General features: G+C 36.3%; 7 protein-coding genes and 1 pseudogene across 8 annotated transcripts; 2 read left to right on the forward strand and 6 right to left on the reverse strand.

Annotated features, from left to right (window-relative positions):
* Positions 1-4596: 4596 nt before the first annotated feature.
* Positions 4597-4932, reverse strand: LOC142519755 (uncharacterized). The gene has a single exon (XM_075622785.1). The coding sequence runs from the start codon at positions 4930-4932 to the stop codon at positions 4597-4599; it is 336 nt and encodes a 111-aa protein (XP_075478900.1).
* Positions 4933-35339: 30407 nt separating this feature from the next.
* On the reverse strand, positions 35340-35786 carry LOC142519759 (uncharacterized). Its single transcript, XM_075622788.1, has one exon. The coding sequence runs from the start codon at positions 35784-35786 to the stop codon at positions 35340-35342; it is 447 nt and encodes a 148-aa protein (XP_075478903.1).
* An 8415-nt stretch (positions 35787-44201) lies between these two features.
* On the forward strand, positions 44202-45428 carry LOC142518528 (bZIP transcription factor 53-like). Its single transcript, XM_075621321.1, has one exon. It carries the CDS (start codon positions 44645-44647, stop codon positions 45110-45112), a length of 468 nt encoding a protein of 155 aa, XP_075477436.1. The 5' UTR covers positions 44202-44644; the 3' UTR covers positions 45113-45428.
* A 6867-nt stretch (positions 45429-52295) lies between these two features.
* Positions 52296-53777, forward strand: LOC142519760 (DELLA protein RGL1-like). Its single transcript, XM_075622789.1, has one exon. It carries the CDS (start codon positions 52296-52298, stop codon positions 53775-53777), a length of 1482 nt encoding a protein of 493 aa, XP_075478904.1.
* Positions 53778-66541: 12764 nt separating this feature from the next.
* LOC142519113 (uncharacterized) lies at positions 66542-70279 on the reverse strand. The gene is made up of 8 exons (XM_075622037.1): positions 70112-70279; positions 69892-70041; positions 69221-69397; positions 68880-68968; positions 68741-68805; positions 67789-67891; positions 67088-67201; positions 66542-66958 (listed from the first exon to the last, which is right to left on the reverse strand). The coding sequence occupies exons 1-8, from the start codon at positions 70218-70220 to the stop codon at positions 66815-66817; spliced, it is 951 nt and encodes a 316-aa protein (XP_075478152.1). The 5' UTR covers positions 70221-70279; the 3' UTR covers positions 66542-66814.
* A 27358-nt stretch (positions 70280-97637) lies between these two features.
* LOC142518752 (uncharacterized) lies at positions 97638-98758 on the reverse strand. Its single transcript, XM_075621565.1, has one exon. It carries the CDS (start codon positions 98712-98714, stop codon positions 97713-97715), a length of 1002 nt encoding a protein of 333 aa, XP_075477680.1. The 5' UTR covers positions 98715-98758; the 3' UTR covers positions 97638-97712.
* Positions 98759-107181: 8423 nt separating this feature from the next.
* On the reverse strand, positions 107182-111859 carry LOC142519545 (receptor-like protein kinase ANXUR1). 2 transcript variants are annotated; one of them, XM_075622594.1, is made up of 2 exons: positions 111814-111859; positions 107182-109885 (listed from the first exon to the last, which is right to left on the reverse strand). In XM_075622594.1, exons 1-2 carry the CDS (start codon positions 111852-111854, stop codon positions 107359-107361), a joined length of 2568 nt encoding a protein of 855 aa, XP_075478709.1. In that variant the 5' UTR covers positions 111855-111859; the 3' UTR covers positions 107182-107358. The 2 variants fall into 2 exon arrangements, with proteins under 2 accessions (XP_075478709.1, XP_075478708.1); XM_075622593.1 differs by lacking the exon at positions 111814-111859 and adding an exon at positions 110236-110650.
* Positions 111860-133123: 21264 nt separating this feature from the next.
* LOC142519761 (receptor-like protein kinase ANXUR2) lies at positions 133124-135781 on the reverse strand (annotated as a pseudogene).
* Between the last annotated feature and the right edge of the window lie 8398 nt (positions 135782-144179).

Consider the following 144179-nt stretch of genomic DNA (forward strand, 5'->3'; position numbering starts at 1 on the left):
ATACCCTACCTCTGACAACTTCTCTGACACGCCAAACCCATGTGGTTCTGACAATAATGATTTTCAAGCATAAGATAGCCCATACTGATGCACTTGAGTGAGGTGCTATTTTCAAGGTAACCCGGGTAGAAATCCTCCATGGAACTTGTATGAAAGCCCGGGTTTTTTGATAACCGGGGTAGAAGATGTCCCGGGCATTCACTTGCCCGGCTTCTAACGAATCCTTCCTGCAGATTTACCCTAATTTGGGCTATCCATATAATATCCCGGGTCATCCTTGACCCAGGTTCTAATGGAGGTATCACCACTCATCCCTTAAATAGTCGGACTAGAGTCATACTCGCTGTTGCGATCAGTCATGCTTGGACTTCAACAAAAAGATGATCAATTCTGGCTATGAAAGCATCGGGGGCTTCATGTGTTCCAGAGATGGGATGAAGTGCCGGGGCCTCATGTCTCCCGGGCTTGAGATAAGATGCTGGGGCCTCATTTCTCCTGTACTAAATAAATGATCGGGGTGCGGAGCCCCAAGCCTGGGTATGGGTCCCTGGACTTAAAGAATGGTTGAGGTACGGAGCCCCGAGCCAGGGTACAGATCTCTGAAATTACAGAATAGTCGAGGTGCGGAGCCTCGAGCTAGGGTACAGATCCCTGAACTTATTGAATAGTCGGGGCCTCATGTCTCCCAGAGATGGGATGAGGTGCCGGGGCCTCATGTCTCCTGGGCTTGAGATAAGATTTCGGGGCCTCATATCTCCCGGACTTAATGAATGATCGGGGTGCGGGGCCCCGAGCCAAGGTACAGATCCCTGGACTTACTTAATAGCCGGGGCCTCATGTCTCCCGGGTTTAAGAATATTTTTGTCGTTTAGTATTCTCGGGTATTATGGATGATGTCATGATGGCTTATGTCCTAGAATTTCAACGGTCCGAAACGTTTCGTATTACGAGCATGCGATTAGTCTGACATACGTCGATTCCCGTGCCTGTCCTTTCATCTGTCCGTACAATTTCCCAGATGCATCGTATCCATTCGATTCGCCTTTATATCAACGGTAGAGATCATTCCCCTTCGCCTATATAAAACAACACACCTTCTCCCCAACCTTCCTTCCGCTCTCCGACGTGCGGCGCTCCTTCATTCCGGTGGTCTACAATCAGCAAATTCTTCGTTCAATCAATCTTCGTAAGTTCTTCTTCCCCCTTTATTTTCCAGAAATGTCGAATTATACCTCTTCCATATCAGGAGCAAATGCGTGAGGCTCGTCTAGTTACGAGTCTACCATGATGCGCTCCGACTCTCCCCCTTCTCCTCCCCCACAATAATTTCCCACACAATCTTCTTTAAAACCCAAAACCCTGAAAAAAACTTCCTACTCTGGCCCTTCCCGAGCTTTGAAAAAGGGCAAGGGTAGGGGCAAAGCCCGGGATTCAGGCCCTCCTTCTTCTGAGACTCCGGGAATTCATTGGTTTACTTCAATGAGCAACACACATTGCTCGAGAGCTGACGAGGAACTCCGGGCCCTGGGAACCATTCCTTCTTCCTTTCCATTTTGATTCCCAGCCCTTCTGATAGGGCCGATAACCTTCCTCCCCCCTTTATTACTTTTTTTCAAGACCAAGTTAGGAATGACCTTCGATTCCCCATTCCTGCTTTTTATATCAAGGTCGCCGCCAAATTCTTTGGTGTAGCGGTTAACCAATTTCATCCCAACTCTTTCCGGATTATGGCCTCAGCCTATATTCTTTCAAAATGCACGACCTTCTCATTAACCCTCTTATTCTCAACTATTTTTTCGTTTGTCGGCTGGGAGATAATGCTTTCTCCCTATTTTCCCGGCTCAAATATCGATTCATTGATTATATCCCTTCTTCTCAGAAGGGATGGAAAGGACGTTTCTTTTATATACAACTCCCGGCTCCCTTTCCTTGTTTAACCGGGTTTCTTCCTAATTTTCCTCCACAACTCTCTCTCCCTAAATCTTATAAATTCAAGGAACCTTATACCTGAAGCCAAGAACTGGTGGAAGGTCAAAAATTTTCTTATTCTACACTCATTTCGGAAGAGAATTTGATAACTTATGGGTTGAGTGCCCGGGCAAAGGACCCATTTGACCGAGTGATTGAAAAAGTTGCTGGCTCGGGCGCTCAACCTGGTAACTTTATATTTTTGAACTTTTCCCCTATCTCCATTGAATGCTTGATTTTAATGACTCTAATTTTCTCTTCCTTTGTTTCGGACAGATAACTCCAAAATACAAGAGGACTTCGCCAAGAAGTGGGCGGCCGAGAAGGCCGAGAAGGAGAAGAATCTTGCAGCCCGGAGAGCGGCTGCTGAGAAGAAAAGAATCGTGGAGGAAGAGGTGGCCCAGCGGAATGAATCTATCCGGGCAGAAACTCAACAAGAGCAGGAGGTGACTCGGGCGGACTCCCAAGAAGAGTCTGAAAACCATGTTCCCCTCGTTCAGAGGAAGAAAAAGGCTGTAACAAGCCCGGAATTGATCCTGATAGAGGGCAACCAAAGAGAAGGCCAAAGCACCACCTCCCAAACAACACAATCCACCCCTCCTTCCCAAAGCCGGCCACTCCAAGAGCCTCAGCAGCCCAACCTGCCTACCCGGACCAATATCTTTACGGAGGGAGCCACTCCATCTGGACTTAGTCTTCTTAAACATATGCTCATTCCTGTTGATGAGGTGCATCTGAAGAGATCCCTCCCAACCCGCAAGCTCTTCTAGGGGTCCAACCGGATCCTTTTCGTCAGTCTTTCTGATTTTTTTTATTTTTTTTAACTAACTCCTTTTTAACAGGATGTTCAAATGTTGATATCGGCCTTTGAAGAGGTAGCTTCAGCGGCCACAATCGCAAATAATCGAGCTCGGGTATCCCTTGATCTTCACGAACAATTACAAGGAGAATTATCCCAGGTTCAAGCAACTCATGATGAAGCATTTTTCGGCCCTCAAGCTGCCCTGGAGAAGGCCAACCAGCAGCTCTCAGCGGCTAAAGCAGATCCAGCGAAGGCTAGAGATGATGCTAATTAGGGCCTCGTCCGAGAAGAAGCTTTGCGAGGGACTATATCTGTCTTGGAGTCGAGGATTCATTCTCTATCCGAGCAGGTAGAGACACAACAAATCTGGGTGGAAGCTGCTGAGAGTAGCATGGCTGCTGCTGAGTACAATAAGGAGAAGTGGCATGCCTCCTTCCTCCAATCTCCGGATTTCAAAAAGGAAGTTGAAGATCGGGCCTATTCTTTTTTCCAGACCGGTTTTGACAAGTGCCGAGAGAAATTTGAAGAAGTCAGGCTAATTTCAGAAGATAAGGAAGAGTTTCCAGACTTCGAACGAGCCATAGCATCCCTTCCCAAGGATGCCGAAGAGGAGAAAGAGGACCCTACAGAGGAATAATAGCCAGGGTCGAGCCTAATAGATTTAGAGTAGGCTTAATTCTTTTCTTTTTCTTGATTGAAATACTTGCCTTCGGGCTTTTTATCAATGAAATTCTCTTTTCCCTTGACTATTTTTTTCTTCCATATATAAATTGATAGTGCTTGCAATATAACCGATCTTAGAAATAATTAGATTCTTCATTTATAAACTGCTTGTAAATGTTAAACTCTGGACTTTTCTAAGTGTTGGAAAATAACCGTGACATAGAGCCCGAGTCAGGGTGCGGATCCCTGGCTTTGGAGTAGTCGAGGTGCGGAGCCCTGAGCCAGAGTACGGAGCCTTGGGCTTAATAAATAACCAGGGTACGGAGTCTTGGGCCAGGAAGCGGATCCCGGGACTTGATGTGTAACCAAGGTACGAAGCCCTGGGCTAGGGAGGATCCCGGGACTTGGACTGGTCGAGGTCCGAAGCCCCGAGCCAGGGTACGGAGCCCTGGGCTTATAGAATAACAAGGTTACGGAGCCCTGGGCCGGGGAACAGATCCCGAGACTTGGAGTGGTCGAGATGCCAAGCCCCGAGCCAGGGTACGGAGCCCTGAAATTATAGAATAACCAGGATACGGAGCCTGGGGAGCCAGGGACTTGGAGTGGCCGAGGTGCGGAGCCACGAGATAGGGTACAAAGCCCTGGGCTTATAGAATAACCAGGGTATGGATCCCTGGGCCGAGGAACGGATCCCGGGACTTGGAGTGGTCAAGGTGTGGAGCCCCGAACCAGGGTACGAAGCCCTGAGCTTATGGAATAACCAAGGTACGGAGCCTGGGGCCAGGGAACGGATCTCGGGACTTATATATTAGTCGGGGAATTGTACCTCCCGGGTTTAGATATAATATTTAGGCATTTTCTGAGAAGAAAAGATCTTCATTATATCTTCAAATAATAATTACATCTTTCAAGCGTAATAATTTTTCAAATTAAATACATAACAGGGTCGCTTGAGAGAGTGTCTTTGAGCATCCTCCAGATAAAAGCTCTCGAGCTACCTTTCCAGATTATCTTAAAAGGTCCTTCCTACCAAGCTTCCAATTTACCAACATCTCAAGCTGGATTGACTTTTTTCATCACCAGATCGCCTACTTGAAAGTCTCGGATTCGGACTTGTTTGTTGTATGATTTCATAACCCGGCCTCAATAAGCTTCCACTCAAATCATATCCCGCTCTCTCTTCTCCTCCAAAAGATCAATTCCATCTCTCGGCTCTTATCATTATCACCCGGATAAGATTCAACCCGGGCAGAAGATTGTCCAATCTCAACAAGAAGAACTGCTTCAGAACCATACATCAAGTTGAAAGGAGTTTCTTGAGTAGATGCTCTGGGAGTAGTCCTGTATGCCCATAGAAAACTAGGTAGCTCCTCCACCCAGTTTTTTTCTTTGACATGCAACCTAGTTTTTAAGGCTTGCACAATAATTCTGTTCACGACCTCTATCTGACCATTTGCTTGAGGGTAAGCAACAAAAGTGAAGGACTGAGTGATCTTCATTTCTTGGCACCAGGACGTGATCTCCTTCCCCTAAAACTGTCTTCCATTGTCTGAAATTAATCTCATATGAACTCCAAACAAGAACACAATGTTCTTCCATAGAAATTTCAACACCTCCTTCTCAGTAATCCTAGCGAGAGGTTCCGCCTCAACCCACTTGGAGAAAATAATCCACTGCTACCAAGAGGAATTTCTTTTGAGCTTGAGCAATTGGGAAGGGTTCCACAATATCCATTCTCCACCGGTCGAATGGACAAGATGCCCAAATAGGTTTCATAAGAGCGGCCAGGCTGTACTGAAAATTGGAATGATGATGATATCCTTCACAAACCCAGACAACTCGAGCAGAATCTTGGCTAATACTCGGCCACCAGAATCCAGCAAGCATTGCTTTTTGGGCCAATGTTGTCCCTTCGAGATGCTCTTCACAGAACTCTTCATGAATTTCCCGGAGGACATAATCCACCTCTCCCATACACGATCACTTCAACGAAGGTCCCTGGTATGATCTCCTGTACAAGATGTTATTTAAAAGAACAAATCTGAGGGCTTGTCTTTTGATCTTTTGAACTTGAGCTCTATCTTCTTGTAATTCATTTTGGGCAATGAACTTGATCAAAGGTTCCATCCAGGGATACTCTGGTGTTGGAAGCATCTCCTCCTTTGTGGAAAGAATTAGTCGGGTAACATGCAATACTTCTCGATTATTGACTTCTGATAAGGAGGCGTCCATTTTAGCCAGGGCGTCAGCTTGCCCATTCTCATCCGGGGAGATCTGCTCAATATTCCAATCCACAAAAGATTCTGCCTGGGCTTTAATGAGCTTTAGATATTTAAAAATTATGTCATCCTTAGCCTCATAAACACACTTTATTTGCTGAGTAATTAGTTGTGAATTGGAATATAAAATGATCCGGGAAGCTCCAATTTCTCAGGTAGCACTTACACCGGCGAGAACAACCTTATACTCTGCTTCATTATTGGTCACCCGGGAGTCAATTCTCAAAGCCAATTTAATATTTTCTCCAGGAGGACAATTATTACTACTCCCACTCCACATGCAGATAGACTCGATGCCTCATCCACAAATACTCTCCAAACCTTTTCATCATCAGGCTGAATCATCTCAGACAAGAAATCTGGCAGGGCCTGTCTTTTTATAGCAACCTGGGGCTTGTATTCAATGTCATATTCTCTCAATTACACTGTCCACTGGATCATTCTCCCAGACACCTCCGAGTGAGTCATAATTCTTCCGAGAGGACTATTGGTGAGCACAATAATTTGGTGCGACAAAAAATAAGGCCGCAGTTTTCGGGCAGTCATAACCAAGGCCAGAGATATTTTTTCCACTTCATTGTACCGGAGCTCTTTGAGAGCATGAGATAATAGACATGCTTCTGATCAGAGCCTTCCTCCCGTATAAGTACAGAACTGACAACATACTCAGTAGAGGACAAATATACAAACAATTTTTCCCCGGGCTCTGTCTTCACTAAAACAGGAAGCTCTGCCATGTGACTTTTAAGATCTTTGAAGGCTTGCTCGAACTTCTCATCCCATCCAAATTGTTGTGCGTTCCAAAAGACCTGGAAGAATGGATACCTCCGATGTGCAGATCGAGATATGAACCGAGAAAGTGAAGTAATTCTCTCGGTCAGTTTCTGTACTTCTCGGACAGATCGAGGGGGTGGCATGTATAGCACTGACTTGACTTTCTCAGGATTCACTCGATCCCCCGGTCAGTAACTACAAAACCCAAAAACTTACCACTCTTTATGCAAAATATATACTTGGCTGGATTGAGCTTGATCCCATAATTCACGAGAGTGGCAAAAGTCTCCTCCAAATCGGAAATAAAGCAGGAAATCTCTCTAGATTTTCCCAAGATATCATCAACATACACCTCCACATTCCTCCCCAATTGCTTCTCAAATACTCTGTTCATTGGAAGATGATATGTAGCCGCAGCATTCTTTAACCCGAAAGGTATGACCACATAAAAAAATGTGCCTCTCGAGGTAATGAAGCTTGCTTTATCTTGATCACTCTTGGCCAGGGAATTCGATGGTACCCATGGTAAACTAAGTAATTCATATCCAGAGGTGAAATCCACCAACTGATCAATCCTGGACAAGGGATAATGGTCTTTCAGGCAAGCCTTATTGAGATATCTAAAATCAACACACATCCTCCACTTCCCAGCAGCCTTAGGAACCAACATCACATTCGAGAGCTATGTAGGAAATAGTATTTCTCAAATGTGGTCAGCCTGCAACAAATCTCGAACCTGTACATCAATTACTTTGTCCTTTTCAGGACCAAAGTGTCTCTTTTTCTACTTAATAGGTTGAGATCCTAGGAGGATGTTCAGATGATGCTCGGCTATCAGGGGTGAGATCTCGATCAATTCCTGTTGGAACTAGGCAAAAACATTAACGTTAGCTTTTAAAAAATTTTAATAAGCTGGCCCGGGTAGATAAGTCAAGATCTCGAGCCACCCGGATCTCCCTGCCTAGACCAATCTCCAGCGCTTCTTGTTCTTCACCTCACCCTTCTCCACTATTCTCTTCTCCTCTTTATCTCTGCTCACTCTCTTCTCCTCCCTCATCGCCTTCTTCTGATCCACCCGGAATGCTTCCACATAACATTATGGGTTCAATAATTTTTCCTGCTTGGTAGAGCGATCGAACCATTGTGCTTGAGCTGCAGTGTTGTTTAAAAGATTTGAGTTGCACCATTACCACTAGCTATAATGTAACGCCCCGAAAATTTAAAAGTCCACGCGAACCACATGCATGCAATTATTAAATTCTGTGTGTATTTCAATTAAATGATTTAATTGCATTAATTAATTATGTGGTGCATTTTTACATGTTTAAAATATACTTTTCTACATGATTGCATTAAAATATATTTTTAAAAGGTTATTCGAGTTGCGATCGAGGAACGGAGACCGAGGGCTGTAAAATAGAAAATGATTTTATTAAATAATTGTTGTTAATTATTTAAAATATGGTTGATGCTTTTTAGTATTTTTGAAAATAAGGGGGTTTTTTTTAGGTGATTTTATACACCGGGACGTAATTTTTATCGGTGTTGGTTTTTCAACAAAAATACGAACTTTTTGGCAAGCCGTCAATTAAATTCACAAATTTATTTTACCAAAACTATTTTAATATTTTAATTAAATCCTAATTAAGACTAATGAGCCTAATTATATGCTTAATAGGCATAAAACCTTGTTAGTAATTAATTAGTATTTAAAGTGTTAATCACCCAAAAACCCTACACAATACCAAAGCAAATACACGGCCACACACTCCTCAATTTCAGAAAATATCCTCACCAACACACGGCACCCACCTCCACAATTTGAAGAGGAAAATTTTGGTAAAGCTCTAGGAGATTCAAGCCAAGGTCTTGCTCCGTTCTTCATCATCGTCAACGGTTTTTCGTGCGTTAATTATGCAAAGGCACGCCATAATTCTCCTTTTGCTCATTCATCACACCATAGTATTTATTTAATTGTGTTATGCATGAAAAATAATTGTGTTCGATTATTTTACGGTATGTTACGTATTTTCAAAGTTTTATCGATTTTACGCTTGTTTTGAAATCGTTCGTTTTAAACCAACGGACACCTGCCATGACACGATAAAATATGATAGAATTATGTTCAAAACATGAGTAATTTAAAGGTAAAAGACAGCTGGAACCATAGGAAAGAATACAAGTGAAGAATGTAGGGTCATGGATTGTGTAATATACAAGTTGATCGATCTCTATGCATGGGGCTTAGGGGTTCGACCAGGGCTCGTGCTGGATGTGGGTCAGGGTCAGGAAGGGTCCTAGCATGGCTAGGACTCGTTGGTTGAAGCCTAGGAGGAGTCCTTTAAAGCAAGGACTCCTCGCGCGCTGGTGGAGTACAGCAGCGGCCAAGGGGCTCGCTGCTGGGGCTAGGGGCTCACGGTAGGTTCATCAGGGTCTCAAGGTCTTGGGCAGGGGTCGGGCTAGGGTTTGGTGCTAGTGGGTAGGCTGTGGCTCGAAGGAACATGATGAAACGTAAGAGAAGCAAGCTACACGCGAGGACTGCTGTGCTGTTTGGGGTGGCTCGCTGTGGGGGTTCACGGGCTGGGCTAAGTCTGGGCGTGGTCCAGGGATGGTTAGGGTCAGGTTGGACCGCTGGTTAAGGGGCTGGAAGAGTCCTAGTGGCACTAGGAAACCATAGGCGCGAGAATCTCCATAAGCGCAGATTGTGTAGCTTAGTTCCAGGTGAGTTTGAGCGAGCCTGGGCTAGGTTCAGGGGCTTGGGCTTGGTCAGGAGGGTTCCTAGATGGGTTGGCTCGGGTTTGGCTTGAGGTGGCTCAGGCGTGGTTCGAGTAAATTGGGAGATGGCTCGGTGTGTTCGTCTAAGGGTCAAAAACAAAAATTAAAGAAGGAAAAATTGATCCAAGGGTCCACGGGGGTGGCTCATGACTTGGAAGGGTAGAATAAATACTAAAAATGTTATGTTTAAAATTTGGGATCAAAATAACGAGTTTTGGATTTAATTGGGATTTAATCGCCTCACGAAACGCTAATTAACGAGTTAATGGAAACGCTTAGTTTTAGGCTTTATAAAATTATGAAAAAATAGGTTTAAGCTTAAATAATTATTAAAGTCTAAGCTTTGAATTTGGGAATTTTATATTAAGGTTTGGTTTAATTCGTGATTAAAACGCATTAATACGTCACATTTATAGATTAATTTAAAAGTCATCGAATTAAGCTAAATAAAAATATGAAAAAATTCATGTAGGCTTAAATAATTATTTGGGACATGTTAGAGTCAATGAAATTAAGAAAAGGTCAAAAACGAGAAATTATACGTCCAGGGGTAAAACGGTCTTTTTACATCTAAAAATTAGTAAACGTCATGTCAGTGCCCTAAATGTTATTTTTATGATATTATGATTATTTTTAAATGTTTATGAAATGTTCATGATTAAATTATGATTTTTAAATGTCTAAGGGATTTTTATGATCTAAGGAAGACATTTAAAAGACATGTTGCATGCTTGGTTTCAAACATAAAAATGTTATGTTATGCATGATTTTTATAAAGTGATGAGAATGTAAATGTTGAAGGAAGTGAAGTGATTGTGACTAATTCGTTAATGTTGGCGACGTCGTGAGGGTTATGGTCCCAGTGGGAGCCCGACGATTGTGTTTCCATCATTACGAATATGTGGTAACGGTTATGTGGTAACGGTAAGAATAGGAATATCGTGAGGGGAAAAGGCCCCAGAGGGAGCCCATTTATGGGAAAAGGTCCCAGAGGAGCCCCGACCATCGTATTTCTATTCGAAAAATGATAGGCCAGGGCCCAGTTGACCGGTGAGAGTGTTGCTGGTGTCCCCCGCCGCCCAGTACTGTGGTTACATGTAGATGGATCCATCGATTTATGATCATGATCAGGAAAATCACAATTAACGATCTGAATTCAACAAAGAAAAAGGAAAAGGAAAAAGGGAAATGTTTATGATCATGTTAAAATGTTTTTATGTCATGATAAAGGAAAAAGATTAAGGTTTATTTATGCATGTCATGAAAATGTTTATGCTTAAGTTTATGCATCTTCATGAAAACGATATTTTAAGTACAAGTATTTTACACTGTTATATGTTGACTGTATTACGTATTACTTGTTATCAAGATTATGGTGTGTTGAGTCTTTAGACTCACTAGGTGTGATAGATGCAGGTGGGGTTGAGGGAGGCCTTGACGGATGATCTTACTGGACTGTAGGTGCACACAACCCGAGGACCAGCGCTACTATTTTCTGCATTATGTTTTACGATTACTGATTTAAATTAAATTTTTTTAAGACTATTTATTTATGCTTTTGAGAGATTTTTGAGAGGTTTAGTATGAGCTTTACTTTTCAAATTATTGCTTTCTTTAGGTTTTGTAAAACAGTAGACGATTTTATTTTGTGACTATTTCACTTGATTTTTAAAGGTTATTTGGTGGATGTTTTATTTTAAAAAAGGCATAATATTTTATAGAAACATTTGAGGTAAAGCCGGAATTTAGAGGGTAAAAAAAATTCTAGTACTTTTAAAAGAAGTAAAAAGGGCAGACGTTTCAGTTGGTATCAGAGCCAAGGGTCCTGTAAAGGGTTGTGCCACCATCAGCGCCGGGAAGATCAACTGTCAAGCCTCAAGTTGTAATTTTTTACATGCTTTATATGATTCAGTATGACGTTATGTTTAAGGTTGCATGGAAAATGATTTTTAATGACTTTGTTATGTTAAAAGATTATATGCTTCATGATTTTTATACGTGTTACAATATGAAAAAAGAAATTATTTTTTTCAGCGCATGTTGGCTTTGTGGTGGAATTGGACTACGTTGACCTTTTGAGTTTTAGTATTGACGTTCTACTTTATGGATCATAAGTTAATCGTAAATATGATGAATGTTTTTGGGACACGTAGATTTTCTAAGAAAATATTTTTGATTCATGGTTACTAGTCGAAATAATTTTTGGGAATTAATCATAAGAAATAATGATTCGAGGATTTGCAATGACTTGGGAGTAAGAAAATGTATGAATTGAGATTTTAAGTTTTGATGAAAGGTAAGATTGGTTATAGGAATTGATTTTTGGGTGAAAAAGTTTAAATTTATCAAAATTATGTTATGAGAAACCCGTAGAAGAGAATTAAGAATGCCAAGAATTTATGGGTTAATCGTAGGATTTTTGAAATTAAGGACTAATAAGGATGATTTTTGGGAAAATTAAGAATTTATTTTGCAATTATTACTGAATTTGGGGACTAGTTTAGCAATAAGCGATAATTTGATGGTTTAATTGGTAGGAATTTTTGATGATTTGGGCTTGTAAGAATATTTGGAACCTTGGGATATCTTGGATATAGTGTTATAAGGAATGATAATCAGGGGTTGTTAAGAATGAATCGATATTAGGCTTGAAAAATCTAAGCGTTAGCGGACGCGTTTGGGATTTTAAGATTGAAATTTGATAAGTTCATGAGAATTTTGGGTATAAAATAAGGAAAATAATATACAATAAGTATGATCATCCATCTTTTATTATTGGGAATTGTAAAAAATGTTGAAATTCGAGGTTATATTAGTAACAGCACTAAGTCATCATGGGTCTTTTTAAGTTGTGAATTGCAAATAAGGATTTAGAAGAAAAAAACTTAATTGGGATCAAGAAGACGTAAGGACATTCTAGAACTTAAGTTTGATCAGAGTAGCGCAGCGGAAGCGTGAATTTTTGGGATACTAGAAATAAGTCTAAACTTTGGGTTATTAAGGGTAAGCGAATTTCGAGGACGAAATTCAATTTATGGGGGGAAGATTGTAACGTCCCGAAAATTTAAAATTCCACGCGAACCACATGCATGCAATTATTAAATTCTTTGTGTATTTCAATTAAATGATTTAATTGCATTAATTAATTATGTGGTGCATTTTTACATGTTTAAAATATACTTTTCTACGTGATTGCATTAAAATATATTTTTAAAAGGTTATTCGAGTTGCGATCGAGGAACGGAGACCGAGGGCTGTAAAATAGAAAATGATTTTATTAAATAATTGTTGTTAATTATTTAAAATATGGTTGATGCTTTTTAGTATTTTTGAAAATAAGGGGTTATTTTAGGTGATTTTAAACGACGGGACATAATTTTTATCGGTGTTGGGTTTTCAACAAAAATACGAACTTTTTGGCAAGCCGTCAATTAAATTCACAAATTTATTTTACCAAAACTATTTTAATATTTTAATTAAATCCTAATTAATACTAATGGGCCTAATTGTTGGCTTAATAGGCCTAAAGTTTTGTTAGTAATTAATTAGTATTTAAAGTGTTAATCACCCAAAAACCCTACACAATACCAAAGCAAATACACGGCCACACACTCCTCAATTTCAGAAAATATCCTCACCAACACACGGCACCCACCTCCACAATTTGAAGAGGAAAATTTCGGTAAAGCTTTAGGAGATTCAAGCCAAGGTCTTGCTCCGTTCTTCGTCATCGTCAACGGTGTTTCGTGCGTTAATTACGCAAAGGCACGCCATAATTCTCCTTTTGCTCATTCATCATACCATTGTATTTATTTAATTGCGTTATGCATGAAAAATAATTGTGTTCGATTATTTTACGGTACGTTACATATTTTCAAAGTTTTATCGATTTTACGCTTGTTTTGAAATCGTTCTTTTTAAACCAACGGACACCTGCCGTGACACGATAAAATACGATAGAATTATGTTCAAAACATGAGTAATTTAAAGGAAAAAGACAGCTGGAACCGTAGGAAAGAATACAAGTGAAGAACGTGGGTCATGGATTGTGTAATATACAAGTTGATCGATCTCTATGCATGGGGCTTAAGGGTTCGACCAGGGCTCGAGGGGGGCTCGTGCTGGATGTGGGTCAGGGTCAGGAAGGGTCCTAGCATGGCTAGAACTCCTTGGTTGCAGCCTAGGAGGAGTCCTTTAAAGCAAGGACTCCTCGCGCGCTGGTGGAGTGCAGCAGCGGCCAAGGGGCTCGCTGCTGGGGCTGTGGGGCTATTGGTAGGTTCATCAGGGTCTCAGGGTCATGGGGAGGGGTCAGGCCAGGGTTCGGTGCTAGTGGGTAGGCTGTGGCTCGAATGAACATGATGAAACGTAAGAGAAGCAAGCTACACGCGAGGACTGCTGTGCTGTTTGGGGTGGCTCGCTGTGGGGGTTCAGGGGCTGGGCTAGGTCTGGGCGTGGTCCAGGGATGGTTAGGGTCAGGTTGGACCGCTGGTTAAGGGGCTGGAAGAGTCCTAGTGGCACTAGGAAACCATAGGCGCGAGAATCTCCATAAGCGCAGATTGTGTAGCTTAGTTCCAGGTGAGTTTGAGCAAGCTTGGGCTAGGTTCATGGGCTTGGGCTTGGTCAGGAGGGTTCCTAGATGGGTTGGCTCGGGTTTGGCTTGAGGTGGCTCGGGCGTGGCTCGAGTAAATTTGGAGATGGCTCAGTGTGTTCGTCGAAGGGTCAAAAACGAAAATTAAAGAAGGAAAAATTGATCCAAGGGTCCACGGGGGTGGCTCATGATTTGGAAGGGTAGAATAAATACTAAAAATGTTATGTTTAAAATTTGGGATCAAAATAACGAGTTTTGGATTTAATTGGGATTTAATCGCCTCACGAAACGCTAATTAACGAGTTAATGGAAATGCTTAGTTTTAGGCTTTATAAAATTATGAAAAAATAGGTTTAAGCTTAAATAATTATTAAAAGTCTAAGCTTTGAATTTGGGAATTTTATATTAAGGTTTGGTTTAATTCGTGATTAAAACGCATTAATACGTCACATTTATAGATTAATTTAAAAGTAATCGAATTAAGCTAAATAAAAATATGAAAAAATTCATGTAGGCTTAAATAATTATTTGGGACATGTTAGAGTCAATGAAATTAAGAAAAGGTCAAAAACGAGAAATTATACGTCCAGGGGTAAAACGGTCTTTTTACACCTAAAAATTAGTAAACGTCATGGCAGTGCCCTAAATGCTATTTTTATGATATTATGATTATTTTTAAATGTTTATGAAATGTTCATGATTAAATTATGATTTTTAAATGTCTAAGGGATTTTTATGATTTAAGGAAGACATTTAAAAGACATGTTGCATGCTTGGTTTCAAACATAAAAGTGTTATGTTATGCATGATTTTTATAAAGTGATGAGAATGTAAATGTTGAAGGAAGTGAAGTGATTGTGACTAATTCGTTAATGTTGGCGACGTCGTGAGGGTTATGGTCCCAGTGGGAGCCCGACGATCGTGTTTCCATCATTACGAATATGTGGTAATGGTTATGTGGTAACGGTTTTGTGGTAACGGTAAGAATGGGAATATCGTGAGGCGAAAAGGCCCCAGAGGGAGCCCATTTATGGGAAAAGGCCCCAGAGGAGCCCCGACCATCGTATTTCTATTCGAAAAATGATAGGCCAGGGCCCAGTTGACCGGTGAGAGTGTTGCTGGTATCCCCCGCCGCCCAGTACTGTGGTTACATGTAGATGGATCCATCGATTTATGATCATGATCAGGAAAGTCACAATTAACGATCTGAATTCAACAAAGGAAAAGGAAAAGGAAAAAGGGAAATGTTTATGATCATGTTAAAATGTTTTTATGTCATGATAAAGGAAAAAGATTAAGGTTTATTTATGCATGTCATGAAAATGTTTATGCTTAAGTTTATGCATCTTCATGAAAACGATATTTTAAGTACAAGTATTTTTCACTGTTATATGTTGACTGTATTACGTATTACTTGTTATCAAGACTATGGTGTGTTGAGTCTTTAGACTCACTAGGTGTGATGGATGCAGGTGGGGTTGAGGGAGACCTTGACGGATGATCCTACTGGATTGTCGGTGCACACAACCCGAGGATCAGCGCTACTATTTTCCGCATTATGTTTTACGATTACTGATTTAAGTTAAATTTTTTTAAGACTATTTATTTATGCTTTTGAGAGATTTTTGAGAGGTTTAGTATGAGCTTTACTTTTCAAATTATTGCTTTCTTTAGGTTTGGTAAAACAGTAGAAGATTTTATTTTGTGACTATTTCACTTGATTTTTAAAGGTTATTTGGTGGATGTTTTATTTTAAAAAGGGCATAATATTTTATAGAAACATTTGAGGGAAAGCCAGAATTTAGAGGGTAAAAAAAATTCTAGTACTTTTAAAAGCAATAAAAAGGGCAGACGTTTCATATAACTTTTGGTAAAGCAGCAATAGCTCTGTTCTACAATTTGTATAAGAGTCAAGGTCACGAGTTCTATTCCTATTGATTGCAAGCAGTGCAATTATTGAGAGGGATATTGTTGGGTGCATTAATTGTTCCTGCTTGGTAGAGAAAATCGAACCGTGGTGCTTGAGCTGCTGTGTGGTTTAAAAGATTTGAGTTGCACAATTACCACCAGCTATAGTTTTTGGTAAAGCGGCGGGAAGATGGCTGATCTCCCCGACTTCTCCTACTTGATTTCCCACTGGAAATTTTATCTTCTGATGATATGTAAATGCTGCAGCCTTCAGTTCATTCATGGTCGGCCACCCCAAAATAATATTATATGATGACGGGGCATCCACAACAGTTAAAGTGGTCATGACCGTCTTCTTCAATTCCCTGGTTCCCAGAGACAAGGGCAAGTTAATTTCTCCCTCCGGGTAGACAGCGTGGCCAGCAAAGCCAAAAATTGCCGTTTCCACTGTCTTCAACGGGTACCATTGCAAATCCATCTGTATGAGGGCTTCCTTGAAAATAACATTTACAGAACTACCCGAATCAACAAAAACCCTCATGATGTCATAATTTGCTAATCGGTCTTGGATTTCAGAGCCCGATTGGAACCACCATCGGTAGAACCTCTAGAGATCATTTTTATTACCCCCAAGGCAGGGGGCGAGGCTTTCTTCTTCTCGGGCTCCTAATCTCTCCTCCCACTAGGGGCACCTCTCGAGCTCTCCCGGGCACTGGATCTTGGCTGCCGAGTTGTCCAGGGTGGCAATGTCGGCCTCTTATTTAATGGATTATATTTCGAAACAGCAGGTGGGACATAATCTCTCTTCCGCATCCGGCAGCCTTATGTTTTAGAAAACACACTTTATGAAGGGTACAATATCCCTTCTTCTCGGGCCTAGCAGGCTGGGAGTGCGATTCAGATCTTGCAATCTTTCTGCACTACATTCTTGTACTTCTCAGTCCCGGACAACTTTTAAAGGCACATGATGAGAAAAATGCTCGGGATTGCCCCTCCTCTGCCCTCTTTCCTCGGGTCTGGCCACCCGGTCACGCACCTCTCTCTTCAAAGTCTCTCTTCTGCTTCTGAGCCTCTTCTATATTAATGTATTTTTCTTCCCAGGCCAAATTATCTTCAAAGTCCCCGGGCATCTTCTTGGTCAACGATCGAAAAAATTCTCCCTCCCTTAGCCCCTGAGTGAATGCAGTAGTTTTGGTCTCGGGGACGCATGAGGGAACATCCAAAGCAACACGATTAAATCTACTGATGCAAGCCCTCAAACTTTCTTCCGGGCTCTGCTTTACTTCAAAAGACTAAAAGTAGTCCTTTTGTACTTCTTGCTGCTGCTAAAGTGATGTAAAAACACCTTTTGAAACTCCTCAAAAGATTGAATGTTCTGAGGGGACAATACTTCAAACCACCTCTGGGCCGAGTCCAACAGAGTAGTTAAGAACACCTTACAATTGATTCGATCCCCATAGCAATGCAGCATGAACATGTTCTCAAACCGGACCAAATGCTCATCAGGGTCAGCACTACCATCATAATCCTTGATTTTTGCAGATTTAAAATATCCGGGCAGAGGTTCTCGGACAATGGCATCAACAAAAAGGCATCCTTTAATGACTACCGAGCATGATTCTGACTCTCCATTTGCCTCTCCAAAATCCTCATCTTCTGCCTCAATTCTTCCAACTCCTCGGCCACAGTAGGAGACTTAGAACCGGCACTAGATTCTCTCTCGTCCATTCTCACTTCCTCCTCCCTCTCCTCTTGCTCTCGCTCCTGTTCCCCTTCGGGCTATGTAGCATGATGATAAGGGGTCATTCTGGCTACGACCTTCTCCACTGCATCAAATATAATTCGAGCCAAATCCTCCGATGACAAAGTAATAACAGGTAGAGGTCCTGTGGGCAGGGGAACACCTTGTCCAGAGATAAGTGCATCATCTCCAAGAACCCGAAAAGTATCTTGATTTGTCCTTCTGGTAGGAGCCATGTCTACGTATTGAGCTCAATTTCCCACATATGACGCCAATGATGTGATCCGCGTAAATTGGGTGAGCTAGGTTGGGGCAATCCACCGGATCTAATAAGAGTTTTGTTTATGAAAAACGAGCAAGGAGATATATCTTGTGGTGAAGGTATATCTCTGTATAATATGGCTGCAACCATGTCCTACAAACAAGAAGATGAACTCGTGAATGGCCGCTGAAGGGGTGTCCGATGCAGCAACGCCGATACTTAAGTTAGCAAGGTGAAGGATGAATGAGAAAATGGCTATGTATATGTGTGAATATACGTGAATGCCAAGAGCTTAGAAGCAAAATATTCGGATCCCTCAAATAAAATACATACCTGCTATTTATAGGATGAAATCCCATGATTACCTTGTTTTCAGTTCGAACCTGCTAATTAAGGTAAGATGGCTTCTCATACCCTATTTCTGATAACTTCTCTGACACACCAAATCCCTGTGATTCTGATAATAATGATTGTCATACATAAAGTAGCCCATACTGATTCACTTGAGTGAGGTGCTATTTTCGAGGTAGCTCTTGTAGAAAGCCTCCCGGGAACATGTATGAAAGCCCGGGTTTTTGATAACCCGGGAAGAAGATGTCTCGGGTAAGAATATGTCCCGGGCATTCACCTGCACGGCTTCTGACGAACCCTTCCTACATATTTACCCTGATTTAGGTTATCCATATAATATCTCGGGTCATCCATGACCCGCGTTCTAATGGGGGTATCACGTATTATATTAGATATGAAAATAATCAAATGAATGAATCATTTCATGGGAGCGAATACGTTAATACCGATTCCACTTTGTCCCTGTTGTGTTTTATTGAGAGTGTGAACAAATCGAGCTAGTTTGATAAATATTATATTTGTATTTGAAATAATAAAATTCGAGTCGAATTCAAATATGTTCGCATTTTTTTCGAGGAGTGTAAATTATTTTGTATAATATTTTACAAGTAATTGATGAGTTCAAATTAAACATCTACTCATTTAAAAGTTGTGTATATATATATATATATATATATATATATATATATATATATATTTAAAAGCTCACATGTTCGAAAAATACTTAAATGTTTTGCATGCATGCGCTCTACAGAAAAATATAACATTTAAAAATGATCTTAAATATTTGATAGTAAAAATAATGCAGCTTAAAATAACCAAACTCATTCCAAAATTATACGTTAACATAAACAAATAAAAATCCGAAAATCATCAACGTATAAAAATGTTCATATTCTCTCAAATCTCATAAATCATAATGCGAAAAACATGCGGTCCTCGGGTCGTGTCACCGCACCAGTTCTGCCTATTCAGAGTTCGGCACCTCCAGTCCCCTCATCATCAAGCTCACCTCCATCACACACGCCTAGTGAGTCTAAAGACTCAACACACCTATACTAGGAATAACAAGTACATATACATGGCACACATCATTGAAAAATACCATAATCAACATATACTTCGTGAACTTAAAAGCATGAACATAAACGTGTCGTATGAGCTCAAACATCTGAAAGCATGTCTCATCATGTCATCATATACGTATACATTTTCTTTTTAATTGAATTCAGTCATTAGTTGTGACTTTCGTATCAGCTCTATCGTATTAGCTCTATTCGATGGATCCATCTACGTATAACCACGGTACCGGGCAGCGGGGACATCAGCGACAGCATTAACCGTCCACTGAGCCTTGGCCTCAGCTCATCATATCTCAGCTCGGGTGCAAAATTAGCATTTTGCCCCTCGAAATCCAAGATGACCATTTTACCCCTGGACTTCTAAATTTCGACCCGAAACTTACCAAACTTATTAAAACATCCCAAAGCATAATTAAAAGTAGTTCGTAGACTTAAACCCGAGCCGGTTTCAAAACTTATTTGATTCGTTTTAAGACTTGGACCGGAGTCCCGGTTTTAACCTGAATCGAACCGAAACTTAACTAAATTTTTTCTAACTCGAACCATGACTCAAACCTCCATGAGCAGCCTCTAATCCACTTATTTCAGACCACTTAGGGCCTAGAAACATGCCCAAAGGTTGCTAGAATTTTCTTGAGAGCACAAAAATTTTCCAGCTTGAGCGGTTTAACAATAAAAATTATATCTCCCTCGTTGTTAATCAGAAAATTGCGAATTTACTATCGAATCAAACATAATAGAGATTGCTACAAATCATATGTTGAACACATTTATAGAAAACAAATCAATAAGTCGCATAATTTGAAATAACAGAGGGTGACGGGTTTTGAGACATAGAAATTCCACACCTTGAGCAACTTTACGATAAAAATCATATCTTCCTTGTTTCTTATCAAAAAATTACGAATTTGTATCGATTCGAAGATAACAGAGAGTGATACAAATCATATATTGAACATTGTTCCACAAAGACAACCAATAAGTCCCATAATTTGATATAACGGAGAGTGACGGGTTTTGAGACAAATAAATTCCACAGTTTGAGCGACTTTACGATATCTTCCTCGTTTCTTATCAGAAAAATTTGTTATAGAATCAAAGATAACAGAGACTGCTACAAATCATATGTTAACCAATAAGTCGCATAATTTGAAATAACAGAGGGTGACGGGTTTTGAGACACGGAAATTCCATAGCTTGAGCGACTTTACGATAAAAATCATATCTCCCTATTTTCTTATTAGAAAATTACGAATTTGTTATCGAATTGAAGATAACAGAGAGTGCTACGAATCATATGTTGAACATATTTCCAGAAAACCAACCAATAAGTCACACAATTTGAAATAACAGAGGGTGACATGTTTAGAGACAGAGAAATTCCATAGCTTGAGCGACTTTACGATAAAATCATATCTCCCTCTTTTCTTATCATAAAATTACGAATGTGCTATCGAATAGAAGATAAAAAAGAGTGATACAAATCATATGTGGAACATATTTCCAGTAAACCAACCAATAATTCACAGAATTTGAAATAACAGAAGGTTGTGGCTTTTGAGACACATAAATTCCACCCGAAGACTCAAGATATTGATCGTCCCTCTCCTAAAACTCACAAAGCCTCGACTCCAGCCTTATGACCCTATTCATTTTCAACGTGAACAGCCCCTTGACAACAAAACTCGGGAGCCCCCTTACACCAAATCAAGAAACGTGAGCAACAAGCAAAGAAACCGAAATTTCATGTCAAACTCTTCTCAAAATGCAAGCATGAGGTAGATCGTAGAATTCTCATACAAATATATTAAATTCAGCATACTTATGGCGTGTATGAAGAGAAAATGAAAATACAAGCGTGTCTTGATGTATTTTACGCAAGAACGTCGAATAACGAGTGCCGGGGGAGCGCCGGAACTATTTCTTTTGCAAGAAAATGGGATGACCGATGCTTCCTTGGGGTTTGCTACTGGAAAACGGAGAAGAATGAAGAGGGGAGGGGGAGGTGTCGGCTGATGAAGAGTAAAATAGGTTTAGGATAATAATTAAATAATATAATAAACTCTAATGGGCCAATAATTATGGATTAAAGAGTTTACAAAGAGTTTTGGGCCCACAAAGTTAAAAATAGGCTCACCGAGCCGAAACACATTCCGACGGGTAAGTCATTCGTTTCGATATTACCCGAATCCTCAAAAAGTCATTCATTTCGATAAAATTTGTGTATCGCTGAAAAATATGCTCTGACGGATAAAAATACCCAACAAAACTCATTTCTTGAAAAAAATCTTTTAAAACACCTTATATTGATTATTAAAAAATAATCATGTAATAAAAATAATTTTCCTGATAATTCCCCGATCTCCGTTCTCGTTCGAGCGTGAAATGCAACTTAAAAATCCTAATGCATGGACTTTAATAAACCAAGAATTAAAACCACATATTTATGTTAAAATCATGAATTTAATGCATAAAAATAAATTAACTAAAATACATAAGAAATTGGTAACTTGTATGCATGTGGCTTACGCCGACCTTCAAATTTTTGCGACGTTACATCAAATATTTTATTAAAATAATGTAATATAAGTATATATTAAATTAATGTTTTTCGAGCAACCGTTTGAATAATTAACAAAAATGTTTGAATCTTTTGAGTCAGACTCGAGCTTAAACTCTAATTTGAGTAAAATTCGAGAACATTTTTGTTCGAATATTCGAAATGTATTGTGTCGCGTTAGATGAAAACGATATTCATAGGAATAAACATTTCATTTATTTTGAATCGCAATAGACATTCAAGCTCTTCATTCTTAGGGCATCCGCATTCGTTACTGTCATAACACTTACCACCTCAGCAAAAATCGTAGGGTCCACATGCCACATACACATTATATTAACACATCTATTCTACCACATTCATTTTAACATTAACATTCATTATTTGTAGATCCCGTTATCAACTCATTCAATCTCATTCTTATTTTACATTAAATAAATTCAATTTCAAATTATTTAAAAATTTTAAATTATTATTATTTTATATAAATAATAATATGTTTTTATAATAATATTTTTTTATTAATATTTTTAAAATTTTTAATATTTATTTAATTATTAAAATACATTATTAAATAATATACATATATATAAAATATTAATACATCTAATTAATACTTGTCCCACCCCATTCACTCTTTTTAAAAAGATAATCATAAAATAATATATAAAAAAAGATAATGTTTGCGTTCAAACATTTGAACGCCCACAGTTACAATGCACAAATGGGTGGAACACATTGTTATTAACACCACATTGGTGTTCAAACCAATGGGTGCCCTTATATATATATTTTTAAAAATTCTTTATTTAATTTAAATAATCTGAATCTATATCTTCTTCTAATAATTATAAATAATACATAATACTTATCTTCTAATATTAATTTATTATTATAGTAAGAAATAATTATAATTTAATGATAAATAATTATTATATTATTAAATAAAAGTACCTAAAATAATGACTTTTAATTATATAAAAATAAGAAATAATTATAATTTAATGATATATAATTATTATATTATTAAATAAAAGTACATTAAATATTGACATTTAATTATATAAAAAGATGATAATTTAATAATGCTATAAAAGTACATAAAATAATGACATTTAATTATATAAAAAGATGATAATTTAATAATGCTAATACTAATAATTAAAATAAATAAAACATAAGTTAATGATCATCATAATAAAAATATATAAAAATATAACTTCACGGGCATGTCAAGCACAAAATCATGTTAAATATGATAAATCCAACTTTTGCGATAAGACGACGTGGATCCAGATTCGATCGTTGGTTATATTTTCCTCAATAAACCATTACAAACTAAGAAACCGAATCAGAGAAATGAAGGAAAACTCATGAACAACAAACAATTAATATTTTCATCACGAATTGATTCAACATTTTTACAACCAGAATTTAAAAAAAAAACCGATAAGCTAAAACCGAAGGAACACTTGATAAAAACTAGAAATTGGCGAACTAATAGGAACAAAAATTGAAGAAATTATGCAGATCATTTTTGTTTTTGTTTGAGTTGTTGATGAAAGAGTTGTTTGTATCCTTTTATGATCACTCTACCTGCTTTTATTGGTATTTTTCTAAGTAGTTTGGCCCATCTTACATGATCATTAGTCGTAGATCGTGACTCAAGGTCCAACTTTTTAAATCGTCAAATCTTCTAACTTAATCAGCTTTATCCTAATTTTGTCCAATTCACAAAGATAACCAAAGTAAAAGGATTGATTCTGTGATAAGCATGAGAATATCTTAAATCTAACAAAAATTTTCATAGTTACGTGCTCTTTATCACATGTATGATTTTATTATTCCTCCTACTTTAAAACTCTTTCCCTTTTATATCAAGAAACCTCTTCTTTTATACTCACTTTTTTTTATATCATCGGTCCAAGTTCCATCTTTTTTTTATCATACTCTTGTACAATCGCTCGTTTCTCGATGGTGGTTGGGCCTTTGAAGTCCTACAAGAATCACACTTCTCCTACTTACCGCAAAGCGGCCTTGCCTTCTTCATATATCCAAATTTGATCTCTCTCACATACTCCATGAAATTAGTAAACTCCATTTACGTGCTAGCATTTAAGTTGTTTGATGATTTGTTTGATGCAAATGAAGCATGTATGATCTCATATTTCCTTATTGGTATATTGTGAACAAACTCTCCCAGTGTTCTATCAATATCACCTCCCTCTATAATACCCATTTATCGCACCTCAACAACGCGACTTCCTCGCCTTGAATATCCAGAGCTTGGCCTATATCCTGTGCAACTTCTGTAATGTTCCATGGGTTTACAAGAGTTGCACCAATACAAAGGGATGGTGTTGCTCTGGTAAATTCACCGAGGATGAAAACCCTTTATCTGGAATTTTGGCAAGCCACAAACTCATAACTAACAAGATTACCCCAACTTGTAAAAAATTGAAAAGTGTCACATTAGTTGTAGCATATAGTGCCCACAAACCATGGAAGTAAAGAGATCTGGCAGATGATGAATTGGAACACCAGTCAAAGTTCCAAATCTTCCATTGATCCGCTTGACAATCTCGTAAACTTGGCTTGTAAACTTTTGATATTCGGGAACTTCATTTATTCTTGTAACTAACATTTTCAGCAAAACACCGTATCGCACTAGTATGGATTCTCTTCCACAAACTTTTCAAATACTAGATTCTTTTTAGGGATTCTTTTGATCATGTCAAGGTGATCTACACCAAGCATTACTTTTCTTCCAGAAAATATTTCTTTTAATTCTTTTGATTCATTCCTGTACTTGAGGAACTTTAAGAGCACGAATGAACCTTTTTAAATCAATTCCTATGGGGAATGCAGCCACATGAGTTACTCTTTTTTATACTCTACACCTTCAGGAATACCTTCAAGTCCAAGAATACAAGTACAAGCAATAACGAAATGTATGGCATAATAATATGTGTGTGTGATTAGTGTGTGTTGAAACAGCAACTGATACTTTATGAAGTAGTTTTGGTTGAGATGGTAGAGTCTGATAGATTTCAGAATATGAAAAGGGGTATGTAGAAGTCACCCAACTTCCATTCTCTTGTCCACATTACATCCCTCTTGGTAGACGTTCTTCTTTCGCTTTGTTACGTTGCATTATTATTTGAGAATTCGTAGTTTTATTGATCACCAATCTATTGAATTCTCAAATGTTCCCATTTATTTTGCATGGATGGTAGTTGGAGAAAGGAAAGGATTTGAGAACTTCAAAGGCCAATGCAAGAAGAAATACATTAAAGGCTAATGAAAAATGAAGAAGGTATCCACATAAGAGTGCCACTGGAAAGTCTAAGAGAAAATTGCCAAACTTGGATGAAAATACTTGCAAGCAGCAGAGCAAATACGTACAGAGTGTCACACACATGGAGAAGAATTAAACACATAAACCAGGGTGGTAGTTACTCTAATACATGATCTGTATTTTCCCTTATCTTTTGTTATGATAACATACTTACAAAATATTTGTGTTGATCCAAGGAGATGTGGGTAAAATATGCCTCCCGAGAATGCTCTCTTGCGTTCTTTGTAGACACTCCTTGAATAACAAGATCATCATTAGCTCCTAACTGAGAATATGAATTGGAAATCTTATATATCTGCATCACAAGTTGTTTTCCTCTGTTACGAAACCCCTCTTTGTTATCTGTCCCTATCTTCCCTTCCCTTAGGTGTGGTAGAGTACTAGCAAAAGAACCGGTGGTACAACCATGTGACAAAATTCACCTTTTTGTGAATTTTCTATTCCTTTACCCGATCCATTGGTCGTTTGCTTTCAGATTCATAAGGTATGTTTTTATCTTTTGACGACCTCCTTCATTCCCTCATCTCTTTCCTGAAGTGTGCCATAGTAGTGACAAAGACATTGGCCAAGGCAATAGTCATCTATTTGAGTTCACTACATATACTTTTCTCTGTTGACATCATGAAATTCACCGGAATCTCCTGACCAATAGAAAATTCAATTCTTTTTTTCACAACTTGATCCTCGTATTGCTCAATTGATATTTATCCAGCATTGATCTCTTCTCCCTATAAAAAAATGGTCCTTTCCCTATGACTGAATAATTCCTTCATGCTTCAAACTACGTTTCGAAGGCATCATTGGTCCCATCAGGAGTGCCAAGTTGTTGATCACAAAATTGTGCTCGTGTTTCCGGCATGAAATTGTGCTAAATCTGAAATCCAACTTCTAAAAAAATAAGCGAATGAATCCTGAATCAGTTGTTAGTTCTAACTCTATCGGTAAGCCACAAAAAAATAGGAATTTAACTTAAAATATAGAAGGAAAAATTCATGAAAAATCACCAAAACGATAGTGCTATTATGAATTGAGAATAATATCTTTTACAACTAGAATTATAAATAAAAGCTGAAGAGCATGCTAAAACTTAAAGAAATTAGGGAAATTATATTGGAATAATGTGAAAATTAAACTAAATTCATGAAATTTGCAAAGATTTTTTTTTCTGTAATTTTGAGTTGTTGATTGATGAGTTATTTGCTATCTTTGTTGGGGATCGATATAGAGTTTAGAGGTGAGGTTGAATAAACTCGTTCTTTTCTTTGATGTTGTTGCAAAGGTGCTAGAATCCTGTTAGAGATTATATGGGGTGAAAATAAATAAAACAGTAGGACAGTAGACAGTGATTGTATGGGGTGAAAACAATAAAACAGTAGACAGTAGACAGTAAAACAGTATGGGGTGAAAACAATAGATATGTGGTGAAAAAAATAAAACAGTAAAACAATAAACAGTAGGCAGTAGACAGTATGGGTGAAATAAACTCGATATGATGGTATGAGGTAAAATAAACTCGATCTGATGGTATAGGGGTGAAAACAATAAAACAGTAGGCAGTAGACAGTGATTGTTTTTGGAAGTTTGAAGATGAATTCTTCTACGTCTCCTCTTCTTCTGTTTCCAGAAAATATCACTAAAAGACTTTGGTTATTACAGTACAACTCTTGTACACACCTACTTCAGTAGGACTTATCCTTTGTCTACTGAAACTCTTAGATTCACAACATAATAAGACGTATACAACAAAGTTCTGGAAAAGACTCTTTTCCAGATTACAAAACTCTTCTCAATAATATATAATAACGTGAATATCTTGTGAAGAGATATCGAAACAGCAGCACAAGATGATCTCAGAAGATCAGATAATTGCTATAAAGAGTGTTCTATTTTTCCGTATGTTGAGCTTCGAAGATAAGTAGTAGTTCTTAATAGCTCAAAACAACGTTGGATATCGAATGTATTCTTTGATAATGATAAGCGTTTTTGTTCTATATAGGATTGATCCTTATATATATAAACCTTGAATCCAACGTCTATAAACAAAACGGATTCTTTGACTTCGAGTAAATCATCTTTATCACCAAAAAGGGTCTTGCAGAAAGCTTCGGAGTAATCAGTCTTTGTTTTATACCAAAACTAGTAAAGTGTGTTAAATGACTTCGTACAGCATTAAATTTTGTAATTAATACTAGTACTAGGTAAAGCAACGGTAACATTTAAGACTTGTAACTATCAAACGAAAGACGTTAAGTTCTTCTATCTACTTAAGCTAAGTTCTGCTTCTACTTTTATAAGCTGTTAAGTACTCGAAAAGTACTGCTTCTGTTTAAGCGATACGAGCGCTTCTGCTTTTATACTGTCTTCTGCTTTTACTATCACGGCCTACGTGTTTTGACTCTCATCACCACAATTAAATTAAGTTTAAAAATTTCCCCCTTTGTGGTGATGCCAAAACCTAGATGTTAGTAAAGATGAAGAACAACATTTATATCATAAAGCAGATAGAGTTAATAACAAGATAATTGATAAGAAAATAAACAAAGAGTTTAATCAGTAGTTACAATATCCTTGAACACAGTTTCCTCGTCCTGAGGATCTTGATTTCTGAAAGAAGATTCCGCGTGATGTTTGTCGTCTACAGTTCTGCCTTCTCCAGTTCTGCCTTCTGATTCCCCCATTTTGACATAAATACGAGAGATCTATTCATCTACTCGGCCAGTAAGAGTTAGAATTCCATGATTCAGCATCTCCAGATATGGTGCTTGATTCGAAACTCTTTCATTAAGCGCCTGAAGAGATTGGGATTGGGACTCAATCTTGGTATCAATAAGTTCAAGTTTCGAGTCCATAGCTGCGACTTTATTGGAGACTGAGATAATAGATGAATTCATGATCAGAGACAATTTTAGTTATCTCAGCTTGACCGAGCAAGATGTTACTCTGATTTGTGAGAACAAATTTCCTGAATAAATCGGTTTCAACATAGAGCTTGGCCAAGGACTCCGCCATGCGAGTGACTTCTTTAGATATGCGGTCACGAAAGAACTTGGTAGCACTAGCTTCACCAGCTTGATCTCGAGAAAACCGATTTACTATCTCCTGATAGATTGTCAAGATTTCTTTTCAGAACATCTATCTCAAATTCAAGATCAAACCATTCTTCTGGAGATGGGGATCTTTCTTGATGACGCTGCCTGAAATCTGCAATAAGAGCAATGCAAGCAGTTGACTCAGATGGAGGTTCAATCAGTTCAGTAGAAGGAACAGCTTCCAGTTGAGCTGAAGGGAGAGCTGTTGTTGGTTCTGCAGAAGTGTCTTCTGGAGCAGTATATTGTTCAAGCGCTGCTCTTTCTTCTGGTTGATGCAAATCAGCAGCTGTGTCGGTGGTTTCCATGGGCTCAACAAATTGATTTGATTCAATGGGACCTCCAACAGAGCTTCCATTTCTGCTTGATGTTCAGCAGAAAATTTATCCAGATCTGGCAGTGAAGATGAAGGAGCAGCATCTGATTCTTTCATTGATTGTATTGCTGGTTGAGCTTCTAGATGTCCTTCTGAAACTACGTCAACATCTTGAGAAACTTCTGGTGAAGTAGCAGCATGAACAATCGACTGAATGACTTAATAAACAGAAGCCAAGTCATGAACAGAGATAAGGGATGAAGATTTAGTAGGCAAAGTATGAGATGCAGGAGTACTGGAGACTTTGGCTTCAGAAAGAGCTACAGTCCTTTCCTCAACTGGTTTAATCTTGAGAATGTCTGGAGCAAGGCCTACTCTATACTGCAAGGGTTGGGTAAACACTTGTTCTTGAGCAAGAAGTTGCTCGTCCATCAATCTCAACTGACCAGACAAAAGTTGTATTACATCTTAATCTTGAATAGCAGTAGAATTCACAGAATAAAAATTAGACTTTAAAGTCTTCAAAACAGAATCCAGCTTTTGATACTTGAGCTGATCAATAATGTAACTTGTTCTGTTAATTGCCTCAATCACATTTTTGGTCTTAGCAGAAGCAAAGACCTGCTTCTCATTTTCACCATTTTTCGTAAGAACCTGGAGTTCTTAAAAATGTGATTGGGTGGAAAACTCTAACCTTAAGCCAATCATCGAAGAAGATAATGTCCTCACTGGCAGATTTCTTTATTTCATCTATGTGAAAATCAAACGCTGTTTGAACAGATGACTTGGCGTCATGAATTTTGGGTTCTTCAATGAGTTTTCCTTTGCCTTTGTCTGATGCAGAGACATGCTGCACGGGTCTAAAAGCAGAAGACCCTTAAAACTGGTTCTCTAATAACAACTTCAGATGAGGGTCTGAGAGTCTGAAAAGAGGTGGAAGTGGTTGCAGTAGAGATGGCTGCTGGTTTTGAGGAGGGCATAGGTAGTGGTTTGGTCGAGGTGACTGTGGGAAAAACTTGTCTCAATGGGACAATATCAAGATCAGCAATGGCTGCTGTATTTTTTATGCGGATGGTGGTTTTTTGTTTCTTTTTAGATGGAGTGACTGGGAGTGAGGCTTTGGTGTGAGCAGTAGATTCCTCATATATGGTTTTATCTGAATCAGTCAAAGCAACAAGTCTCTTCCTCTTGACTTTCTTCTGAGGTTCTGGAGACTCATTTAGAACATCACCAATCTCCTTCTTGAGGGTAACAAATTCAGCCACAGTTGGGGCCTTAAAGCAAGTACGTTGTTAGCATCGGCCATTGTTACATAAAAACCATCCTGTTCTGATGTAAGTGGTAAACCAGCATCCTTCAACATTTTGCTGATTTGAACAGCAAAACCAGTACTCTTCCTTAAAATCACCTCCTTCATAATCTTGAACAAAAAGCGACTCCAATCCACTTTGGCTTCAGAAGTGATGGCCATCATCACTTGAACGTACTTTTTTCCTTGGTCAGGCTTATCAAAAGTACCAGCCATGACCAGAATAGACTTTGCAACAATATCGGCGAGTACTTGGTACTCCATTTTCAAAAGCTTCTTAAAGCAAGAGGGAGAGAGTTCCTCTCCAGAAGCTGAGAATGTGGTAAGAGCAGTAGACATTTCCTCCTTAGTAATAACTAAGCATTCAAAATTAACTGAGAATGGAAGAAAGAAAGTTGATCCCAGAAGTGCAGCATCAATGGTTATGGATGCTTCTCCCTGAGAGTATTTGATCTTTCCACCCTTAATGGTTGCCTTGACATAGAAATCCAGGAGGGTGGTCTTGTAAATGATTGTCGGTGCTTCCAGAAATTTTCGAAGACCAGATTTCTCAATGGTCTTGAACATTTTAACAAGGTTTTCATCCTTGATAGTGAGAACTGACGCAAAGTTGACTTGGTAAGCATTTAGTGTATAAGCTCCAGCCATTTTCAGCAATTGAAAATGATTCGAAGTAGATTGTATAGGAGAAGGAATGCGAGAGAAAACAGTAGCAAGTATGCAATAGTCTGAAATTGTAAAAGTGAAATAAAAGAGAGAAGAGACGGTTAATTCAAAATGTACAGCCGTTAGTGTTAACATAGGAACACGTGTCAATATGTTTACGGTGAGATTTTGAAAAATTGAATGAAGAGTGGCAGGTAAGCCAATGATTTAAAATTTTAAAAAAAAATCAATAAAAGGCGGGCTGTCCAAAGCAGTTACTAAAAGAAAATCAGAAGAGGATTTGTCGTTTTATGATAATATCTACTGGAGGTCATAAGGTACTGAAAAATATCCAGCACTTTGATAAAATCCAGTAGACACATTGTTTTATCGAAAGGACAATTCTCCTTCTGTTTTTGACGTGGCACAGAAATATTAGTCATAAAAAAAATATTCCCCCTAAATTAATGCAAATAAAAAAATATTAAATGCGAAGATTTGAGATCGAAGAAAATGACAGATGACTCTTGATATTCGTGCAGGACGTGAACAGTCAAGTGACTCTTCAACTTTCTCGAGGATAAATATAAATACCTGCAAACACACAGATTAAATCATTTTAGTCACTTATCAAATGGACAGAGTAAGAAATACATCTGAGTCTTCTCCGGAGTCGGATACAGCAGGGGGAGTTTCAAAGACAACTTTCGGCGTATCGTAAGAAGATGTTTGAAGACATCGTTCTCAAAAAGATGAAGACCTGGAGCCAACTTCTGGATCTGTAGGCTGAATAATCAGTTAGATTATTCTATATTATTAGATTAAGCTACGGAATCATACCGTTCAACAAACCACGATCATGCAAAGAAATGGGGGTGACTCCAGTAGGTCTTAGTTAGGGTTTCTGCTATAAGTCTCAGTATTGCTGATATCAACAATTGTAACTGCTTATCTATTGTAACGCATGTGATTTTATGAATGAATCAATTGATTTTGTCATACTTCTTGTTATCTACTATTAAATGCATAAAAATCAGAAGCTAGAAATCAGTAGTTATGATAAATCAATTAAACCAAGAAAATTACGAAAATAAGAAAACTTATTCTCAGACAGAGGTTTTGTAAAGATATATGCTACTTGCTGATCAGTAGGGACATATTCCAGATGAATGTTCTTCTTCTGCACATGATCTCTAATAAAATAGTGTCTGATGTCAATGTGCTTCGTTATGGAATGAAGTACTGGATTGTGTGTAATTGTTATAGCACTGGTATTGTCACTATACATAGGTGATTCTGAGGCTTGAACTCCATAGTCCTTAAGTTGTTCTTAAGTTGTTGTTGCATCCAAAGTAATTGAGAGCAGCAACTTCCAGCAGCAAGATATTCTGCTTCTGCAGTAGACGTGTCTATGGAAGTCTGCTTTTGCCTGAACCAGGAGATAAATTTATCACCAAGAAATTGACAAAAACCACTTGTGCTTTTTCTATCCAGTTTGCAACCTGCATAGTCAGCATCTGAATGTCCAACAAGATTGAAAGAATAATCCTTGGGATACCATAAGTCGAAATTTTGAGTACCCTTCAAATATTTCGGAATTCGTTTAGCAGTAATAAAATGGGATTGCTCAGGGTTAGACCGAAATCTTGCACAAATACAAACAAAAAACATAATATCCGGTCTACTGGCAGTAAGATATAAAAATGACCAATAAGATCATGATACTGAGTTACCTCTACTTAAATTTCACTTTCGTCTTTATCAAGCTTATTAGATGAACTCATTGGAGAGGAAGCAGCAGAACATGTTTCCATGCCAAACTTTTTCAGTAGTTCTTTTGTGTACTTAGCCTGATTTATGAAGATTCCAGTATCGAGTTGCTTAATCTGCAGTCATAGAAAGAATGTCAATTCTCCCATCATGCTCATTTTGAATTGTTCCTGCATTATCTTAGCAAACTTTTCACACAATTTGGGGTTAGTTGACCCAAAGATAATGTCATCAACATAAATCTTTACTAATAGAATATGCTTATTTTTAACTAAAGTGAATAAGGCCTTGTCTACGGTGCCGATTATAAAATCATGATTGACAAGAAATTGTGAAAGAGTGTCATACCAAGCCCTAGGTGCTCGTTTCAGACCATACAAGGCTTTGAGCAATTTAAAGAAATGATGCGGTAAGAAATGATCAATAAAACCTGGAGGTTGTTCAACGAAAACTTCTTCTAGCAGTAGACAATTTAGGAAAGTACTTTTTACATCCATCTGATAAATTTTGAAGTTCTTGAAGGCAGCAAAGGCTAAAACTATTCTGATTGCTTCAAACCTTGCTACTGGTGCATAGGTCTCATCATAATCTATTCATTCTTCTTGTCTAAAACCTTGACCCACCAGTCTTGCTTTATTTCTAACAACAGTACCTTCTTCATTTAGCTTGTTTCTAAATACCCACCGAGTTCCAATAACTGCTTGATGAGATGGTCTAGGTACAAGAAACCACACTTCATTTCTTTTAAATTGATTCATCTCTTCTTGCATAGACTCAATCCAACTGGGATCCAGAAGAGCTTCTTCAATCTTCTATGGTTCATCCTGAGAGATAAAAACAACATGCATATATTCATTTATCATTTGCCTTCTGGTGCTTAATAGAGCTGTTGGATTTCCAATAACCAAAAATGGAGGGTGTGATTTTCTCCAAATAAAAGGATTTAGAGGGATTCTTCATGATTTAATGGACTTGGATCAAGCTCAGGTAAAGAAGAGTAGGTTTTGGAATGTCAGCTACTGGTTTTGGTACATCCTGTGTGAATAACTAGAGGAATGTCTGGTTCTGGATTTTGAGCATCTTTGACACTTGGTTCTGCATCATCTTCACTATCCAGTTCCAGATGAATTCTGTCTAATATGTTACTTAGATTTGACGTGTTAGAAATTCCAGGAGCACTGCTATCTTCATCAAAGACAACATGAATAGCTTCTTCAACATTAAGAGTTCTATTATTGAAATTCTATATGCTTTGCTTACTATTAAATATCCAAAAAAAAGTCCAGCATCTGATTTTGAATCAAATGCAGATAAATAATTTTTACCATTATTAAGCACGAAACATCTGCAACCAAACACATGAAAATATGATACATTAGGCTTACTCCCTTTCCATATCTCATATGGAGTCTGATTATGCCTGTTGTTGATCATGGTTCTGTTTTGTGTATAACACGTTGTGTTGATTGCTTCTGTCCAGAAGCGCTGAGAGATGTCTGCATCTGCTAGCATTGTTCTAGCAACTTCTTTAAGAGTTATGCTTCTCATCTTAGCTACTCCATTTTGTTGAGACGTTCTGGCAGCTGGATATTCATGATGAATACCCCGTTCATCCAAATATAACTCAAGAATTTTGTTAGTAAATTCAGTGCCCCGATCACTTCTGATTTTAATGACAGAAACTGATTTTTCATTTTGAATCTTTTTCAAAAGCTCTATCAGGTGGTCACTGGTTTGATCTTTTCCAGGAAGAAAGATTACCCAAGTAAATATAGAAAAGCCGTCAACAACAACAAGAGTAAATTTCATTCCCCTAAGCTCATGATAGGGATTGGACCAAACAAGTCCATATGTAATAATTCCAAACATCTTGATGTTTTTTTCCTACATTTATTCTTAAAGCAAGATCTTACTTGTTTGCCAAGTTGACATGCTGAACATACATGATTCTTAACGAAACTAACTATTAGATAAACCATCAACTATGTTCTGCTTCTTGAGATTATTGATAGACTTGAAGCTAAGATGATTCAATCTCTTGTGCCATATCCAATGTTTATCACTAAGGGAGGCAACTAAACATGTAGGAACTATTAACATGATCTTTGTTCCATGATACTTTGTAAGTGTTGCATTCTCTTATACCGGTTAAGACTATAGACTCATTAGCATCTTTAATTGTGCATGTGTGCTTCTGAAAAGCTACTGAGTAACCATTATCGCAAAGTTGACTAATACTAATTTAATTTTAACAAAAATTTTCAACCAAGAGCACATCATTTATAGTGATATTACCATGAATAATCTTACCCTTACCACGTTTTTACCTTTTGAGTTGTCCCCAAAAGTTATCTTTGGTCCATTACAATTCATTATTTCTGAAATTAGACTCTTTTGTCCAGTCCTATGTCTGGAACATCCACTGTCCAAATACCATGTAGAGCTGCTTATCTTGGATTTCCTCTCCTATTCCTCTCCAGATGTCGAGGCTGATTCAGTATTTTCCATGAGACATTTGATTTCTTCTTCATCACTATCGCTGGAATGGCTATCTGAGTCAGAAGACTCAGAGCTAGAATTCGCCGATTTTAATTTACTTTCTTCAGCGATAATTGCTTTGCGGTCTCTTCTGGATTTCTTAACGTTACGCTTGTATTCCTTCTTCTTTTGGTCATCCTTCTTAGGTTTCGGGTAGTCTGCAATAAAATGTCCGATTTTTCCACAGTTGAAGCATGCCATATCACCAGGTAGTGAATCCTTCTTAAAGTTTTGGTTAGGATTTTGGTATGCTCAATTATTATTCTTCATGAATCTGAAAATTTCTTCACGAAGAGGGACATTGCATCATTTCTGATTTGTTCAGCAGTCTTGTCAGATGTGCTTTCAATAACAGCAGCAGGTGATACACTTAGTAGGAGGATTAGACAAGGGCTCTTCTACACTTCTTACTTACAGCTCAAACTCATAAGCTTTCAAGTCTGCAAACAAGTCATGTAGCTCTAACTTGTTCAGATCTTTTGAGACTCTCATAGCCATTGTCTTTACATCCCATTCCCTGGGTAAAGCTCTCATCACCTTGAGTGCCACTTCTGTATTGCCATGTTACTTTCCCAAGCTGCTGAACCGCTCATCAAACTCGCTTAGAGTTTCTTCAGCTTTCATCTTGAGATTTTCAAACCTTTGCATTGCCACATACAGCTTGTTTTCCTTTGTCTGTTCATTTCCTTCACAAATTTGGATGAGTTTCTCCCAAATCTCTTTTACTGTAGGACACATCTTGATTTTGCTGAAGGTATTCTTGTCAAGTGTTTTGTAGAGAATATCCTTCGCAACATTGTCTAGATTTGCTTTCTTTTTGTCATCGCTTGTCCATTCACTTCTTTGTTTTTCAAGCATTTGTCGTGCACCATCAGTAACAGCAATAGCGGTATTAGGCTTTAGAATTTTCAAGGGACCATCTGTGATGACAAACCACATGTCATTGTCTTGGGCTGCAAGATAGGCTTTCATCCTGATCTTCCAATCATCAAAATCCTCTTCTGAGAACATAGGGACTTTGCTGAAATGTGCGATTTCTGTTGTAGATTTTCAGAACAAGAATAACCCGCATCTGATACCACTTGTTGGGAATCGATATAGAGTTTAGAGTGGGGGGTGAATAAACTCGTTATTTTCTTTGATGTTTTTGCAAAGATGCTAGAATCCTGTTAGAGATTATAGCTTATCTTGTTCGAATATATATCCAGCAGATCATAATAATAAGTGCGGAAACGATCTAATGGTATGGGGTGGAAAAAATAAAACAGTAGGCAGTAGACAGTGATTGTTTCTGGAAGTTCGAAGATGAAATCTTCTACGTCTTCCCCTTCTTATGTTTCCAGAAGGTATCACTAAAAGACTTTGGTTATTACTGTACACACCCACTTTAGTTTCAGGCAGAACTGCTTGTTCACACACCCACTTCAGTAGAACTTATCTTTTGCCTAATGAAACTCTTAGATTCACAACACAATAAGACGAATACAACAAAGTTCTGAAAAAGACTCTTTTCCAGATTACAAAACTTTTCTCAATAAGATATAGTAACATGAATAGCTTGTGAAGAGATATCGAAACAGCAACACAAGATGATCTCAGAAGATCAGATAATTGCTATAAAGAGTGTGCTGCTTTTCCATATATTGAGCTTTGAAGATAAGTAGTAGTTCTTAATAGCGCAAAACAACGTTAGATATCGAATGTGTTCTTTGATAATGATAAGCGTTTTTGTTATATATAGGATTGATCCTTATATATAGAAACCTTGAATCCAACATCTATAAACAAAACGGCTTCTTTGACTCTGAGTAAATCATCTTTATCATCGAAAAGGGTCCTGCAGAAAGCTTCGGATTAATCACTCTTTGTTTTATACTAAAACTAGTAAAGTGTGTTAAATGACTTCGTACAACATTAAATGATGTAATTAATACTAGTACTAGGTAAAGTAACGGTAATATTTAAGATTTATAACTAGCAAACGAAAGATGTTAAGTTCTTGTATCTGCTTAAGCTAAGTTCTGTTTCTGCTTTATAAGCCGTTAAGTACTCGAAAAGTACTGCTTCAGTTTAAGCGATATGAGTGCTTCTGTTTTTATACTGTCTTCTGCTTTTATTATCACGACCTACTGGTTTTGACTCTCATCATCACAATTAAATTAAGTCTAACAATCCTTCCTTTTTATCACTCTTCGTGCTTTTGTTTGTATTTTTCTGAGTAGTTTGATCCATCTTCTATGATCACTATGGATCGTGACTTAACTTCATCATACGCCGAAGTCCAAGTTCTCAAACATTCGAATCTTTTTAACTTAATAAGCGATATCATAATAGGCCCAAATTTTATTTGGGCTACTATGATTTAGGCCTAACAATATAATAAAAATAAATAAAGTAAAATAAATAATAGTTTAATAAAATTATTATAATATTTTATCTAATGATATTTATTTATAATTAAGAAAATACTAACAAAAACCATAAAAGTAAAATTAATGGATATACTACTTATATGATGACGTTAATTTTATAATAATTAATAGTGTATCAATAATAATAATAATAATAATAACAATTATTATTATTATTACTATTATTATTATATTTATTATTCATTGATAATGTTGTTGATGATGATGAAAAATAATATTTATTGAGTAGTTATTATCATTTTTATTCCACTCCAAATCTACTATTTTATTCTCATTTTTATTCCACTCCAAAGTCGATTTCATTATTACCTTATTTCATTCATGGTAAAAAAAGAAGCATACCGCGGGAAATGAGAAATCAAATTAGGTTGCATTTGGAGGAAAGATTTGGATTTGAGTAAGTATTTGAGGAGAATAATTAAAATGATTCAGTGTTGAGATGAATTTAAAAGCCACTGCAATTACTTAAAAAATAATTATTAGAGATTTTAAAATCCACTGCAATTATTACAAATTTGAAATTTTTAACTTTAAATTCATCAATCCAAATACAACATTTAAATAATATGTCTAGACATATTTGAAAATTAATCCATAGATAAGTTTACAACAACCTTGCTAAACACTACTCCCTCGTCTCAATTATATAGTCCGCGTCTCATTTTTTTCGTATATCTCAAATATATAGTACACTTTTCACATTTAATAAACCATATTACTAATATACCCCTAATTGTATTCAATTTGTTTTCCCAATAACATTACATAAAGATTTATTAGCAAATCTGTCTCTATAATTTATTAAATATATGTTTGAACTAATGATAATCATTAAATATCTCGTTATCCGATTTGGATCATGATTCCCGACAGCTAATAATCATTGTTTTAAAAAATAAATTATGTGGGGCCTAAACATGAACCCTATATATTTGGATTAATCATTAAATATCCTCATCATCCAATTTGGATCATGATTCCCGATAGCCAAGATGGCTACGACTGCATTAAAACGCAAGTTCTTGGTGGTCAACTAATTAATTCTAGACAAAAACTTGTGTGAGACGGTCTCACGAATCATATTTTGTGAGACAGATATCTTATTTGAGTTATCAATGAAAAAATATTACTTTTTATGCTAAGAATATTATTTTTATTGTGAATATCGGTAGAGTAGACCCGTCTCACAGATAAAAATTCGTGACCTACTCTTAATTTTAATTCTAAAATATCAAGAAAACCAATATTCAAATTAGTTTTCATCATGGAAGCCATTTGGGATTTAATTTATTGTCTCTTTCCTCAATATACTCGGAATGTGTACCAATTGATGCAAAGAAAAATTTGACATTTTTTGTTTTGCCGTACTTTTAAAAAAAGTCACCCAACTAAATTGACCTAAACCAGATATATATAGTAGTTGTTGCAAAATTGGTCTTTTCTTAATCCATACCATCTCTATCTAAATTATTGAGATGTGTGTGTGTATATTTATTACTTACACAAATTATTTTACATTTATAATACTTAGCCATCATGATAAGGATTGAAAAATACATCATTGACTAAATTAATTCAAGATAATTATTTGTTTAAAATAATGTAATATGTAGTCAATGGGTTCAAGATAGTTGTATTGCTACAAAACAATAATAGCAACCGACTATGTTTTATATATAAAAAATAATTGCTCTTTTATTATTTAAATAGCTTTTCTGATGATATAATTGTAATAACTTCCCAGGTTTGTGTTTATCTTTTTTGATGGAATTTATACAAAGTCCAATGTAAGTAACAGTGGAGTCTTGGGGGCAGATAGAGATGGTTATAATTTCTCGTTTTTCTTTTTATCAATCTATATTTTGTAAAAATGCGGTATCATCCCCAATGGTGTAAACATGGACGATGTCGCAATGTTTTAATACTTAGTAAATAGAAATTTTTTTTTAAAAAAAAAAAGATGAAAGAAACTCAAAGATAGTTTCATGCACCTCTGCCCTGGAATTTTTTTCAAGACGAGCTTGAGACTAGAATCTGTGGTGTAAACGTCATGTTTCATTGAGAAGGACATGAAGATGTCCATTCCCACATGTGAGTAATTTATATGATGATGCACTGAACAACCCTCCCTCGAACTGTCCAAATGCTTCTCACTTATCGAGTGGAATAGTCCACAGTTATGGTTGTACACAATTAGTTCTTTGACTCGGGACAATGCATGTGTTATACGTACTAGCATGCACTTTGATCCGTTTACCGACTCGGTCATTGAGGGTCATCAGGTAGCGAGGTTGGATGTAGTTTTGAAATATATATGAGCAAATAAATTGCAGTCGGGTCTTCACCGTTTGCTTACGGGTGAAGATATCTCATGTGATCTGATGAGTTAATAGTGCAAGGAGTCTCTGTCCAAGTAAGAAATGTGCTTTAAGGAAATGTGTTTCTTAGTTACACATACCATGTCACTATTAGTGCTCAAATATAAATCGTATCATTATCAAATTCATATGCAACTCTCGATATATCAATGGTTACAGATTCGATTAAGATATATGTGTTGAAAGGACCGTACTGTACGCTAACTATGACTTAAAGGTTCTTGCAAGCATTATCGGTGATACCTAGGGGATTATGGGACGATGCTACTAGATGCTCTTACCATGATCTGATGGGTGCAATCAGAAATGAGTTCTGACATTCTTGATCAAGGAGTTGATAAAAAGAATGAGGTTAACTAGGGTAAACTTGAATAAGAATAAATGTTATTCTGAATCACATGGAGATGTGAACCCACGACTAACTGTATCCCTGAACCATTGAAGGCCACACAAGTATCAGATTCTGTGTTCCCGTTGAGATAGTCAAATTTTAAGGAGTTGAAATTCGGCGACTATAGTTTGCTGAAGATCAAACAAGAAGCTTATAAAGGAGTTTATTAGCTATTTCCACAAGATGGAAAAATTGAAGTTAGCATGATTGTTAAATAAGGAAGGAGAGTGGAACTGCTTGTTTTGTGAATGAGTTCACTATAACTGGGAGCTGCCAAATATAGTAAGTGAAAATTTTGGTCTTCGAAATTTTCGATGTTCATTATATGAACAAGACTTATATCCTTGATACATCACCGGTCTTAGTTGTCGATTGGGGTTATGATGAGTTCGAAATCATTTATTTAGTGAGTTTAGAATTTACTAATTAAATGTTGGTAATAGTAATGGTGACTACTAACATGTACATATATTATTATTTATCATGTGTTATCAAAAGTTGACAAATGCACAATATAATAAATAATAATATAAGATTTTATATATAATGACATAGAGTCCTGGTAGGAGAAGGACTTAGAGTCTTAATTGGATTAGGAGTCTCACTCTATATATACACCATCAGGACTCATAATTAAATACCATATATAATTTTGCACACAAATTCACAACAAATCCTTTTCTTCTGCATATACAAGTCCCGGCCATCCCATAGGTTTTGGGAAATATATTTCGGCCAACTTTGATTCCTTCCACCACCGCGCCGTCGTCGCTGCATTGTCTCCGGATATTGAAAATTCGGAGACCTCAGCCTCAACGCAAAATCGTTTGGAATTACTAATTTGTGGGATATTCAAAGAACTCTATTAGATATTATTTCTATTTTCCTAGTGAAACAAATGTGTTTGTTTCAAGGAATGTCACCTTCTTAGAGAAAGAGTTTCTATTGGATAGAAAAGACGGTATGATAGAACTCGATGAGACTCGAGAACCACCCACTGCACAAATAGCAGAAACCACACCCCAACAGCCAATCAAAGAAACACAAGCTCCCAGGAGATCCGAAAAGATCTCAAGGCCGCCTAATAGGCTGAGCCTGCTTCTTGAAGAGGGCCAAGAGGAGCCCATTCCTAGATGTGATCCAATAAATTTCAAGAAAGCATTGTGTGATGCTGATTCATCTAAATGGCTTGAAGCCATATAGTCTGAGAGGAGTCCATGTATTCGAACCAAGTATGGTCTTTAGTAGATCCACATGAGGGAATTGTTCCCATATGATGCAAATGAATTTATAGAAGAAACTTGGAGCGGATGGGAAGGTGGTGACCTTCAAAGCTACATTGGTAGCAAAAGAATATAGTCCAAAGGCAAGATATTGACTATGAAGAAACATTTTCTCCAGTCGTAACATTCAAGTCCATTAGGATATTGTTAGCCATAGCAGCATAGTATGACTATGAAATATGACAAATGGATGTGAAGACAGTGTTCTTTAATGGGGATATTAAGGAAGAGATTTACATGTCTCAACCTGAAGGATTCACATAAGTGGGAAGTGAGCATAAAGTATGCAAACTTCAGAGATCCATTTATGGACTCAAACATGACATCAAGGAATTGAAACCTCAGATTTGAAAACACTATCAAAGAGTTTGATTTTGTCAAAAATCCTGAGAAACCTTGTGTATATAAGAAGGTTAGTGAGATTGCAGTGACATTCCTAGTGTTTTATGTTGATGACATACTACTTATTGAAAATGATGTAGAGATGTTGCAGTCAACTAAAGTATGATTAGCTGGTAAGTTCTCAATAAAGAATATGGGTGAAACATCATATGTATTAGGAATACAGATCTATAGGGATAGATCCAAGAAGATGCTAGGGCTCACCCAGTCAACATATATCAATGTCACACTGAGGAGATTCTCTACTGAAGGAGTCCAAGAAAGGATATCTCTCAATGTCCCATGGTGTGAATCTATCCAACTCTAGTTTTATGGGTATCATTCCTTGCGCCATTGCGCCAGCGAAGGAACCGAGGTCTCATCAGCGATCCAGACATAACTGAGGAAGTTCCACATAATTCGGGAGATTGTGGGAAGAGGAGACAAATCGGTAGAGAGACTTGCCTCCCCAGATAACGTTGCTGATCCACTGACGAAGCCCCTGCCAGGACCATTGTTTGAGAAGCATCGTGAAACAACGGGTCTAAGATCTATGGGTAGTTGACTATAAGACAAGTGGAAAATTGTTAGAGTAAGTGTCCGGGCAAGCCAACTTATGGCTTGAGTTTTTATTGACTCTAAAGTAAAACAATCTTTATTTTAATAATATTATACAAATAGGTGCATTATGTACTATTACAAATATAAGGAAATAAAGTTTTGCCTTGACTAACGGCTATAACTATTGGCTTAGTGATAAATGTTTGATCTAAACAAAATTACAACCCGACTAGAAGGGAAGGGGTTGGCGATGCTCTGGATATTCATTGAATCCCACCAAGACCCTACTAAGGTGCATAGATAAAAGTTGGTGACAAAAGTACTTAGGACTGAGAAAGTTCGACGGAGGTCAAAGGTTGTATCTCGAGTTAATAATAACTTTAACCCCTATGAATATCATCACTCGCTTCTTGAAGAAGCTATATTGAATCAAATTGCAGTTTTTGTGTACTTATATTTGAGCATTCTCTCTTTGGTGAGTTCAATAGCGACTTGAGTATTGGACTAACCACGTCGAAAAACTCTTTCGGTATACCATTCACACATTTGTCGTCAGAGTGTATGTAGAAGATCAACTGTTGGAGCTCTATTGTTGCTTGTCCATCTCGGACGCCATCTTTAGAGAGAAGGCTCACAGAATTCTTCACAATTTTTTGATGTCTCATTTTCACTTGGATTAATTTGCTTCAATGTTTTTATGCAATTATTAATTTATTTTAGTTTAAATTATTAAGCACCGGAATAATGGAACTCCTATAGGCATTAAAAGGTATATTAATTGAGACAGCGAGAACTAAAACGATGGACATGGAGATTATTGATAAAGGTGATCACTTGCCACACGCAATTGTACAAAAGAAACTTATTGTACTATTATCATATCTCTATAATTATATCAATACGACAAATTAAAAAATAAATTTGTATCAATCCCAACGTGAGACGAATTGTATAGTTATTATCATAATCTTTTTAGTAAGTATAAAAATATATATATACATATTATCTGTACCTTATTGATTGAAGTCCAATTTAATTGATTGGATTCCAATTATAACGCACAAAAAAATAGAAATATAAACTTCTAATTATCTATTACAATTATTAAGTCTAAAGTTATGGTCTAGTATTTTGTAATTTGTATTATTTTTTATTTGGACATTTTAAATTGTAGCTTAGTCTTTGATTAATGTTTACATTATTTATGATATGATCTCATATAAATATAATCAATTCGAATTGCATATGATCCTTTATTATTTTTTCAATTTTGATATTATCCTTATTTGAATATAAATCAAATTTATTATAAAAAAATTTTACAAACACAGAACACTTACGTTGTTGTACTATTAATCAATTATAACTTTTCTGAAGGCAAAAGAGAGTACGTAAAATTATTTTGAAAGCTGAACGTTATTTGCATTATATTTTATTTCGAATATTGAGAAAATTGAAGTTTTGATCATATATGTTTGATTTTTTGCGATTTTAATCATTTGTTTTTATCAAATTTCAGTCTTACTCACATATATTCTGATTTTTGACAATTTTGGTCATTTATGTTTTAGAGTGTTGATGTGACCCTACAAACTTCAACGATGTATCAGCTTTTTATTTGTGTACATATGTGCCACGTTGGAAAAAAGTTTAAATTGACAAAAAAACATAGATAACAGACTAAAACATAATTTTGACAACATAGAAAATCGAATTACAAAGAGAAAAATATTAAAGACCATAAATAGTTTTCAAATGTAAATAATAAGTTTTGAATATGATACATCATATTTAGAACTAGTTTTGCACTATTATTCTTCAATTTTTTTAAAATCATGAACAAAGTAGAGACATCACATCAAGAACATCCAAGAGACAGTGTGCAATGTTTCTGCCTATGGTATTATTACGACCTTATCCAAATTCACGAGTCCAAATTCATGAGGATCAAAGTAAACATGTATTTTATGCCATCTTTATCCAAATGCTTCCAATTCTTACTAGTCTTACCAAATATAATTTATTCCACTTCGAACATTCCCACAAACCAATATAGAATTCTCAAATTACCCACAAAATCTTGCTATAAATACTCATATATTTAAACCCTAAAAATACTCATATTTAATCGTTTGTTCTCATCTTAAGAGCTAAATATTACCCAATTGCCCATATTTAGTGTTTGTTTGGTTTTACCATGAATTCCATGCAAATGCCATGATATTTTGGTTGGTTTATTCTAAAATTCTTGTCATGTTGATTTGACTACGTGATATTTATGAGTATTATTATTGCCCTTTTACGTGCTAGAATTGGACTAGTTCAATCATTCTCGGTTGTTTTCCTTTATTGGTTTTATGTTTTTTCTTGATCAGCCCTTGTTTTGATCCTTTTGTCATAACTCATAAATATACAATCCAGAAAGTTCAAGATATTTCAAAGAATGTCAGCAAGAAAGATTAGCAACTCGAGTTCGGAAGACGATCGTGGAAACCGTTACGCAATGATCACCAATGAAGAGAAGAAGATGAAGAGGATGATATCGAACCGCGAATCGGCTAGGCGTTCGAGGATGAAAAGGGAGCAACATATTAAAGATTTGAATGATCAAACCATATATTTTAGCACCAAAAGAAATGAAATGGTTCGAAAGATAGATGAAGTCACACGACGATTTGGCGCAATCGACTCGGAAAACAAGTTCCTGAGAATGCAAAGCCGGGAACTGAAGAAGAGGCTGGAATTATTAGAAGAGATGTTGGCTTCTTATAACAGCAACAACTCTAGGTTTATGTATGATCTACATGGTATGATTGCAAATAAGGACTACTCAGAAATGAATATTTTGATTAAATCTGGGATGGAAATTCCTTTCCAACCTCAGGCTGTTGATGGGATCTACCAGTTTTGAACAAAAACTTTCAAAACTCCACACAAACACGGATATGGCGGGGCAGCGCGGACCGTCCAGAGATCGAGGAGGGGCGGACAACCATCGGGGAAAAAAATGGTAGATGTACCGTGGGAATATTGCAAAATCTTCCTGTTTTAATTCGCTTTTAGTCGAAATTTGTTTTACAAATTATTTTATTGTTCTTTTTTCAGGTAAGTTTATGTAAGAAAAGAGTGATTAGGAGTTTGAGTTTAATTTGAATTTGAATGTTCTTTTGTAATATCTATGAACAAATTTACTTGAATATTGTCAATAAATCAAGTTATTAGAATAATTATTGAATTTTCCAATGAAATACTTTTGACTGCTATGTTTATGCTGCTTGCTTTGTTAGAATTTTTTTTTTTTGTTGGATCTAGTTTTATATATGTGTCCCTTGTAGAATTGTAATCTTACAGGAAGCCGCCCAGAAATCATTTTCTAATTTTTAACTAAATTGTGCAGTGCTTGCAAGTGTTTGATCCTATAATTTTAATGTTCCAATTTTATTTAAACAATTTCTTCCAAGAAAGGATTTTCGAGCTTACAGTCACTCTGATTTAAAATTATAACAAATGCTAATCATGTGCACCAGCTTTAGGAGGTAACAAAAACATAGATAAAGCAGAGTTTATTATTCAAGTTACATAAAAAAATCTACAGAGTTCAGCTTGCCCCCTGAGTCATGGTCTAAAACCCCACTTCATGTTCAAGTATACGGAACAAGCTAACTTCAGTTTCCATAAGCACATCATCAGACGCTTTCTCCAACCTACGATTAGCTATGCTTGTGAGGTTCTGGCAGTAGTGACCAAAACCTTCATTGCCCCAAATATGAAAGGTCTCTTTTAGTTCGTCTAGTGTTTTAGAGCCATCTTCTAAACAGTTGGCGAAGCTGTGAGTATCGTTTTCTCGCATCCAAAATGCAACATAAGTTTAATTTTTTTGTTTTGACGTTCAAAACGTTCTTGGGCGTCGTATGATTTAATTAAACATTCACCGAGTATTTAGCTTAATTTATCTTTGTGCATAAAACGTCGATTCCAAGTACTGTTCCGAGTTTTAAGCGGATATAGCACTTTTCGTAAATCCCTATGGACGGATCTCCTCATTTCTTCGATCGTCTAATAAAGTTCACACTCAGAGACTTGATTTCTTGTATAGATCGCACTAGAGATCTAAATGAAATTTGCTTCGAGAGTTGATCGCCGAAATTCTCAAAATAACGAAGGCGGTGCGACGGCACGGAGGTGTTGTGGAAGACAGTGTCCGATTTTTTTTGAAAAAATTAGGAGTAGCCAAAATCATGAGGTAGAAAATTGTTGCGTAAAAATTAGGTTATTTAATATAAAACTTAACAAAATATTTTATAAATTTTAATTCCTGATCAAATCAAGAATCTTACTTGAATCAGGATATTGCAATTCCATTGTTTAAAATATTACATGTATATTCTTGAAAATATCATGTAGAATTAAGTTAGTATATTTGTATATATTTACACCTGTATATATATAAACATATACAAAATTATATATTTGTTTTCAATTAAATAACTTTTATTTAATTATTCAATTAATTAATTAATCTATTATAGACTTTTTTAGAATGTTTCAAGAGAATTTTGCACTAATTAGTTACAACTACTAATATTATTTAATTAGTAAATTCTAAATTTACTAAATACAATAATTGTGAACTCATTATAACCTCGATCGTCATCATTAAACGTCCACTACTCGTTTTTTTTTTAAAATGTACTAAATTTTTTCCCCTTTCAAATCTCGGCCAAAAATACTTTACATATATATAATTTTGCCATTTAAAATCTACTCACCAACTAATTATTTGAAAATCCCAAAAATACAATTCAAAACATAAAATTGTAAACGTCAACCAAACCTAAAACTAACATTTTCCAAAATAAAGTATAAGCATCTTAAATCATTTCAAAATCACTCAAAAGCATCAAAAGTCATAAAATCTTTAAAGTAATCTTAAATCATAAACATAATATGGAAAACTAGCAAAAGTCATCGAGTTATGTGTATCATCAGTCCAGCTAGTTCAACCATCAAGTCCTCCATCATCAACAACATCATGCTCACCTGCATCGATCACACCTAGTGAGTCTATTGACTCAGCAAACCTTAACCATGATAGCAAGTAATGCATATATATTCACAAACAACAGTGAAATATACTTTTAATAAAATACCTTTTCATGAACATGCATATCTTTAAACCTTATTCCTTTCATCATAAACATTTTCTTTCATCATATACGTATACGTTTTTCCTTTTTATTGAATTCAGATCGTTAATTGTGATTTTCGTATTAGCTGTAGTTCGATGGATCCATCTATGTATAACCATCGTACCAGGCGGCGGGGATATCAATGACACTCTCACCCGTCAACTGAGCATGGACTTTACATATCATCATTTCATCGTATTAGTCACAATCAAATGACCTCCTTCATCTTTTCATCACTTATAAAATTCATGCACATATATCATTTTTCTTTTTAAACCAAGCATGCAACACGTTTTTTAGCGTTATCGTTTTTCACATTAAAATTCCATAAACTCTCAAAATAATAATTTTAACATTCATTATAGCATTCAGGGCACTGCAGGACATATAACAATTTTCAGGTGTAAAATGACCGTTTTGCTCCTGAAAGCCTAACTTCCCCAATTTACTCTTGGACCTTAAAACGATGACCCGAATCCATCCAAACTTAAAATAATACCTTAAAATACACCTATAAATATTTCTTAGACTTAAAATTAACTCGAAATTTAACCAAACTTTAACCATAGCTTATTAACAAATAACCATACCCTATGCAACTCAATTACAACCATTTAAGACCTTTGATCAAGCTTAGAAGGCTACTGAATTTTCCACATTTAATTTTCGAAAACCCTAGCTTGTTCGAACCGTATGCCCCTTCGTTCCTAGCCTTTAGCCGACCCAACCAGCCCCTACGCCACCACCTTAGGACCATATTCGACCCCTAAAGACCCTGATGGACCGAACTTAACGAGCCTAGAAGCCACAACCACCAAACCCGATCGTTACAAGCCATTTGCGGTTTGAGCCCTAGCCCTTGCACCAGCCGACCCTTAGTCTATCTTGGACCATCACACCATCCCCTTAGATCTCCTGGATGTAACCCTATAGCAGCTAAGATCTGTGCCCCTCTAGGAACCTAACGCCGAAACCCTAGTCAATGCAAATCAAATTTTCGTTTATCAAGGTGCCTTATCTTGTCCAGCCCTTAAACATGCATCTCATGACCATTAAACATGTTGCAAAACGTCCATTCTAGAAATCCTATTATGGCAGACCCTTTGTGCATCATAACCATGAGTTTTAAAATATGAAAACTCTAGTTTTGTTCATATTATGCCATAAAAACGAAAATATAAGATATTGTATCAAATTTTTCATGAAAACATGTATCAATTCATATAATATGGTATGAACGATGAGTGAAGAAAGATTAAGGCGTCTTTTCGTACTACCCAGGTGTAAAATGACTGTTTTGCCTTTGGACCCTAAAATTTTCGATTTTGATTTTTTCTTACTTTTATTGATTCGAGACAATCTCAAATAATTATTTTAGCTAATATTTTTATTTAATCGTAAACTCGAGGATTTCGATTTAATTCCTTAATTACTAATTCGTAAAGCGTTTAATTCCCGAATTAATTCAAACTTTAATATTTTCTTCCCAAACTTTAAACATATATTTTTATACCTAAAAAATTCTCGTGAACCATGAATCTACCCCCGTGGACCATGGTCCGACCCTTAATCATTAAAATTAATTATTTCGGACCCTAGCTAGTTCCCTCGAGCCAACTCTCGATTTTCTTGAACCATGGGCGAGCCACCTCGAGCCATCCCATGACCAGACCTCTTATGGACCCTACTGAACCCTCTTGGACCAGTACCGAGCCTCCAGCTCAGGCTAAAGCCCCCTACGCAAGCCACAAGCCACGACGCCCCTCTTCCATGCCCTCCTAGGAGTCTATTCGAACTAGGACTCTTTTATTCCAGCCACCACCGATCACACACCCTCCTAATAGTCCCTGGACTAGCCTCAGAACCAACCTAGACCAACCCCGAGCCCCTACTCCATGCACGAAGCCGTGCGAACCAGCCCCCACGCACATATGCATGCGCACAAGGGCTGTAGGGTTCACGGCTCCTCTCCTTTGAGCCAGCCTGCCCCTAACCTTCTTAGGACTCACCTTGGACTCTACTGCACCGCATTGGACCAACCCTGGCCATCCCTAGCCGAGCCACGACACTCCCACATAGCAGTCGGCCGTGTGATCGCATGGGAAGAGTCCTATCTCCCGTGGACTCTTCCCTAGCAGCTGTGCTTGAGTCCTAGCCATGTTAGGACTCTTCCTAGCCCTAGACCACGTCCCACTCAAGGCCCTAACCACCTTTGCTCGTGCCCATGCTCGGCCGAGCCCTTTTATCATCAAAGCATGCAATAAAACCCTCACTTCCTCTAACATCCATGCACGGCCCGTTCTAGTTCAAGTATGGCCCTCGTATTGTCCCTTAAACGACGCTTTCCCAGCCCTTTAACATCCTAAATTGGTAGCTTGTCCCTTAAAAATCATAACATTAAATAAACAAGCGTAAAATCGTCAAAACGTTTGAAATATTCGTTCTATCGTTAATCCAATCGAGCATAAATATTTTTCATGCAAAAATAAACAAAGCATGCATAATATAATTTGAATGATGCGTCAAAGAAATTTAGAAACGTGCCTTTGTATTTTAAAACGTTCGAATAGGCGATCGTCGGCGTGGGGTGCGAAGAAGAACGAACGGACGACGAAGACTCCTTGTTTTCTTCTCTTGGAATTTTCAAATTTATGTGTGTGAAGTGTTTGTGATTTTCGGCTGATATGTGCACTTAGAAGCTTAGGTTTTCAATTTATACATTTTAATTTGTATGATAATGGGCTTAGGTTTTGGACTAGCTTAGGGGCAATTGGACCTATTTATATTGGGTAGATTAGGCCCATAAAACCTATTTAATTGTAAAATAAAAGTTTCTAAAAATTAGTTTTCTAAAATAATGCATTTGATATTTTAAAAGTCCCTTGTTGGCCCAAAACCGGCTTCTCGGATAAAATTGTGTTCGTCCCGTAAAATAATTTGAACTCTACCATTTTTAGAAAAACTTAATCATTTTTAATCATATTAAGAAGTCTTGAAAATATTTATAAAAATTTTTATTTTATCCCAGTCGTCCCGGTCTCTTTTCCTCAGCTTATTATCGAATATTCGATATGTGACGTGGATTGTTGCTCCATTAAAGTCTCCTTGTGTGCAGGATGTAAACATTCTCTTCGAGATGTGACGTGGACTGTTGCTCCACTATCGATCACCCAACTAGTTACTCAAGTTGCCAAATTTACGGACTCATGCTCTAGCTCGTGAACAACATTGAATTCGTCAATGATACTTGTTTGTTCATGGTCGGTTTCATGTTTGTTTTTCTGTTGCCGACAATATTTTTTAATATGCTCATTTTCTCCATAGCGACAACACTTTATGTTGGCATATCTCCGCAAGGACATGCTTTTTCTTGGCTTCTGATTTGTTTTTTCTTGATCTTGCTTCCCTCCCTTGACTCAGCAGCCAAAACATCTGACTGTGAGGTAGAGGCTCCTTGATATCTCCACCTCATTTCTTCATTTAAGATGTCACTCTTGATGAAGTCCATACTCACGACTCCTCCTAGTGTTGTGTTCGTGAGTGATACCTTCATAGCCTCTCAAGACTCTGATAATGAAGCTAGAACAATCAGAGCTATCACCTTATCATAAAGTTCTAATCTCATACTTGATAACTGCTCCACGAATCCTTGAATCTCGTTCAGATGATCTGCGACTAGAGTTCCTTCTTTGTATTGAACCTGGACAAGTTTGCGCAAATAGAACAATTTGTTGTTGCCACTTTTGGAGGCATATAGTGTTTCCAACTTCGTCCAAAGCATACGAGTATGAGTCTCGTTATAAATATGATTGTACACGATGTCATCGACAAATTTTCGGATGTATCCACATACTTGCCCGTGCTCGAAGTTCCATTTAGCATCTGATTTATCATCTGGTTTGGACTCGTTGAACACCGATAGGTGCATCTGGGTGACGAATAGAAGATCTTTCATCTTACTTTTCCAAACTTGATAATTAGAGTCATTAAAGCTAATCATCTTGCATGTGCGTACCTCCATCTTTTGTGACTACTACCAACGAATTAATCGTCACCCTGAATACAAAAGAACTAGTTCTCTATTACTATCTAAAAAGCCTTTTCTGATGTGGAAGTTCAGACTAAGCTGCAAGCATAGAGCATACGAAGACTTCTTATAGTATTTGAGAACCTCGCTCTGATACCAGTTGTTGGGATATCAGGGAAATAAACGAGGTAACATCGCAGCGAAACATCATAAATAATATCAACAATGAATAAGATGGACACCAATATTTATGATGGTTCACCCTAAATTATGTCCACTCTAACCTCTCAAGGATATCATTTCTTTAATAACAACAAAGAAGATAAGAGAATTGAGAATTCAAAGTATTTTACTCGTAACACTATGATTTTAACACTTATTTACTCTCCCTTAATTATATTCTTTCCAAAGATAAACACTACTTAAAAAATCTCACACTAAATCATTTATCTCACTTCTACAGTTATTATTGTAGATAAGAGGATTTAGTGTTATGGTGTGATTTTGTAAGGGATGTATATTTATAGTTGAAATTTAGGCAAAAACGAAAAAAAACATCATTCCTACGTAGTTAAACCAATCATTTTTTACTAACACAAAACATGTGATAATTATTTTGCCAAAAATGATATGCCTTGATTAGCTACATTCCCCACCTATCATTTGAAGTGGAATTCCTTGTTGTCAGCGTATTCTTGGTGTGTCTTATTTAAAACAGAACAACGGCAAAAGCAGTAACATACAAAAGAATAGGGCTTTAATTTATTACATCCTTCGGCTATTTCCAAGTAACATGGTCCTCTATATAAGCTGAAATTAGCTGTACGTAATACTTAAACGAACCTGTAAAAAAAAATTGGCTGTGACATTGGGAAAACATGGTACCGCATAGTTCGGAAGAAGAGCCATTGGAAGACAAGCGACCGCGCACGGTTTCTTATCTCGTCGAGGCCAAGGAAGAATGTCCTCACGTATTGTGGGAGCCGTTCGACATTCTGAACAAGTACGGTAGCAAAACGAAGCGTTTGAGGAGTGGAGAAACATCTGAGCCGAATAAGCAGGAGACGGAAAGCACGGCGTCGAATGGCAAACAATTGGATCTAAGCTTAGAAATGAAAGGAGGTGCGTCGAATGGTAAACTGACTGCTACTACCATAATGAGAATGGCAGGAATGAAATCCAACGCTGCGACGATGGGTGATCAAGAACTCGAATCTGGTCTTACGCAGGAGACTTCGAAGCATTTGCTTCTTGCAATGTGTTTGCTTGATGCTGCTGACAAGTTCACCTGCCAGCAATATGATCTAGCTGAAAATTTGCTCATCAATGTTCTTAAAGTTTCTGATCCTGCACATAATCATGTTCAGAGAGTAGTCACTTTTTTCGCTCGGAATTTACTAGAGAAGATTGAAACAGAGACGGGGAAAATTGATCTGGAGAGAGAAGTGGGATATTTGAATTTAGAGGAAGCAGTGATGGATCTAAAAGTCAGTATGCGAGAAGTGGAACAGAAACTTTCCATGTGCCAAATCACACATTTTACTGGTGTTCAGACCATTTTGGACAGTGTAGCATCGGCTAAAAAGATTCATTTCATTGACATCGGCGTAAAAATCGGGTCACACTGGATTGTTCTCATGGATGCTCTTGCTAATCGGAAGAATTGCCCGATCGAGCAGCTCAAGATTTCTGCAGTTGCCACATCAAGAGATAAACTAGATGAAACAGGTAAAGTATTGTCTTCTTTCGCAAAATCCATGAATTTGAAGTTTACATTTAGGATATTGAACTCGGAAATTGATGAGCTTAGAAGAGATATGTTCGAGCTAGAGGCCGGAGAAGCAGTGGCTGTTTACATGGAGTTCTGTCTGCAGTCCTTGTCAGATTCTCCAAAGAAGTTGGAATCTTTAGTAAGAGAGGTCAAAAACCTCAATCCTTGTGTAACGGTGGTGAGTGATGTAGAGGCGGATATCAGAGGATGGACCTTTATCGGCAGGTTTTACGAGACTTTGTTACTCTGTAGCGCGATGTTCGATTGCCTAGAGGATTGCCTCGGCGGAGACAGTGACTGTAGGAAGATAATTGAAAAACTATACTTTCAGGAGATAATCAAGCCAATGATGTCGGCAGTCGACGACAATAATTTGAAGCATCATCTTAAAATCGACTTCTGGAGAGGATATTTTGCAAGGTTCGATGTGGTCGAAATGGAGCTGAGCCAGTCGTCTATGTACCAGGCGAGTTTTCTGCTTAGAGAATCTGATAGCCGGAGGGCGTGCACTTTGAGTATGAATGGGAAAAGTATGCTTCTTGGGTGGAAAGGAACCCCTCTCCGGTCTCTATCTGCATGGAAATTCTAGCATCACTAAATGGTCACGAACGTCGATAATTATAGCTCATCTGACACAAAGATTCAAAATTTAACACGAAATCTCGGGGTTGAGACTCTATTGTAACAACATTGTTCTCCAACTCAAAAAAGGAAAAGTCATAAACTATGTAAAACTATGGGGGACACTAGAAACATAATTGTATGGTGGACTGGAATAAAACACCTCCCAGCAAGGAAGTAGCTAAAGAATGATAGAATTGGATATTAATAAAATAAGATATTAAATTAGAGTTTTGTCGATAGAAAAATAAATATTGTGTTGGTAACAAAAAAATATCGAAAAACGATCGAAACTGATATGTGGGAGATATTTGGATTGTTATATAAAATTTTAAAAAATCTTAATTATATTGTAAACACGAGCTAGAGTTTTTGGTTGAGTTTAAGAACCGAGAATTACTCAATGTGGTTGAAAAAACTGTTTCAAAATATTCTAAAATAAGAATAGTCTTTTTCAAAAAATATTAGTTATATATTTTTATTAAAAATTATTATTCGGTCGTTCGGTCCCGATGAAGCGGCCGACCAAGTCCAAGAGTGCCAGCCACTATTTTAATATTAAAAAGTTATTTTTAAATTTCAAAACTATTCCATTTTATAAATACATCGTAGGCCCAATTAACATTTATTTATTTGTTTCTTTACTGTAATATTTTACACAAAAACTCGTACCGTTTCATGGATCTACTTTGTGAGATAGTTCTCCGACTCAACCAGACTCGACTTATTAAAATTATTATTTTTTATATCAAAATATTATTTTTCACTACAAAGATGACATTTTAAATTATGATATAAAAAAATATTGTGTAATATATATTGATTCGAGCTAAAATTATTATTTTTTATATTAAACGTATATTATATAATATATGTTAATTTGAGTTAAAATAATTACTTTTGTTTTAAACTGATTTTATCAGTTCGAGCTGATATCAGTTCAGTTCTCACCATAACTGAACTGATACAAGCAATAATTGATCTCCTCTTATTTCAGTTAATCAGTTTATACAAGCTTTCTTAACGAAAGATTACTTCGAGTATTTTTTCGCTTGATTTAAAACCAAACTCGATTTAATTAATCGGTGTTTACATTCTTAAAACACGAGCTATTGCAGCTCATTGAGAATATTGTGTCTTTGAAGCGTCATATGTATTGGGTGTTCAAACAATAACGATCCCATCAAGCTGGTTTATGGGGACCATAAGGAAGCGAGCCACATCAATGAAAAAAGAGGGGAGGGGAAATCTAAGACCACTACGCACCTGGTCTTTGAAGAAGGTAAAGAAACCCTTTGGGGGCTGATCTGCTCGATCGGAGGGTCCGGGGATTCGGATTTGGAAGGAAGAGGGAATAGAGCCTGAGACTCTAAGATCTTCCTCAGCCCCGGAATGCAGGGTACTCTCCATTACCGAAAACCAGGGAGCAACTGGGTCCCTAGGAGGAGGCGAGCTAGGGGCTCGTAACCAGACGAGCCTCGCGCATTGGCCCCAGAAGTGGAGGAGGTAGAATCTGACATTCCTAGAAATAAAAAAGAAGAGAAGAACTTACGAGTTGACGGAGTTGGCCGGAAGGGGTGGTTTCGCCGGAGGAAGATTTGAAGCACAGAAGGCTATGAAGAGTGCAAGATGGTAAAAGTGACAAATTGGGGAGGGTTTTTGTTTTAAATAAATGAAGTAAATTGATCTAAACTGTTGATCTAAAGATAAGAGAACGATCAGGATGTATCTTGAAAATTGTGCAGAGATATGAAAAGACGGGACGAATTTCGAAGCGTCCCGAAACTATTGAATTCTAGGGCTTACGTCATCATGACATCAGCCCTACAAAATACGAGGATGAAGCGACAAAAATATCCATGACCGGGAATAAAAGAATGATCGGGACAGCGAGAAAAAATCTAGCCCGACTATTTAGGGAGGGAGTGGTAATACCCCTCGGAGGAACCAGGTTCATGAATCCGGGTCATGGATAATCCTAAAATAGCTCGGAGCATGGAAAGTTTTCAGTAGTATCATGCAAGGGTCCGGAAAGATGGATGCTCGGGGCATCGTTATCTCGGGCTCTCAGACAGATTCCGGATCATATCTCCCTATCCCGGTGGCCTTGATAAAAGCAACGCACTTGAGTGCATAGGTATGAGACACCTCGACTCAGTAATCATCGTTGTCAAATCAAGGGATATAATGGATGGTCAGAAATAGTTAGTATCAGAACACAGGGTATGGACAACCATTTTGCTATAATTAGTAAGCAAGCACTGAAAACAAGGTCATCATTGACTTTCTATAAATACCAGGTTTGTTTAACATTAAGAGGGGTGTTCATTTTTCATATTGCCTACAACATTTATTATCAGATTCTCTCTAAAAACACTTCACTGACTTGAGCATCGGAGTGATCACGCTGGAGAATTTTCAGCGCCCATTAACCTTCTTTCTCCCTTGAGAGTGCAGGTCCAGGTACCCGAGCAACCATCTCCAGCTCATCAACCTAACCCAGTGCTATCGTCCACAAAACTCTTACTCGATTCACCCGGTCATCATCAATAATAAATATTTTATTCTTCATCACAGGAAGCTATGGAGATATATATGGCTGAGTTGTTGATGCCTTACGAGGATGATTTTGGATGTATATAATATTTTGATCTAGCCCAATAAATCAGTGTTTTCAGATTACTTAAACAAACAACATAAAACATTATAGATTTTTGAATATTTGCATAGACATTACAATTCCCAATAAATGTGGTCTAATATAATGGAATTTCCCAAAATTATTTTAACTGGTTGCAGTATGAGATGAAATTCTTTTAAAAAATAAAATTGCTCTTTTACTTGTGATAATTACTTGAAAGGGCACCATTTCGCTCGCAAGACAAAAAAATCTTATGTTTTTTTTTTTATTTCATGTCATTTAGATCTTTAAGAACACATATGAAACTTTATAGCATAGGAGGCTATAGGTATTTCCTAAGTGGAAATCTTCTCAAGTAGTTCTGTGATCTACCATTTCAGTGGACAATTTACTTCTTTTCTCACAAATGTAAGACTACTTGTGCAGTTACATCTCTTTCGAGTTCCCAAATAGAGATGGATTTCCAATCTACCCAAAATTTTGTGTTTGTATAATCTTCAAGTTGCCCTTTCTTCTCTTTCTGTCATAAGAATTTCTGCATATAAACCCAATTAAATTAATCATAAGGATGACAGGGAGTGATGTTTATTGCTCCATTATGCTGTCGTAGTGTAGGGTTACGGTTATATCCGTTTCTTGTCTTAGACGAGGCAAAGATGCGTCAGATGACCTTCTTGTCATACACCTTATATTCCTTTGTGAAATATGAAGTCAAGGGAATTAAAATAAATCTCAATGGTTATTTTACGTATTTTGTCACGCCCCGAAACTCGGGATTGACACCGACGTTGTTTAACAATCACACAATCGAAACAACAAGCCTTTCGTAGCACAGTATAAACCGAACCAGTTTATATATCATAATTTTCACGAAATAAACATTGTCTTTACAATAACGAAATCCAACGAAATAGTAAATAATGCGGAAGCGTCTTACAATTATTAAATCATAAATTCGAACATAACTACTATTGGTCTCGTGAATCACCATCCCCAGAACTGTTCGGACTCCTCTTCCTCAACCTGTTCTTCGGACTTATCTGGGAAGGGTTGTAAGGGGGGTGAGTATTTTGGAAATACTCAGTAAATTGGGGACTTTGAACACAACATAACTAATTTAATAACATTTTCAAAACATATCATAAACGTACATCATGCTTTTCATAACATAATAACACTGCGATTTTTCACCTTTAACGGTTTACTGACGTCAGTCCCTAAGTTTTAATCCTCTAAGGGGGCGATGCCATAAAACAGTTCTATCCCACTGTTAAGGGCCATATGTTGGAATTCCACCCATTTTCAGGGAATCCTCACAGTGTCAAACATAACGTACCAAAATTTCGTAAAAACGTCTAGACAAAACGACGGTACTCAACCGTATTTTTCAACCACAAAACCGAAATTTTCATGTGCATAAAACAAAATTTAAAACAGCCCACTTACAGTGTTTGGATGTACTTAAAAAAACGTGGAGTGAACGGCTTGGTTTGGATCACTTCGCGCTCCTCGTCCGGGTAGCGCTCCGGCTCGATTTTTTTGACGATTTTCGGGACGATTTTTGTGCAGTATTTTGGCTAGGGAGAGTTGTTGAATTTTCGAGTTTTTCAGCTCTAGGATTTCGAAATTATGTGTGTTGAATGAGTGGGGTTGATGCACTATTTATAGGGGAGGAGGGTGGAGCTAAATTTGGCACTAAAATCATACCAAAAATTCATGTCAAATCTTCTAATATTGACTCCAAATATCATTGCCATTACTGATGATTTCTCTTCCTAATTCGTGAGATATAAATCCTTGATTTATATGAATATCCGAGATTTTCTTTATCTTGTTTCCTTGCATCTTGTATGATATACTAATTTGTAATATTTCCTTCCAAATTTTAATTACATTATTGCAAGATTTTCGGTTCTCACATCCCTTCTTCTTATGAGAAGTTTCGTCCTCGAAACTGGAGTTGGCCTGGTCTCCAAATAGGTAGGGATATTCCTTTCCCTTACAATCTACTACCGCATTGTTTCTTGCTAACCAATCCATTCCTAAGATGATATCGAAATCGACCATGATCAACTGTATCAGGTCGGCTCTAAAAATCTAATTATCAATATCGATTTTTCAATTTCTGTAAATTTCGTCAGTTTCAATGGCTCTACTAGTAGGCGTGGGTAGTTGGAAAGGTTCGATTAGCTTATCGGGCTTACGTCCTAACTTCTTACCAAATCTCTTAGATATACAAGAATGCGTAGCGCCACAGTCAAATAACACATAAGCAGATACTTGCTGAAAAATATGGTACCTGACACAACATCGCTTGCATCATCTGCCTCCTCCTGCGTCATGGCAAACACCCTGGCATTCGGTTTGTTCTCCCGTGGTTTATTGGTATTCGCCCCTGAGCTTGACCCGTCTCCTTTACCTGGTCCAGTTGTTTTGTTGCTGGCGGCTGGACAATCTGCCATACGGTGTCCTGGTTTTCCGCATCCAAAGCAGACGCCGCTGGCTCTACGACATTCTCCCAGGTGTCGTAAGTGGCAAGTTGGGCAAGGCTTAATGGCTTGGTAGTTGGTGGCGGGTGAAGGCCCCTTAGGTGGTTCGCCGGAGTGGTTCGGTTTCTTGAACGACTGATTGCCATGAGAGGACTGATCATTCATAGGACTTTTGTTCCTAATCTCCTTCTCTCTGCGCTGGATATCAGTTTCAGCTCGGATGGCTGCGCCCATCAAGTCTAAGAAGTTCGCAGGTTGGTAGACTGCCAAAGCCGACTGTATTCTGCTGTTCAAACCTTTTTTGAAGCGGTGTAATTTTAGAACTTCGTCCGCCATGATTGCCGGAGCATAAGATCCTAAGGCGTTGAACTGGGAGGTGTATTCTACAACTGACATATCCGGAGTTTGAGTGAAGTTTTCAAACTCACTCAGTTTTTGCAGTCTGACCTCGGCTGGATAATACTGTTTCAGAAATGCTTCTCGAAATCGCTGCCAAGTCATTGGTCCTGCAGCTGTCATGGCTGGCGAGATTGCTTCCCACCATTTTCCTGCTTTATCTTCCAGGAACGGTACAGTCATGTCCACTTTCAGTGCCTCGGGAACTTCCAATAGGCGATGTTGAGTCTCTACACCTTTCAGCCAACTCTGGTTAACTTCAGGGTCAGCGGCTCCACTGAAGGTTGGACACCTATTCTTGCGGAGTGACTCATAGTGGAACTTGATTCCATTTGGTGGTAGAGGTGGTGGTGGTTGATTGGCGTTCGGGTTTCCCAACCCTTGCAGTGTTGTCGCCACAATAGTGGTTATGGCCATAAGATCAGCTTGGCTTAAGTTGAGTGCCGGCGGGGGTCCATTTCCTTGCTCGTTCTCCAGTCTGCCTTCACGGTTGATATTAGCATAACGCTGGTTGCGGTTCTGTCTTGGGGGTCTGCCGGCCATTTCCTACAGATTGCCAGTTCTAAGAATTTGTTGTACGAGTAAAGTTCATACAATAGGTTGTGCTGAAATAAATTGAAATCAATGAACCAAATAGAACAAATTTTTATTGATTTCTAAAAGAAAGAACATGACCAATCTAAAGGAAATAAAAGTCGTACTGAATAAAATAGCAACAACGGAAAAAGAAAGGTAAAATAAAACTCCTAGAACAAAATCACTAAGACAGAATAAAATATCGGGATAGAGTAAGATATTGAAAATTAAACTTTTTTGAAAATTTCGAAGAATGGAAAGTTTTGAGATAGGCATATGGATTCGAAGAGTATGTCGAGAGGATTTCAGATCAGTTGACGGAACCGAATTCGGAGTTTCCTACGAAAAATCGAAGGACACATGCTGGCGGGTTGACTTGTTGACTCGGCCGAGTTGACTCGCCGGATTATGGTCGGAGGAAAGGTCGGCGAAGAGGTCAGCATCACGGAACCGGTGGTGGCACGGCCAGAATCGGTCGGAAAACTACCTAATTGGCCGGAACTCGCTCAAACTCGGTTAACTCACTTGAAATTGGGCGTTTTCGATTAGTTGATCCGATCTCAAAATTGATTGTTGGGAAACGTTACCCATGGATAGCATAATGTTTGGGTAAAAGGAATTGAAAATCGGAGTAGGATTGATAGGGTAATTGGACGAAATAAAATTCGGCGTTACGGTTCGTACGCCAAATCCGTAGATCCGAAATTCCGGTTGCACCCGAGCACGAAATCTAAAATTGTTTGAGGGCTTTTGTTCGTCTCGTTGAGGCGGTCCTAGATCTGGTCTCCGATCAAAGAAATACTACCGGAAGCGGCCGGAATCGGCGAAAAATGCGGCGGATCGCGCTAAGGGCCTGTTTGGCCGGAATTCCCGAATTTTTTTTTTTTTTTGAAAATCGATTTTTTTCCCACTCGGATTATGAACCTGGCGACTCTGATACCACTTAAATGTCACGCCCCGAAACTCGGGATTGACACCGGCGTTGTTTAACAATCACACAATCGAAACAACAAGTCTTTCGTAGCACAGTATAAACCGAACCAGTTTATATATCATAATTTCCACGAAATAAACATTGTCTTTACAATAACGAAATCCAATGAAATAGTAAATAATGCGGAAGCGTCTTACAATTATTAAATCATAAATTCGAACATAACTACTACTGGTCTCGTGAATCACCATCCCCAGAACTGTTCGGACTCCTCTTCCTCAACCTGTTCTTCGGACTTATCTGGGAAGGGTTGTAAGGGGGGTGAGTATTTTGGAAATACTCAGTAAATTGGGGACTTTGAACACAACATAACCAATTTAATAACATTTTCAAAACATATCATAAACGTACATCATGCTTTTCATAAACGTAACGTAAATTTCATAACATAATAACACTGCGATTTTTCACCTTTAACGGTTTACTGACATCAGTCCCTAAGTTTTAATCCTCTAAGGGGGCGATGCCATAAAACAGTTTTATCCCACTGTTAAGGGCCATATGTTGGAATTCCACTCATTTTCAGGGAATCCTCACAGTGTCAAACTTAACGTACCAAAATTTCGTAAAAACGTCTAGACAAAACGACGGTACTCAACCGTATTTTTCAACCACAAAACCGAAATTTTCATGTGCATAAAACAAAATTTAAAACAGCCCACTTACAGTGTTTGGATGTACTTAAAAAAACGTGGAGTGAACGGCTTGGTTTGGATCACTTCGCGCTCCTCGTCCGGGTAGCGCTCCGGCTCGATTTCTTTGACGATTTTCGGGACGATTTTTGTGCAGTATTTTGGCTAGGGAGAGTTGAGAGCATTTTCGATTTTTTCAGCTCTAGGATTTCGAAATTATGTGTGTTGAATGAGTGGGGTTGATGCACTATTTATAGGGGAGGAGGGTGGAGCTAAATTTGGCACTAAAATCATACCAAAAATTCATGTCCTAATATTGACTCCAAATATCCTTGCCATTACTGATGATTTCTCTTCCTAATTCGTGAGATATAAATCCTTGATTTATATGAATATCCGAGATTTTCTTTATCTTGTTTCCTTGCATCTTGTATGATATACTAATTTGTAATATTTCCTTCCAAATTTTAATTACATTATTGCAAGATTTTCGGTTCTCACATATTTCCTTTGCTGTAGGTACCATGCCTTCGAGATAACTATGCTTATCTGATACATGATGTGAATACTGGAGCTGTTGGGTGGTTGATCCTTCTGAAGCGTTGCCAATAGTGGATGCATTGAACAGGAAGATCTGGAATTTGAACCACACATTGAATACTCATCATCATTTTGATCACAGTGGTGGAAATTTAGACTTAAAAGAAAGATACGGTGGAAAAGTTCGGTTTATTGTATCATTTGCTGCATATGACCTTCATGCACTTGAAAATTTGAAGCTTGCATTTTTTGAATTTCTAAGTATACAATGAATGCTAAGTTGATAATCTTAATATTTTACTAAGATGCACTTGATCTTAGCACGTACTCCTTTTGGCTGCTATTTATTGTATTATTAATTAAGAGCTATTGTTGGTGTTGCTGCTATGCTAACGTATTTCTCAGGATATCTTCAATTGATCGACACCAGTCATGACCCGCAAGCTAGATCTCGGTCGAACTTTCCAAACCTACTCAACAATACATAACAACCACAAACCAAATTTGATCAAGATTTTGAATTGTTTTGGATGCCAACCCTACGAAGAACAAAGGCAAGAAGTCCTGGTTTTGATCTTCACATGATCGGATCTTAATAATTTCAGATTGTTTGATAAGAACACAAAAGATCTCAAATTATTAGCCATTAAGCACTTTACTTCCTCATCATCACTAAAACTGCTTGGGTCTTCTGATTCAGACAGCTCAGAGTCTGAGTTAGCTCACTGTGACTTGTTTTCCTAAGCTATCAACACATTTTGAGCATGATTCTTCTTAAATGATTTTTTCTCATGCATCTTTTGATCTTCTTTTATCAAACGATCTCTTGCCCTTTTCAGATGACCTCCTCTCATCTTTTCTCGGTTTGGGGCAAGCCTCTATGAAGTGGTCACTCTTTCCATAGTTCTAGCATGCATTAGAGTCATTAGTTGACTCTCTATTCTGGTAATTTCTTCGGTCGTAACTTCGGAAATTGCCTCGACTCTTTCTCATAAACTTGCTAAACTTCTTTACAAATAATGACATGGCATCGTTGCTCTATTGTTCGGCTGATTTTTAAGTAGAAACTAATGGTTCTAGTTTCACAGCAGTTAGAGCCTTTGTTAGCTGAGAGATAGACTGATCATCTACTCTAGTTTGTAACTCGAATTATTAAGTTTTTAAGTCTGCAAAAAAATCGTAGAGTTTCATCTTACATAAATTATTGGATTCACGAATTATTATAGTCTTGATATCTCATTCTTTTGGAAGTCTTCTCATTATCTTCACGATTACTTCTCGATTGTTGTACCTTTTCCAAGTGCACTAAGTTCAATCATAATTCAACTAACTCTTTCATCAAAATCAGACATAGATTCTCCCATATTCATTTTGATATTGTCAAACTTCTGTATGGCCACGGAGAGCTTGTTTTCTTTGGTCTGCTCATTTTTTCGCATAGTTGAATAAATTTTTCCCAAAGTTTTTTTGTAGTTTTACACATTTTGATTTTGCTGAATGTATATTTATCAAGAGTTGTGTACATAATATTTTTAGCCACATTGTCAAAATTTGTTTTCTTCTTATCATCATTCGTACATTCGCTCCTTGGTTGTTCCAGCATTTGAGAAACAACTTCAGTGATGGCTATAGCTGAATTTGATTTCAATATTTTCATTGGTACATCTGTGATGACGAACCACAATAATCGTCTAGAGCAGCTAAATGAGCATGCATCCTGATTTTTCAATCATCAAAATCTTCTTTAGAGAATATTGAAATATTATTGAATGGTGTCACAAAGGATATTTTGTTCAGGGACAAGAATGAACTGTTTTAATACCACTTGTCAATATCGAAATAAAATTTGAAGGGGGTGAATAAATTAGCGAAAAATATATTTTGGTTGGGTTAGCAACACTGAAACTTGGTTCTTGTCAGTGGAGTTTGCAGCAAGTCAATCAGTTGACTTGCGCGGAAGTAGCATTACGGAAAAAAGTTGAAGAAATGACTCAGTAGAAATGAGTGGAGAGGGTTAAGCAAAATAAAGGAAAAAGGTAATCTTAATACAAGATTGTTTCTGAATGTTCGGAGATTTCAACACTCATATGTCATCCATTCTTCCTCGCGGAAAGTTTGCATTAAAAAACTTTGGTAATTACAAGCAGTTTGAAATCACCTACTTCAATAGGACTTAAACACTGTCTTACTGAAATTCTTAGTAAAACTCTGATATAAAGAACTTTGAGAAGTGAGACTTCTCACTCTGAATTGCTAATAGCACCGAAACTTCTAAGCACAAATAATCCTTGAACTGATTTGATAATGATATGTCAAGTCAACTGATCTATTTATATCTACAATTGGCAACGGTAACCTATTTCAAATATATTCGTTCATAAATAAGGATGTTCTTGTTGCCAGGTCATCGTCATTTCTGATATATGCAGAACTATGACTATAACTCTGAACATTAATCGTTGATCGGTAAATACGGAAAAATTTATAAGTTGACTCTGATCCTTAATCATTTATCAGACTAATTTACCAAAAAGTGAAAAGATTTTATTTAAATTGATAGACTATCGGTGGAGCTTAGTCAGTCGACCTAGAATCAGTTGAGCTAACAGTCACATCCTTTCTGTTATATGTAGAACTCTGACTATAACTCTGAACCTTAATAATTGATCGGTAAATACAGAAAACTTTATCAGTTGATTCTGATCCTTAATGAATTATCAGATTGATTTATACCATAAAGTGAAAAGATTTTATTCAGATTGATAGACTATTGGTGGAGCTTATTCAGTCGACCTAGAATGAGTTGAGCTAATAATATCTTTCACACTTGATTTATTCATCAGTTAGGTTTGTAACCAGTTAGGTTTTCGAGTTCAATTTACCTCTGAAATTCAGTTTGGTAATGTTATTTTTTTCAATTTCCAAAACCAAAAAAATTCCAACAAACATATTAAGTGTCATTAAATATGCTTAAGTGCGTCTTTTTAAAAATAAAATTGATGAACAAGAAGAAAAAGAAAGACAAATTAGCGATTTTATAAATAAGCTATGCTAGCAATATACAATGATGCTTAATAAAGATTAAGTACGACTTTTTTAAAAGCAAGATCGATGAACGAAAAGAACAGAAACATGAATTAGAAATTTTACAATGATAGTAATGTATAATCTTGAATCATTAAGTGTAGCGACGATGAATATTCAGTAAATATTAACACTTTATAACCTATGATAGATATTGATACTAATGTTTTAAAGTAGCCCTATTCAATTGAGTATGTATTGATGATATAATAGATAAAATGGACAATAAATTGAATTAGAATCTGACAAAATATCAATACATTACATTTCATTTTATTATATTTATGCATTGTTTACTCTATTTATTTTTTTGAGATAAATAAAATAATAGTTTAAATTTAAAATATATTTAAACTCGTATTAATCTTGTTTAAGCTTAAAAGTTTGAAGCGCTTCGATCCAACGCTTAGACGCTCTTTGCGTTTTTAGAACATTGGTCTGAATTGCAATTTGTTAATTTGTCAATTGGTCCCTATAAATTAATAGTACCCTTCAATTGATTGTTTTAACTTTTAATAATTTCATTGTAAGACTGTATTTGGATTTATAAATTTGAAATTATGAATTTCAAATTTATTTTATTTGTTTTGATAAATTTATGTTAAATGAATTTCGAATGGTAATGTCAATTTAGTAATATATATATATATATATATATATATATATATGGAAAAATTTTAAAAATATTAAATTTTAGTTTTTGACCCACAAAAATATTGTGTTTGAGTTTCATTTAAGGCAAATACAAATTTTATAATAAAAACTTTTTTGTAAGGATGATCTCGTAGAAATAAACTAAAAAAGAAGGGAAGGATTATTATTATTTTTTTGAGTGTAAATAAACACTTAAAGCACCATTTGATTTTATTTAGTAAAAAAATATTAAAAAAAACTATTTTATTAACTTTGTAGTTCACATATAATTACCATATTTAATCTGATTTTCAAAATTTTTAAAATTACTATAATGTTTCTTTATCTTTATCTAAAATTTTTTTAATTTTTACATAAAAATTTCTCATGACAAAAAAAATTATTATTAAAACCCATAAATCTTAAAGACAAGTATTCAACACAAAAACTATCTTAGTCACATCAGATTTTGAAGGCTCGAGCTTTGACATTTTCTCCCACAGTTTACTTCATCTTGACCATTAATAATGTGAAACTTTTTGAGGATACAGGCCGACGAGATTTTTTCGGAAACTAAATTGCATATATTATGTTGTATGTATAATTCATACCCCTATGATTACTTCCTTCGTAGGGGATGTATCAATGATTCATGTATTATCGTCTGACGTGTATGCCCAGAACCGAAAAAGAAATAAAAACTGTGTCCAGGCTTTCTACTCTTAAAAATGAACACACACAGAAAAATGACTAAAATCAAGACTTTTCAAATGGTAGAACAACATATCCAAATCTTACCATAAAAAATTAGACCGAGTCATCTAAAATTTCAACAATGAGGTAGAGTTTTAGACAAGTGATAGGTACGATGTTGACATTGTTTTGTTTAACATGTTAATCATATCGATGTTGGGATATGCCATTACCAAGAATAGCTTCTCAAATGCTAAGATGGATGAATAGCACGAGTTTTGATGATCTAATATTCCTGATGTTACAAGAAAAGAAAATGTAATCGAATTAAGCAGGAGCTATGTCAGGAGACGAAACCATTTTCAGGACGCATACAGGATCTCCCACTTTGATAATCAAGCTATTACTCGTATTCTTCTCCACTCCTAGGACAAGGGACTCCCTACACACCATGTTCTGCCCGAAATATACCTGAACCAATCCAACACAAATACCATTCCAATAATGATCATGTTTCATGTGTGTGTGAGTGAATATACTCTCAAGATTTTTTTTCTGTGTACAGATAAAAGAATCTTTTTCTTCGACAGATTTACTCACCCTTCCTTTTTGTTGTTTCCTGTGTGGCCGTAACACTTCATCTGAACGGAATTTCAATAGAGTCTCGCCGACCTCAGGCCTGGGTACTGCAGTTTCTTGATTTATTGTGGGTACCTGAATGATGATTTCTGATCAGGTAAGAAGGGATATTGAATGCAGGAACCAGGACGTAAGGTATACTTTAGGTTGCATTTGGATTGAGTGATTTGGATTTTGGGGGGAGGATTGATTAATGAATTTCAGATAATTCCATTTGAGAAAGAATTTGAAATCTACTAGAAAAATAATTTCAAACTCACCAAACAAATTTGATGAATTTATATCATGGATTTCAAATCCTTTGATCCAAATGCATCCTTAGATTTTAGTTTCTCAAAGTTATGCTGAAAAAAAGGATATGACAAGATCTACAGATTCCACAACCTCGTTGAGTGTTCATGGGTAATAGCCCATAGCTCACTTTAGTCATCATTGGCAGGGGTAGACCAAGCGGAACATAAGGGGAGGCGACTGCCCTTCACTCAATCCAAAGTTCTATGAACTTTTACAGATAATTTTTGAAAAAAGGAATAATAATTTTTGCTCACCATAGATAGTCGCCCCTTGTCCCATTTTACCCCACGTTAAATTTGCTGAATCCACCCATGATCATCAAGATTCTAGGAATCACTCGAGAAAGAGCTCAAGGAATGTTCACTTACCTTACAACGTGAACAAAGTTTAACACCTTGGAATGTCAACTTATTTATCTGTATCTCTGTCCACAAATCCTCAGAAAATGAAAAACATCCATCCACAAGAATGCTGCAAACAAAAGCATAATTTGAAACTTTAACTACACAAAATATGTGTTGTGTATGTGATACCCCATTCCATATGAACAAGAATAGGATGTTTAAATGAATTTATAATGAGATACAATTGACTCCTACAACAACTTGTGTCAACCATTTTCGTAAAACGAGGACGGATACAAAGTAGTTGTTGCAGGAGTCCATTGTATGGTTGCGCTTGCGTGAGCCTATGCATGAGGCGTGACAGTATGGTATCAGAAACGGTCACCTAATGAACTTAAGGAAATAAGTGTTGTGTAGGGCAATATGCTACATGTGTGGAAGTCATCTCTTGAACCTCTGAGACATATTGCTACATACACGGGAGCCACCTCTAGATTCAAGGTGTTGATCGACAGAGGGATCAGGCCACGACGATGATGTCATGTTCTGAAGGAGGGGTGATAGTGATTCTTCATCCCACATAGAGAAAAATTGGATGATTAACTGAGTTTATAATAAGATACAATGAACTCCCATAACAATTTAAGTTAATCAAATTTATAAAGCAATGACGAATATGAAATAATTGCTCCAAGAGTCTATTGTGGTCGCGCTTGCGTTGGCCTAGGGCTTGACAAAATCAATATGGAGAAATATGCCTAGAGAAAAGTGTACCCAAGTCATGGTTATTTAAGAAGAATAAATTAGACTTTGTTGAACATGTAAGTCAAAACTACATTGCTTACAATAACCTAATAATTAGGCCCAATGAATATTACTATGTTCAAAGCTAGTAGCCATGGCTCCATTATGAATCTATGCACAATTTAATTCCATACTTTTAGGATGCTTCAAAGAGAAATGCACAGGTGCATACTTGGGTCGGAAACGGTCAATCGGCACAGGTTCCTGGAGAAGAGCATTTAATGCATTCAATGATCCCTGCGTTGATGTACATAGGATACATAAGAGTGTATGCCATGAAAAATGTCGTGTTGAACTCACCCATTATTCACCTGTGATATCAAAAGGAATGGATATCCATCAGCAAACATAACTTTGTGTCCATGGGCATAATTTGGATCCACTGGCCTAACCTCTGAATCTGTACGAAGAAAACAAAAGTTAGCCATATTTTCTCCAGATACAAATTTTGACACAAAACTATAGTTCTATCCTTCAATTCTAATTTACCAGGAACCACATGTAATGTTCAATTGCAAATGTTGAAAGAAGCAAAAAGAATCTTCCTATAAAAAACTATTCATTTCAGATTGACCAAGTTACCCATAAATCATAGTAAATTTGGTGCGGGAGGGGAAGGACATGGTTGTGGGTGCAAGTTTCATTGCTTTACCAGAATTAAAGCGCACTAGTCTGCTAGATTTCCCAAGGTAAGTGGAGAACCATTCTGCAGCACTAGCTCCTTCATCTAACGCAGAACCACACCACTCCCACATGGAGACATTGTCCGCTGTTTTAAATGGTTTAGTCAATGGAACCTTCAGCACATCCATTCCAGGAGCTTTGACCTCTGAAGAAGAATGAATACCGTAGTGTTAAGTGTTACTTATGCTTGATTATCCATTCAGGAATGTACAAAAGTTTTTCAATGACTTGCACCTTTTTGATCTCACATTAGTTTCCCTTTTCCATTTGGGATAATGGAGACCCACTCAATTCATTTTTAGGGATCGTATTTGGTAGATGAAAATGTTGTTCTGAACTACAACTTCCCACCACGTCAAGGAATAAATTATATGATTACAAATTCATTTCAAGTAAATGAATGAACTTCAGCAAAGAACTTCATTGAAACAAGGCACCGGAAGTCAAAGGTCAAATACTGAAAATAAAAAACTGGAGAGAAGGGCATCAAATTGAAACATCAAACAAATCTGCTAAATTTAAAATATCGACATAACCCATATATTTCCTCCAGTTCTTGCATTTGAATATCAGATTCTGGACACATTTTTTTTCCTGTTTCGACAACAAAAAACCAAGAAAACCAAAGCAAGTGCATACCTAAATATGAGTTGCTATTTGGTTGCCAATCCTCAGAAAACGCCTCATCCGGCAGAAAGACTTGGACTAAAGCAAGCTTCGGCTCAACTCTCTGTGTATATGCTCTGCCTTTGGAATTGATGATCAGCCATTGTCGGTCCCACTTGAATCCTTCAGATGCAGCAAACAGATAAATAAGTCCAGTTATCTTTCAAGAATTCAAAGGGAAGTTGCATACTACCAGTGGAAGTGATGGGCGCTTGAGGAAGAGAAATTCCTCGGCAAGATTTAATCGGGTACACCAGAATTGATTTCACCGTTGATATTCCCTGCTCTTTGTCACCCGCCATCTCTGATTCTCTAGGAACACGGAAACGAATTGGAGATATTTAAATGTTAAATAATATTTAATCATTTCGAATCAATATATCGACTTACAAGAAAACATAAATAAGATGTACATGACCACTTTCGGTATAGTTTCCAATAAAAAAAACACGTGTTTTGTTGTGTTTTTTCCAATAACAGATGACCCTGAATCCCCTTTTTTTTGAAGAGTTACTTCAAAGTTATCGTTTATAGCAACTGTATTTATCCTCAGAGATTTGTAACATATAAATGATCTTTATTTTCTGGGGTTAGTTATAAATGCATATCATTCTCGGGATTGATGTAAAAACTAGCTTACTTTGAAGCAGTGCAAACCATTGAATGTCCTTAACCGATCAGAAAATGTCTTTCATTAAGTGAGTAATAAATAGCTCTCTTAATGACATCTTCGAATCAGCCGGTTTGAGAAGTCCTTCAAAGTTCGAGCTTCTTTTATTTCAAACGTTGAATTATAAGCGGTCTGTAATTCAAGCGGTCAGGCTTCTTTACTTTTAACCGGTTGCGAAACCAGCTGTCCTTTGTTTAAGTGGTTAGACTCTTTTTGCTATAGCCGGTTTATAAGCTGTTCCGATGCTGAGCTAGGCGGTAGAGCTAATTCGTGTTACACAAAATATGCAGTTGTTTCCTGAAACAGTGAAGTGCTATCTTGATTTTGTCGATCACCAAAATTCTTGGGTAATAATAATTCCTTAACAATTTCTCCCTTTTTGGTGATGACAAAACCCAGCTACAAGGCTATACAACAATTTACATATAATTGCAGCAAGCTTAAATAAGGCACATGTTAAGAAAATATTGTATTTTATTGAGTGAATGAAATTAAAATATTTAAAGCAAAATAAACAACTAAACAAGTACAATATATTAACGTAAAATATTGTATTTTATTGAGTGAATGAAATTACAATATTTAAAGCAAAATAAACAACTAAACAAGTACAATATATTAATGTTTCTTTTGATCTGGGATCTGTTTAGCTTGTTCAGCTTTGGCCCTTTATTCCATCTCTTTCATAAATGATATTTCTGCTTGTTGAATTACCCTTTGCCGCTCTCTTTCTCCCTTTTTGACATCATCATGAACAAGAAATTCTATAATTTCTGCAAGTTGTGCTCCTTGGGCATCCATGTGTTGGTCAACATGTGCTTGAAGACGAGTTATTTGTCCTGAGAGCTCAAAGCACATGTTGAGATGAGAAGAATTATGCTTGTCTTGCCGGAGGAAAACACTTGCATTCATGGCAGAAAAGTCCTTGCAGAGATCAGACTTTATTGATTGAAAAGCTTCTTTTAGATCAAAATGCTTGCGGTTAAAAGCAAGAATTGATTTATCTATGGTGACAAGTCTAGTCAAATCTCTTTCTGGCAATTTTCTTCCAGTAATTCTTCTTCTTCAGATACAACTTGATCAGAAAGTAATCTGATGTTGAAAGAGACCAGTTGAGAAGAAGATGCTTTACCAGCAGATTTTGATGGCTGAGGTTCATGGAGTTCAGCAGTTATATCCTCAATAATTTTGTCAATATCATCAGTTGAGGCAAAGGGTACATTTCCCGTGCCTTCCTGTGCGTCCGGAGCATCAGATGTAGGAAAATCTGTAGGCATAGATACAATGGTCACCTCGTCTTTCTGTAGATCTTTGGGAGATTATATCAATGAGTTTTGGAGAGTGCCTTGATTAGGATCAACAACACAAGGAGATTTTGGAGAAGAGGATTTCTCTTTGTAGGTTGCAGTTTTATCAAAGTCAGATAAAAATTGCACGGTCTCTTCAACAGAAAGAGGTTGAGCTTTAGAAATGCCGATACGAGTCGATTGGGCAGATTCATCAATTTCAGAGATAGTGTGAGAAGTAGGCAGGAGGTCTGGAACACCCTGGTGGCAGAGTTGTTCAGTAATGGGAGTATCCTCTGGCATGAGTATTTCAGTTGGTGGGAGGGTGTTGTCCTCATTACTTATGAAAACGGTTTCAACCGGTACCTCAGTTGATGTAGATTTATTAAGCTCACCAGATGATGAAGATGGTTGATCTTGAGTGATGGATTGGGCTTTGAACGTTTCAGAGCTCAGTTTTTCATCAAATTTCAGTTTTGAATCAAGCTTACTTTGTTCTTCAACCGCTTGAAGTTTAAGATCCTCATCTTCTGAGCAATAATCATGGAAAGCGAGAGAGCATTCATTTTCAGTTGTGAGATGACAGCCGAGTCATCTTTTGCAGTTGGGAAAGTAGGAACAAAGTTGTTTCGTCTTAATTGAATCAGTGCTCGAAGAGCACTTTATTTCATCTGAATTTCTAAGAAGTCGTAACGACTTAGAGCAATTGGAATTTCAGATGTTTCTGTCCATTCCAGGATGGACCATTCAATCCTGGCAGCAACTTTGATCTTACCAGTTTGAATCAATGAGTCAAATGTTGTGACCGTTCGAAATTGAATCCATTGATCAAACATCTCCATTTTCTTCTGAACGATCTCATTGACTCGTTCGCTAGTTACAACAATGACGGTATGAATTGAGTTGGTTTTTGGTGGCTCTTCAATCAGAATTTCTTCCCTTGTCTGTTGGGTGGAGGATAGGAACTCCGGAGAAAGATGATTCAATTTCCGATTCAGCAATCTGAGTTCCTTTGAGCTTTGTTGCAAGGATTGCAGGGATTGGGAGAGGAACCAGTGGTGCAGAAAGATGTTTAATCATCTTGATCTTAGTTATTTTGGGCTTTTCAGACCGTTTCTTCTTGAAAACTTGGGAAACAGGAACATCGTCCCTTGATTCATCATTAGAGCTGGATTTCAAAATCAGCTTCCTCTTGGTTCTTTTGGGAGTTGAATCACTATTCTTTTGCTTCACAAATTCAACCCCAGTCTATGTTTTAATAGAGACTATTTTCTCATCAGTTGGTCGATTCTTCTTGATATATTTTTCAACCGTTGGCCAGTTGAACAGCTTGTTCTTTCCAACTTCAGTCATTCCTACCGTTGAATTCCTGTATCAATTAGCATATGACAGATTTGAACTGCAAAGCCTTGAGACTGGTTTTCTTTCTTTATCATCGCCATCAGTGTCTTGAACAGAATATCAGACCAGTTGACCTGCAGATTTGATGAAATGGTGGCCATGACAAGAAATTTTTCCAAGGTTTTCTTGTCATATGCACCACCCTTGGCGAGAATTCCCTTTGCCACAATATCAGCCAGCAGTCTAAATTCGATCTTCAGATCGCGTTTTTGATAGGTTGGAGAAGAAATGAGAGAATCAGAAATGGAAAAATTGCTTCTCCAAAGCTCAATATTGTCCACTGGAAGTGTAGAAAATTCAGTGATTCCAACAGTCGGTAGTTTAAACAAATCAGCAAACATATTCTAGGTGAAATGAAGATTTTTCCCTTGAACAGCGCATATAATTTCACCGTTTTCCATGTATGCAGAATCGAAGAACTCCTTCAACAGATTCTCAAAGTATTTCTCACTGCATCCCAGAAATGAACGAAATCCAGAAGATTCAAGCATATGAAACATGGCTTGCATTGGCTTGTTAGTCATGGCAAGTACTGAAGCGAAGTTGACAGCAATTGTATTGTGAGCAATCGATGCTGCCATTTGTGTGTTTGAAGAGGAAAGATTGAAATAAAAACCTGTAATAAAATCTCAAAGAATAATGAAGAGGAAAGATTGAAATAAACACCTGGAATTTTGTATGTATATAGCAAGGTAAAGATAATAATGACATAAAATTCGTATATGTATGTCCGGTTCAGAGAATCACAAATAAGTCCACGTGGAGGACTGTCAGTGAAGGGATTTTAAAATTTTGAAATTCTTTAGATGACTGTAAAATAATTGATTTCAAATTTTAATAAGATAACAGTCATGTCAAACAGGGCAGACGCAGAGTTGAGTAATTTTTACGAAATGTCGTGGAGAGGCCATGCCCCGCATAGAGAAATGAACTGGTTGATTGATATGATTAGAGAGGAAGCGGTTGAGTCACGCAATAACCACGGGTTAAGCATTGGTCAGTCTATGCGGTTGGAATCCCATTAATTTATTGACTAAAACGATATTCCCCCTAAGCAAGTTCATTAAGTAATTTTATCCTCGGGGAATGAACCGACAGTAGTTTGACAGAGAACTCTTCATATCCTCCTGTCAGTGATTATGATGATGACTCTTCGTATGGATCTTATCTATAAATACAAGTACAAGGGTTAGTCGCAAAATCACTTCGAAACACAAAGCAGATATAACAAGAGAAGATGGATAATGGAAGCAGTTCAAACGAGCCTGATCTAGCCGAGGAGTACATGCGGTCCATAGTTGCAGCCCGGAAGGTTGCTCTGGAGGACAGCGTCTTGGAAAAGACACTGCCAACCTGGATGAAAATCCAGGAACTTCAGCCCTCCCTTTGTTCCCAACCCCAAAGGGATGGAAACACTGAAGAAGTATCAGCAGTGCCTCCGCATCGCTGATACCATAGATATATTCACTGACGAAGGTGTCTATCTCCTTATGCTTTTGAAGGAGCAGAGGACTCTGAGAAGGATTGCCTTCTCAGAGGACTTTATGCGCACCTTCATCAGAGGGCTGACCACTTGGTTGGCCTTCTGGAGGGGTGCGGTGAAAAAAGAAATTTCTATTGTACGTTCCTGCCTGCATTACTAAAATTTTATTTTGTTTTACTGCTTGTTATCTGTCTTTCTCTTTTATTTCTTGCATTACAAACTTGGTAAAAAAATCAATCATATAAAGATGTTAAAAATGACTAAGATAAATCGATTAAACCAAGTGTATTTCGGAAATAAGAAAACTTAGCCTCTGGTAGCCGTTTTATGAATATATCAGCTGCTTGTTGATCCGTATGAACGTATTCATGCCGAATATCTTTCTTCATGACATGTTCTAGGATGAAATGGTGTCTAATGTCAATGTGCTTTGTCCGAGAGAGCATAATAGGATTATATGTGATTGCAATTGCACTAGTGTTGTCACAGAAGATAGGAGAATCAGTGGCTTGAATTCCATAATCTTTCAGCTGTTGTTGTATCCACAGCATCTGAGCGTAGCAGATTCCAGCCGCAAGGTACTCGACTTCAGTGGTTGATGTGGCAATAGACGTCTGTTTCTTGCTAAACCAAGATATTAATCTATCACCCAAAAACTGACATGAACCGCTAGTAATCTTCCTGTCAATTTTGAAACCAGCATAGAATGCGTCTGAATATCCTACAAGATGAAGACTTGAATCCTTGGGATACCAAAGACCCACATTAATAGTGCCCTTAAGATATTTAAGAATTCGTTTAATGACAGTAAAATGAGATTGCATAGGATTATATTGAAATCGTGCGCATAAACAAACAATAAACATAATATCTGGACGACTGACATTTAAATATAATAGTGAACCAATTAATTTTCTGTACATTTTTGTCTCCACCGATATTCCCCTTTCATCTTTGTGTAGTTTGATTAATGAGCTCATTGGGGTAGTAGCTTGGTAGCAATTCTCCATTCCAAACTTTTTCGGTATATCATTTGTGTATTTAGCTTGGTTAATGAAGATACCATTCTTTGACTACTTGACTTGCAACCCTAGAAAGAAGTTAAATTCTCCCATCATGCTCATTTCAAACTGTTCCTGCATCATCTTATAGAATCTCTCACACAATTTAGAATTAGTTGATCTGAATATAATATCATCCACATATATTTGTAAAAATAGCGAGTTAATATTTTTTGAAAATTTAAACAAATTTTTGTCAGCCATTCAAATTGAGAAGCCATGCTCAAGCAAGAATTTAGTTAACGTGTCATACCATGCTATTGAGGCTTGTTTTAGTCCATACAATTCTTTATCTAGTTTGTAAACATAATCAGGATGAATGTGATTAACAAAGTCAGGTGGTTGCTCTATATATACTTCCTCATTTAGCAAACCATTTAAGAATGCAGATTTAACATCCATTTGATATACCTTAAAATTCTTAAATGCTGCAAAGGTCATAAATATTCTAATTTCTCCTAGCCTAGCGACATGGGCAAATGATTCATCAAAGTATATTTCTTCTTCCTGCCTATAGCCTTGAGCCACTAATCTAGCGTTGTTTCTGATTATTGAACCGTTTTCATCCATTTTGTTTCTAAACACACATCTAGTGCCAATAACATGTATAATATCAGGACGGGGAACTTGATGGCAAACTTTGCTTCTTTTAAATTGATTAAGTTCCTCCTGCATAACCTCTATCCAGTTGGTATCATGTAGTGCATCATCGATTTTCTTAAGTTATAACTGGGAAACAAAAGCAGCATGCATAAATTCATTAATCATTTGTTTTCTAGTTCTAAGAGGTGCAGTAGGGTTATCGATTGTAAAGCCCGAATTATATTATGGTAATTCGAGATTAGTTAATTGATGAAGTGAGGCGATCATGGAAGGCCAAGCTTCGAGGAAGGCGTGGGAAAGCATGGGAGTCGTGTGGAGGCCAACAAACCTCGCGCACCTGCGCGGAGAATAAGCACGCATATGCGCGAGAAAGGGGTAAAGGCCAGAAGACTCCGCGCATATGCGCGAGCAGGTGAATTTCCAAGTGCCGAGACAGAGAGTCTCGCGCATATGCGCGAGCAGCGGGCGCGCATATGCGCGAGAAGTGCTGGACGCGATAATGAATTTGAATGGGACACATGTCTTGCCATGCAATTTAACATGTAACCCCTTCATCCACTTCAGAAATTGAGCAGCAAGAACCGAGAACCTCCATGGAAATCCTCAAGCTTCCTTACATCTTAGAAAATTGATTGTGCAAGATCCGGCCATCCGAGTTTCGATTCGAGCATAGTTCCGTGCTTCTCTCGTCTAGAGCTTCGAAGGGATGTAAGTTTTCTTAATTTCCTGCTTGGTTCGAAAATTTAGTGTTGGAGAAATCATACTTTGATTTATATTATGTGTTATGAGATTATGGTAAGCGTGTTATCGAAACCGGATCGAAGAACAGACAACATATGCAATTGTTATTGTTTTTCCAGCTTATGGTTGAATGAGGTTATGCAGATTTTTGAGATTGTGGTGGTATTTATTGATGGTTATGAGTTGTGGTAGTCATAGATTGAGGTTTGAGTTGCCGGATATCTCGAGATTGCGCCGTTATGCCGTCGAAATTTAACTAGATTGAGTATTGATCAAATCATGTCTTGCTTTGAGTTATATGTTGATATTGTGCCTCTCAAATATGTCATTCCAGATTTGGTATTTAAGGCTTCGAACTCGAGAATTCAACTTCGAAACCGGTAGAAGAACGAGCAAAGTTGCCAAACTTTTATACATTGAAGAACAGGAGGTTAGCGAGCAAGATTGAGATTGGATGCGTCAAACCAAAAACCGAGAAAAGAATGGTATAAATAATTGTTAAACCGGGATAGATAACTCGAGTAAGATATGACTTGAGTTTCCCAAAACCACATACTAAATTGTATTGCTTTGATGTGTTCAAAATTCTTGAGATTAATGTGCTTAGTATATTGAGTTATAGAAAAACATGTATTATGAGATAGATGAGTCTTTGGTAGAGGTGCCAAGTCACTGGACGTTTGGTTTATATCGATGCGCTTAGGAGAAAGATCGACTCTTATTGTAGACACTCGATATAATGGGCCGAAGTCCGGGAATAGGGACTTACCACCACCTTGAATGGGAGAGTATGTGGGAGACTTGTTACGTTCTTATTCAAACCGGGATCCCTTGATAAGAGTCGAGTCAAAGATTAAGAGTTAAAGAGTTGATTTAAAGCTTTGTCTCGATTTATATTTCTTAGAGTATGATACATATTATTTGACAAATATTTTATGCTTTTGTATATGCTTGTATGACATGCATGTATACATTGTTTATACTGGGAAATATATTCTCACCGGAGTTCTCCGACTGTTATTGTGTTTGTATGTGTGCATGGCAACAGGTGGGACATGATCAGGGTCGAGAAGAGCATGAAAGATCGAGATTAGAGTGGTGATCCGGGCTTAAATGTAAAACTGGTTGTTCAACACTTGAAATATGGTTGATAAACACTAATTTGTTATGGCTTTATTTTGAACAAGTTTTGTATCTTTGATCATGTTGTAAATATTAAACTTGATCTTGTAAATTGAATAAGATGGAGCATAACTGGTTGTAGTATTTTGGACACTTGTTTATGAGGTGCTCAACTTTGTTAAAAAAAAAAATTCGACCTAGCCTATTTAATCGATCCATTTAATCCCAATGATGAGTTAAGAAAATGAGTTAGCGCCCGGGTCCTCACACCGATGATCAGCTCGAGTGGATGGACCTTTTGCCATCGGAGACATGGTCCATATGGATTTGACTCGGTTGGTTGTGTGATATCATCTTCTTGTTCCAGCGTCTCTTTTTCTATCTAAATAATCTCTGGTTGATGATTGTTCTCTGGTTCATTTATCTGATGAGTTTGTTCTTGAATGGTTGAACTTTGCTCCGAGATGTGTTCACCTATTTTTCTCAAATCTATTTCGTCATCACTGCTAGCTTCAAAGTTAGGAGCATCAAGTTTATTAATTAAATCATGAATGTTGCTACAACTATTGTCGTGACATATGGATGATTAATAAAATACAATATGTATGGATTCTTCAACAGTGAGAGTTCTTTGATTATAAACTCTATACGCTTTGCTCACTGCTGTATCTCAGGAAGACACCATTATCAGCTTTCACATCAAATGCGGTTAGGTGTGTCTTGCCATTATTATGAATGAAACTCTTACAACCGAAAATGCGGAAGTATCCAACTTCTGAACAGATCTCATATGGAGTCTTTTCATGATTTTTATTGATCATGGACCGATTCTAAGTATAACAGGCTGTATTGATGGCCTCTGCCCAAAACCACTGTGAGATACCGGATTTTGCCAGCATGGTCCTAGCCGCTTACTTTAGTGTGCGGTTCCTTCTTTCAGCTACTCCATTCTGTTGAGGTGATCTTGCAGCTGACAGCTCATGCTTTATGCCATGATCTTCAAGATAAGATGACAGGAATTGGTTCAGAAATTTAGTTCCTCTGTCACTCCTTATTCTGTCTACTGCTTCAGGTTTCTCATTTTGAAGTTTTTTGAGGAGCTTGATCAGTTGAGCCGCGGTTTGATCTTTGGAGCTTAAAAATATTACCCATGTAAATCTAAAGAAGTCATCAATTACCACAAGGGTATATTTCTTTCCCCCTAGGTTTATTACCGGTATGGGTCCAAACAAATCCATGTGGAGAGGTTCCAGGCATCTAGCTGATGAGTTTCTTCCTTTGTTCTTGAAGGTTGAGCGAATTTGTTTACCTGGCTGACAAACATTACAAATTCTATCGTTGGCAAAATCAATGTGAGGCAAACCAGATACCAGTTTAAGCTTGCTAATAGTAGCAATGGATTTGAAATTAAGATGATTAAGTCGTTATGCCAAAGCCAATTTTTATTACCATTTAAGGCTATGAAGCAAGTAGGTACATTTAGACAATCATCATTCCATTTTACCTTATACGTATTTTGCTTTCTAAAACCAGTTAGCAAAGTGTTTACCTGCAGCAAATTTGACAGTGCATATATGTTTGTGAAACTCAACGGTGTAACCGGTGTCACATAGTTGGCTTATGCTAATCAGGTTATAACACAGGTTTTCTACTAGAAGTACGTCTTTAATGATAATCTTGTCATGGATAATATTACCTTTACCCACAGCTTTACCTTTAGATTTATCACCAAAGGTGATCGTTGGTCCTTTGTATTTGACGACTTCTGATAAAAGACTTTTGTTCCCTATCATGTGTCTGAAACAACCGCTGTCCAGGAACCAGATGGATTCTTCCAAGTTTTTTTCTTCAATGCCTGAAATCATTGAAATGAGAAATTGGTACCCTTTCCTATTTGGGTCCTGAGCTGATTAGACCCTTAGGAACCCACATCTGAATTATCCTAAAGGATTTTCCATGGTGTGTCCCAAGGTGAATGTGGTTGAGTGCATAATCAGGTGGTGTATGCAGTGTTCTTTCTTTTTCAGTATGTTGTCTTGGTCGTCTGTCATTGTCAATCACTCTGTACCTCTTTTGAACATGTCGGTTATTTAGTAACGGTTATGTCTTGTTTTTGAGTGATATCCGGTTGAACTTGGCTTTCTATAGGACCAATCTAAACCTGTAACGTCCGAAAAACCAACATACGTAAACCACATGCATGCAAAATTATTTTAATTGCTTAATTGTCTTAATTAATTGATTTTAAATGCTAGCATGATATTTATTATATGATTATATGACATGATTGCATGATTAAATGATACTATGACATGATTTCATGAAATTAAGGATTTTTACTCGAATATTCGATAATAGGTAGAGAAAAGGAGACTGGGGACGACCAAGACAAGGATATGTATTTTTCATTAAATAATGGCAAGGCTTCATAATATGATTAAGAATGATTTAATTTTTCCTAAAAATGTTGGAGTCCGAATTATTTTACGAGTCGAGCTCGATTTTTCCCGGGAAGCCGGTTTTGGGCAAACAAGAAGTTTTAAAAGATAAAAAATATTATTTTTGAGAAACTTATTTTATAAACTTTTATTATTTAATTAATTAAGTGTTATTGGGCCCAATTTTATTAATTTTAGTAGGCCCAATTACCCTTAAGCATGCAAGCCCAAAACCAAAACTCATTAGCATATTAATTATTTATAAATAAGGGTATTAGGTCTTCAAACCCTCACAATTCACACCAATCAGCCGTAAATCACACCCTTGCACACACCATTCACATTTTCGAAATTTAGAAAGAAAGAAAAGCTTGTGTTCTTCGTCATCCGGTCGTCCAACGTCGCACCCTCGTCGAAGATCGTATATTCGAGCGTTTTAAACGCAAATGCACGTTCCTAAAACCTTTTAAAACATCATACAAATCATATTATGTGTGTTTTTATTGATTAGGCATGAAAAAATAGATATTCGATAATTTTTACGGTAGAACGTTTATACGATCTTTTTACATTTTTATGAAAAACGTGTTTGAATCCAACGGACACGCAGTCAATACATGATAAAACATGAATGAGTTATAGCCAAAACATGATAAATTAATCAAGAAAAAATGGCTGGAAAATCATGGGCTAATTCAGAAATAAGAACGTGAGTTTTTGGAGTTTCTTGTGCATGCTATGTTTCAAGGAGCTCGAGGGTTTTGCATGGGGCTTGGGGGCTGGCCAGGGCTGGTTGGGGCTTGGCCAGGGTCAGGTTCGAAGGCTAGGTAGGATCCTAGGGTGGCTAGGGTTCGAGCTTGGGGCTGGGGAAGGAGTACACGCTAGTTGGGGCTCTTCTCGAAGGGAATTTCTGGTGGCCGAGAATTTCAGGGGAGTGGCTCGCTAAAGGGCTGGCTAGGTGGTTTGGGTGAAGGCTTAGGGTGGTCCAATGAGGGTCAGGAGGACTTGGGCTCGGTGGTGGCTCGAGTAGGAACCCCCTCACAAGAAGGAGTCCATACGCTAAGGAAGGGGCGTGCGCAGCTCTTGTTCTGTGTAGGGTTGCAGCGCGGTTCCGGGGCTCGCTGCTGGGGCTTGGGCGAGTTAGGTGGGTCCTATAGGGTCTAAGGTTGATGGGTAAGGGCTGGGCTAGGGGCTGGTGCGGCTGGGTCGCTGCTGGCTCGAGGGAAAACATGGAACCGTGAGGAGAGCACAAGCATGCGCGTAGGTTGTTTTCTGATCCAGGTGCTTCGCTGCTTGGGTCCAGGGCTTGGGCTGGTCTGGGTAGGGTATGGACGCAGTCCGGGGAGGTTTAGGGTCATGGTGGTTCGGTGGTGGCTCGGCTAGAAGAGTCCTAGTGGGCTAGGACTCCATAGGCGTGAGTTCTCTTCCTTGTGCAGGTTAGTGCTTCTGTCTAGGTGAGTTTGAGCAATCCAGGTTTAGGTTCAGGCGCTTGGGCTTGGTCAGGAGGATGCCTAGATGGGTTGGCTAAGGTTTTGCTCAAGGTAGCTCGGGCGTGGCTCGGTGTGTTCGATAATGTGTCAATTTCGAAATTTAAAAGGAAAAAAATTGAATCCATGGGTCCACGGGTGTGGCTCATGACTTGGAAGGGTATAATAAATACCAAAAATTTTATGTTTAAAATTTGGGATCAAAATAATGAGTTTTGGATTTATCCGGGATTTTATCGTCGCACGAAACGTTAATTAAAGAATTAATTGAAAAATCTAGTTTTAATCTTCATAAAATTATGAAAAATTATATTTAAGCCTAAATAATTATTTAGAATAAACCCATGTCATTAAAGGTGAGAAAAAGATAAATTCGAGAATTTTTACGTCCAGGGGCAAAACGATCTTTTTACACTTAGGAAAATACGAAAACGCTTGGCAGCGTCACGAAGGATCATAACGCATGTTAAATGATATTTTATGATTTATAATTATGATTTTGATGATAATATGTATTTTTATGATTTATTGTAAAGCTGTGCAATTTTTACTGTTTAAAATGCTATTTTTGGAAAGTTGTGCTATTTTACGATTTTTAAAGAAAAGAAAAAATATTTTGAGGGATGTGAATTGACTGTGACATATGATATATGATTTTGTGGGGATGACGTGAGGGGAAAAGGCCCTAGAGGGAGCCCATTTACGGGAGAAGACCCTAGAGGGAGCCCATACGTGGGAAAGGCCCCAGAGGGAGCCTGTCTATGGGAGAAGGCTCCCAAGGGAGCCCCGACGATCGTGTTTCCACGGTGGAGCCTAGTGCACACACCCATGGGCCATGTGGAGCTGAAGACTGATCAGTTGACCAAAGGATAAAAGCGAGTCACTTTCGAGGATCAAACTTCACCAAAAATGATATATGATTGAAAGCTTATGATTTAAATAATTTTTATGATATATGATTCATGATGATGATTAAAGCTTATTTTAAATGATTTATTAATGCTCAAAATGATTTTAAATAGTTTATTCATGTCCAAAAGCTATTTTAAATAAAAATATGATTTTTAAATGCATGCGCTTATATATGTATTATTTCTTATCTATTTTTAGAATATGCTGAGTCATTAGACTCACTAGGTTTGTATGATGCAAGATTTTATGATTTATGGGAGGTGCTGACGCTTGAGTGGATCGAGTGCAGCAGTACACACCCGAAGGCCTTTATGTTTCCGCACTAGCTAGATAGATTTATGATTTAAGGATTATGTTCATGATTTTTATTAGAGATATTTTCATACTTTATTTTATTGTTAGTGGATGATTTATGATTTATTTTATGCACTGATATTTCAAATGTTACAATTATTATGATCTATGATATGTTAAGTTTTATTTAGTATTTTAGAGTTTAGGATTTAAAAAAAAACAAAGTAGTGGTCGTTTCAGTTGGTATCAGAGCCAGGTTCCCCAAAGGGCTGTGTACTGTCACTTTGAGAAGCTCAAGAAGTCGCGCCTCAAGTATGTGAGTTTTTACTGCTTTATGTTTTATATGCTGAAATTCTTTTAAATGCTTATATGATAAATGATATAGGAGATTAAATGCATGTTATTTTTATAAATATTAGTTGCATGCTGCATGAAATGTTAAAATGGATTAAGGGAATTGTTTGGGTTATACAAGAACTTAGAAAGAATAGGGTGCATGCACTACTTGAGCTGGATTTAGGATTCGACTTTGAGAAATTTTTGGGTTAGAATTGCAATTTTCAAAGATTTTGAGTACCGAATTGAAGAGTAAGATTTAATTTAGATGCTAAGTTGGAGATGGATAAGGGAATCTAAGCTTTGCAATCATCAAGTCAAGGAAAATTTCGATGACGAAATTCTATTTAAGGGGAGGAGAATTGTAACGTCCGAAAAACCAATCTACTTAAACCACATGTATGCAAAATTATTAATTAATTGATTTTAAATGCTATCATGATATTTTTTATATGATTATACGACATGATTAAATGATACTATGACATAATTTCATGAAATTAAAGATTTTTACCCGAATATTCGATAATAGGTAGAGAAAAGGAGACTGGGGACGACCAAGACAAGAATATGTATTTTTCATCAAATAATGGCAAGGCTTCCTAATATGATTAAGAATGATTTAATTTTTCCTAAAAATGTTGGAGTCCGAATTATTTTACGAGTCGAGCTCGATTTTTCCTAGGAAGCCGGTTTTGGGCAAACAAGGAGTTTTAAAAGATCAAAAATATTATTTTGGGAAACTTATTTTATAAACTTTTATTATTTAATTAATTAAGTGTTATTGGGCCCAATTTTATTAATTTTAGTAGGCCCAATTACCCTTAATGTTGGAAACTAAATTCTGGAGTTTGACAAACTGATCAACCAACTGAAAATACGAACCAACTGAACTCAGCAACTGGACTTAATAACTGAAATCGACTGTCTGATCAGATGGAAACCGATCAGTTAATACATCCAGCCGAATGCCTTAAAGTTAAGTATCTCTCAGCTGAAGATGTCTCGGGAAAGAACTTTCAACCGACAAAGAGACATAACAGATTACAACTGAATATGAAACGCCGCACCACAACCAAGACTACCTAGAACAACGCATTCCGGCTAAAGCAATTAAGACGCCGCAAACAAAGTCCAAAGAATAATGAAGTGGAAATCAACGGATACATAGATTCAAATTTATCTCAAGTTACCGTTGGAAAAGAAGCATATAAATATGACAGAAGAGCAGCTGAAAACAACAACGAAGTGAATACTATTCAAAAAGCTTGCTGTCACTCTGTCAAAATCTCAGCTCACCTCTTACTTGATTTATTCGTAGCAGTTAAGGCTACAATTTGAGCTTAGAAGCAAGTTGTAATAATCATTGAAATTCGATAGTGCTAAGATCAGTTAAGCACTGAGAACATTCTGTTATACTAAGAGTTTCAGTTTTTGGCAGTGTTAAGTCCAAGCTGAAGTGGGTCAGTACAATTCTTGTATAAATCAAAGTCTTCTAGTGGATCCTTCCCAAGGGGAAGAAGAGGTGACGTAGGAGTGTTTGAAATCTCCGAACATCCATAAACAAATTCGTGTCTATTTATTTATTGCATTTACTTATCATTTCCATTAGTTTTAAAGATGCATTGTTGAAGCATTTTATGTGTTCTTCAAATACCAAAATATTGCATACCAAGTGTTTGATAAAATGCTTCAACCCAAAATATTTTTTAGTCATTCAACTTGCATATATTTTAAATGCTTTACAAAATATTTAATTGGTTTCTACGAAGGATTATTTCGAGTGTTTTCCGCTTGGTTTGAATACCAAACTCGATTTAATTCATCGGTGTTCAATATTTCAAGAACCGAGCTATTGTAGCTCAACGATTACCCCCTAATCGATCCTAACAATTGGTATCAAGGCAGGTGTTCTTGAAAGAACATTGAAACTGATTTTGATGTTTAAAATTCGAAAATTTCAGATTTTTTACACATATATATGCAAACTGAATTTTCGCTCAGCTTGCAGCGACCGTAGGAAAAATGACATATCTCCTTGCTCGAGTGTCCAAATAACAAACCGTTTTTTGCGTTGCAAACTAGACTCATAGAGGTTTACAACGGTATAAAATTTGCAGCCTAATTATGCCCGAGAAAATACAGTTTATTCGTTGAAGGCAGAGCATATGTGATGCAGTAGAAAATGAGCCATGGAGAAAATTGGTCAGTTATCCTTCTTCTTTTACTTAATTTTGTCAAACACCATAAAGGGGAAAATTGTTGGAAACTAAATTCTGGAGTTTGACAAACTGATCAACCAACTGAAAATACGAACCAACTGAACTCAGCAACTGGACTTAATAACTGAAATCGACTGTCTGATCAGTTGGAAAGATAAAACAGGAGATTGGGATTCAACAGGCGGCTCCTAAATCAGTAAAAAAAGCCAAGACATTGGCTCAACTGAAGTCAGCAAAAAGAAAATTAATTGTGGAAGAATCCGATTCAGAGAAAACTCCTTCCCCAAAGATCACCAAGAAACCGAGAACCCAGAGGATTAAACCAATAACTACAGAGGAATCTATTCCTACTGACAAGCCAATATCTTCAGATGCTCAGCAGCCAATTGAAGCAGTCCCTCTGAAGATCATCCCACCAGAAAAATCAATTGATGCAAAGAAAGAAACAGTTAGGATCAAAGCCCCTCTGATTAATATTACTCGTCCCACTCCTCTGGCACCTGCCCGACCCAAGGGCATTAGTATTATAGAACGGGTGGATACTACACGAACTGGTCTGGAAATTCCACACATCCTCAGTTCTGACAAAGAAAAGGGAAAATTGACTGAAGAACCAAGGCCATCCAATCCCATTCAAACCCACATTGACCTTGTTTGGGACGAGGTTAATGATTTTGCAGCATCAAAACTTCAACTCTATGATGCTTGGACAGCCTATCGTACACAGATTTTTGCCAAGCAACTAAGAAAGAAATCTCAACTGAACAAATTCATCAAACTGGAAGCTTCTGTCCTCACGATAGTCAAAGCTGCCACCATTGCCCAAGCTATGGAGAGAAAAACATATTTGTTTGATCAGATGAGAGCAAAGAAGTTAACACAAATTATTGACAAACTGAAGGCTAACTACGTTCCAACAAATCCTACTGCCTATGCTGATCATGCGGTGATCACTCAGCTAGACACCGATCTGATGGGATTACTATCTCAGATAAAGTTTTGGGAAATGGATCAAGAGTTAGTCTTTCATAAAGGAGATTCAGACGATGATGAAAAGGAAATAGTTGAAGAACCTCCCTCAAAGTAGAAAGAGTCATCCTCAGAACAGGCTATTATTCCAACTGAAGAGCCAGTTCATGATGTATCTCAATCACCAACTGGTGAACATCAAATGTACACTGAAGCAGAATTATCTTTCGCAAACATTGATGAAATTATTCAGATAGTGGTGCAAGAATCCCAATTGAGTGAACCAATTTCTGATAATGTTGATCATCCCGTTGATCAAATCAATCCAGAGGTGCCTATCTCTTCAGAAGCACCAGTTCAGCCAGATTCTTCTGCTGAACAGACTATTCCAACTGATGTGCAAATTGATCCCCAAGATCATCCTCTAGAGACACCAATTTTGACTTCATCAGACTCTATTATTCCTCCAGACAGCTCATCTGCTGATCAACATCCAGTTTCTCCGCCTCAAGTTCCAGAAGACATTGCTGCAACAATCACTTCAGTTCAGAATGTTGTTGAAACAGTAGCAACTAACCAAGAGTTGGTTATATTTGATCAAACCACAAAGGGACCAGAATTCCCTCATCAGTCACCTCCTCTTCAATCCACAGAAATGGATCTTGTTCTTGAAGAGATTCAAAATATGCAGCACAATATGCAGCAGATAATCACTGACATCAAGAAGATTCAATCTCACAAATATCTCACACTGTCAAATTGGATTCTTCAATTGAATATAACTCTGCAAAACTGAAAGCAATTCAAGCAAACATGGATTCTCTCACCAAAACTGTAGATGAGATGAAGAAAGGTATAGCTCAAAGCCTATTTACAACTCAGGATATAGTTAGTCAACGAGTTCAACGATTAGAAGCTTCTGTTTCTAATAAAATGGAATTGCTGCAGACCTGTTTACAAACTGCTGTCTCAAGTATCTCAGAAGATGTCAAAATTCTTTCAACTGATGTTCGAAAATTATCTGAGAAGATGGAGTGTTTGACAAAAAGAGGGAAGAAATCAAAGGAATGCTAGACAACAGAAGAAATTCTCGTTTCAGTAGCAGTCTTCACTGTACTCATCAAGTTACTGATTCAGTTGATCAGTTTCTTATTTTATCTACAAAGAGTCCAATCAATCGTGAAATTCAGTTGATCAATCTCTTATCTACAAAGGGTTCAGTTACTTAATTTGTCAAACACCATAAAGGGGGAAATTGTTGGAAACTAAATTCTGGAGTTTGACAAACTGATCAACCAACTGAAAATACGAACCAACTGAACTCAGCAACTGGACTTAATAACTGAAATCGACTGTCTGATCAGTTGGAAACCGATCAGTTAATACATCCAGCCGAATGCCTTAAAGTTAAGTATCTCTCAGCTGAAGATGTCTCGGGAAAGAACTTTCAACCGACAAAGAGACATAACATATTACAACTGAATATGAAACGCCGCATCACAACCAAGACTACCTAGAACAACGCATTCCGGCTAAAGCAATTAAGACGCCGCAAACAAAGTCCAAAGAATAAGGAAGTGGAAATCAATGGATACATAGATTCAAATTTATCTCAAGTTACCATTGGAAAAGAAGCATATAAATATGACAGAAGAGCAGCTGAAAACAACAACGAAGTGAATACTATTCAAAAAGCTTGCTGTCACTCTGTCAAAATCTCAGCTCACCTCTTACTTGATTTATTCGTAGCAGTTAAGGCTACAATTTGAGCTTACAAGCAAGTTGTAATAATCATTGAAATTCGATAGTGCTAAAATCAGTTAAGCACTGAGAACATTCTGTTATACTAAGAGTTTCAGTTTTTGGCAGTGTTACGTCCAAGCTGAAGTGGGTCAGTACAATTCTTGTATTTGATCAAAGTCTTTTAGTGAATATCCTATCCTTGTGATAGAAGGGGTGACGTAGGAGTAATTGAAATCTCCGAACATCCAGAAACAACCTTAGCGTATTTTATTTTTTGTATTATATCTTTCAGTCAGTTACCTTCCGCAACTGATTCAGTTTAACTGATTGATATTGATCAACAAGATTCCGAGAATCAGTTTGTCACCAAACTGAACTCAAAATTTGAAAAAATCAATTTTAATTGTGAGTGTTTATTCAACCCCCCTTTCTAAACACTTTTGATACGTTAACCGATCCTAACACTTAAGCAATGCAAGCCCAAAACCAAAACCCATTAGCATATTAATTATTTATAAATAAGGGTATTAGGTCTTCAAACCCTCACAATTCACACCAATCAGCCGTAAATCACACCCTTGCACACATTATTCAGATTTTCGAAATTTAGGAAGAAAGAAAAGCTTGTGTTCTTCGTCATCCATTCGTTCAACGTCGCATCCTCGTCGAAGATCGTATATTCGAGCGTTATAAACGCAAAGGCACGTTCCTAAACACTTTTAAAACATCATACATATCATATTATGTGTGTTTTTATTGATTATGCATGAAAAAAATAGATATTCGATAATTTTTACGGTAGAACGTTTATACGATGTTTTTACGTTTTTATGAAAAACGTGTTTGAATCCAACGGACACGCTGCCAATACATGATAAAACATGAATGAGTTATAGCCAAAACATGATAAATTAATCAAGAAAACAGGGCTGCAAATTCGTGGGCTAATTCAGAAATAAGAACGTGAGTTTTTGGAGTTTCTTGTGCATGCTATGTTTCAAGGAGCTCGAGGGTTTTGCATGGGGCTCGGGGGCTGGCCAGGGCTGGTTGGGGGATTGGCCAGGGTCAGGTTCGAAGGCTAGGTAGGGTCCTAGGGCAGATAGGGTTCGAGCTTGGGGCTGGGGAAGGAGTCCACGCTAGTTGGGGCTCTTCTCGAAGAGAATTTCTGGTGGCCGAGAATTTCAGGGGAGTGGCTCGCTAAGGGGCTGGCTAGGTGGTCTGGGTGAAGGCTTAGGGTGGTCCAGTGAGGTTCAGGAGGACTTGGGCTCGGTGGTGGATCGAGTAGGAACCCCCACACAAGAAGGAGTCCATACGCTAAGGAAGGGGCGTGCGCAGCTCTTGTTCTGTGCAGGGTTGCAGCACGGTTCAGGGGCTCGCTACTGGGGCTTGGGCGAGTTAGGTAGGTCCTATAGGGTCTAATGTTGATGGGTGAGGGCTGGGCTAGGGGCTGGTGCGGTTGGGTCGCTGCTGGCTCGAGGGAAAACATGGAACCGTGAGGAGAGCACAAGCATGCGCGCAGGTTGTTTTCTGATCCAGGTGCTTCGCTGCTTGGGTCCAGGGCTTGGGCTGGTCTTGGTAGGGTCTGGAAGCGGTCCAGGGAGGGTTAGGGTCATGGTGGTTCGGTGGTGACTCGGTTTGAAGAGTCCTAGTGGGCTAGGACTCCATAGGCGTGAGTTCTCTTCCTTGTGCAGGTTAGTGCTTCTGTCCAGGTGAGTTTGACAAGCCAGGGCTAGGTTCAGGGGCTTGGGCTTGGTCAGGAGGGTGCCTAGATGGGTTGGTTAGGGTTTGGCTCAAGGTGGCTTGGGCGTGGCTCTAGTATTTTGGGAGATGGCTCGGTGTGTTCGATAATGTGTCAATTTCAAATTTTAAAAGGAAAAAATTGAATCCATGGGTCCACAAGTGTGGCTCATGACTTGGAAGGGTAGAATAAATACCAAAAATGTTATGTTTAAAATTTAGGATCAAAATAATGAGTTTTGGATTTATCCGGGATTTTATCGTCGCACGAAACGTTAATTAAATAATTAATTGAAAAGTATAGTTTTAAGCTTCATAAAATTATGAAAAATTATATTTAAGCCTAAATAATTATTTATAATAAGCCTATATCATTAAAAGTGAGAAAAAGATAAATTCGAGAATTTTTACGTCCAGGGGCAAAACGATCTTTTTACACTTAGGAAAATACGAAAACGCTTGGCAGCGTCCCGAAGGATCATAACGCATGTTAAATGATATTTTATGATTTAAAATGATGATTTTGATGGTAATATATTTTTTTATGATTTATTGTAAAGCTGTGCATATTTTACTGTTTAAAATGCTATTTTTGGAAAGTTGTGCAATTTTACGATTTTTAAAGAAAAGAAAAAATATTTTGAGGGATGTGAATTGACTGTGACATATGATATATGATTTTGTGTGGATGACGTGAGGGGAAAAGACCCTAGAGGGAGCCCATTTACGGGAGAAGGCCCCAGAGGGAGCCCATACGTGGGAAAAGGCCCCAGAGGGAGCCTGTCTATGGGAGAAGGCCCCCGAGGGAGTCCCGACGATCGTGTTTCCACGGTGGAGCCTAGTGCACACCCCCATGGGCCATGTGGAGCTGAAGACTGATCTGTCGACCAAAGGATAAAAGCGAGTCACTTTCGAGGATCAAACTTCACCAAAAATGATATATGATTGAAAGCTTATGATTTAAATAATTTTTATGATATATGATTCATGATGATGATTAAAGCTTATTTTAAATGATTTATTAATGCTCAAAATGATTTTAAATAGTTTATTCATGTCCAAAAGCTATTTTAAATAAAAATATGATTTTTAAATGCATGCGCTTATATATGTATTATTTGTTATCTATATTTAGAACGTGCTGAGTCATTAGACTCAATAAGTTTGTATGATGCAGGATTTTATGATTTATGGGAGGTGCTGACGCTTGAGTGGATCGAGTGCAGGCAGTACACACCCGAGGGCCTTTATGTTTCCGCACTAGCTAGATAGATTTATGATTTAAGGGTTATTGTTCATGATTTTTATTAGAGATATTTTCATACTTTATTTTATTGTTAGTGGATGATTTATGATTTATTTTATGCACTGAGATTTCTAATGTTACAATTATTATGATTTATGATATGTTAAGTTTTATTTAGTATTTTAGAGTTTAGGATTTAAAAAAAAACAAAGTAGTGGTCGTTTCAAAACCGTTGTGAACGATTGGATTTAACCTGCGTCTGAGCCATGATCGGTTAGATTTAGCACTCTCAACTTCGACGTATCCTAAACCACGTCGCCTTCCATTGTTCTCAAGATTTACATTCTGAATACCTTGGACTTCAGGTTTGTCATGTTCATATACCGTACTAGATTTGAAAATTTTAATTGATTTTAAACTGTCTTTCTCTAGTAACGGTTGAGTTGATGCTTCTGTGGTGCTGCATTCATTGATGCTATAACCTAGCCCGGTTCTGTCTCCGGTCGATTTTTGCATCTCATGCATCTTATTGAGATAGGCTGAGGACTTGTTCTATGTGTTGACTATATTCATCAACAGCTTTTTCTCTTTTAACGTGGCATGGAACAATTTACGCAGATCATCATTCTCAGCCGCTAACAGACTTAACTTCACTTTTAAATCGTCAACCTTCTTTTGCTGCGAACAGCTAGAGAGAGTCAACTTGTTTTTCAAGTCCTGTTTTTATGTCTTGAATTCATCGAATTGCTGCGATAGTCCTTTGAACTTATTTACCATGTCGTGCAGTGTCGTGACATGGTCTTTTCGTGTAAATTCAATAGAATCAAAGTCAAATATCATTTCATCTGAGGATTCTGGATCTTCATTAGCCATGAGACATTTTACCGTCTCATCTTCCCTTTCACTCGTTGATTCTTCAGAGATGGATCTTTCTGACTCTGAGTCAGCCCATTTGCCTTTATCCTCTTCCACGACCAAAACTCGTTGACTCTTCTTTTTGGTGAACTTTTTGTCGTCTTTAGACCTTCTCATGTCAACCGGTCTCTTTTCAACCTTTCTTGGCCTGTTGCATTCTGCAATAAAATGTCTCTTCTTTCCACAGTTAAAGCTTGACCATCATCAGTATGGTCTTTTTTGAAATAGAGTTTATTCATCTGAGATTGATTCTTACGCATGAATTTACCAAATTTTTTAACAAATAGGGAAATGGCTTCATTGCTTCTTACTTGTAGACTCTTCGACCGGAAGAGTCACCGTGGTAGCTGCCAAGACCTTTGTTTGTTGAGAGGTGGATGGTTCTTCTTCAGTTCGTATCCCAAGCTCGAACTCATACGCTTTAAGATCGGCGAAGAGATCATGGAGTTTCAGTTTGTTTAGATCTTTGGACTCTCACATTGCTATAGTTTTTACGTCCCATTCTCTGGGAAGAGCTCGCATAACCTTCAAAGCAATTTCACGATTACAATATTCTTTTCCTAGAGAAATAATTTCGATGATAATACCACTGAACCGTTCGTCAAATTCTGCGAGAGTTTCTCCTGGCTTCATCTTTGCATTATCAAACTTCTGGATAGCAACAGTCAACTTTTTGTCTTTGGTCTGATCGTTGCCCTCACATAGTTGTGTGAGTTTTTCTTATATTTTCTTTGTTGTGGTGCAAGTATTGATCTTCGCGAACATATTTTTGTCCAGAGTCTTATAAAGAATGTCTTTTGCGACGTTATCGAGATTTGCTTTCTTCTTGCCCTCACCTATCCATTCAGATCGATGTTTTTCCACCATTTGGGGGGCACGTTCAGTTATAATTGCAGCTATATTTACTTTTAAGATCTTCATTGGCCCGTCAGTGATGACATACCACATATCGTCATCCTGGGCTGCTAGATGTGCCTGCATACGAATCTTCTAATAATCATAATCTTCTTTCGAAAACATAGGAATTTTGTTGAAAGACGCCATGTGTAAATTTTAGATATCGATGTTTGAGAAAACCCTGCTCTAATACCACTTGTTGGGATCGGGAAAGAGTTTAAAGGGGGGTGAATGAACTCTTTCAAATTTTTTGCTTTTAAACTTGGTTTTCAACCATTTTGAGGCGGTTGAAAATTCTTCTCAAATTTTTAGAAATATGAACCACTGTAAAGTGCGAAAAACGGTTCAAGATTTCTAATGATAGCTAGAAAACCGTTGGCAAACTTATCAGCAAAATGTAGTGTGAAAAGTAAGTGTTCACAAGAAGTAAAGACGCGAAATTTTTATGGATGTTCGGAGATAAAAACTCCTATGTCACTCCTTCTTACTCTTCAGGAAGGATTCCACTAAAAGACTTTGGCTTTACAAAACTCTTTACAACAGTCCACTCCAATCAGAACTTATCACACTGCCTGTGTTGGAACTCTTACTGATCACTTTACAATTCTAGATTTTAAAGCACTTAGTTCACCAGACACCACAACTTAATCAAATAACCAAAAGGTTTCTGATGTAAATAAAACAATTTGTTTTTTTTGTAGCACGAAGATGCTCCCTGAATGATCAGATATCTTTCTTTTCAGTGCGTGCTAATTGAGCGATGAAGTGTGTAATCTTTGAGTGTGCTTTGAATCTTTAAGGTATGCAAGCTTATGATGATTTCACTGCTGTGAGTTGGATAATGTATCACGTTGTCTATATCTCTCTTGCATACTTCCTTCTCTGTTAATATAGACGATTATCTCAAAGGTCGGAATAAGTAACGTTAACCTGTAACAGAGGGAAGCTGTGTCACTATCAGCTACAGCCGCATTAAATGTTCTTCAGAGAAGCATTCAATGTTCTCTTTGCTGGCATGACCTTGAATCCCGTTCTTTGAAGAGTTGCTTTAGAGTTACCGTTTATGGCAACTATTTTTATCCTCATACCTTTGTAACATATAAATGATCTTTCTTTGCTGGGGTTAGTTATAAATGCAGATCATTCTCGAGACTGATGTAAAAAGTAACTGACTTTGAAGCGGTGCAAACCATTAAATATCTTGAACCGGTCAGAGAATGTCTTTCATTAAGTGAGCAATAAGTATCTCTCTTAATGACATCTTTGAATCGGCCGGTTTGAGAAGTCCTTCAAAGTTCGAGCTTCTTTTATTTCAAACGGTTGAATTATAAGCGATCTATAATTTAAGCGGTCAGGTTTCTTTACTTTTAACCAGTTCCGAAATTAGCTGTCCTTTGTTTAAGTAGTTAGACTCTTTTTGCTATAGCCGGTTTAGAAGCTGTTCGGATGCTGAGCTAGGCGGTAGAGAGTATTCTCAAGTACAACTTCATCAATTTATGTACTCATTTTTGCAAAAGTCTAAACCGATTCAAGAAAATTCCCACGATTAGATGAAGATAGAAATTCATCGTTACCTCTAAGTGCACAACCTTGAAGTCCTAGCCACCGAACAGATACAATTGAGGTGCTCAAATGCAGAAGATTTTTTATGCATCACTTTATCAATATGTTGTGAGTGCCTCATCAAATTTTCAGCTCTTCTCTCACACATAGTATGAGGCGAAGAAGCTGCAAAACCAATATGAGCAAGAAAAGCACATGTTTTTTCCTTGATTCACCCTTTTCCAATTGTCAAATCCTTCACTGACCAGAACAGAGATATTAGATGAATTAACATCATTCAGAAAAAGAAAAGAATAGAAACAATATTTGTTGAAGGCGAATACTCAAACCAATAAAATTTCTGAAACCATTTTTCCTGAAAATGATGATTCTGACTTCCAAATTTTGTACCTGGATACTCCAATATATCTAGCTGATAAGGTCTCATATTTAGCTATGAACGTCTTATCTCATCTAGTACATTTACATGATATTCACATATCTTTTTTTTCTCGGATCTCGTTCAATACAAGTAGATGATGAATGATGATCGTCTCTAGGAGAGGAAATTGAAGGAATTTGGATATTGGTAAATGGAAGACTTTCACTGGATTAATGTTGCATTGTAAGGACTGTTGGATTTGGCCTTGGATCGGAATAATTTCCAGCCAAAACAGACAAAAAATCGAGAAAGCTGGAGGCACGATTTTCTAGCTAAAAAACCGACTTTGTTCTCCGATCAATGGCGTAGGTTGGTCGCTCTGGCATGGGTTTTAGGCCGGTAAATTTAATTGCTGGAATCTGGTTCGATACGGTGGCAAATTTCAACAATTTTGAAGGGTTACAAGTGCAATTTTGAAATTAAATTTCATCTTAATTTTAATTAAGAAAATTATGTCAAAATTTATGATTAAAAAAATCACGAGTATAAATTTCAATAATTTTGCCGGATGAAATCTCAAAAATATAAGGAGACAAAATCACTTTTATATCAACGGTTAGAAATATTAGCATAATGATGAACTAAATTTGATCTACCTTCGCGCAAACATAACACGTAAAGATCATTATATTGAATTATAAATATGAACGAAATCTAACATCTAGCGATTGATGTTGAATTTGAAACTGTAACTGACGAGATTTCATTAACACCGAAAACATAGATCTTCTAAGCGATCATGAAATTTATGAGATGGTGTATTATGAGAAAGCTACATAGATTTTAGGAACTTGTATGCCACTATTTATAGCTGTACTCTAACCATCATAGAAAAACTCGAGATTTGACAGATCTTGATTATGTCTCTCCGAGATATGATAAATCAAATTTCAACATATTTATAATCTTAATCAATATAATATTCTTGATTTATATTCTTTTAAGAATGAGACGTCTATCACAATTATCTTAATGAAATATGTTAACAATAATTAAATTATTTTAAATAATTTAATGAATTAATCTAACAAGACAATCTAATGAACAATAACATCTAAGAAATTTATCAGCTGAAGCGTTTCCCTTGTCTGTTAGTTTTGGTTTACGTTATACATTTAATGTTGAGGCCTCATATTTAGCTATGAACGTCTTATCTCATCTAGTACATTTACATGATATCACATATCTTTTTTTTTCTCGGGTCTCGTTCAATACAAGTAGATGATGAATGATCATCGTCTCTAGGAGAGGAAATTGAAGGAATTTGGATATTAGTAAATGGAAGACTTTCACTGGATTAATGTTGCATTGTAAGGACTGTTGGATTTGGCCTTGGATCGGAATAATTTCCAGCCAAAACAGACAAAAAATCGAGAAAGCTGCAGGCACGATTTTCTAGCTAAAAAACCGACTTTGTTCTCCGGCCAATGGCATAGGTTAGGTGGCAAATTTCAACAATTTTGAAGGGTTACAAGTGCAATTTTGAAATTAAATTTCATCTTAATTTTAATTAAGAAAATTATGTCAAAATTTATATTAAAAAAATCACGAGTATAAATTTCAATAATTTTGCCGGATGAAATCTCAAAAATATAAGGAGACAAAATCACTTTTATATCAACGGTTAGAAATATTAGCATAATGAAGAACTAAATTTGATCTACCTTCGCGCAAACATAACACGTAAAGATCAATATAGTGAATTATAAATATGAACGAAATCTAACATCTAGCGATTGATGTTGAATTTGAAACTGTAACTGACGAGATTTCATGAACACCGAAAACATAGATCTTCTAAGCGTTCATGAAATTTATGAGATGGTGTATTATGAGAAAGCTACATAGATTTTAGGAACTTGTATGCCACTATTTATAGATGTACTCTAACCATCATAGAAAAACTCGAGATTTGACAGATCTTGATTATGTCTCTCCGTGATATGATAAATCAAATTTCAACATATTTATAATCTTAATCAATATAATATTCTTGATTTATATTCGTTTAAGAATGAGACGTCTACCACAATTATCTTAATGAAATATGTTAACAATAATTAAATTATTTTAAATAATTTAATGAATTAATCTAACAAGACAATCTAATGAACAATAACATCTAAGAAATTTATCAGAACATGAAATGTATAACGTAAACCAAAACTAACAGACAAGGGAAACGCTTCAGCTGATGAATTTCGGACAACGGTGGAGGGGAAAACATTTGCAAGAACTTAGGACCAATCAATTCATGAGCGAAACAATGGCGAGACAATTGCTTGTCATGTTAGTCAACTTATCAGAATAGTCCATTAACGGGGATTCGATCCCAAGCCCATCAAATGAGTCCTCGCAATCTCCGACGAATGTCATCACAGCGCTGAGCATGCTGTTCATGGTGCCTATATCGCCCTGAGATAAAGCAGTGGCAGTCTCCTCGAAGTTAGACAGGGCGGTGTCGTAGCTGTCCTTACAGTCGTTGAGAATGGATTTCATCTCAGGCGGGGTTCCGGGTTTTTCAGCTAACTTCTTCGCTAATGACAGGACAAATTGTGTGAAAGTGGAGCTGGCTTTAATGGCGACTTCAAGAACAGACTTTACATCAATGTTTTCGCCTTTGAGCAAGGGAGCAACTGTGGCAATGCAAAGGGCAGGGTGATCTGTGGATTCACAGATTTTCTCGACGTCTGGATCAACTTTTACTGACGAAAACAATTTTGAGATATCGAATGGAGAAGGGCCGTCGGATTCTGATGGTTTAACTGACGAAAGCACTGTTGAGATATCGAATGAAGAGGGGCCGTTGGATTCAGATGGCCCGTCGGCGTCTGGAAACATGGAATATGATGGAGAGTCAGAGATAGAAGGAGGGAATGAAACATAGTTCGGAGAATCTGTAGCAGGTGATGGTGATATTGATGGAGCAGAAGCTTGCCCGGTGAACGGAGATGGGAGGGACGCTGATTCAGGAGAAGATGAAGACACAGATGCAGGTCCAGGGGATGGAGACGGGACAGATGCTGATTCGGGCGATGATGAAGGCACGAATGCAGGTCCAGCCAAAGGGACAGGTGCTGATTCTTCCGAGGATTGATCAGGCTGCAGGCTTGGCGAAACCGTGGGCGAAAACTGAGGCCGTGCCGAGCTGCATGAAACAACAAGGTAGAAAGAGATGAAAAGAAGCATGAATTTGTTTTGGGGTTCCATTTTTATGCAATATTGGAGAAACATACAAGAAAATAACATAGGGATTTGGTGGGAAAATGGGAAGTATATTTGGGATGGGATTGGTTAGGTATAGTTGAAAGTTGTGAATGAAAATAGGATGGCCGTTCAAAAGTGAGAAAGCTTCCTTATTTTAGGAACTGTGCTTTGTGGTTGTTTTTGTCAAGTCAGGAATTTTCTTGTAAAGGGAGTCGTTCATTTGTATTTGAAACAATGGCCAATATGCTTTCTTAATTCAATGAGATAATTGGTGTTGGATTTTGTCATATATATTATCATCATTCGATTCTTGATCGTGGATCAAAGTTTTTTGCATGGTGAATTTTCTTATTTTGTCGAATTGCATGGGCATTCGTGGAACAACGGGTGCATATGGTTATAATGCAACAATGAAATTGAAGAGAGTAGTCAGTCACCTTACCAATTTATCTTTATCTTGTCAACTTGGAATAAAACAAACAAATATCAATTCCTAATCTTTATCAAAAAATAAATATAGAGTGATAGCTAAAAGAAAAAATATTGATAACAAATTAAGTAGAATTTTTAGAAAAAAAACTTTAAAATTTCAAAATCAATCATTACTCCTATATATATCCGTATTCCATGAGAAGAAAATTTTTAATTTAATCATTACTAAAAATAAACTTACAAATATATATAAAATGATTACGAAAAAATTATATAAATACCAACAAGCTACATGTGCACTATAAAAGGAGATTTAATGAGAAAACTAAAAGGACACATGAAATAGTACTTTATATTTGATTTATATTTTCTATTTATTATATATATTTTCTATTATTAAATATTTCATCAAATAATTATTTAAATATTTGATATCTGTGAGGTGATTTTTATTAATATAAGATTTATTTCAATAAATGTTTACTTGTAATTATCAACAAATATAAATGCATGAGTAACTGTTTAGGACCTTAAGTAATTAATAATGTAAAATAAGTATTATATTAACTAAACGGTTAAAAAGAGTCGATAACACATGCAGCATATTTTTATATTATATTGGGAATTGGAAATTGGATCTAAATAACATGTGCTAGATAAATATGGAAATATATTTTTTATATAATAAAAAATTTAAAATTAACAACAGAGAGCAAGATAAGATGAAGCAATTATCTTTAGTTGGTTATCACATGCAAAGAAAATGATGGATTGTTATCTATTGGATGTATTTAGTTTTGGATTTTTTTGTTTCATATTTCGGAGTCGTCCATAATATATAAGATATTTCAATGTATAAGATCATAAGCAATTGTTTAGGACCTTAGGAAATTTATTTGGCAAAAACTTGTGTGAGACGGTCTCACTGGTCGTATTTTGTGAGACGGATCTCTTATTTGGGTCATCCATGAAAAAGTATTACTTTTTTTATGCTAAGGGTATTACTTTTTATTGTGAATATCGGTATGGTTGACCCGTCTCACAGATAAAAATTCGTGAGACAATCTCACAAGAGACCTACTCAATTTATTGTGTACAATAAATATTAGTGACTATCAAAAGAAATAATTAGAACTCGAATATAACACAAATACATATTCATAAACCTTCAAGCTCAATGTAAATTCGATAATTTTAAATACAAATCAAACAATATTTAATTTAGATCGATGCTCATTTGCGCTTTGCGCTTAAGCGCGTTTTTTTTTTACAAAAATGAATAAAAGATATTGGATTGTTCCATACATGAAGGGAAAAAAACTTGAGGCCTAATTATAAAATTGAGGTATTCCATCAATGGCCGGGACAAAAAACTGAGACAAGATACATACACCAGAGTAGAAAATTCTATTCCAGCTCATTCAGATTTCCAAAGACTTTTTTCCAATTTGTTACAGCTTAGGAAAACATAGGTATACAATGTCATTAACCGCAGCTAAGCGCTTCAAAATCTAACGAAGATGCTAGGAAAATGTAGTGTAGTTTTATGTTACTAATAGACTCTTGTAAAACTAATGAGATATATTCAATCCAGAGATTTAATTATTTACGATGAGTTTTATGTGAGTGTGAGCAATGTGAGAAGAGAACACAAATGCTAAAACCTAGTCTAAGCACATTAATTAAATGACACCGTCGACTGGATTTTTCTTTAACACGATCAAGGCCGGTCCTAGACTTTGAAGGGCACGGTGTGAAAATAAAATTGGCCTTTTGTATTCATATAAAAAAATAATAATAAATTCGATGATATAAAGATAATTTTAAAAAAAATATTAAATTCAGTTATGTATCCCCAAATAAAAATCAGACATAGTGATGATAAAAATAACAATACAAACAAGAAAACATCATATTTTTTAGCTTTAAATAACTCTAAACGAAGCAACTAATTTTTCTAAATTTTCAAACTTTGTATTTTAAATAAAAGTTCGTATTTTAAATTTTCAATATTAATATACATCTTTAACTCATACTCCCATAGCAAAGTCCAAATATCAATTATGCTATACTAAAATTCAAAAATCTCTAATTCAATAAGCTGGAATTTTTAAAAATAATCCAATGAATTCCAAAATCAGAATAGTACAGTTCTAATGTATTTAAACATTCAAATATCAATCATAAAACACCAAAAAATATTTATCCTAATTTTTTCATATTAATATAAAAATATAAAATAGGTCAATTATCCCCCTACAATATATATAAAAGAATTGAAGCATATGTACAAAAAACAATTTGGATAGATTGAATTAAAACTTACAAAAAGAAATCTAAAATATATCAAAATTTGATATTAAAAGTAAATTTTTTGTTATATTATATAATATTTCTTCTAATAATTAACTTCATAATTTTGACGCTCAAAAACTTTCTTGACTCCTCACTGACATTTTGTTGTTGAGTGTGTGCAGATCGCCTGATATGAGTTTATCCTACCAGATCAAAAGTACTCACAGGCCAAGTTAGGACACCCGGGCTCATCCCACCTGGTCAAGCCATGGCCGATCAGATTACTCAGGCTCATCCCACCAAGACAAAAAAAGAAATAACAAATATGAATGACCATCGCATATCACTTCAGCTAACTACACACCTCTACTTGAACGGGAGTTTTGGTTTTGAGACTCAAACCATCAAAAAGTTCCGCTCACTTTGCCGAACAATTTTCTAATACACCAAGCGGATGGTATTGCTGCATTTGATGGACTGGAGCTGTCACATAAACAAACTTCATCATTCGAAGATCACATAATATCTCACAGATATTTAACACAATCTCAAGCAGTTGGTGTGCGAGGTTCAGTGCCAAATCAAAGCGAGAGAGTGCTGGCGTACAACAACAAAACCACATAGCGTCGAAACTTTTGACGCACGACAGTTGCGGCCGCTTTGCGGCGGATCTTCCTTCCTCGGGCTCATGCGATTTTTAGGATTTCTCATTTCGATTAATGTGATTTTCAATTATTATCATCTTTGCAAAATTGTCATTGTAAAATAGCCGTTTGGAACATCTAGAAAATGATTTAAATATTGTAAAATATTTTTATTTAATATGAAAAAAATTTAAGATGATTGAGTGGACTGTGAGACCCATAAATAATGAGTTTTAATGTTAAAAGAAATGTGGCTGAAAGAGATATGTTGTTATAATAAGTATGTGGCAGTGGACCCCACGATTTTTGATGAGTTGGTGGGTGTTATGCGGATGTCCTAACAAGATACAAAAGATTGTATTAAATATTAGGTACCATGATGTCTGCCTCGCAACGTAAGATCATGAAACTCATTAGGAAGTGTATCGTATATTCTAAATAAGTTTATAGTCGAATCAGCCGTAAAAAATAAGGATAAAGGTCGCTTGAGCTTGAGACTAGCATATGTGTTGTAAACGTCATATTTCATTAGCAAGGGCATTGATATGTACATTCACACAGATGGGTGGTCATATGATAATGGACTGAACAATCCTCCCTCGGACTGTTCAAGTGGTTCTCACTTATCGAGTGGAATAGTCCGTGGTTATTGTTATACACAATTAGTCCTTTGACCCGGGACAATGTAGGGGCTGTACTTACTAGCATGCACTTTGATCCGTTTACTGACTCCATTGAGGATCATCAGGTGGCGAGATTGGGTGTAGTTACGAAATACATAGAAGTAAGTGCATTGTAGTCGGGGATTCCTCGTTTGCCTACGGGTAAAGATATCTTATATGATCTGATGAGTTAATAGTGCAAGGAGTCACTAGTCAGAGCAATAAATGTGCTTTAGGGAAATGTGTTTTCCTAGTTGTACATATCATGCCACTGCTAGTACTTAAAGATAAATCACATTGTTATTGAATTCTATGCAACTCTCGATATACCAATGGTTGCAAATTCGATCGAGATTTATGTGATGAAGGGACCATACTGTACGCTAACCATGACTTAAGGTTCTTGTAGGCACTATCAGCGATACCTAGGGGATCATGGGGCGATGCTGCTAGACGCTCTTACCATGATCCGATAGGTGCAATCAAAATGAGTTCTGACATTCATGATCAAGGAGCTGATGGAAATAATGAGGCTAATTAGGGTAAGCCTGAATAAAAATAAATGTTATTCTGAATCACATGAGGATGTGAACCCACGGCTAGCTGTATCCCTGAACTATTGTGGGTCACACAACTATCAGATTTTGTGTTTCCGTTGAGAAAGTCAAAATTAAAGGAGTTGAATTTGACGATTGTAGTTTGATGGAGATCAAACAAAATACTTATAGAAGAGTTTATAAGATGATTCCATAAGATGGAACAAATGGACGTTAACTTAATTGCTAATTGAGGAAGAATTGTAACGTCCCAAAAAATTTGAAGGTCCACGTAAATCACACGCATGCAAGTTATCAATTTATTGTGTATTTTAATTAAATTATTTTAATACATTAAATGCATGGTTTTAACATGAATATATATATGTTTAATTTAATGATTATTTAAAGTTTCACGCATTAGAGTTTTAAGTTGCATTTCGCGCCCGATCGAGGAACGGAGACCGGGGATATTCAGAAAATAATTTTTATGGAATGATTAATTTTAATTAATTAATATGGAGTGTTTTAAGCATGATTTTTGAAAATAGGCATTGGTTGGGTATTTTTACCCGTCGGGTTATATTTTTATGCGGTACGCAAATTTTAACAATTCGAAAGACTTTTTGAGGGCTCGGGCAATATTTTCAAAAACGTACCAAAACGAATTATTTTTCGGGAGTGTGTTTGAGCTTGCTGGGGTTGTTTTATTGTTAAATGGGCTCAAAATATTTTAATCCTTTTAAAATGTGATTAGAGGCCCATTAAGGTGTCATTATCCTAACCTAAACCTATTTTAATTAACCCTAATCACCCCCTAACCACCAGCAGCCGACACCCCCATTTGCAGCAGCTTCCCTCGTCACTTTCAAGGAGAATTGTAGCAGCAACCATCGGCCACCCCTTTTTCCTTCAAGAAAATATCATTCCCGCTTCTCCGGTGCCTCCCCGACGCGCATTCCTTCAAGCTTTCTAGCATATAATCATCAAGGCACACATGTATCTTTGTTTTCTCTTCATTCACGCAAAAATTATTGCTGATATATATATGAATGCATGAGGATTTATTTCGGCTAGTTGAAGCTTTGGTTTTATGCAAGAATTGACATGAATGTGCATTCTTTTTTGTTAAAAACTCACATGTTCTTGTATATGTGCGAGGGGTTATCATTTTTGTGTTTCTAAGGATTGTACACGATGGTGGAAGGGTGTCAATAGGCTGGAGTCGATGGTTAGATTTTGTCACAAAACCCGTCACCCTCGGTTATTTTGAATTCTGGACTTATAAGTTGATTTTCTGGAAATGTGTTCAACATATGATTTGTAGAACTCTGTGTTATCTTCAATTCGATAGTAAATTCGTAATTTTCTGATAAGAAACGAGGGAGATATGATTTTTATCGTAAAGCTACGCAAGCTGTGAAATTTTCGTGTCACAAAACCCGTCACCCTCGGTTATTTTAAATTCTGTGACTTATACGTTGGTTTTCTCAAAATGTTTTCAACATATGATTTGTAGCACTCTGTGTTATCTTCGATTCGATAACAAATTCGTAATTTTCTGATAAGAAACGTGGGAGATATGATTTTTACCGTAAAGCTGTGCAAGTTGTGAAATTTCTGTGTCACAAAACCCGTCACCCTCGGTTATTTTGAATTCTACGACTTATAGGTTGGTTTTATGGAAATGTGTTAAACATATGATTTGTAGCACTCTGTGTTATCTTCGATTCGATAGCAAATTCGTAATTTTCTGATATGAAACGAGGGAGATATGATTTTTATCGTAAAGCTATGCAAGCTGTGAAAATTTGTGTGCATACGCTGGAGATTTCCAGCAACCTTTGGGCTTGTTTCGTGGGTCATAAGTGTTTTGGAATGGGTTTTTTATAGGCTGGTCATGTAGGTTTAAGTCACGGTTTAAGTTGAGAAAAATTTGGTTAAGTTTCGGGTTGATTCGGGCTAAAACCGGGACCCCGGTCCAAGTTTTAAAACGAATCGTTTAAGTTTTGTAGCGGGCTCGAGCTTACGTCTAAGAAATACTTTTAATTATGTTTTGGAATGTTTTAAGGAGTTTGGAAGCTTCGGGTCGAAATTTTGAGATCCATGGGTAAAATGGTCATTTTGGGTTTCCGGGGCAAAATGGTTATTTTGCACCCGAGTCGAGATTTTATTCCTGGCAGTGACCTAAGCACAAATTTATCATGTTTTTAATGTTTATGCATCATGTATATGATTTTTATGTAATTACAGAAAAATACGGTACATGCTTGGTTTTAAGGAAAACTTACGTATATGCATGTTTTTATTAAGTGATGAATATGATGACACGTTTTGAAGGATGAGATTTGGTTGTGAATAATACGATTATATGAGATATTATGAGTTGAGGCCAAGGCTCAGTGGACGGGGAATGCTGTCGTTGATGTCCCCGCCGCCGGGTACTACGGTTATACGTAGATGGATCCATCGAATAGAGCTGATACGATAGAACTGATAGGAAAGTCACAACTAATGAACTGAATTCAATTAAAATAATATGTATACGTATATGTTGATATGTTGAGACATGTTTGACACGTTATGATTTTATACGACACGTTTTACGTTATGCTTTTAAAGTTCATGAAAGGTATGTTGATTACATTATTTTTCACTGTTGTGTGCCATGTATATGTACTTGTTATTTATCAGTACAGGTGTGTTGAGTCTTTAGACTCACTAGGCATGTGTGATGCAGGTGAGCATTTGGTCGAGGAAACTGGAGGTGCCGAACTCTGAGTAGGCATGGCTGAATGTGCGCGCACGACTCAAGGACCACACTTTTCCGCACATCATGTTTTATGAGCTTTGAGTAGACATGAACATTTTTATACGTTTGTGATATGACATTGACTTTCAGGATTTTACTCGTTTTAATTTCGTTCATGCATGGCTAAGGGCCGAGTTGGCACATTTTTGAACTACTGTATTTTAATTGTCGATGGCTTACGATTATTTTTAAATGTCATATTTTGCAGTAGGGTTGCATGCGTGCAAACTATTTAAATGTTTATTTTCGAAAATGTGAGCTTTACAAAAAAAAATTTAAAATTTTAGCAGCATTTTAAATTAGTAGACGTCACAAGGATAGTGGAACTGCCTATTTTGATGAAGTAGTTCACAAAAATTGGTAGCTGCCAAATATGGTAAGTGAAAATTTTGATCTTCGAAATTTTCAATTTTCATTATATGAGCAAGACTTGTACTCTCGGTATATCGACGCTGTCTGATCGTCGATATAATGAGTTCACAATTATTTATTTAGTGAATTTTTAATTTACTAATTAAATATAGTTCTGGTAGTAGTGACTACTAACATGTACAAAATTCTCATAAAATATTCTAAAAGGGTCTAGAATGAATTAACTAATAAGTTAATTAAGAAAATTAAATAAAAGTTATTTAATTTTAATGACCATGCATATATGATAACCACCTTTTTTTTATAACGTGGGAACTGGTAGGTCATGCATATTTGGTGCAAAATGATTGCCAAAAATTAGAGCAAGTATGGAATATGAGATTTCAAAATGGCTACATGGTTATAAACGCACGATGGAATTGAATGTACTTAGTTAATTAAATTCATTAGAGTAACTACACCAATTTATCTTTATCTTTAATTATAGAATATCTACTTGGGATAAAACAAAGGTTGTGTATTTTAATATTCATCTTCAATCCGAATTCGTCTTTGAAAAATATTATTTTTTATCGTAGACATGGTACGAGTCGTGCTCACATGTGGAACACATGATTCTTTACCAGTATATGATATTTATGTATTGAAAATTGCACGTGAATAACTTGTAGCAAAGAGTTATGTGAGATTAAGCCAATTAAAAATAATTTAGATAATAAAATAGTTGAAAGGAATTATATTTTGCAAATGTGTAGATCAAGCCGAGGATGAAGTTTAGCAATTCAACATAAATGCTAGAGAAAAACGATAGAATCTGTCAATCTGAGCTACCCGAATCTGATCAAAAGCTGAACACACCAAAGCTAGAGTTAAAATTCACTTGACTATGATGATCTTCGGATTCCACCGAGATCATATCCTTCCCTTCGATACCTAATAATCTTGCATACATTGCATTGGGTCGTTGGCCTTCTTCAGCTCGGCCGCAACCAGTGGTCCATCTGGGTTATTTCGTAGTTGAAGACAATACTCGAGATTCCGAAGCACCGATCCCATTGATGGCCGATCAAGGCCGTGATCGGATAAGCATTTAGCTGCTGTTTCGGCGAAGTGTTTCAAGCATTCCAGATTGATCTCCCCTCTGATATGTTGATCCACAATTTGCTCTAGAGTACCTCTCTTGTGATTTGAAAGTGCCCAATCTGCTAAACTAACTTGTTCTTTCGGAAGGTTTGGGTTAAGGGCTGGCCTTCCACACAACACTTCAAAAAGTACGACCCCGAAAGAGTACACATCTGATTTATCTGTCAGCTGCTGTCTCCGGAAGTACTCCGGATCCAAGTACCCGAAACTTCCTTTCACTATCGTGCTTATGTGCGTCTGATGGAGGGTAGGACCGGTTTTCGAGAGCCCGAAATCCGAAACCTTTGCAACCCATTTCTCGTCTAGAAGAATGTTTGTGCTCTTTACGTCCCGATGAATGATCGTGTACCTTGCACCCGTATGAAGGTAGTGGATCCCTCTTGCAGCACCAATGCATATATCCAATCTTTGTCTCCAAGTTAAGGGGGGATTTTCGCCATTGTAAAGATGTTCGCGCAGCGTCCCGTTACCCATATAGTCGTAGACTAGTATCATCTCGTCGTTTTCTTCACAAGCACCGATCAACGAGACCAAATGCCGGTGCCTTAGTTTAGAGAGCAACTCGATTTCATTCAAGAATTCATGGACACCTTGTTCGGAAGAGGGGTTCGCTCGCTTGATGGCAACTTTCTTCGTATTCCCATTGATGAATCCCCTGTAGACCTTCCCAAATCCTCCAAAACCAATTACACTAGACTCGCTAAAATTATCGGTTGCAAGTCGTAGATCTGCTAAGGTGAAGTGCCTGCAGTGGACGCCGCCAAGATTTGAGATTCTGCTGCTTCGACTGCTCTTACTCGTGGTTCGTGTCCCAGACGAATGTGAGCTTCCGTGGATTGGAAACCAGCCACCGATTCTAGATGATGCGTCATCTGTCCTACTTTTTGCCTGCTTCACAAAAACAAGACCGCCAACAAGGCCAAATACAACCAGTGAACCTAGAACAGAACCTATGATTGTGCCATGATTGCTCATCTTCGGTGTAGCAACAGAAGTTCCGTGTTTTAACTCGGCCTCGGTTTTAACCAGTTGTGGCACCGGATTCGGGCCCGCTAGATTTCCCTTCATATCGTTGAACTTAAAGATTTCGAGTCCGTTGAGGACAGAATCATAGTATTCAGGTTTCACTCCTATATTAGGTTGCAAAGATACCAACATTTGATCGTCACCAGTTCTACCATTGACATATACAGCAAAATCTTTGTATACCGGCACTCCTCTACCTTTAGCCCAAGCAATCACATCCACCACTTCCTCAGCCATTCGACTGTTAATAAATACACTAAACACCCTTTGATTCACCTTTTCAAAGTAAAACTCACAAAAATGTAGCCTCACAAGGTACGTGAAATTAACATCTATTCGAAAAACCCATGTGAGGTTATAGTTTTGGTTGATACTCGAATTAGGCCCCATGCTTCGTGCTGTTCTGTAGACGTTATATGGCGCAATGTACTTCAATTCGTCGTAAGGGTACTTGATACTTACATTGTTATCAGCCTCAGAAGTCACCCCAAAGGCGGCACCAAATATATAAGGAGAATCATCATACCAAGTCCGGTTTAAACCCGAGTCCTTACTTGCTGGAATGTACTGCCCACCAACGTTTAACCGATACATTGTCTGAAACGTGTGGTGTTCTGTCTCCATATTTTTATCTGAAAATCCAATCATCGACACGGGGTGGAAGATTTCCGGAATCGAAATGACCTCAACGCCATTGACAAAAGCAAAAGAGCCATTATATGTAGGAGATGGTGTGAAAGTGAGATCAAGAGCATTAGAATCAAGCCTTCTTAAAGCAAATTCTCTCACGATATAAGCCTGTGTGAGAGCTTGAGCTGTTATGGAAGCACTAAAATTGCTGAGCAGAGTGAAGCCACCTGCAGTAACCGAGAAAAACGAATTCGAGGGATCAAGATTCTTGTACCAAGATGGATAAAAGTGAAGCCTGATCCAGTGACGAAGCATGGGAGAAACTGGGAACCTATAAGTGGTTTTGGAATAAAAAATCCTTGCTGTCATGTAAGGAACTGTGGATGGCAATGAATGATCTTGGGATCGAGCCACGGCCGACGACGACGAAGATTCGTCCAGAGAAGCAAGAAATTTGTTGTCTTGGATCCATTTTCTGCCATTGGCGTCTGTGGCATCAGTTATGGCTCCACAAGCCAAGACAAATGAATCAGTATATGCAGATGAAGCATTGGTAGCCTTGTTTTGTGAATGAACTTGGCATAAGGCACAAGAAACTATTACGATGATCGAGAAAAAATTGCGGATTTTACGGTTCATCGCGTAATCGAGAATTATATATCTGTCAAGAAAACACTCAAATGAAGAAGAAAACAGAAAGACGTTAAGAGAATGATCCATTTTTCATGACTAAAAGTAACCGAAGATTAATTCAACTCGGGCATTAATTGCAATAACTCGAATGAACCATTTCTGAAAATATAGTAGCATTTGTATTTTGTCACAGAAATAAAGTAAATATATTCAAAACATCATAAATCACTTGATCTCTCCTCAAATGGATTAAACCAATTTAATCAGTGTTTTCAAATGAAAATTCAAAAGAAAAATATGTCTCACAAAATTGATTTGCGATATCGTCTCACAAGAGTTTTTGTATAAAATATAATAGTAATGAGGACGGAAATTAACCTAGGAAACACGGAAGACAAAATTCTGAGGCATCGTTCCTTGGGGCTTTCTCCTTCAGTTGTTGGTTCCGACAAATATACTATGTAGTTCCGTGGTTTATAATTATGGGCCGGTGATGGAGAAGGAGCTTCTGATTTTGCACTCAAAAATGCCATTTGCAACCAAACAAAACCACACCACCTTTCATATTCATAATTTTGTATTTTTTTATTACTTTCTTGTTTCACCTTACGCTGTTTCTCTAAGTATTTGTTCACTGAGATTTAATGATGTTTTTTTGTTGCATTAAATAAAAAGGGGTGTTTGGAATTTATGTTGCCTTAATGTTGGGTTTTTCTTTATTGCCACTTTATTGGGTAATTAAATTGTTAATGCTTGTTGAGTTAACAGAGACGTTCCGTAAGAATTGAATGAGGGAAATGAAATTAATGAACCGGAATTCGGTTGAGATATATCAAGGGATTTAAACTTGGTGGTGAGTTAAATATCACTCAATTTTTTTCTCAATTGAGTTTCTCTCTTGAACTTGGGATGCTTAGAAAGCTAGGATGGAATGTGTAACAAATGAAATAATGAGCTTTATGTACAGCAAACTTTTCAAATGCGAAAACCAGATGTAAATTCAAATTTTTCTTGCCACCATTTGGATGACGTTCGCATTGGACGATAATGTTAACATAGGCATAATTTTTTTGCCCACAATTTTGGTCAAAAAACACATGTCCAAATCTTAACATAGGTTACCCATAGAAATTAAGTAAATTTACCTCGGCAAGATTTCCAACTTATGCCAATGACACTAAATATAAGAAATATGTTGATCCAAGTAGTCGATAACTCAACTTTCATAGCTCCTCTATTCATCAAAATTTCAATGGAAATCGAACTAACAAACAACAAAGATACAAATGGGCTTGGTTCAAACAAACATCGGACGAAGAACTTGCAACCCAAGAACAAAATACTATGTCCCAGTCCATTAGCCATCTCCTTTCACTTATTTGTTCATATTGTTATTTTATCGAACATTTAACTTAGGTAATTCAAACTCGATGTTCCTTGGTTATTGTTCCTTTATTTTCAACCAATAAATGTAATATTACACCTAAAACAGTTCCAAACTATACAATATTCGTAACATATATTCCACCCCATAATTTCAATTTAATTTATAGATAGATCAAACACAACAATACCTCAAAACAACACTATTTTAATTATTTCCATTCACAACAGCATGTTTCGTATCAATTTGCAACCTAGCAGTAATAATAATAATAATTGAAAAAATTTATGTTTCCTTAAACAAATATGAATCCACAAAGAAAACAGAGCAAATCAAATACAAGTTTGAAACAAAAACTAGACAAAACTTGTTCAAGTAATATACCAGGAAACATTTGAACATGAAATTGACTCGAAAATGTTTCCCCATCGTTACAATTACACTCATGCTTTGCTAACAACAGATAAAACCATCACCGAAAACCCATAACAAAGCGCCAAGAAATGTAAAACTAAAGAACGAGAAGAAAAAAAGAAGAAGCAAACCACGTAAAAAAAAAAAACCACACGTACATGAAGCCGGAAATCGCCGTAGACCTTCGACCACGACCCATGCCTCCAAAACAAAACAAAAACGAAAGCAGACGAGAACTGCTTCCCGAATATGTATAATTTATAACTTATTAAAACCACTCCAAGAGTTGACTTTTTTTTCATTTTTCGTAACTGATTCAAACTAAAGATGCTTTGTATTTATGATGCACTAAGTGCAAGTTAAATTTGTTCTATTACAAAAAAACGGATGGAAAAGCGACGGTTTAACAATCGTTATAACACCGACGATTTTACATAAAACCGTCGCCTCACAAATGCAGCTGACGGTTTTTAGTTTTTAAAAACCGTCGCTATTATAGCGACAGTTTAACAAAAACTGTCGCTAATATTGCGACCATTAGAACAAACCCGTCGCCAACTTGGCGACGGGTTTGTTGACTTTCGCCTTATAGCGACGGTTTTATATAAACCGTCGCTATATTACCGACAGTTTTTCAATTAATCATCGTCGACTAAAGTATACGACGGTTTAACAATAACCGTCGCTAATTTAGCGACTGTTAAACAAAAAATGTCGCTATTATTACGACTGTTAGAACAAACCCGTCGCCATTTTGTGCGACGGGTATTTTGACCATCGCCTTATAGCGACAGTTTTTGTTTAACAAAGCGACGGTTTTTTATAAAACAGTCGTCTACTAAATTAAGCGACAGTTTAGCTAATTTGCGACTATAAGTGACGGTTTATTTATACTCGTCGCCAATAGCGACGGTTACGATCAAACCGTCGCCGATTAGATCGACGACGGTTATGATCAAACTGTCGCGATCTCATCGGCGACGGTTTGATCGACAACCGTCGTCAATATCGACGGTTTGTCAAAAACCGTCGCTATGTGTGTATATATACCGAGGTTCGCGAACAAATTTTTCAGCGATTTTCGCCTTTCTTCTTTGCTAATAGTGGTCCGTACTGGAAGTTCTATCAATTTTTTTCGATTTTTTTACTTTGTACTAACATTTTCGTATTTCTACGACATTTGTTCAAACACTTGTATTATAATTTGTAGATTAGTAATATGATTACAATCTTCAAATTTTGTCGTTAATTTTTTTTTTCAATTTCACTGACAAAATATAATTTACCAAATATAATTTTATATCACTGCGTATTTAAATAATTTTTTTTAAAAAAAAGAAAGCGACGGTTGTTTTAAAAATACCGTCGCTAACATAAGCGACGGTTGTAAGCGACGGTTTAACTAAACGGTCGCTAATATAAGCGATGGTTTAACTAAACCATCGCTTATATTAGCGACGGTGTTGTTGAAAAAGCCGGTCTTTTTCAACAAAACCTTCGCTAATGTGTAACGGTTATTGAGAAACCGTCGTTGAGAGAAGGCGACGCGACTTCCCGTTACGGACCACTAAACCATCGCTACAACCGTCGCCTTACCCCTCTAGCGACGGTTTTTACCGTCGCTATCTTTTTTTTTTTTTTTGTAGTGTCATAGAATGTAGATATAACTGAGAATACTTACAAACAGATGCATGTGCATTGTATTTTTCTGATCAGTCGGTTTCTTTTTTATTTACTATCTAATTTTGTATTTATATTTCAATATCACACGCATCCATCATACAATTTTAATGGACAATATGTTTATATATTATGTAAGATTTCAATTGAGAAACATTACGATTCACATGATAAAACAATTATATTACATAGCACAACGACTTCTCTTTGATTGAATTTCACTACAAAGGAATATGAAAATCCTAGCATAGGTTTTCCAGATTCTTAAAAGGTTAGTGATAATCCTAAAATGACGTCTCTCTTACGTACCAAAACAAAATATTTTACGAACGGGTTATTGGGCCTAATGAGCTTATTTTGATATGTTTTTGAGCCAAACCCATTAGACCTCATTATTTTATATAGGCCTAATATGCACTCATTTCATTATCAAATCACATTCTCAAACCCTAGCACCTCCCCACCCCCTCTCGGCCGCATTCACACACTCGCACACAAAAAAGATTTCGACCGTGTTTTAAAGGAAAATTCAGGAGGAGAATCGCCTCGTCCCTTTGGTGTTCGTCTCTCGCTTCTTTGGTTCGATTTTTCGAGCGTAAAGATGCAAAGACACGCCCATTACCTTCATTTTCTCGTCTTTCACACCATAATATGTGTTTTTGGATTGATTATGCATGATAAATGTCATATCTAATGTTTCGGCTTAGTTTTACATGTTTTTCTTCATGTATATGATTTTTGCTTTCATGCATATCACGTTTTCGACTTGGTTGAAGGGGGGGTGCTAGATTTGATGTTTGAAGCAGGATTTACAACAGATTTTTAGAAGTTTTAAGTGCTAAGTTTGAATCTGGAACAAGCCTTGTAGGTAGCCGATCGAGTTTCGTGGTTTTGGCTCGGTTTGTGGCTCGATCAGGTGCAGTATGGAGGCACGGTGGTTGTGTAAGGGCCGAAATAGGCCATGGTGCTGACTCTGGAGGGTCCGAGTCAAGAGGGGCTCGAGCATGAGGGGCTCGAGCATGGACATCCTTGGCTTTGGGCAGATCGGGTGAATAGGGTACTAAGGGAGGTCGCGATTGGGTTTTAGGAGCGAACCATGCATGCCCGCGTGCATGGTACTGCGGTCCATAGTTAGATCAGTCCAGCAGGTTCCAGCCGAGGTCTAGGAAGCTCTGGTGTGGGTCTAGTCCGATCGGTCATAGGCTAGAGTCGGTATGGTTCGAAAAAATGGGACTAGGGTTTGGTTTAATAGGAGCAGAAATTCCAGCAAGGTCCAGGCGATTTCTGATGGTCCTAAACGGCCAGGTTTAGGTTGTTTATGATCTGGTTAGGTGTTATTAAGTTATGGCTTAAGTTTGGTAAAGTTTCGGGTTGATTCGAGTTAAAACCGAGACTCCGGTCCAAGTTTTAAAACGAATTATGAAATTTAATGCTTGAGCTCGAGTTTACGTCTAAATATGTTTTAAGGTGTCTTGATAAGTTTGGATGGATTCGGGTCGAAATTTTAAGGTCCAGTGGTAAAATGGTCAAATTAGGGTTTCAGGGGCAAAACGATCATTTTGCACCCGAGCCGAGATAGCAGTTCTGGCAGTACCCTACCAACTGAAAATGCATGTCTAAAATGTTTATTTCATTGGAATATGGAATTTTTATGAAAACACTAATAATATTTTGTATGCTTGGTTTAAAAAAAAAATATGTATATGCATGGAATTTTATTAAGTGATTAAATTGATGATATGTTTGAAGGAGGTGACTTGGTTGTGACTAACACGAACACGAAACATGTAAGGTCATTGCTCAATTGACGGGTGAGAGTATCGCTCATGTCCCCGCCGTTAGGTACCATGGTTATACGTAGATAGATCCATCAAAAAGCAGCTGATACAAAAGTCATAACTAATGATCTGATTTCAGTAAAAGAAAAACAAATACGTATATGATGACATGATTTGATACGTTTATGTTCATGTTTATGTTATAGTTATGTATATTTTCATGCTTTGGCAATATCACGAAAGTTAATTTAATTATAGTACTTTTTATTATTGCTTGATTTGTATATGTACTTTGATACAACGGTTCAGGTGTGTTGAGTCTTTAGACTCACTAGGATGCAGGTGAGCAATTTGTTGATGAGGAGACTGGAGGTGCTGAGGCTGAGTGGACTGGGATGGTGGCGCACTGGAAGCCCGATGACCTTGCATTTATTTCGCATTTCATGATTTTAAGAGGAATTTGGTTAAACAATATTTCAAAACATTTATGATTTTTATACTCTGAGGGTTGCCAGGGTTTTTGTATTATGCTGTTCGTTTACTTCAAACAGTAAACGTTTCCGTTGGTGACACCTTTTAGATTTTTAAACCGCAATTATTTTATTCAGTATTTGGGTTGTTTGACCTCCCAGACGAGCTATTAGCACTGACAGGCAGGATGATAATCCTGGAGATGGTAGAGGTTTTCTACCACAACCCAGAGACCTCACCACCTGAGTTTTGGAGGGCGTAGCTCGACTGATGGAGAAAGCCCAACAGGCTCCAAGGTCTCAGAAGGACATTTATGAGCAGTTCAGGAGGCTGAATCCGAAGGAATTCAGTGGCACCACCGACCTGTTTATGGCTGAGGGTTGGATCAGGTCCTTAGAGTTGCACTTTTGATATCTGGACATGGAGGATGCTGACAGGGTTAGATGTGCCACATACATGCTGCGGGATGATGCATCCTTGTGGTGGGAAGGAGCAGCTCACGGGGTTAATCTGGCTATTCTCACGTGGGATTAGTTTAAAGACCTCTTCGATGGCATGTATTTCCCTGCAGACGTCAGAGGGCATCTGATTAGAGAGTTCGTGAGTCTCTGACAGGGGGACTCGTCTGTTGCAGTGTTCATTTGGAAGTTTGACAGGGGCTGTCACTTTGTGTTCATTATTTCTATGAACGCTATAGAGAAGATGAGGTACTTCATGGATGGCCTAAGGCCTACCATTCGCCAGGATGTTATGTTGATGAAGCCGACGAGTTATGATGCTGCCACTGCTTGTGTCTTTCAGGTAGAGCAGGCTTTGAGAGACATAGAGGTAGAAATGCAAAGGAAGAGGCACTATGCTCAGCAGAGTTCACAACCCCACAAGAGACAGTTTACAGGACCTCCTAGAAATCAGAGGCAGCAGAAGCCCTAGAGTCAGTTTAAGAAGCCGGGGCAGCAGAAGCCCCCTCAGAACACAGGTGCCCCGAAGCAGGAGGAGAGGGAGTTATGCAATCAATGCAACTGTTTCCACAACGGTAAATGCATGTGGGAAACGTTTAATTGTTTCATCTGCAATTAAGATGGTCACAAGGCTGCTGATTACCCAATGAACAAAGGACCCACTACCGACAGGGCTTATGTGATGCATGCCGAGGAAGCAGAAGCGGATCCAGACACGACATTGATCACTGTTAACCTATTTGCTTAACATTTTTACATTGCTTGAATTGCATTAGACGTTAAATTGATCAATATAGTTGTTTTAGAAATCAAGAACTTAGAAGAAAATTAGGTTTCATGCTGTAATTAGATGGATTTAAACAATGACGGTGAATTTTTGAAAATTTAGGATTGATATGTCAACTTTATTCTGTAATGGAAATGAACTGAAGTAATTTAAGAATTATTGAGCATGGAATTGCATAAGCCAAAAAAAAAACTTGAGAGACTAAAATGCAATAACCGATAATGCAGGGACTAAATTTCAAATCCGAAAAATTTATGACGTGAAGGACAAAAATCGAAATTTTTAAGGGCTCGATTGCTATTGTTCAAAATTTTTTGGGTGAGAATAGCGATTAATTCGAGAAATTCAAGGACCTAAGTGGAATTATGCAAAATTATGTGGGTCAATTTGTGTAATTCGGAACTTTTAAGCAGTTATCGGAGTAATTTTCTAGACTTATGGGTTATTACTGTTAGAATTCCTTGAATTTATTAGGCTTGAATGGTTTTGATGGTATTTCTATCGCAGAAAGAATATTTATTTCAGGTATAGCTACCTATGCACTACTAGATTTATGAGCTACAAATTTATTTATATCTAAGGCGTTTGTAAAGCGACTAGGAATTATACAAGAGAACATGGATTTGGGCTTTAGAGTATCGATTCCTTCTGGTGATCAGATGTTTATCCCGAAGATAGTGAAGAGTTCGGAGCTTCGATTACAGAAGAATGTTGTGAAGACAGATTTGATTGTACTACCGATGCCCGAATTCGACATCATTCTGGGCATAGACTGGCTAGCTTCGACTGGAGATTCGATAGATTTTCGGCAGAGATCAGTGTCTGTTCGACCATCCAGTAGGAAGTATTTTGTTTTTGAGGCAGCAAAGAACAAACATATGCCGCACATTATCTTTTGTATCTGTGCGAGAAAACTTTTGAAGATAGGCTGCCAAGAATTTCTGGCGAGCATTGTGTCAGTACCTGAAACAGTTGGTCAGAGACTAGAGGATGTTGAATTCGTCAGAGATTTTCCTATCATCATTCCTGAAGAATAATAATAATAATAATAAATTTACAGACAAATTTTTTTAAATTGGCAAATTGATGGGTCCCGCACTAATTATTATTATTATTTTTTATTTTAAAAATAATAATAATAAATTTTTTTAAAAAAAATTAATTAATAAATGCGGGACCCACAATTAATTAGCGCGGGACCCACCAATTTGACAATTATTTTTAATTGTCAAATTGATGGGTTCCGCGCTAATTAATTATGGGTCCCGCATTTATTAATTAATTTTTTTTAAAAAAAATTATCATTCCGACAATTGTATTCAATTCATTTGTCTCCTTCACATGCACGTTATTCATTTTAATATGTAAGCTCCATATATTAAATGTGTAAACGTTATTGCACTTCAATTGATTGAATTAGAATGAATTGCATGCACTTCATTTTCAAAGCATTCTTCTCAATTTCTCCATCCGAAAGTTATGTTCTCAAAATTTTCTCATTTAATTTCAAATTTAGAAATTTTATTTAATTTTCAATATTTCAAGAAGCAATCAAGAAGAAATTTCTCCGAAGAAATTTTCAGGTAAATTTCTTAATATTATCACGTCCGATCTTTAAATTTCAAGTTTCTTACGTAAAACTTAAAATTCTTTTCCCAAAATTTCATTTTTACGTAAACTTTCAGAAATCAATTTCCTAAAGTTCATATTCAAACTTCAAGCTTTTACGTAAAATTTCCAATTTACAGGAAATGAAAACAATATTTTTAAGGCAGAGGTATCAAGGCTCTGATATCAAATGTAAAATTTTTTCTTAAAAATCATGTTTCTGCACATATATAAACATGATAAAAACTATATGCGGAAGCTAAATCGAGCGTTACCTCCGGCCATTGAAAATTTTTGATTTCTCTGTTTTTCCTTCCTGTTGAAGCCTTCTAAACACTCCAATCTCTCTATAGATGGTGTATTATTCTATATGAGATTGTATGCTTAGGGACCTCAATCACCTGTATTTATAGGCGTCTCATACCATCGATGAGTTAATTGCGGGAGCTTGAATGTCAAAAAAAGAGGTGAGTGCATGTCTCAATTTTCTTAATGTTGAGGCTGCATGTGATGTTTGTCAAAATAGTAGGCTTCTTGACCGTCGTCAATTCCTACACGCCACGCCTCTTTTAATATGTGTCATATTTTTCTTACAGAATTAACATACCAAGTCTGGTTTAAACCCGAGTCATTACTTGCTGGAATGTACTGCCCACCAACGTTTAACCGATACATTGTCTGAAACGTGTGGTGTTCTGTCTCCATATTTTTGTCTGAAAATCCAATCATCGACACGGGGTGGAAGATTTCCGGAATCGAAATGACCTCAACGCCATTGACAAAAGCAAAAGAGCCATTATATGTAGGAGATGGTGTGAAAGTGAGATCAAGAGCATTAGAATCAAGCCTTCTTAAAGCAAATTCTCTCACGATATAAGCCTCTGTGAGAGCTTGAGCTGTTATGGAAGCACTAAAATTGCTGAGCAGAGTGAAGCCACCTGCAGTAACCGAGAAAAACGAATTCGATGGATCAAGATTCTTGTACCAAGATGGATAAAAATGAAGCCTGATCCAGTGGCGAAGCATGGGAGAAACTGGGAACCTATAAGTGGCTTCGGAATAAAAAATCCTTGCTGTCATGGAAGGAACTGTGGATGGCAATGAATGGTCTTGGGATCGAGCCACCGCCGACGACGACGAAGATTCGTCCAGAGAAGCAAGAAATTTGATGTCTTGGATCCATTTTCTGCCATTGGCGTCTGTGGCATCAGTTATGGCTCCACAAGCCAAGACAAATGAATCAGTATATGCAGATGAAGCATTGCTAGCCTTGTTTTGTGAATGAACTTGGCATAAGGCACAAGAAACTATTACGATGATCGAGAAAAAATTGTGGATTTTACGGTTCATCGCGTAATCGAAACTGATAAAGCTGTCAAGAAAACACTCAAATGAAGAAGAAAACAGAAAGACATTAAGAGAATGATCCATTTTTTATGACTAAAAGTAACCGAAGATTAATTCAACTCGGGCGTTAATTGCAATAACTCGAATGAACCATTTCTGAAAATATCGTAGCATATGTATTTTGTCACTTAAATAAAATAAATATATTCAAAGCATCATAAATCACTTGATATCTCGTCAAATGGATTAAACCAATTTAATCAGTGTTTTCAAATGAAAATTCATAAGAAAACAAGACAAACATTTTTAATTAATTTGATTTCGATTTTGAACCGAGATGCACACCCTCGTATAAAAAAAGAGTAGGTCTCTTGTAAGACGGTCTCACGAATCTTTATCTGTGAGACGGGTCAACCCTACCGATATTCCCAATAAAAAATAATATTCTTAGCATAAAAAGTAATAATTTTTCATGGATGAACCAAATAGGAGATTTATCTCACGAAATTGATCCGTAAGACCGTCTCTCAAGAGTTTTTGTGGAAAAAAAAGGTTAAACGGGAAAAGTATTGAAGCTCCTAAAAATTAACAATATTCTTCTTGTGTTTTATCAATGATGACATTAAATTCTTGAGGAAAATTTAGAGATTTAATTAATTATTTTCTAACTAAAATTTTTATGCGTATTTTTTTTCAATCTTTAAATGTAAATTATACAAAAGATATCTATTTAAATGAAACTAGATAGGGGCACTGGAGAATTTTTTGAATGAAATATATATAATATCTTGTCTTTTTTATCTCAAATATATAATACAAAAGAAATATAGTTCATAAAAATTTATATAATGCCAACTCGATTTGATTTTAATCATCATTATTTTATTATTTAACAAAATAATAAAATAAAATAATAAAAATTCAAAACATATAAATGTAAAATCATAATAAAAATATTTTTATAAAATATTTTTATTTGAACGCATGATAATAAAAAAATTTAATCTAAATATGATATATATGTTTCAGGATCAAGATCATCTGCTGTGGGGAATTCACAGCAGAGGGTGCTGTCAACAAAAATACAAAAATAGTTTAATACAAATATTGTTAATTTTTCTCATTCTTTTTTAAAGTTTTAAATACAAAAATATTTTTTCTTTTCTTAGAGATTTAAGAAATAATACAATTTTCAAAAAAATGTAAAAACAATTGAAAAAAGACTTAGCGTTCAAACAAGAAAAAATTATACAAGATAAATTTCCTTTTATATCGTGTCAATTTTTGGGTATTATTTTTAATTGTTCGATATGTTCAACCTTTTTAAATTTTTTGTACATTTTTTTAATTGGATTATTTCTTATATCCCTATATATATATCTTGTATTTAGAAGTTAATTTTATTTTTGTTACAAATATGTGATTAATAAAATGTTTAACTTCTAAATAAAAAATTAACAAGATAAAAAAGAGAGAATAGTTTTTTTATTAAGAAGAACTGTAATATTAAAAAAAATTGAATGTACCATCGTTTTTTCTTGTTCGTTCGGAATCACATATTTGTAACAAAATAAATAAATTTTTATTAACATTTTTTAAAAAGAGTGTTGAAAAAATTATAAAAAAAGTAATAAAAGAGACGTCATTTTACCACAACAATATATATTTGTAATCAAAAATAAAATTGTAACTTTAAATTGGATTATTAATCATATAGTTTAATATAAAAAATATAGTATTGATTTTGAAATAATTAAAATATAAAAATACAATTTTTTTTAAAAAAAATAAGTTATTTTAAAAATATTGTAGACAGCACCCTCTGCTGTGAAAATACAAATTATTAAAAGTATTGGACATACGATAATTATTTGAGCACACATTTTTCAAAGTTTATAGGTGTAAGGTCTAGAAAATTCAAGCGACGTAATCTAACTGCATGCAAATTTAGGGTATTATTAAAAATACTTAATTAAATGCATTTAATGCATGGTTATAACATGATTTTATGGCATGGTTTATTAGAATTGCATTTTTTAGGGCTTTTGGCAGTATTCGAAGCTCGAACGGGGAACATAGGCCGATGGCAGTTTAAGGAAAAAATGTTTGTATTAAATAATAATTTTTATTTTTATTTAATACATGATATAATTGATATGTTAATTTCGAAAATGGGCCCTTTGTAGTATTTTTACACGTTGCACCATATTTTAAATCGATAGTCGATTTTTAGCTAATCGGGGGACTTTTTGAGGGTTCGGGTAATATTTTTGAAAACGTACCAAAATAAAATATTTTACGAACGGGTTATTGGGCCTAATGGGCTTATTTTGATATGTTTTTGAGCCAAACCCATTAGACCTCATTAATTTATATAGGCCTAGTATGCACTCATTTCATTATCAAATCACATTCTCAAACCCTAGCACCTCCCCACCCCCTCTCGGCCCCATTCACACACTCGCACAAAAAAAAGATTTCGGCCGTGTTTTCAAGGAAAATTCAGGAGGAGAATCGCCTCGTCCCTTTGGTGTTAGTCTCTCGCTTCTTTGGTTCGATTGTTCGAGCGTTTAGATGCAAAGACACGCCCGTTACCTTCATTTTCTCGTCTTTCACACCATAATATGTGTTTTTGGATTGATTATGCATGATATATGTCATATCTAATGTTTCGGCTTAGTTTTACATGTTTTTCTTCATGTATATGATTTTTGCTTTCATGCATATCACGTTTTCGGCTTGGTTGAAGGGGGGATTCTAGATCTGATGTTTGAAGTAGGATTTATAGCATATTTTTATGTGTTTTAAGTGCTAAGTTTGAATTTGGAACAAGCCTTGTAGGTAGCCGATCGAGTTTCGTGGTTTTGGCTCGGTTTGTGGCTCGATCAGATGCAGTATGGAGGCATGGTGGTTGTGTAAGGGCCGAAATAGGCCATGGTGCTGACTCTGGAGGGTCCGAGTCAGGAGGGGCTCGAGCATGGACATCCGTGGCTTTGGGCAGATCGGGTGACTAGGGTGCTAAGACAGGTCGCTATTGGGTTTTGGGAGCGAACCATGCATGCCCGCGTGCATGGTAATGCGATCCATAGTTAGATCAGTCCAGCAGGTTCCAGCCGAGGTCTAGGAAGTTCTGGTGTGGGTCTAGTCCGATAGGTCGTAGGCTAGAGTCGGTATGGTTCGAAAAATGGGACTAGGGTTTGGTTTAATAGGAGCAGAAATTCCAGCAAGGTCCAGGCGATTTCTGATGGTCCTAAATGGTCAGGTTTATATTGTTTATGATCTGGTTAGGTGTTTTTAAGTTATGGCTTAAGTTTGGGAAGGTTCGGTTAACTTTCAGGTTGATTCGAGTTAAAACCGAGACTCCGGTACAAATTTTAAAACGAATTATGAAATTTAATGCTTGAGCTCGAGTTTACGTCTAAGTATGTTTTAAGGTGTCTTGATAAGTTTGGATGGATTCGGGTCGAAATTTTAAGGTCCAGTGGTAAAATGGTCAAATTAGGGTTTCAGGGGCAAAACGATCATTTTGCACCCGAGCCGAGATAGCAGTCCTGGCAGTACCCTACCAACTGAAAATGCATGTCCAAAATGTTTATTTCATTGGAATATGGAATTTTTATGAAAACACTAATAATATGTTGTATACTTGATTTAAAAAAAATATGTATATGCATGGAATTTTATTAAGTGATTAATTGATGACATGTTTGAAGGAGGTGACTTGGTTGTGACTAACACGAACACGAAACATGTAAGGTCATTGCTCAATTGACGGGTGAGAGTATCGCTTATGTCCCCGTCGTTTGGTACCATGGTTATACGTAGATGGATCCATCAAAAAGCAGCTGATACAAAAGTCATAACTAATGATCTGATTTTTGTAAAAGAAAAACAAATACGTATATGATGACATGATTTGATACGTTTATGTTCTTGTTTATGTTATAGTTATGTATATTTTCATGCTTTGGCAATATCACGAAAGTTAATTTAATTATAGTACTTTTTATTATTGCTTGATTTGTATATGTACTTTGATACAACGGTTCAGGTGTGTTGAGTCTTTAGACTCACTAGGATGCAGGTGAGCAATTTGTTGATGAGGAGACTGGAGGTGCTGAGGACTGAGTGGACTGGGATGGTGGCGCACTGGAAGCCCGATGACCTTGCATTTATTTTGCATTTCTTGATTTTATGAGGCATTTGGTTAAACAATATTTCAAAACGTTTATGATTTTTATACTCTGAGGGTTGCCAGGGTTTTTGTATTATGCTGTTGGTTTACTTCAAACAGTAAACTTTTCCGTTGGTGACACCTTTTAGATTTATAAACCGCAATTATTTTATTCAGTATTTGGGTTGTTTTACCTCCCAGACGAGCTATTAGCACTGACAGGCAGGATGATAATCCTGGAGATGGTAGAGGTTTTCTACCACAACTCGGAGACCTCATCAACAAATTGCTCAACTTGGAGGGTCCGAGTCAAGAGGGGCTCGAGCATGGACATCCTTGGCTTTGGGCAGATCGGGTGAATAGGGTACTAAGGGAGGTCGCGATTGGGTTTTAGGAGCGAACCATGCATGCCCGCGTGCATGGTACTGCGGTCCATAGTTAGATCAGTCCAGCAGGTTCCAGCCGAGGTCTAGGAAGCTCTGGTGTGGGTCTAGTCCGATCGGTCATAGGCTAGAGTCGGTATGGTTCGAAAAAATGGGACTAGGGTTTGGTTTAATAGGAGCAGAAATTCCAGCAAGGTCCAGGCGATTTCTGATGGTCCTAAACGGCCAGGTTTAGGTTGTTTATGATCTGGTTAGGTGTTATTAAGTTATGGCTTAAGTTTGGTAAAGTTTCGGGTTGATTCGAGTTAAAACCGAGACTCCGGTCCAAGTTTTAAAACGAATTATGAAATTTAATGCTTGAGCTCGAGTTTACGTCTAAATATGTTTTAAGGTGTCTTGATAAGTTTGGATGGATTCGGGTCGAAATTTTAAGGTCCAGTGGTAAAATGGTCAAATTAGGGTTTCAGGGGCAAAACGATCATTTTGCACCCGAGCCGAGATAGCAGTTCTGGCAGTACCCTACCAACTGAAAATGCATGTCTAAAATGTTTATTTCATTGGAATATGGAATTTTTATGAAAACACTAATAATATTTTGTATGCTTGGTTTAAAAAAAAAATATGTATATGCATGGAATTTTATTAAGTGATTAAATTGATGATATGTTTGAAGGAGGTGACTTGGTTGTGACTAACACGAACACGAAACATGTAAGGTCATTGCTCAATTGACGGGTGAGAGTATCGCTCATGTCCCCGCCGTTAGGTACCATGGTTATACGTAGATAGATCCATCAAAAAGCAGCTGATACAAAAGTCATAACTAATGATCTGATTTCAGTAAAAGAAAAACAAATACGTATATGATGACATGATTTGATACGTTTATGTTCATGTTTATGTTATAGTTATGTATATTTTCATGCTTTGGCAATATCACGAAAGTTAATTTAATTATAGTACTTTTTATTATTGCTTGATTTGTATATGTACTTTGATACAACGGTTCAGGTGTGTTGAGTCTTTAGACTCACTAGGATGCAGGTGAGCAATTTGTTGATGAGGAGACTGGAGGTGCTGAGGCTGAGTGGACTGGGATGGTGGCGCACTGGAAGCCCGATGACCTTGCATTTATTTCGCATTTCATGATTTTAAGAGGAATTTGGTTAAACAATATTTCAAAACATTTATGATTTTTATACTCTGAGGGTTGCCAGGGTTTTTGTATTATGCTGTTCGTTTACTTCAAACAGTAAACGTTTCTGTTGGTGACACCTTTTAGATTTTTAAACCGCAATTATTTTATTCAGTATTTGGGTTGTTTGACCTCCCAGACGAGCTATTAGCACTGACAGGCAGGATGATAATCCTGGAGATGGTAGAGGTTTTCTACCACAACCCTGAGACCTCACCACCTGAGTTTTGGAGGGCGTAGCTCGACTGATGGAGAAAGCCCAACAGGCTCCAAGGTCTCAGAAGGACATTTATGAGCAGTTCAGGAGGCTGAATCCGAAGGAATTCAGTGGCACCACCGACCTGTTTATGGCTGAGGGTTGGATCAGGTCCTTAGAGTTGCACCTTCGATATCTGGACATGGAGGATGCTAACAGGGTTAGATGTGCCACATACATGCTGTGGGATGATGCATCCTTGTGGTGGGAAGGAGCAGCTCACGGGGTTAATCTGGCTATTCTCACGTGGGATTAGTTTAAAGACCTCTTCGATGGCATGTATTTCCTTGCAGACGTCAGAGGGCGTCTGATTAGAGAGTTCGTGAGTCTCTGACAGGGGGACTCGTCTGTTGCAGAGTTCATTTGGAAGTTTGACAGGGGCTGTCACTTTGTGCTCATTATTTCTATGGACGCTATAGAGAAGATGAGGTACTTCATGGATGGCCTAAGGCCTACCATTCGCCAGGATGTTATGTTGATGAAGCCGACGAGCTATGATGCTGCCACTGCTTGTGTCTTTCAGGTAGAGCAGGCTTTGAGAGACATAAAGGTAGAAATGCAAAGGAAGAGGCACTATGCTCAGCAGAGTTCACAACCCCACAAGAGACAGTTTACAGGACCTCATAGAAATCAGAGACAACAGAAGCCCTAGAGTCAGTTTAAGAAGCTGGGGTAGCAGAAGCCCCCTCAGAACACAGGTGCCCCGAAGCAGGAGGAGAGGGAGTTATGCAATCAATGCAACTGTTTCCACAACGGTAAATGCATGTGGGAAACGTTTAATTGTTTCATCTGCAATTAAGATGGTCACAAGGCTGCTGATTATCCAATGAACAAAGGACCCACTACCGACAGGGCTTATGTGATGCATGCTGAGGAAGCAGAAGCGGATCCAGACACGACATTGATCACTGGTAACCTATTTGCTTAACATTTTTACACTGCTTGAATTGCATTAGACGTTAAATTGATCAATATAGTTGTTTTAGAAATCAATAACTTAGAAGAAAATTAGGTTTCATGCTGTAATTAGATGGATTTAAACAATGACGGTGAATTTTTGAAAATTTAGGATTGATATGTCAACTTTATTCTGTAATGGAAATGAACTGAAGTAATTTAAGAATTATTGAGCATGGAATTGCATAAGCTAAAAAAAAAACTTTAGAGACTAAAATGCAATAACCGATAATGCAGGGACTAAATTTCAAATCCGAAAAATTTATGACCTGAAGGACAAAAATCGCTCGATTGCTATTGTTCAAAATTTTTTGGGTGAGAATTGCGATTAATTCGAGAAATTCAAGGACCTAAGTGGAATTATGCAAAATTATGTGGGTCAATTTGTGTAATTCGGAACTTTTAAGCAGTTATCGGAGTAATTTTCTAGACTTATGGGTTATTACTGTTAGAATTCCTTGAATTTATTAGGCTTGAATGGTTTTGATGGTATTTCTATCGCAGAAAGAATATTTATTTCAGGTATAGCTACCTATGCACTACTAGATTTATGAGCTACAAATTTATTTATATCTAAGGTGTTTGTAAAGCGACTAGGAATTATACAAGAGAACATGGATTTGGGCTTTAGAGTATCGATTCCTTCTGGTGATCAGATGTTTATCTCGAAGATAGTGAAGAGCTCGGAGCTTCGATTACAGAAGAATGTTGTGAAGACAGATTTGATTGTACTACCGATGCCTGAGTTCGACATCATTCTGGGCATAGACTGGCTAGCTTCGACTGGAGATTTGATAGATTTTCGGCAGAGATCAGTGTCTGTTCGACCATCCAGCAGGAAGTATTTTGTTTTTGAGGCAGCAAAGAACAAGCAGATGCCGCACATTATCTTTTGTATCTGTGCGAGAAAACTTTTGAAGATAGGCTGCCAAGAATTTCTGGCGAGCATTGTGTCAGTACCTGAAACAGTTGGTCAGAGATTAGAGGATGTTGAATTCGTCAGAGATTTTCCTAGCATCATTCCTAAGGATGTTTCTGGCATTCTACTAGACCGAGAGGTGGATTTCTCTATCGAGTTGATGTCGGGTACATTGTCGATTTCGAATGTACTCTATCGTCTGGCACCTGCAGAGATGAAAGATCCGAAAGATCAGATTGAGGACTTGCTAGACAAGGGTTGTATTCGCCCGAGTTTCTCTCTATGGGGCGCACTGATACTGTTTGTGAAGAAGAAAGACGGCAGTATGCAACTCTGTATCGATTATAGAGAGCTGAAAAGAGTCATGGTAAGGAATAAGTATCCCCTGCCTAGAATCGAGGACTTATTTGATCAGCTGCAAGGAGCATAAGTGTTCTCAAAGATAGATCTTCATTCAGGATATCACCAGCTGAAGGTGAGAGAGGCAGATGTTCACGAGACGGCTTTTAGGACGCGTTATGCACACTACGATTTTATGGTGATGTCCTTCGGATTGACTAACGCGCCAGCAATCTTCATGGATCTCATGAATCGCGTATTTCAGCTGTATTTGGATCAGTCTGTCATAGTCTTTAGATGATATACTGATCTACTCAAATAGCAGAGAGGATCACATTCAGCACTTGAGAACGACACTGCAGACATTGAAAGACACAATTATATTCCAAGTTAGCAAGTGCGAGTTCTGGCTCGACAGAGTGGCGTTCTTAGGCCACATTATTTCCAAATATAAAAAATTATCAGTAAATTATAGATTTTATTCAGCCCCTCTAAACTCTACATCGATCCTCAACAGTTTCTATAGGACATTATTAATGGACAGTTATGTTATTTGGACTTAAAAATGCTCCTTCAGAATTTCAACAAATTATGAATGATATTTTTTATTCATATAGCAATTTTATATTTGTTGATATTGATGATATTTTGTTATTTTCCAATGATATTTAAACTCATTTTAAACATTTGGAAATGTTTAAAAATATTGTTATACAAAATGGTCTTGTTATTTCAAAATCTAAAATGATTTTATTTCAAAATAATATTAGATTTCTTGGTCATATGATTGAAAAAGGAAAAATTATCCTATTCAAAGAAGTATAGAATTTGGTTCAAAATTTCCTGATATAATAACTGATAAAACTCAGTTGCAAAGATTTTTATGAAATTTAAATTATATTTCCCCTTATATTAAAAATCTTACACAAGATTCTGCTATCTTATATGATAGATTAAAAAAAAATCCTTTACCTTGGACAGATAAGCATACTAAAGCTGTTCAAAATATAAAAGAAAAAGTTAAAAATCTTCCTTGTTTAATGTTAGCAAATCCCCAATGGGATAAAATTGTAGAGACAGATGCCTCTGATATAGGTTTTGGAAGAATTTTAAAACAAAAAGATCCTCAAACCAAACATGAATATCTTATTAGATTTTATTCTGGGTAATGTAATAATGCCCAGAAAAATTACTCTACTGTGGCAAAAGAAATATTAGCTATTGTTAGATGTATTTTAAAATTTCAAGATGATTTATATAAAAACTGACTGCAAATCTGCAAAATTTATGTTTAATAAAGATTTTAAACATGATGTGTCCAAACAAATGTTTGCAAGATGGCAGACTCATTTAACCCCTTTTGATTTTGAAATTATATATAAGAAAGGTGAAGATAATCACTTACCAGATTTTTTAACTCGTGAATATTTATCTTAATATTTTTATTTGTAGATATGTATTCTCGAGGTAGAGGTGAGTCCTCTTATAGAGGGCGAGGTGGCAGGGGAAAAACCCCTAATGTTATAGCACAACATGGCAAGCAGAGGCTAATAGCACAACTTATCTAGTTTATCAGCCAGTAATACTGAGCAGAATAATGAGTTATATAATGAGTTTCAAGAATTTTTGAAACAAAAGTAGAGAAGTAATACAGATTCTCAAACTACAGCATCATGATTCAGCTCTATATACAGAGACAAAGTATCGAGAATTAATTCTTCTTATAGAAGAAAAAGACATTCAATGGGAAAAAACTCCATGAACTATCATGGAAAGGTACCTAACCAATACATCATAAGTATATGGTTCTTACAAACAAAGAGGATTCTATGAAAATCTTCTTTTATCCACAAAAAGTGTTGATATAACTCACTTTTTCAGTAATACGCAGCAAAAAAGAAGTTATAACTTCTCTAAGTTCATTATCAAAAAGATAATATCTATTGAAGAATGTGGTATATCTCCATTGGTTGAAAAAGAATTTTATTCTGAAAGTCATAAAATGAGTTTTAAATTTAATTTTTGAGATTATGTGGAGAGTTTTAATAAAACTCTATTTTATGAAAATGATAAAAAGAAACATACATGGTTTGTAAAAATATGTGAAAATGTTTTCTATCATCCTGTTCCAAATTGGTTTTTCATATGGTGGAAGATTTTTTGTCCATCAGCAAAAATTTTACCAGAGGTTTTTATAAAATCTATGAATACTCGGTTAAATGTTTCCCCAAGTATTAAAAAATCCTTTTCTGAACATTGGATAGATGGAAAGACTTTATGTCTATTTTTCATGAAATTTGGAATCCCATGGATCTGGAAATGGCAACCAGAATTTGGTTATACTGATGAAGGCATTCCCTACCTATGGAGAGTTAGTTCTACTAAATTTTGAGATAAATTATTACGAGAAGATCCAGAAACTGGAAAGCTTTATGACCATGACACTCTTCTTCAAATGGATGAGAAAATTTCTTTATTTCAGAAAGATTTGCATCAGCAACAAGAGAAAGAAAAAGATTCAATGAGTCCATTTAAAATTTTGACTCAAAAATATTCAGAGATTTATTCCAAAGAGAAAATGGTAGAAATCTACATAGAAGAGATGAAGAAAGATCTTTATAAGAATATTGGATGTTCTGATTCAAAATCTGACAAATCTATGGCATCCGAATCAAGTGAAAATCAGTTTATTCATCTAATGCAAATGCAAGATGCCCAAAATCCAGAGGACGATATTCCTCAATTTTCTCAGATTAATGATATATTTGAAAATTTTAAAAATTCATTAAAAGAACATATTAAATATGATTAGGAAAGTCATCTTTAATAAATTTAATGTGGCATCACATGCAAGTGGCATATCACTGCTGACGACGGAAAGCACAAGTTGGTGGAAACTCACTATTGGCTTTTTGACTTTTTTAACAATGTTACTATTTGCTTTAATAATGCATTGTACTATTTATAATTTTAGTTGAAATCCGAGGTTTTATGTCCGGCTCTTTCATCTATTTGTGTTCTTAGAAAAACACGGTCGAGTTTGCTCCCCTCTATTCTCTCTCTTGTAAACAAACCTTCTGAAGTAAATCGATAAAAGTTGGAAGTTCTGATTACAAAGTTGTAAGTTTATTACTTTTTATTTTCTGTTTTTATTTACTGTTTTTAATTTTTATATTTCATAAAATTAGCCTGAATGACATGCTAACACATTAGTGTTAAATCATCTCATTATTAAACCATGATCTTTATATATTTGTAACTTGAAATTAAAATGAAATGATAAAAGATTTCATTTAAATTTTGGAATTTAATGAAATATAAGGGTTAATGGTTGGAACATAAGGTTTAAAGATGAACCAGGAAATAGTAAACACAAGGTTCGAGTTTAATCAGGAGGCATAAATTCATGTTGTAGCCCTTCAGCCTGCTTAGCCGAGAAATGGTGTTTAAGGCGTTTATGGGTGATTTTTATGAATTTATGTTTCTGAGATGGCCCTCGGTAAATCCTCTGTTGTTTAAATTCTCTGGTATATCTTTTATAAATCCTTTTATGTTTTGTAAAATTCCATAAATGAACCTTATATTCTTTTTTATTCTGAAAATTAAGTATCTCCTTTTATTAGTTCAGTTCTTTGAATATGGTATATCGACTGGAAACCAATAACCTCCATGTGTACGCAAGCCACTAAGGAAACCTTTGGTAAAACAACGTCACATATGAGATTCAATTTGTATTCCTAATTTTTAATTTGACCAATATTATAAATAATTTAATTATTATTATATTATTTTTAAACGTAATATTATAATTGTTATTAACCATTATTTAATATTCAAATTCGTATTACTATTTTAATTCATATTTATGTTATTATCAAATTTTAATTATTTTCTATAATATTAATCGATTTTTTAGTTGTGGTTGGAAACTGAAATTAATGAAAATTTAATAATTAATATAATATTTTAATTTTATTTATAATTTTTAAAATATATTAATTCTAGAAATTTTATTTCTGTATTCAATCATTTTAAGAATATATTACTAATTAATATATGATGAGGGTATTTTAGTAATAATAATATAATTAACAAAAATAATCAAACAAGTTAAAATCATGTCAAACATCATATAATTTATCATAATATGTTATTTATCATTATTTTTTATTTTATAATCACTCTAATTATATATCTTTTTCTTATCCTCTCACACAAACCAAACCATGCATAAAGCAATTATACAAAAGCAATCATAGGGAAAGTTGGGAGGCTTTTCACCTGCATTAGCTATCCTTGGAAATCCTTAGAATTTGGAGTATCATAGGCTGAAGGGATACAATGCTAATTTTTGTATACTTTACGACCAGACGTTTATCATTATATCAAAACTTTACTCTAATCTTTTTTATCATTTAGTGGCTCAAGTATTACGCCCTGATTGTTAAATCGAGAACCAGCTCTAATATTTTTAACCATATCGCAAATCAAGCATCACATCTCGAACACTATTCCAATAGGAAGTATTGTTTCATTTCGACAATTTTCAACTAATAATTACCATAGCTAGCCACTAATAAGAATTGAACAAAAGATAACAAATGCTTATCATATGCGGGTAGTTGTCATTGGTGCAAATAGTTTCAATAAAATCTTTTACGTTGTATGTAATTCTAATGAATCACCGTATTTTGATTGGTGTGCCCTATATAATATTGCAAACTAGAAGACGACATGAGATTTCAAAGCAGCAATTTATGCCAAAAGATACGGTCCCAAACGGAAATGCATACAGCAATGACCGTCTCGTTGGGTGAAACAACATATAAGTACCAATTAAGAAAATTGTACCACACAACCAACCCATTCGTAAGGGCATTACAATTACTATATAACCAAAAAGAAATATCAAATATGATTGACCATTGCATCTCACTTCAGCTAACCACACACCTCTACATGAACGGGAGTATATGATATTTATATATTGAAAATTGTACGTGAATAACTTGTAGCAAAGAGTTATGTGAGATTAAGCCAATTAAAAATGATTTAGGTAATAAAATAGTGGAAAGGAATTATATTATATTTTACAAATGTGTGGATCAAGCCGAGGATGAAGTTTACATAAATGCTAGAGAAAAACGATAGAATCTGTCAATCTGAGCTACCCGAATACCCGAATCTGATCACAAAGCTGAACACACCAAAGCTAGAGTTAAAATTCAGTTGAACTATGATGATCTTCGGATCCCTCCGAGATCATATCCTTCCCTTCGATACCTAATAATCTTGCATACATTGCATTGGGTCGTTGGCCTTCTTCAGCTCGGCCGCAACCAGTGGTCCATCTGGGTTATTTCGTAGTTGAAGACAATACTCGAGATTCCGAAGCACCGATCCCATTGATGGCCGATCAAGGCCGTGATCGGATAAGCATTTAGCTGCTGTTTCGGTGAAGTGCTTCAAGCATTCCGGATTGATCTCCCCTCTGATATGTTGATCCATAATTTGCTCTAGAATACCTCTCTTGTGATTTGAAAGTGCCCAATCTGCTACACTAACTTGTTCTTTCGGAAGGTTTGGGTTAAGGGCTGGCCTTCCACACAACACTTCGAAAAGTACGACCCCGAAAGAGTACACATCTGATTTATCTGTCAGCTGCTGTCTCCGGAAGTACTCCGGATCCAAGTACCCAAAACTTCCTTTCACTATCGTGCTTATGAGCGTCTGATGGAGGGTAGGACTGGTTTTCGAGAGCCCGAAATCCGAAACCTTGGCAACCCAGTTCTCGTCTAAAGAATGTTTGTGCTCTTTACGTCCCGATGAATGATCGTGTACCTTGCACCCGTATGAAGGTAGTGGATCCCTCTTGCAGCACCAATGCATATATCCAATCTTTGTCTCCAAGTTAAGGGGGGATTTTCACCATTGTAAAGATGTTCGCGCAGCGTCCCATTACCCATATAATCGTAGACTAGTATCATCTCGTCGTTTTCTTCACAAGCACCGATCAACGAGACCAAATGCCGGTGCCTTAGTTTAGAGAGCAATTCGATTTCATTCAAGAATTCATGGACACCTTGTTGGGAAGAGGGGTTCGCTCGCTTGATGGCAACTTTCTTCGTATTCCCATTGATGAATCCCCTGTAGACCTTCCCAAATCCTCCAAAACCAATTACACTAGACTCGCTAAAATTATCGGTTGCAAGTCGTAGATCTGCTAAGGTGAAGTGCCTGCAGTGGACGCCGCCAAGATTTGAGATTCTGCTGCTTCGACTGCTCTTACTCGTGGTTCGTGTCACAGACGAATGTGAGCTTCCGTGGATTGGAAACCAACCACCGATTCTAGATGATGCGTCATCTGTCCTACTTTTTGCCTGCTTCACAAAAACAACAAGACCGACAACAAGGCCAAATGCAACCAGTGAACCTAGAAGAGAACCTATGATTTTGCCATGATTGCTCAACTTCGGTGTTGCAACGGAAGTTCCGTGTTTTAACTGGGCCTCGGTTTTAACCAGTTGTGGCACCGGATTCAGGCCCGCTAGATTTCCCTTCATGTCGTTGAACTTAAAGATTTCGAGTCCTTTGAGGACAGAATCATAGTATTCAGGTTTCACTCCTATATTAGGTTGCAAAGATACCAACATTTGATCGTCACCAGTTCTACCATTGACATATACAGCAAAATCTTTGTATACCGGCACTCCTCTACCTTTAGCCCAAGCAATCACATCCACCACTTCCTCAGCCATTCGACTGTTAATAAATACACTAAACACCCTTTGATTCACCTTTTCAAAGTAAAACTCACAAAAATGTAGCCTCACAAGGTACGTGAAATTAACATCTATTCGAAAAACCCATGTGAGGTTATAGTTTTGGTTGATACTCGAATTAGGCCCCATGCTTCGTGCTGTTCTGTATACGTTATATGGCGCAATGTACTTCAATTCGTCGTAAGGGTACTTGATACTTACATTGTTATCAGCCTCAGAAGTCACCCCAAAGGCGGCACCAAATATGTAAGGAGAATCATCATACCAAGTCCGGTTTAAACCCGAGTCCTTACTTGCTGGAATGTACTGCCCACCAAGGTTTAACCGATACATTGTCTGAAACGTGTGGTATTCTGTCTCCATATTTTTGTCTGAAAATCCAATCATCGACATGGGGTGGAAGATTTCTGGAATCGAAATGACCTCAACGCCATTGACAAATGCAAAAGAGCCATTATATGTAGGAGATGGTATGAAAGTGAGATCAAGAGCACCAGAATCAAGCCTTGTTAAAGCAAATTCTCTCACGATGTAAGCCTGTGTTAGAGTTTGAGCTGTTATGGAAGCACTAAAATTGCTGAGCAGAGTGAAGCCACCTGCAGTAACCGAGAAAAACGAATTCGACTGATCAAGATTCTTGTACCAAGATGGATAAAAGTGAAGCCTGATCCAGTGGCGAAGCATGGGAGAAACTGAGAACCTATAAGTGGCTTTAGAATAAAAAATCCTTGCTGTCATGTAAGGAAATGTGGATGGCAAAGAATGGTCTTGGGATCGAGCCACGGCCGACGAGGAGAAGCGAGAAATTTGATGTCTTGGATCCATTTTCTGCCATTGGCGTCTGTGGCATCAGTTATGGCTCCACAAGCCAAGACAAATGAATCAGTATATGAAGATGAAGCATTGCTGGCCTTGTTTTGTGAATGAACTTGGCTCAAGGCACAAGAAACTATGATGATGATCGAGAAAAAATTGCTGATTTTACGGTTCATCGCGTAATCGAAACTGATAAATATGTCAAGAGAACACTCAAACGAAGAAGACAACATAAAGATATTAAGAGAATGATCCATTTTTCATGACTAAAAGTAACCGAAGATTAATTCAACTCGTTATCAGATCCATTTTAAGGGCATTAATTGCAATAGCTCGAATGAAGCATTTCTGAAAATATAGTAGCATATGTATTTTGTCTAGTCGATTGTCACAGAAATAAAGTAAATATATTCAAAACATCATAATCACTTGATCTCTCCTCAAATGGATTAAACCAATTTAATCAGTAGTTTTCAACTGAAAATTTAAAAGAAAACATATTTTTAATTAATTTGATTTCGATTTTGAACGGAGATGTACACCCTCATACCCAAAAAAAAATAATAATAATAATAAAGATTAAACGGGAAAAATATTGAAGCCCCTAAAAATTAACAATATTCTTCTATTTTTTTCCTGTTTTTATCAATGATAGCATTAAATTCTTGAGGAAAATTTAGAGATTTAATTATTTTCTAACTAAAATTTTTATGAGTATTTTTTTCAATCTTTAAATAAAAATTATTCAAAAGATATCTATTTAAATGAAACTAGATAGGGACACGTGCGTTGCACTGAAGAATTTTGTGAAAGAAATATCTATAATATCTTGTCTATTTTATCTCGAATAATACAAGAAATATTGATGATGAAAATTTATATAATGCCAACCCGATGTGATTTTAATCATCATTATTTTATTATTTAACAAAATAATAAAATAAAATTATAAAAATTCAAACATATAAATGTATAATCATAATAAAAATATTTTAATTTGAACGCGTGACAAATTTTTTTTTATCTAAATATGCTATACATGTTGTTTCATGTGTTTAAATATTTAGAAAGGGATATGACAACAGGACCTGAAAGACCGGTTCTTTCTAAGCTTTATTTTTCATAATTGTTTAGTAAATTCAAATATTTTACAAAATAAATATTACACGTTTAAAATTTTAAAATTTATGATATTAATATATATACAATAAAAGATACTCAAACATAAAAAGAAGTAACTTAATTAATTCATGCTCCACTTCTCGATCTTTTATATTTTTTTTGTACTGGTCAAACATTGAAACATTGTATGCAACTAGGGGTGGTATACCGTACCGTACCGTATCGAAAATTCTATACCGTATACCGTATCGAAAATTACGGTATAAGAAAATTCATATCGATGTTGTGGGGACCCGGATGCTAATCATCTTCTTAATCATTCTTTGGGAATAATAGGATCAATTTAATTAATCTGGGTCTAAATTTTTTTTTTAAATGCGGAACGTAATGGAATCAAACTCATATACATATCAGTATAAGAGTACAAATATTGTACAACAACCATTCAAACCAACTAAGTTTCAACACTAAACATCTAGTATCCAAACCCTATCAACATCAAAGTCCGTAGTCTCCACTTAATCACGATCTCTTCGCATCATCTTCTCGACCTTGATCATGTCCCACCTGTTGTCATGCACACATACAAACACGACAACAGCCGGATAACTCCGGTGAGAATATAATCCCAGTATAATCAATGTAAGCATGCAATCATATTCAATATGTAAAAGCATGAAACAGATATCAATAACATGTAATATAATCTGAAAACAGGAATCGATATAAAACTGTAACTCAACTAGTGACTCGTCATCTCCGACTCCACTCATCTCTAAATCTAGGGATCCCGATTCCTGGACATTGATACATATATCGATTTTCAGCAATAGGAGTTGATCCACTCCTAAGCAATATCGATATATTTCAATAATCCAGTGTCTTGGCATATCCGCCACAGATTTGGCATGTCCGCCAAAGCTATCCTATGACAATGTACAATGGGCCAGTGACTGTTCCGTCACAATCTGACCCTTCTGTCAATGACTCTCGCTCAATAGCTATCAGCTATACTCTGCTTTTCTATAAATCAATAGACACAGCATACAACATTGCAAACATCAATGCAATAAAATAAAGTATGTGGTTTTAAGGGAAACTAGAGTCTAGTCTGACTCAAGTTAATCTCCCGGTTAACATTGTCTTATACCTTCGTTTCGTAGTCTCGGTCTGAAGAAATAGAAGTTCTGATTCAAGACTGTCTCTGTCTATCTGAAATTACATATCGAGAATAATATTATCAACATTCTATTCCCAATTCAATACTGTATCTGATAAATCTGAATTTATTTCAAATCAACGGCATAACGGCACAATCTCGATATCCCCGTCAATACAGTATCAACATATATCAATTACCAATCATAACTCATATCCAATACAATCTGTAATCAATCGATAATTCAAAAATCTATCTCATTTTCAATCAATCTAATCAGAAATTCATAATAATTCCATAATCAATCTGTTCTCCGATCTGACTTCAATTCTACGATGTCTAGTATCTCAAGAACACCATATATGAATCATATCCAATTCCATGAATATCATAATTTTAAATCGTATCAAAACACAATAAAACTTACGTCCGTATGAAGCCTGTGTCGATAGGAACACAGTACTGAAGTCGGATTCAAAATCTGATAAACAAATCAAACTCACGACCAAAACAAAGTTCAGAGAATTTCTTGAGCAATTCTCGTTTTTCCTTCCTTTTTACTGTTAAGGAAGATGACAATTATATATATATATATTGCATGCAAATTGTACGTGGCTTCCTCCAGAATTTTGTCCAAAACCTCTCGCGCATATGCGCAACTTCATCCCGCACATGTGCGCGCAAAGTTCTGTTCTCGCATCTTGGCTTCTCGGCAGCTCGTGCACATGCGCGCACCACATTCCGCGCACATGCGCCACAATCTCTGTCCTGCCTTCCGGGAAATCACACCCTCGCGCATATGCGCACCCTCAAGCTGCGCATATGTGCGCAAAACTCTGCCCGCGCATTCTTCTTTCCCCGCAGCTCGCGCATGTGCGCGCCACTCCTCGGCGCACATGCGCCCAAAGTTCTGGTCTCGGCCTCCCTTGTTCATCATATAATACCACATGCTATTCAAATCAAATCTCTGAGGGTTCCTTAATAATCCTATCAAGTTATTGATAATTAATCTCAAATTATCGTAATATAATTCCAGGCATTACAGATATCATACCGAAAAATTTCGTCGGTAAACCGAAAATTTCGGTACATATAACTAGCATACCGATTATATCGAAATTGTACGGTATACCAAGATTTCGGTATGGTATCGGTATATACCGTTTTATACCGAAAAAAACCTTACATTTTAAAATTTTTATAAATTTATTGTTTAAAATATTATATATTTTAAAACTTTTGTATATATTTTTCGGTATTTCGGTATTCCGGTATATACCGAAATTTTCAAATTTCATACCGTACCGAAAAATCCATTATTGTTACCGTACCGAAACCTTTGGTATACCGAAAATTCGTTAAATTTGGAATTTTTTCGGTACGGTAATCTCGGTATACCGAAAATTCGATATTTTTTCCCACCCTATATGAAACAAAAATTAAATAAAATCGTTAAATAAAATCGACAGCTTTTCATGAACCTTAATTTACAAATTTCAACTAACTTACTTTTCAATGTATGTATCGAATAACAACATTATAATTATTAATAATATATGGTAGCATTATTTGATCTAGCATCATAATTTACGGAAAAAAATATTTTTTTTCGGGTCAGATTTCAGGTCAATCGGGTCGACCTGAATCCAAACCGACTCTTCATATTTTTTCGGGTCATATTTCGGGTCCAACCCGATCTAAGCCGAACCCTAAAACACCCAACTTAACCTGGAATTTTTTCCGGTCGACTAAAGTCGGATTCGTTTTCGACACCCCTACGTCCACGACATAACGAGCTTAGATACATGTTTTATGTAGTTAAAATCCATCATGACTATTTCTCATGCTTGATCTTAACTTTTCCAAGCACAATCTTTGCTTTTGATGTAGCATCTGGTCTTATCTTTATCATATAATCACCCAATATTATTTCATTGTCATTGATTTCTATTTACTTTTTCTTTCCTTTGGTATTATTGGTCAGCTGTTTTGAGGATGCACGTGTGTTCTACTCTTATTCTATGATAAAATGTTGATTTTCTACCTTTTTTTTAAAGAAAGTATACTTCTATAGAACTGAGAAAAGGTGACTAACATCAATAAGGCATGCATGTAGATAAAAAAAAATTATTCAGAGATCCGACAAATTAGTCATCTTCTTAACTAGCTATTTCGTCAATTATTACACACTATGTCACCGTGAACATTTTTCTCGTCCAAATGGTATTTATTTCCTTGCCTCTCGCACGTATCCAACCTGTATATTAATGTTTGTTTGAAATTGAAAATAAAGAAGGAATTTAAACAAAAAAAAAAACAGAGAGAGACGTAGTTAACTCAAGATAAAGAAAATAGACTTCATGATTATCGTAGAGGGAAAAAATAATGAACATTATTAAATATCACACATAAATAAATGCTAATGTTGAGATAAAAACTCAAACCAAAATATCGCCATAATGAGAGAAAAAGTTTGTTGTTTTTTTTTTGGCCCAATTACAAATTAATAATATTTCTTAAATACTGCACCCTTCTCTATTTGAGCAAATATGTTCATGCAATTTTTATGTACTTCACAGATTCGTGGAAGATATCATTCACCATAAGTCTGAAGCATCTGTCTCAGGGCATGGTGGTTTGAAATAAGGCAATCGTATTTTGCATTAATTTTAATTGATATACTTTTGTGTTCAAAACAGAAAGAAAAAAATTGTTGAATGTCCAATTAAACAATTGACATGATGAATTTTAATATTATATTCTTGCATCCTCGGATTGTTAAAACCGAGTATCGGGAGATTTGATTCCATACGCTTCATTATTTGAGGGTTTTTAACTGTTTACAGTGAAATATATAACAATTTAATAAAATAAATTAAAAAAAATAGTATATTAAAAGCAAGTCACGCGAGATGCCAATTTTTTTTATTTTAAAAGAAAGTCATGCCAATTGGAAACATCGGCATACTTTTCTTATATAATATGAAGAGTTGTGTTTTATGTTTTTCTCATTTTCGTCTCTTTACTCGTAAGTTCTCTTAATTTTTTTATGTAATTGTTTTACTCGCTTGACTCTAATTTTGACTTAATTTGAATTTTTTTTGCAAGTAAATTTTGATTCAACTGCTAATATAAGGTATGTATACTAATATAATTATTTATTTTAATAATTAAATTTATAGAAAAATTTATTATTTATGTTAAAATATAATTTATGTGTTATGCTGATTTTATTTTTTTGCAATTATAATTATTATGTGTTTTTGTAATTATTATTATTTTTTGTAAAGATATTTCAAAACCAATTATTATGATAAACTTATCATTATTATTCTTATTTGTTTAGGAAATGTTAATAAATTTAATCCAATGAAATGGCTTGATTTAGTTATTATTTCTTTTTAAAGCAAGTCATGCCAATTAATTGGGCGTGACTTGCTTATTTTTTTTAAAAAAAAGCAAGTTACGCCAATTGAATAGGCGTGACTTGATTACTTTTTTTTAAAAAAATAATTTCTGGACTCTTGTGGTTGAGGAACCATCTTACGTGAAAGAATGACCACCCACTGCAGTTTTATTAATTATTAACATATGCTTGCATCTTTATTTTATTTTACAAAGAAGACGTTAAAAATTTTTTAATTAAAATTCGTGTGTTAGAGTGATATGATTGCCTTTAATTATTTAAAAAAAAATAGAGTCTTATTAATTATTGACATATGCTTGATTTTAAATTTTTTTGCTTGAATATTTGTTTTTTTAAAAAATACACTCTCCGCTAATTATGAACCACAATAATGTTATATGTTTGTTGTTTGCTTATTTTTAATTTTTATAATTTTTCTATAATCATATGTTAGGATAATACTAATTTTAAATATAATATGTTTTGTATGCATATTTTTGTTAAGTTGTTTGTCTTAAAAAACCACGATTTTTATTATTATTTTTTTTAAAAAATAATAATAAATAAATTCTTAAATATTTTAATAAAATACACTATCCAATCGTTATTATTAACTAGAATAATGTTAGATTCATTTAATTGTTTAAAATAGATTCGAAAATTTATTACAACATAATCAAGCCACCCCCTCAGATGCCTTAATTAAATTTTTTTGGGAAAAAAAATGAAGTTGATCCCTTTGAGAGAGTGTGACACTAATATTTTTTTTAAAAAAAAATGTTTGTGTTTTAACACAGTCAAATATTTATTAGTATGTATATATCTTTAAATTATTACGTGTTTGTTATTATTATTGTTTGCGTAGATCTTCAAATTATCAATTACATTAATAGATAGAATAATTACTTTATTATATTTTATTTAATATATTAAACTAACTCAAGTTAACTTTTTTATTCGATTTTATTTAGATTGTCAATACTTGTGTTTAGATTTTTCATATCGGTAAAATTTTAATATAAAATTTTAAATTTGTGTATGTATATAAACTTTTATTATTAAAATAACTTGGTATTTTCAAAACTCATAGATTGTAAAAATATCATTTTTAATGTATTTATTATTTTTTACTTATAGTTAATGTTTTATATTATAATTCTTTTGATAATTGATATTGTAGTTGTTTATTTAGACAACATTGTTATAGATAATAATAATGATAATAATAATAATAATTATTATTATTGATTATATGATGTCGTTAACTGCTGCTATCAAATGCTTAATAATATAAAGTCTATGTACTCTCCACAACTTGATATTCACGTCGAGCAACTCTAACCGAAAAGTCCTTAACTGCTGCTATCAAATGCTTTTTATCTTTAAAAAAAATGTTCGTGCAAAGTTCTCCTCTATCTGCGTTGTAATAACTCAAATTCGATGCAGATGGAGTTCCAACAGAATTATGGCATTGCTCATCATATATTGTACTAAAAAATTGAGGTACATCATATAAGGATAGACCGACAGGCGGGACAGATAATGGTAATGCATCAGGTCGGTGTTCAAGATTTGAAATGCTTTCAAAAGGATATGCATGCATATGATCACTGGTGTCGGTATGAGATGGAACAATATCAACAAATGTGGCATTTTCGTCTTCATGCTCATCTTCATCTGTTTCACTTGCAGTTGTATATGGTTCAGTAAATATTTCGGTGGCGTCAAGGTGAACATCTAATGACAAATCACGTGATCTTTGTTCATCAGGTACGACAGGTGTCAATACATGACCCGATCCACTAGGATGCACACTTAGTGAACAATCGAAACCTGAATGATTTGTGTCAACTGAGTACCATCCTCTTGCACCAGAATCCCATCCTCATGTGGAAATCGGCCAGCTAATATTTTCTTCTACGGTGCCAGTAATATACCGATCCCATCCCCCAGTCCAATCATTTGAATTAAATCGATTTTCATCTATTGGTTTGAAAAATGCAGCAGCAGAAGTACCAGCTTCATCACTAAATCACATCGAATTGAACCCTTCAGTTATACATGGAATGTATGATTCAGGAACCTCAACATGTACATTATGCTAGATGAAATCCGTTTCGATATACAATTCAATACATCGCATTTCGTTAATAGAATCAAGCATAAACTGTAAATTGTTGTCATCATTGATTTCAAGATGCACTTCTACACAATGCGACTTATCCATGTAGGAATATTTTGTTGACAATTTTAAGTTAAATTTTGAACTTTCAATATTTGTCAGACGATACACTACTTCCTTCAATTCATGAAAATTAATAGATCTTGGTATTCATGTTGCCCTCAACGCAGTGGTACTATATTTTACAATGTGATGTCCTATAATAACTTTATCACCTACGAATAAAAGCACCGGCACACTGTCCATTCCTATAAAAAAAATTCAATAGGTCACACAAAATAAAAAGGTGATAACAAATTTTTTATATTACAATTAAATAACTAAATGTGGAATATCATAAAATAATACACTCTAAAATTATTTTACATATGTTTTGATTTTTATTAGGATTAAATATAATAATAATGATGATAATGCTAAATTTGTTTGATTTGACTAAACTACTACTATCAATAAAAATAATTATATTTTTCATTTAATAAGTTAATAATAATAAAAATAATTATGATAATCGATTTCATACTAAATAGAAAAAAAAATTAATATTTAAATCATTTAAATGTATACTATTTTAATAAAAAAAATTATAATAATAATAAAATTTTATTCGTCCTGTACAATAAATAAACGGTCATATTAAATACGAATAAAATTATTAATAAAATCATACTACTTATTTTTATTTAATAAAATAAGGACAAAAAT

This window comes from Primulina tabacum, chromosome 11 (genome assembly GCF_025594145.1).
Source record: "Primulina tabacum isolate GXHZ01 chromosome 11, ASM2559414v2, whole genome shotgun sequence".
In the NCBI taxonomy this organism is placed as follows: domain Eukaryota; kingdom Viridiplantae; phylum Streptophyta; class Magnoliopsida; order Lamiales; family Gesneriaceae; genus Primulina; species Primulina tabacum.

What these genes read in the sequence shown, in the direction of transcription:
- LOC142519755 (XM_075622785.1), bottom strand. Translation starts at nt 4,932, where the DNA reads ATGAAGATCACTCAGTCCTTCACTTTTGTTGCTTACCCTCAAGCAAAT.
- LOC142519759 (XM_075622788.1), bottom strand. Translation starts at nt 35,786, where the DNA reads ATGTTCTCAGAAGAGGATTTTGATGATTGGAAGATCAGGATGAAAGCC.
- LOC142518528 (XM_075621321.1), top strand. Translation starts at nt 44,645, where the DNA reads ATGTCAGCAAGAAAGATTAGCAACTCGAGTTCGGAAGACGATCGTGGA.
- LOC142519760 (XM_075622789.1), top strand. Translation starts at nt 52,296, where the DNA reads ATGGTACCGCATAGTTCGGAAGAAGAGCCATTGGAAGACAAGCGACCG.
- LOC142519113 (XM_075622037.1), bottom strand. Translation starts at nt 70,220, where the DNA reads ATGGCGGGTGACAAAGAGCAGGGAATATCAACGGTGAAATCAATTCTG. An exon ending in ATTGACCGTTTCCGACCCAA is followed by an intron (nt 67,892 to 68,740) that starts GTATGCACCTGT and finishes TTTTGTTTGCAG; the next exon opens with CATTCTTGTGGATGGATGTT. An exon ending in GGAAACAACAAAAAGGAAGG is followed by an intron (nt 66,959 to 67,087) that starts GTGAGTAAATCT and finishes GGATTGGTTCAG; the next exon opens with GTATATTTCGGGCAGAACAT.
- LOC142518752 (XM_075621565.1), bottom strand. Translation starts at nt 98,714, where the DNA reads ATGTTATTTTCTTGTATGTTTCTCCAATATTGCATAAAAATGGAACCC.
- LOC142519545 (XM_075622593.1), bottom strand. Translation starts at nt 110,390, where the DNA reads ATGGCATTTTTGAGTGCAAAATCAGAAGCTCCTTCTCCATCACCGGCC. An exon ending in TTGTCTTCCGTGTTTCCTAG is followed by an intron (nt 109,886 to 110,235) that starts GTTAATTTCCGT and finishes TTTTCTTGACAG; the next exon opens with ATATATAATTCTCGATTACG.